Below are 121896 nucleotides of genomic sequence, written 5' to 3'. Positions count from 1 at the left end.
TCTCTTAGTAACGGTATAATGCTTAAACACTGGTGACCTGAATGCCTCTCTGGATAAACCAGGCTTCATTTACACTGCAATTTAAAAGAAGCTCTGGAGTTACACACACAATGTTACGCCTTAGTATTAACTGTGTGATCATTACTGGATAACAGTGAATAAAAGGACCTTTACAATATTTTACGATTTATCCATGCTTTATCAGACTTGGATCACTCTCAGCTGCATTTCCATGTTTCCAAAACATTGTGAACAGAGAGTTCTCTACTATTTAACTGAACATTTCTTCACATCATAGCAAATTATCATAATCTCTTCGTGTCAGCTGTGTTGTGATCTGCAGCTGCTGCACACAGTAACAATTCACAAACTCTGAAGTCTGTATGGAGTAAATCTTCACCTGCTTTGAAATGGTCAAGGTTGCCATACCTTCCTTCCCTGTGGAGAAAATCACTTCCGTTTATGGGGCATTATAAACCCTTGGCTGCTCCAGAATAGTAAACCTACATCATGGGCTTAAAATGAGCGTGAGCTCTCGCCCTGTAAATAATCTGTCCGCCCAATCCATGTATGCTGCCCTTAGCACTGTTTGGAACCATTATGTTCCACTTCAGGAGGTCCATAAAGAGGCCGGGCAGCAGTTTCAATGATCAGTTCTATAAGAAAATAAAATGGTTGAATGGTCGCTGGTGTGTGTGACACTCTTTCCTCCCCTCCCTCCTGCAGGGCCACAAAAAAAGTGTAAGTGAGTGAGCCAAAGAGTGCAGCGTCCAGAAGAGCTGTGGCTGTCCCTCCGTCTCAACATCTCAGTATCTAATTGAACACACTCGGAGACAGAGGGAGGGCCGTTGGTTGAAAGTTGGCTGAACGTTGCCTGGATGGCGGCACCCTTTCAGAGCCGGACGGAGGGTTTGCCCTCTAGAGCAGGGAGCTGGGGCTTTCTGGGGGAGGCGGGGGGGTGTGCGTGGGGCTGTGACGCATGGGCAGTATGTCATAGTGGCTGGGGATGTGGCTGCTGCGAGGGAGGTCATAGGGGCTTTGGGAGAAGCCGGTGGCCATTCCATTGGGTCCCTGCAGGACACTCACAGTTGGCTCTGTGATAGTTCAGGAAAGAAGGAAGGAAACAAGTCGGAGAGGTAGGTAAGAAACACTGAGGCTGAAGAGTGGCAGGCACAGGATGAGGAACAAAGGAGAAAGGAGAGGTGCATGCAATCGAGAGGCGGCTCACATTTCCTCTTATCAAGGCTTACAAAGTCTGTACAGGCTCACAGCAGGGGACATGACCAGAGAGGCTATAAGCTGCAGGACCCTGTTGAGCTCCACACACCAGAGCAACAACACACTCACCAACATCATAGACATTCCTGCTCGCACTGCCCAGGAGGGTGGCAGTGCCTCCAAAGGGCACCTCACGGTGAGAGGGGGACTTCATCTCCACATAGCTGCTCTCTGTGTGCTTGCAAGCCAGCCCTGGTGGGTCTCTAATGGTCGCGTATGGATTCTCACTATTCAGGGTGCAGGAGCTGTTGCCGCACATGGAGCCCTTGATGTAATCTGCAGTAGCCGCGAGACAAGGACATATTCAGCATCAACAAAGATGGATGGATTGTCACTGACTTATTGCAGTGGTATTAATGCTGGGCTCTGAAATCCACGACCAAAATTGCAGCTGTCTGCGGCCTGGAGAATGGCAATGACTATCGTTGCCATTCTGAAGAAGTTGTACTTCTTTTGTCTCCGACAGGTGACTAATGGTGGTATATAGTAATCAGAGTACAAAGGGGAGAGAGTTGAAGGCTCATCTCATCCATAACAGTCTCATCAGTCTGATAAGAGGCCTCATTAGAGACCGCAGCAAAGCTCCTTCAGAACACTCTCCACACCCCTGGGTCCCCCACATTCACCACCGACTGCACAGTATTGGGCACTGAGCCATGGAGAGCAATAACCGTTGGAACAAAACCTCAGCCCACCATGATCTTGTCGAAAGCACAGAGAGTTTTCACATAAATCATGGAGAATATAAGGATATGGGATTTGGGGTCAGAGAGTCTCTGAGGGGAATAGAAACCAAATGGGGAAATTGATACATGGGATGTTGAGTATAACAATAATTTTGTAATATTGGTGCTGGTGAAGCTGAACAGGATTCCACACGCAGTATGTCTGCCCACACGCAAACGCACGCACGCACACAGCTACTAACATCAATGACTTACCTTGTTTGGAGCCTCTCTGTGTTTCTCCCTGTGGAACATCTGTAGCAAATGTCAAAAGATGATAGTCAAACACAACATTTGAATTCCTTCCCCTAATGTGAGAGGGTTGACAGGGAATACATCATTAAAAATGTTCAACGTAGTATGTCTTTATTGAGAAGAATACGAGAAAGGTGAATTCGAGGAGGTACTGGATGTTTCACCTGCTTGCCATCACATTCCCCCAAGGATTACAAGCTTATATAATCAACTGTGGTCACAACGGGATACTTGCCAAACAACAACACATCACGAAGAGAGGACAAGCCTGTTAAGGCGCCATCAGTCCATTACTTAAGTACAGCAGGATGTACATTTTTTTTTGTAAGAGGGACCTGTCATCATGATTGATCTGCTGTCTGCTTTAACACAAAATGAAAATGTGCAGATTGAGATTTCTTTTAAGTAAAGCATTACAAAAACATGAATCATAGATTTTGGGGATTTTGCATGTCGCTCAGCAGTAACAAGCCTGAAATCAGTACAGAAGCCGATAGAATATATAATCTCAGTAACGCTGTATTTTAGCACCCACTATTTAGCATTTATGAATGCTGTATAAACATTTAACAAATGTATACAATAGATACACAGATGGGCATCTTAAAGAGTTTATTAAATGTACAGTATTTGTCTCCTGTGAAGATTTTATATTACTACAACTGTGTTTTACTGTATTGTCATTCATGATCTGTTTATACACCAGTCCTAATGCCCACAGGAGGAGGAGTTGTAGGTTTTGAAAAATACATTAATCATCAGTTACATTTGCTCCCAACTACATTACAGAGTGTTATAAACCCTTTATGAAATGTTAATGTATTGTTTATAAGGTTAAATTATGGAGTTGTGAACCAGAAGTAATTTTTTTTGTGACGCTTCATTTTCTATAATTCACAACCAAGGAGTGTGGTATCTGACCCAGTGCAAGCCATCACTGAGAAATGTGCCACTGGGGGAAGTGAAAGAGGACTAATGAGCCCACAGTGAACCCTATTCACCTCCTCACCACAGCCTTCTCTGTCCCACCCGCATATCTTATCAAAATCAGAGCAAAGGTTATGTCTAACAAGAAACCCCTGGTTCATCTTCATTCACAGCAGGGTGGCTGCGTCCTGGCTGGTGCCTATATGAGGTTTGTGCTAACGACACATAGGTCTTTGCCCTTGAAGTGAGGATTCTACAAAGTCCAAACGTTCAGGCTGTATGTGGAGCATTATAGTAAGTAAGAGAAACTGACCGAGGTCGTTGAGGTTGCAGTAGGCTCTCCATTCTGAGCCATTTCGACTTTTCAGAGTGCTTGACTGAAAGAAAGAGCACAGTTTTGGTGTTGCTTTTATACTGTACTGTGATTAAATTGTATGTTAATACACGTTGAGAGTGGCCATACTTTGAGGGTCAGGGTGCCATCCAGGTTGCTGGAGATGGTTGAGACGTTACACTGGGCCACAGTGTGGTAACTCGGGTTGGAGAAGCACTGGCCACTGCTGCCCTGGCTCTGGTTGACCTCAGCAGCGCTGGTCCTCATCGCAACAGTACTGCCACACTCTGAGGGTTCAAACAACAGGTGAGAGGTTTGAAAACCAAATAAGTATTTGTGTGTCAATATTTTTGTATCTACCACTTTCAAAATACTGACAAATAAAGTCATCAGCACTCAGCCTGAAACGTGCCTGTTTCCTTTAGCTGCTGTGCATCATTTCTGAGTGCTGATGACTTAATTTGGCAATTTTTGGGTCGGCACCCATCATACTCTGAAGACGATTGAGTTGAGCATGCCAGTTGTTTTGTTTATACATGATTCCAAAATGTATTTTGCCAACAAAAAAAAAATCAAGATTAATCCTAAGTAAAGTCTAATTGATGAACAAATTTTCATAGTCGATTAATCTGCTGATTCTTTTGTTGATTAATCAATTGTGAATACATTTTTTTTATTTCCCACACCCCAAAGCGAAGCTGGTTTTGACCAGCCAACACCCCAAACCCAAATACATTCAGATTACTATCATACAAGTCAAAGAAAAGCAAATCCTTCCATTTGAGAAGCTGGAACCATGAAATTATTGGTATTTTTGCTTGAGAAATTAAATTTCTCGCCTAATCGATTAATTGACTAATCATTGCAGCTCCACATTTGTCCATCGCAGTATGCAGCGATGCATTTTATCCATCCATAGTTTGCCAATATTTTGAGTGGTCTGTAAAACATCTTACCAGACAGGGAATAGTCTGTGTTGGTGATGTGCATCGCCTGTGTGTAGGACACACTGGGCGGGATCTCATGGCCTTTGTCCCTCTGCCTCTGTCTGTACCACACAAACAGGCTGAGCATGGCCATGATGATGAGGAGTAGAAAGATGATGCCCATGACGGCCCCTGCCGACTGTCGCTCAGAGCCTCGTGCTGGGCTGATCTTGGTGTACGGGTTCAGCTCCTCCATCATCAGAGCTGCTACAGAGAAAACACAGATCGTGGGTTGTTTAAACACTGTGTACACATCAGTGTTTGAGTGGTAATACAGTGATGAGCCTCCATCATCTCGATCACCTCTCACCTTGATCGCAACGGATGCCTTTATATCCGGGGCTGCAGTAGCACGTTCCAGTCACATAGTCACAGGTAGCATTGTTCAGGCACTCACACGGCTGCTGGCAACCATATCCAAACGTACCAGCAGGACACTCTGCATGGGCGAGAGGTGCATTACTACATCCATCAAAATTCAAGCACTTAGAGTGGGAGCCAAAGTGTTTATAGAACACACACATATACACACACCTATACACACACACACACACACACACACAAAACCACAGAGTCATTTTGCTCAGTGCTAGAATGTGTTGGGCCCACTCAACTCTGCTCACAGCTCGTCCCAATGAAGCCCGTTCGGCAAGCACACAGGCCGGTGATGTGGTCACAGTCTGCGCCGTTTTGGCAGCGACAGACTTCCGAGCAGTCCCTGCCGTAGAACCCTGAAGGACAGCCTGGGACAGAGATGTATAAAATGTTGGGGTGGGAGAAAACAATGTAAAGAGTCAAGGTCATATTGCAGGGAGCACCGGAAATCAATACTATTCAATGTGTCTGCAGCATACTCAATAAAGGACAATGTGAATCGAATCAAAGATTTCCTGCTTTAGCAGAAAGTCTGGTTAACATGTCAACGTAACATGTAGGTGGCAATAAAGAACAAGACAACTGGAAATACGTGAGAGAAAAAGGAAAAAGGAAAACGGCAAAAACAAAAGACATTTCCATGCACAACAGCAGGAGCCACAAGACAAAGACCCTTAGGGTGATAGATAACTTAATTCAAATCAGTTGACTGATGTAGATGATATGCACTCGTTGTTGGTGAATGACTGGAATATATAATTAGCAAATGAATGAAGTGACCATTCGTGTTATTTTGATTTTGTCCCACCCACTTTAAAAAATGCAAATAAAAATCACCTAGTCGCCCAGTTGTCTCTAAAGAAATGATTCCCACTTGTCATCTACTGCAGTTCTGTTTGACTGCCAGTAGATGCCACTGTGTGTCTATTAACTGGATGGGAGAGACTCACGCTGTGTACAGTAGAGTCCAGTCCAGCCGGGGCTGCACCTGCACTCTCCTTCATAGGCGCTGCACTGGGCTCCGTTGTGACAGTTACACGAGTTGAGACAATCGGGGCCCCAGTGCCCAGAGGGACAGGCTGCAGACGCCAGAGAGACAGTCAAGCTCACGGTCACACACCCTCCCACACAAACTCTATGCCCCTATGCATACGTGAAACACACAACGCTGTGAATTTTGAGGAAATGCCAAAATATTTTCAACAGATACAATATTGTCACTAGCCCATGAGATAAAGTTAAGTGCAAAACTACTTTACTGTCTCATGGGAGAAATTTGTCTTGGAAGTTGCTGCATCGAGACGACGAGCAGATGTGTCAGGTTAAATAACTTAAAAGCACTGGCAATGTAACATCCATCTGATGACAAGTTGTTGTTTTTTGCTTTAATTAGTTATTGCAATAAAAAAAAGCAGAGATTCATTTTCCATGGCATGACAGCTTAAAGCTCTGCTAATGATCTTTGGCCTACAGCGCTGTAAATCAGAGAGCACAATGTATTGTAACAATCACTTAAGAAAGCTATCAGTTTTAAATCAGCTGGGGATGAGGGTAGCTCTTGGAATATGTAGGTTCATAAAAATGATTAATGTCTATAAAGGTAATGTGAGGTATAAGGTTTGTGAGGGAAAAATTAGGAGTGGAGACGGACAATGAGAGGAAAAAAAAACAGAGAAAAAAAAGGCAATCAAACACAGGATGGAGGAGAGAAGTCATACCATGAGAGCAATCCTCTCCTATCCATCCAGGGAAGCATTGGCAGGAGCCATCGATGGGGTTGCAGGTGCCGTTGTTGGTACAGAGGCAGATCTCAGCGCAGACCCTCCCATACCTGCCACTTGGGCAGACTGCAAAACACACAAACACAACAAAACACTTCACAAAACAACCCTCATGTTGTTATGCATATTATCACTTACATGCAAAGACTGGTAAAATGTATTAATATTATGACATCAAACTCATTCTGTGAAAGGTTGTGTAAACATATTCCTCTCGTGGATAATACTGTTTTATTTGAGTGGACATGAAGTGAAGTGATCTGTTTAAACAAAAGGAGGAGTCAGTCACTGCCTCCAGTGGCACAACTGCCCCATTTCCACTCACTAGAGTGGGATGAGTGATGTGGCACAGAATTAAAATAGACCATGTACACAGACCACTGTATACATTTTTTATGAAATTAATATTCCAATGCTCTCTGTCACTCTTCAATAAAAGATCTCATTTCCAATGAAGCCTCCATTGTGTTTTCGTGTTGGCCCATGATCAGGAAGCAGCAGCACCAGCAGATACATCAAAGGTCTTGTTTTTGAAAAAAAAAAAAAAAAAAAAAAAAAAAGAATAGCCCAGCGTACCCTGTGATAGAAATGCTGCTGCTGGGATTCAAGGCTCAACACACTGGGAGAGCTTCATTCGGCTGGGACTGTGTGTGCTGGACACGGGACGAGTGACGACGCAAGTTGTGCATATTGTTGGCCACCTTCGTCCCTCGTGGCTTAACGCCTTCTCACCAGTAATTACAGTCCAGACAAATTAGGGCTCGTTTTTTTTTTCTTCCTTCAGCTAACCTATTCAACTTTTATTTGTAAGACATTGCTCAAAGCCATGGCAGAGAATTCAAAAGTTTCCCATTGCCTTTCTGTAATTTATATATATATATGTGTATGTATGTATGTATGTATGTATGTATGTATGTATGTATGTATATATATATATATGTGTATGTATGTATGTATGTATGTATGTATGTATATATATATACATACATACATACATACATACATACATACACATATATATATATATATATATATACATACATATATATATAAAAATAGTCAATCATTAACATCAAATCAGTAGGTTTATATGTAGGTGTCATTCCTCAACACGTGATGGAGAGCAGATTCCTCTACACTTTGAGGACACATTGACACGACACATACCCGTGGTCACATAAAGCATCACAATATTGTCAATATTGAATGAATGAATGAATGAATGAATGGATTTTATTCATATGGCGCTTTTCACAGACAGTAGTATCACAAAGTGCTTAACAGAGCAGACATTTAAAAGCATAAAAAACACAATGTGACCCTATGGTCAATAAATGATCTACACAAAGAAAATTAAAAAATAAAATTAAAAATAATAAAAAATAAAATAAAAATGTAAAACATATTTTAAGAGCAGGTCTAGGACATGGGTTTACTTTTACACAAACGCCAGCCTAAACAGGTGGGTTTTGAGCTGGCTTTTAAAAGTATCCACAGTATCTGCGAGGCGCAGAGTTGCAGGCAGAGCATTCCAGAGCTATTGGACAAATGGTGAACATATCTGCTTTTGAATAGATGATACTTTGAATTTAAATTAAACATTTAACATGTCAACCCAAATATTTAACATGTTGACATATTTACATTGTCTTAATGTCTTTATAAATTTCCTTTAAAATGTCTGAGCCTTTAATATATACAACAAGGCTAATGGCTACGTCATCACGAAAAACACGTTTTTACAAGTAACACATTCATGATATTGTCAACACTCGTATTTAAAATGTATGTAAGATGTGCTAAAAGTACTCATGATTTCAAAAAGTGCAAAATCCTAATCAAACACAACTGAGGCTAAAATAATGGACTGTAAGGATGTTTTCTGTCAACAAGATCTACCTATGTGATTCCAAACAACATTGCCGAGGCAAAACTCAGGAAAACTAATTTGCCTGGTTGTCTTCCAATTACCCTTAACAAGAAGACGTCTCTTCTGCACATGTTTCTTTGGCTCCGTGTGTGCATAAAAAGCAATTTACATGCAGCTCTCTTTGCAGAGTTAGGCAGAGGGACAGCAGCATTTACTTGTTTGTCTAAAGAAAAGTCGGTCTCAGCAATATTCAGGTTTCTGTTGAAGGTTGTTTTTTTCTTTTTGGTGTGTAGTGCACTGATAATAACCATTATTCTAACTTTCAAGGCTAAGATGCCAGTGGGATAAACAGCAGGTCATCCATCCATTTGATCTTAAAAGAACACTGAGCACAGCAAGGGCCTAAGGAAACATACTCACAAAATGCTGTGGCAGGAGGACTTTTTTGGACATATAAATGAACCCTTCATATTATTAGCTGTTGAACGCATTAGCACATAACCTTTGATGTACCATCTTTACTATCCTACATTATTGTCTTACTTTTTGTTATAATCAATGTCATTCCCTGACCATTTTTTAATTTCCTGTCTACACCAAATGCCAGACATTTTCAGATATAAAATGAAGGTACCGTTTTCCGGTAACGACTAAAAGCTTAACCGTGAATGAATTTGACAGGAAGTGAAACCGCAGGAAAAGGTCAAAGGGAGAGAAAAGGCTACTTGCCTTGGTTGCACAGAGAACCGGAGAAGCCCGACAGGCACTCACAGTGGCCCGTGACGTGATGGCACGGCCCGGTGCTGTGCACACACTGCGGACACGACTGGCTGCAACGATGTCCGTAGAACCCCGGAGAGCAGACTGCAGCCGGCAGAGCGTGGCAGGAGAGCAGAGGGAATCAGTGGACAACATTGGATGGAACATGGGGTATATAATAATGAAACAGGGCATGACAAGAGTGATCAAGGGAGTGTAGAAAAAAATCAAGGCCGGAAGAATTAAAGCAGAAAAGACGAGAAGAGACAGCAAAGGGTGGGGGAGAAAACAGAAGTCAGTCTTTATTGTAATCACTTCCATTTCATCCACTGCCAGAAATGGAGTCGTAAAGTAGTTAAGAGAATGGGGAAAGTCTGTTTTATGTTCAGTTTTGATCATCTATAAAACACACAACTGTGTGTTAATGCAGATTTTATTGAAAGAATGTGGACGATTCAAATATATTCAAAATGGGGTATCAAGGTAATTATACTAACATTTTATACAAAGAGCAGTAACTGAGCAACCATGATAAGAGACTGCAATTTATATTAAAAAAAACATTTTCATTTCAGTTCAGGGACAACGTTAAAAATTCATGTTATGTTTCTATTTTCATAGCCGGTGATTTGCTTAGACTCCTACGCCAATAATCACCATTCTCAGAAGACAGTCAGGTCCTTTTAGGAGTAGACAAACAGAGCCTTGGTTTGCTGTTTTACAAGCATGCAATGTTAACTTTACCCCTTGGGTTCTGATTTGATTTAAAGCAGTGGTTCTCAACTGGTCTGGCGGCGGGACCCACCATCACCCCTTAATGACAAGCCGGGACCCACTACCAAAATTATATATATATATATAATTTGGGTATATCTATATTCAAGAAGTCTAGTAGTCTGGTCTCTCTGGACATTTCTCTCTTTTGGAAATCGTTCTATGATTTGACTTTCACATCTCACACGGCAACAGTCCTGCTCTGTCTCTGTATCCTCGTCTCTCCCCGTGTGTCACGGTGTTTGTACATCTCACTCAAGTCAGGAAACTTGTCAGAATATATATTCACGTGATGTGATTCACAACGCATTGGACTGTGTTTTTCCTGCACCGCTGAACAAGTCCCGTAAATGCTGGAATAATTCCGCTGCATAAAAAAATGCCCTTCAAAATAAAATCACAACATTTTTTTTTCTTCACTTTTGGGTCGCGACCCACCAGTTGAGAATCACTGATTTAAAGCACCAGGTGTGATATGCCTTTATCGTTTGGAGATGCGTGTAATCCTCCAATTAAAGCTTCGACAGGAAAAACAGCACCACTGCAGTTAGGAGGTTTTCACCTGATGAGAACATTATCTGTGTAAACATTGAATTCGGAGGAGTAATAACTTCCTCTCCCTCTCTCACACATACACAGAGAGAGAGAGAGAGAGAGAGAGAGAGAGAGAGGAGATTGTTTTACATTCCACTCAAATTGAAGTTTACAGGTTTGTGACTGTAAATATCACCCCTAATCAGTGAGCTCATCACTTGAGAGCGGCCCCAGACAGACCCCATTCAGAAACCAGAGCTAGCAATGTGAGCACGCCCTCTGATGAGCCTTGGACGAGGACTGTGAGTCTCCCACTGTGCATTGGTTGTTGAGGACAGGGCAGCGGGGTGAGGAGTGTGTGTGTGTGTATGTTGCTGTAGGGGTAAAGACACTGTGATTAAGTGATAGCAGTGATGAAGGGTTTACACTCAAGCAGTTATGACCGACAACTAAGTGCTCCTCCTCAGCAGGCTCACCCTTCAACAATTCTGCAAAGAATCAAAGCAAGGTCAATACTGGGATGGAGTTTGTTATGGCGGCGTCCTAAAGCTCGTGCCATTATGACTTAAAAGTCTTGGATAGAGAGAGGTTGCTTGGGGAAAAAAAGAGAAAGAGGCTCACTTCTTTTGCAGGACGTCCCCCTGTAGCCAGGTGCACACACACATGTACCGTCCTCTGGAGAGCAGGATCCTCCGTTCTGACAGGAACAGCTGACTGAACAGTTGGGTCCCCAGAAGCCTCGTGGGCACACATTATCACAGTGGATTCCTGCGGGAACATTACACAAATATTCAGCGAATGCACACTAAGAAGGCTAAGAGTGGTAGGCTGAAATATTCTTAAGAGCCTGCCATCTGTAAAAACACATCATCAAAGAACAGCATTCACGTGATCACAGTGAATCTGTGGAGGGCTATTCACCCAGCATGGATCCTCGCTTGATTTCAGTCCTGAATGAAGAAGCTGCTGTTTGGAGTGTGTTTTTTTTTCAGTTCAGCCCATCCTTTCAGACTCTGTTTCTCATTTCCAAATGCATTTGATTTTTGATCTGACTGGGGCTCCCTGCCAGTGCACTGTGTTGATTAACAGGGTTGGGTCTCCAGAGAGGCCTAGCCTGTCTCCCATTCTCTTTCAGCAGAGCCGAGGTAGTGTGCAGAGCCGAAGGGATTTACTCGGGCTACAAGAGCACAGTCTGGAAGTGTCACTGTGTGTTTGGCCCAGCTCCAACCAACAAAACGCAAAACGCTGCCTCCATACAGTGCTCTCCCCGTGCACACGAATGCATTAGCACATCCGTTGAGGCAGCCTGTTTTCTCTCGGTCATAACCATGCCTTCAAAAAAGGGTAAATCACATGTACTGTACATACACGCAGGCTCATAAAATAAAATATATTGCCGCAAACACCCAGGCACATATGCACACAGATATTCACGCACATGCACAAATTCTGCAACTTTTCAAGCACCAGCCCTCAGTTCGAAGTACTAATTTGAAATTTTCTTTGAGAGGGAATATCTGAGAATGGTATGGCCATTAAAGCAGCATTAGTGCAGTACCTTTGAATTAAACCTTGGTTAAACTCTAGGGACTGATGTTATACAGTAACCAGGGCGCCTTAGGGCTGAGACGGAGGAGTAAAGGAGATGAAATGTTAGTGCTGATGAGGAGGGGGCATGGTAGCCGTGATTTAGTCTGAGGCCCGGCCATGGACATCAAAAGGAGGGCAAGGGCTTGTGTGCAAGTGTGTTTGAGGTTCTGCTAGCTAGACCAGGCAGAAAAAAACTGCCTGCCTTTACGGTCAAAAAATGAATGTGGACAGAGCATCACACTTTTCAGTCTAATGGTGACAAACAGAGGGGCTTTGGATGCCTAGCGAGGGAGAAGAACAAAGACTGAGAGAAGCCAGAACTGAAGCGTCTTCAAAGGAGGCTTTGCGCTGAGAAGTGCCAGAGGTCTCACCATCCAATTTGTCGAGAGTGAGCAGAGAAAAGCAAACCTCTCTCTCCCTCTTTAAGTCTCTCTCTCACTGCATATAAACACACACTCATATTGACTGCTCTATGACATGGAATATCTTCACAAATAAAAGGTGAAGCCCTATTTAGCATGGACTAGCATGAAGCCCGTGCATCAAGTGTGCAATCACAGCGCTCTCTTACATCTTTGTATTGGCTGATGTCAGGCTTACGACAGTTCAGCAACAACTATGTGGGTCACAGACGACTTACTGGACACACTCCTAGATTCAAGCTTCTTGACAGTTCACAAAAAAAACCCACACAGTAAAACAAAGAGCAAGTTGACAGCAAAGTAGGATGCCGTAACAACTCTGAGGCTAGCATGCTCAGTGATATGTCAGTGTTTACAGAAAAAAAGATAGCTCCAGCCTTTCTGTAAATAGCCATTTTATTCCTTTCCTGACTCAGTTCTGTGACGAAACCGACATCTTCCTCTCTCTAGGTGCTCGTTCCTTCAGAGAGCCCCATTGTCAAGCCTCTACAATTCACATGCGTATGTATGTGTGTTTGTCCGGCCCAATGGGCTGCACGCTGCCCCAAGCCCTGCACCCCGGTGACTCAATTAAGGCTGACAGATGGTCCCAACTTGTGCAGGATTCAGAGCATGAGAGGCCTGTTTTGCCAGCTCCGTTCTTGCAGATAATAAAACCCACATTGTTTCCCAGAATAAATGCCCTAAGCTCAGGAGGCTGAATGGAGTGGGCTGCTGAGAGCTCACAGGCTTGACCTTTCCTGCTGAATCTATTCCCTTCCCGACTGCACCTCTCCACCCAGGCTCAGAAACCAGGTCCTGAGCTAGCCCCCTGTATTTGACATTCAGATGCGAGGCTTCATTTTTTAGCATAATGATCCTCACCCTTGCTGTGACATTCATACCTCTACCTCTTTCCTTGTAAACAAATGTTTGAAATGACGAGAAACCAAACAAAGAGCCTATTCCAACTAAGAAATCCTCCATGTGGCAGATGGTTCAGTCAGATTGCACAACAACCTGGAACTTTAAATAATTAACAGAGCCAAAAATAGAAAATATCGGAGGCCATGTTTAAAACTCATGAGAGCATTCTGGGCCAATAATTTGATTCGCTCTACAAATATTAACCCAGTGAGTCGCTTCACTTTGTCTATAACCAATAAGGGATGCAACATAAGCATGATTGCCTACCAGCATCCAGTGTGTTAGCTAAGAGAATTCATTTAGAGCTCAATTCTCAACATTTCTCATTCTCATACCCTGCCGGCTCAGTGGCAAAACAAATCGAACATTTAATTATCAAAACACTGGTGAGACATTCTGTAAACATACTGTAAAACACAACTCATGAGTGCCCCTGCTCTTTTGGTAAATAAGTATGTCTGACTAGGATCTCATGTCTTTGACTTGATGAGGAGGATATATACACACGGTTTGGATCTCAGAGGTTATGTCTGTCCCGACTCTGAATCGTTTTTTTCTAACAGCAATACTGACCTGTCCAGCCGGGGTAGCAGCGACAGTAGCCACTCACTGGATCACAACCATCAGCATGGCTACAGTCACAGCGCTCACGACACTCCAACCCATAGGTGCCGTCCTGACAACGATAAACACTCGCTGTTATATCTTTAAAACGCCACACGGTGGGACAATGAGACAGTCCAAGTTCAAGACCCACAGGATTCTTTGCCGCTCAGTTAAAAGACAGACTTACAGGACAGGACTCGTCACAGTGCTCTCCCCTCCACCCAGGTGAACATGTACAGGTGCCATCCATAGGGTCACATGCTGCTCCATTGGCACATAAGCATGTCTGATTACAGCCCAGACCCCACGTACCGCTGGAACAGAGGCTGGAGCAGTCCATACCCTGCCAGCCTGGGGTCAGAGAGAGAGCAGAGCCATATGTAAACCAAGTATTGTGGATACAGCCACATTGTATTTCAGTTACAATTTAAAACTAACTAAAGTAAAAAAAAAAGACTATTTTGAACTAAACAACCAAAATCACGCTACAATACAGTGGCTCCCAACCTGCGGTTCGAACCTTCACGATAAACTGAACCATTCACATGAAACCATTAAAAGCATAAAGGCAAAAGTAAAGGAGATTTAAAACATACATTGAAACAATAAAAACAGTCATTAAAACACAAAAAATAAAAATAATTAAATAAAAAAAATAAAAAAATAAAAATAACTCTAACCCGGCCTCTCTGAGGTCTTATTTAGCATGGGACTCCAACCCCGCCTCGGGACTCTAACCCGGCCTCTCTGTGGTCTTATTTAGCATGGGACTCCAACCCCGCCTCGGGACTCCAACCTTGCCTTGCCTCTCTGAGGCAGTTATCAAGGACACCACATAGTTCTATAGACTCTCTGTCCTGGGGATTATCAACATGGATATTAAAATCACCAACAATAACAACACAGTCAAAATCAATACAGATTACAGACAGCAGTTCAGTAAACTCATCAAAGAAGGTTGCACAGTATTTAGGCGGTCTGTAAATGTTTAGGAATAAAGCTTGAGTGGAATTTAGAGCCACATATTCAAAAGAACTAAAATGACCAAAGGACATCTGCTTGCATTGAAGAGAATCATTAAATAAAATAGCAACTCCACCTCCTTTCTTATGCGCTCTTGTTTCACTCATGAAACTGAAGTTGGGAGGTGTTGATTCAATAAGAACAGCTGCACTGTTATCTTGATTTAACCAAGTTTCAGTTAAAAACAAAATGTCCAGTTTGTGCCGAACAATAAAATCATTGATTAAAAATGTAACTGTTTTAAGGATATCATTCAAGGGATATGAAAGAGAAAAAAATAATTCTGTTATGTAAAAAAATATTTGTTGCCAAGCATGGCTCTAGGGATGTGTCTTGGTCAGTCCTACACTTTGGTCAACACTGAAATATCTCAACAACTACATGATGGATTATGACATTTTTTGTGGACAAAGACAGGCAGGATGATCCCATGATTTTTCCTGTAGCACCTCGAGCAGGTCAATGTTTTCACTTATATAATGAAATAGCTGAACATGAGGGATTGGCACCAAATGTTTCCTAAACAATACATTCATTAAGAATTGCAGCGGTCATCTGGTGGTTGTGTGAAAGACTGCATGTCTACAAAAACAGCCTACTTCGTAAAGTCTGTATGTGTGCATCCTTGTAAGATGTATCCGTGTATACAGTGCAGCATGTGTAGCATATCGTATAAAGCTCAGGAGTTGCTTTGAACCTTTAAACATGAGTGTCAACCGTACTGTACCTTCCCTGCAGATGCAGGAGCCGTCGACTGGAGAGCAGGAAGCGTGATTATGGCAGGAGCAGGTGGACATGCAGCTTGGTCCGTAGAGACCAGGAGGACACACTGTAGCACAGTCCTCGCTCTGATGTAGAAATAATGAAATAAAGTCATGAGACAAAGAATCAGCATGGCAATAAATGCTGACTCTGGCAGACCAAAACTAGGAATAATATAGTCTGAATAGATGCAGACAGAAAGGCAGGTAAGGTTCATTGAACTTCTCCAACGCTTACTGAACTGCTTATTTATAGTCATACTGGGTCTGTGCACAGTATGAGGAGCAAGGCAACTGTAAAACTCAATAGATATATGATCGGAACTGAAGTTCAAGAGGGAGGACCCCCCCCCAGAGCTATCGCCTCCCAGCTTCCAATTATGCACTCTATATATTCTGGCAGCACCTACTCCCAGCCACGCTTCGCTTTTCTTCAACCACAGTCCACCCCATCTCTACACTTCATTCTCCTTCTCTCTCTCCCTTTAGGTTGGTCTCATTGGGGGGGGGGGGTCTCCACTTTCATTAGAGGAGAGACCGGCAGGACACCAAAGCCAGAGAATCGAGACTCTTCCCGTCTCTAACCAAGCTCCAACCAAATCTGCAACTCTGTCCAACTAGCTTTAGTTCATTAATAAAATCATTACTGCTCGAAATAAACTTGACACAAGGTTCTGGCTTGGTGAAATGCCTGTTGGAGCAGGATGGATTTTGGAGACACAAGTGAGGGGGCACATCAAGAGGGATTCAATTACAAGGGTGAAGTGATGCAGGGCTCAAGGCCAGAGTTAAATCCTCCATGTTGTCCCTACATCCACACACAACTGGATGGACACAACCGACTGTTTGAGGATCTCGTCCTTGTCCCCTTATGAGTGACTCGTATTGGTTGGTTGAGGCGCCTGCACAAAAAGGGTTAGGATGAGAGAAGGATATTGTAAAGCGTCCTGTGCTGAAGCAGCTGGCGACACCATGTGTATCGGAGGAAGCACATACGTCTACACCTGCCTCAGGCCAACAGTGGGCGTTAACAGTACTAAGAATGACAATATGATTGAACAAATAAACTCGATGGTGAACTGGGTGGACAGGGTCACAGCAGGATGCCAGTGACTGCAACCGACTCACAATCTACTATTAATAAGCACACCAATGGGAGATCGGCAGCCATGCTGGCGCAGCCATGCTGGCGCAGCCATGCTGGCGCAGCCTTTAGGTCCCTTACCATTGCATTAGAGTGAACTAGCTGGCAAAGGACATGGTGTACTCCTCTGTCCTCTGCAGCCTGCTGCCATTAGAATTTCTCTGCTTTGAAGGCTGAGCACAGCCCACCTCCACTAGTCTTGTCCCTCCCTAAGCTGGAGATCACAGCCAGTCTATGGATTCACACACCCTCCTTTGCACATGCTGCCTTGAGTGACAGGTGACACAATGATTTAGAGTTCCAATTAGTGGCCCAGAGGAGTCCTGAGTGGCTCTTGCTTCGCTCACCAGAGCACTGGGGGACTGCCGGCTGCTCACTGCTCTCATTATGATTTTGAACTCAGTTTAAACAGGAGGCAGGAGGAGATGTGCCAGTGGACGCTAGGGGCAGAAGACACATCTTAAAACATCTCTCCTCCCTGTACACCACATAAAAGCGCCCGTCTGTGAATGAAATCTTCATCAATCGGTTGCAATAACCTTTGTTCTGCTGAAAATGACAGCTTCAAGACTGCTAACAATAGCAGTTCAGTTACAGTTGTTAAGTGCGGAGAGAAGTTCGACGAGCCAGTGGGGGCTGGAGGGGTTGGGGGGATTCAGCCTGTCTTCAGAGCACAGGCTATTTACTGGTGGCTGGACTCATGGATAAAACGTCATGCAGCCACAAATGACCACATGGATTTTGCTGCATCCTTGGCTGCGTCCGATTCCACTTGGTTTCACCCTCATGGCGCAGAGACCAGTGGTTGGTCTGCTCTCAAGACAGGATAGGCAGCTCTCGCATTAGTCAACTGATTCATATTCCTTCTGAGCTGCGAAGGATAGAAGTCTGTATGTGGAGAATCATTATTAATACAAGGGCTGTCAGTCCATCGCACGAGAGCAGCAGGACCTTACATAACGACACAGCCAATGAAGGCTGCAACCAGACCTGTGCTGCTGAGAGGCAGCCAGGTCGTCCTTGGCCAAGGTACTAAATTCATACCTATTAGTATCTTAATGTAATGGGAGAGCATTTTTTTTTCCAGAAAGCCTCTCGCTGACACAACATTGATCAGCCTGGTACCCATTGAGACTAGATGCAAATGGCACCACTAATTACCAATCAGTCTCACTCCTTAACAGTCCATCTAACTGCTTGATGAGCGACTGCAGTTTAAAATTCATGCAGCAAGACAGAAAATGAACCTCTGAACCTTTTGATGAGGCGGAAAAGCCCTGAGAGATAAAAAAAAAAAGGATTTGTTTTCACCACCTACAAAGGCAGACTGGAATCCATTTCTAATGCTGCGTTCACACCGGTCGCGTTGATTTTTTGACGCACTGCAAAAAAGCGTCCAACGCACTGCAAAAAAGCGTCCAACGCGCCGCCGGTCGTGTTCACACCGGTCGCCGCAAAATCTCGTAGCGCCGGAGAGGGGCCGTGGTTTATCGTCCTGGAAGCCTCGATCTGGCCGCCATTGTTTTCCGCCGTCAACCATGACAGGAATAAGGACAATTGCTGCTTTGTACGTGTTGTGGAAGTCCCTCAAACATCGGAATACCAAACGCCGTCATGTCTGGTTCATAATATTGTTCAGAGGAGCTCCGTGGATTGTATCGAGCTGTATTCACTGTGTCTAGCAAGCCACCGGTCGCTGTTTACTACAGCTGTAGGAACACAAAATAAACTGATTTGGCTGTGATTCAACGGCAATAAACCGACAAAAAGGGACTCCGAAATAACTACGTAATGATACCGATTTGTAGGTTACTGGTCTTCTCAATGGAGCTCTGATGGATCGGTGCTAGGCTATGCTAACATCGTAGCAGCTCCACCAGCACTCAATAACGTCACGTAGACGTAAATACGGCAGCGTCTATTTATTGTTTGTACCGTATGGTTTACACACACACATGCATACACATAGTTTGGTCCGGTCTCTGTTGATATGAGGTATCGTAGCGCTCTGGGTGAACACAGACGGCGACAGGATTTATTTCCTGATTCAACAACGGCAGGAAGCCAGTGACGACAGGGGGAGCAACTCAACGCTGATAGGCTATCGCGCCACAGCGTCACGCGATTATGTCGCTGAAGTTGAAAAATTTCAACTCGCGCGTTGGCGATTTTGCGGCGTCCAACGCGTCCACCGCGTCCACCGCACTGCAATAACGCGTCCAACGCGCCGCGGGATCGCAAAATCGAGGCGCGCCAGTCTCATCGCGTCTGTGCATAGACTTTGTATGTAATCTCGACGCGCGTCAAAAAATCAACGCGACCGGTGTGAACGCAGCATAATGCATTCATATTTCAGATTCAACAGCATCAACAGAATCTGTAGAAACTGTACATTGAGAAGAAATGTTACTGTGAGTAGGCCTACATGCTGCAGATTGCAAGTGAAAATGCCTGAATAGGTAACATGTAATCACTTTGTCCCAGTCAAAAAGAGCATGTCCAATTACGAGAGCTAAATCAAGCGTGCAGAAGCTCAGTCTGCTCCAATACTTTGCTTGGTTTGCCCCCTGATGGGACTCCAGAACAAAGATACAGCAGGGAGGCTTAGTCCTATCAGCTGTCCCCTGAGGAAGCTACTTCACCAGCAATCACAGCCGCAACACCATCACCAACCACATCTTGAAAGCCCCACTGTGTGATAATGATCATGTACAATGCATGTGATAAAAAGTTACACACATAGAAATATAATGTACAATTTAGATGTAGATCGATTAGTCAACAAAATTGAATATTTTTCAGGTCGAGGACGGCCCTAGAATGGACCTTTTCGTTCAAATGTAGCAGGACATTCTGAGGGGTGGCCGTTTTTATATATACCGTCACCATTGCGACCATTGTTATGTGCTAACTCCAATATAAACTAAACCGACTTCTGGCAAGAGGCAAGCCTTACAGGGGTGACGTTTTGCACTCATGATTGAAATGAGCAGTGGAGTTGTAAGAGTAAATGAGTAAAATCGTACATCTTAATGCTTCATCAACACACTCTCGTAACAGTTTAGGACAGCATATTGCTATCTCCAGACGTGAGACAGCTTTGTTCAGCTCATTTTCTGTACAGTTGGACAGTTGTCTAGTTAGCTAGCTTGCTAATTTTGCTGTGCTAAACACTGGTTAAAGAAATCAAGCCGAACAGCAGGCTGGTGGCCTCACGTACTGCCTCTCTGTAAAAAGGAGACGCTATCTCACTCCCCAGAGTTGCGTCTGATGTCTCCCCGACGAGCTTCGACAGCACTAGCAACTAACAAAAATCACCACTTTTTTTATACGATTCAAATTACCACAAAAAGTTCAATGTCTGTTCTATTTCTATTGTTACACACTTAACAGGAGCCAAAGTCAAATCTGTTACTTTCCAAGCTGTAGCAGCCTTTGAATAAAATAACTACCACGTGTACTCTCCCCCTCCCTCCCTCCCTCCACAACACACACACACACACACACACACAACAATCCTCCATACGAGGTGTGTCTGTTCCCATCTGACTGCCTCCCTTTCTGTCCAGCTCTTGCCCTCTAGGTCTGTTTAATGGATCTGGCAACACTTCCCAGCAGCCGCCAAAGGGAACAGGTGGAGCAAATTAAGACACAGTCTGCGGCCCCGCCCGGTAGCTCAATTCACCACAGTGGTCCGCTGTAAGACACAGGCAATTTCCACTGAAATGTAATGTTGGCAGAAATGTACCCTCTCGGTCTCTGTTGCTCTGTAACTTCAGATTGCAAGACAAGAAATACAATGGGAAAACTGATTGAAGTTACCCAACTAATTTGACAGTTGTAAAAAGGGACAATGTGGCTGCACAAAAGCTGCTAAAATGGAAACCTATGTAGGTCAAAGATTTGATTTTCTCCCAATGGGTGCAGGAATAAAGATCTTCGTTTGCTCTTTACTTGTCCCTCTGCTGCCACAAGTTAAGGTGTATCAACCGTATTTGTAAAATATACACGACTCATTATTAATGTCTGCAAAGGGCCGGACCAGAGAATTAATCATTGAGCAAGGAATTTCTTGTGGGCATCCATACTAAGGGAATGATAAAATGTCTCACCTTACTTCCGCCTGCCTGTGTACAAAAAGCCTCTAAAGTAATACCGGGACCACTTCCAGAACATTACGACCACATGACGCAAAGATTTTACTACGGCCACAAATAACGCGAAATATAAATCAAAGCAATAACCTTCACTAATAAAGAGCTATAGTCACAATACTGATACCCTTACACTGAACTCCTTTGATCAATATTATTCGATGAAACTACAGATTTTCACAAGTTTGACAAAGACTATAAGGAGCAAGGTTACAATAACAATTAACCTATGGCAGTTTTAGAAAAACATGAATGTAACCAACAACATAATTACAAGTTGTCACATCGTAATTACAGCAGTGATAAAATTAACACAGGTGGCAACATGTTAAATCACTTTCAACACAAAGTAATTAGTTTACTTTGTCAGTCAGTTATTTCAATGCGTTTTCAATTCTCTCCTTTCTTAGCTTATTCCTTCAGTGAATATTGTCTTTGTGTTAGTTTGTGTAGAATTATTCTCAGGAGGAGATTTAGAGTTAATGAGACCAAGTAAAGGTGAAATTAACATGAAACAGATCACAATAAAACATGTAACGTCTAAAATAAAAATACAAGATTACCATGATAGTGGCCACTTGCCTAAGTACAGTAAGGATATATGATGCTCACCATGTACCCAGGGGCACATATACAAGTGCCTTTGGCAGGATGGCAGTCAGCTCCGTTGGTGCAGCTACAAGGCAGCATGCATCCCTCTCCATAGTATCCAGGAGGGCAGGTCTCATTACAGTAAAGCCCTGTCCATCCCACAGAGCAGGTGCATTCACCAGAAAGCGGGTGGCAGCTACAACATAATGAGAAAGATAGATGGGAAAACAACAGGAAGAATGAGAAAAGGTTTCAGCTCAGAGAGTATCACCACTCCCTTCATGAGCAGGGTCAAAGTGTGAAGTCTGCGGCAACAGCAATTTATCCATCTATGAGTCTACGTGCCTGTTTCAGATAGATGAGGCGTCCCTTTTCTCTTTTCTCTTTAATGACTTCTACGGTCGGTGCCCGACTCCAGCCAGAATCAGAGCATTAACATTGCATTAACTATGAATGCTGCTGAGAAATTATGAATGAAGCAAAGGTCGCGATTAAAAGTTAACTGGATGACATGGCCAAGAGGTGTCCAGACTTCAGAATGAGTGCTGGCTTAAAGATAAGATGGAGCAAAATTGAGTTGGAGAAGTCTTTATTGATAAGGGGCTACAGGGGGCTTCGCTTCAGGGCTTGGTCAGAGTGAAGATGTGTGCGGCCTTGCACTGATGTCTCACTTACCTCACCGTGTTGGTGGTATTACAGGGGCAGTACTTGTCGCAGATGAGGCCGTAGAGGCCTGGAGGACAGAATCTCTCTTGGCAATTAGGGCCTTTAAATCCTGTTTCACACAGACAGGCTCCATTGATATGGTGACACTTGGCTCCATTCTGACACTCGCACCTCTGGTTACACCGCGGACCAAAGGTGCCGACAGGACAGTCGTCCTGGCACCTGGAGGAGAAAAACAGTCTTTTAAATTGGTGCTCTAAAAAGTACATACAATTTTTTCTTTTATCACAGAGTAACATGTAATTCAAATGTTAAAAAGGTTGAAGCACCTCTGTACACATGGCACATTGAAAACATTAAAGCTGAAACAAGTAGTCAATCAATTATTGGTCCAACAGAAAATGAATAACATCATCATACTCTGAGGATCTTTAGATTTTAAACTGTTGGTCTGGCAAAATAAGTCATTTGTTTAGTCTGACATCACCTTGGTCTCTGTGACAGGCATTTTTCACTATTTTTGGATATTCTTTACACTTAATCAATAAAATAACTGACGGATTATTCATCAGTGAGAATAAGCGATAGTTGCTGGCCTACAAACATATAATTAATAATCGTATTAAATATTGGTAATGGTGTTATTTCCCCTTTCATTATACAACCACTGCTGTTATTGCTGCACAATCGACTTCTTGCATAGTATTAACTATTATGACTGAGATGTATAAATGGATATATTGTGCCAGCTGACATTCTCCATGTTTCATTATTATTGTTCCATTACTTTTACAAAATATGTCTATTTTGAAAGGAAAGTTCTTCGGACCAATAGCAATAATTGTAACTGTGAGCACTTACATGCAATTGTTTTGTACAATTAATTGTTTGAGTGAGCATTTGAAAATAGTAGCAAATTTATTTAGGAATAAAACATTTCAGCTACTACAGTAATATATATATATATTAGGGGTGTAACGGTACGCGTATTCGTATTGAACTGTTCGGTACGAGGCTCACGGTTCGGTACGCATTACGAACCGAATACGTTTGAATAAAAAAAATGTTTTTTTAAAACCTTTATTTAACCAGGTAGTCCCATTGAGATTAAACATCTCTTTTGCAAGATGTAAGTAACAATACTACATAACATGAAGGAGCAGTTTTTGTTTTTTATGCTTATGTGTTGCTAAGAAGACACCCCAGAAGATGGGTCACTCAGGTATAGTTCCATCATTGTTCAAAGTCAAAGAATAACTTCATGATGTTAGTTGTAATGAATAAATATATTTTAAAATCAAGTACATTTCTCTGGCATTTATAGTTTTCTACTGTACCGAAATGTACCGAACCGTGGCTCCACTGTATCTATATATATATATATATATATATTAAAAAAATTATATTATGAATAGTTTCTTATATTTCATAATCTAAATAATGAATTCAAGACTGATATCAAGCCTTAAAATCATCCTCCTGCGGTCAGCAGCAGTCAGGACTGTTCTGCAATAGCTGGAAAAGACTTACTAATCTCATCAACCAGAGTTGATGAGATTCTCCACATAAAGAACTGAAGTAGATCAGAAAATTGATTTTATCATCACTTAAATATACTGATTTAACTATACAATCTTGGTTGAGTATCAATCTCAAGAGTCTAACAAAGATATTACAAATAGCTCAATTACATTACAGAATGGTCAAGTTATGTTTCATGTTTAAATTACTCCGGCTTTAGTTTTATCAGGGGACAATGGTATTATTAAACTAGTCAGGAGAAGGTGGGGCTAACACAATCTCAGGTTATTCCTGGCAGGTTAATTGACCTGCCACTGACAAAATGAATGAGGGCAATTTTGCAAAATAATAAAGGAAAGGAAAGGTCTTGTCGAGGAAGTGTTTCCATCCAGCAGACAATTGCTTTAGCTGAACTAATAAACCCAGCCTGCTCTGGGCTGCTCTGCCAGGCATGGGGAACAAAAAAGATCTGTGGATTTCAATGAGACCTTAATATAAGCCCATTACTTATAATTAATGAGCAGAATCCCAACAGCATGTAGCCCATGGTGAGATCAATGGGCAGGCTGGGAGTGGAGACGGATGAAGGCTGAAGACATGAAACCTTGCTGGCCAGCATGAAGGATAAGATTAATTAAACATAAACACCCATATTAAAAGCTTCCAATCCACCTTCAAATGGACTAATGGGCATTTACAAACGCTTATTTCTCTTGAGCTTCAGATCACTCTAGCATTTTCATTCTCTTTTTAAAGAACAGCCAGGTTTGCGCCTCATCTGGACGTCAACAAAGAGAATAGCTCAATGAGTGACTATTTAATGTGCAACTGTCAGCATGAAACCATCCTTTCTATTAAATACTAATATCAATAAATCATGCCATTGTCTGACCTATTTTCAAAGTAGGAGGACAAAAGTTTGCAGAGAGTACTTCACAAAAGGCTTGCGTCCATAATAATTCAGCAGTGTGTTTGCCAGAGGTGCCAGCTGTGTACCTGCGTCCACTAAAGCCAGCTGCGCACTGGCACTGCCCCGCGACGTGGTCGCACAGTCCACCATTACGACAGGAACAATCCTTGCTGCAGTTGATGCCGTACTTGCCAAGAGGACACGGCTGGGCACAAACTGAACCCTTTGAAAAACAACCAGCAAAGAACCATGTGAGATACATTGCTCACTACTTCGACAGGACGGAAATACCTTGTTGGAGGACAAAACTCTTACACTTTTGTTTTACTGATGTTTGAACATTTAGGCATATTGTTTATGTTGTCATCTCGGATCATGTAAGTTATATCCAAGAACAACACAGTTATTTTTCTAAAACTATTTTCACACATTATCTTCAGAATGTTTAAATGAATGCAGAGTTAATTTAAGTCCAAAGTGACTTCCATACCATGGTAGAAAATACATTTACACCAGCACGTGACTATTTTTGGTTTAGACAATTATCGTTGCTGTATCGGCAAGTAATTGATTTAAAAGTAAGGTTGGGCAATATTACGACATACAGCATGAGACAATATAAATATGATGAGATGAAAATATGATGAGATTGTATCATACATTTTATATCATGTTATTGGTCCCTTTAAAATCTCTGATTGTGGGCTGTGTTGCACATCAATGAGGAGGAAGTCTTTACAGCAAAATTGGATACAAAACAAATTTAATAAATATATATACCAGTATATATTTATATATATGTCATGCAACAACCATCTCCAGCTGGAATCCAACCAGGAACTTTGCATTAAAACCCTAGGCCACTGGGACGTCCCTAAAGAAATACCTTATATTGTTGACTGCCGGTGGCCATGTTCACTTGACATTACTATGTGAACTAACTGAGGTTTGAGAAAGCTTGCACAACCTCCCCACCAGGCACTCCACTTATTTGTCTCTTGCAGGGAGTAGAGAATCCCGTGTTCTCATTTATAATTGAACACAGCATATTGATTGTAAGGTCTATGTTCTCAGCATGTCAGTCTCTGGTGTAAAAACTACATTAGATATATACCGGTAAACGTTTTTTATACACAAACGATATCCAACCCTTTTATTCTCTCGGGCCTTTCTTCCTAATTGCCTTCGCACCTCTGCTCGTCTGACTTACCGTCCACCCGATGGGGCAGGAACAATCTCCGGTGATGTGGTGGCACGCTCCTCCATTCTGACAGGGGCAGCGCTGCTCACACTGAGGCCCGTGACTACCGGAGGGGCAGCGCTCTCCGCAGCTGTTCCCACACAATTCAAGAGTCAAATGTCTCAGACACATTACTTGTGTTTGCCTGTAGTTCTTTGTATCAACAAAGAAAACTCAGACAAACAACAAACGGCACACCGACATATTTTCAGGGACACCAAAGAGAATAAATATGTTGCTGGTACTCACAAAGCCCCCGAGTATCCCGGCGCACAGATGCACTCTCCTGTCTCGTGGTTGCAGGTGGCACCATTGAGACACTGGCAGGGTAGTTGGCATGCCTTGCCATAGTAGCCGTACTCACAGGGCTCCTCACATCGCCATCCCTGATACCCATCAGCGCAGACACAGGCACCTGTGATGGGGTTACACTTAGCCCCATTTTGGCACTGGCACCGATTACTGCAATGAGGTCCCCAGTAGTCACTCTCACAGCCTGCAGGCACAGAGAGAAGTGGCATCAGACAGAGCAGAGTAACAACGCAAAAGAGGTATAAGCACCAGCATTTACCTTCGAGAACATCTGAAATCATACATTGTCAAATTAATTCAAGAAATTCATAAACATTTCTATTGATGTAAAAGTTCATCATGGATGTTTCTCCGCCCTCAATGAATTCCCTAATATTGGGAAAACCTACGGACAGTGCTCCATAAGCTTGATATTCCTGTCATTCATATTCAGCTCATGCCTATATTATCAACTTTGAAGTGTTTTATGTAAATGTTTTTTTTAGCCTAAAGGACCAGTCTTATGAAATTCTTATTCTTCTTACCGTCAACAAATCCCACAAAAAGATCAAAACCAACAATGAATTGAACCCGTTAATATTGCCTGTGTGGCTAAAGTTCGACAGCTTATTCCTCTGTTCCATAGAGCTCAATTGTTGTCAACAAAACATTAAAAACACATCAATGAGCGCCACCATTTCACAGGGTAACATGTTTCTTCATTACCAAGAACATGGGCACTGTGGTTTATTTTGAGTCAATTCCACATACACCAGTGTGCTGCTGTAGACACTCACAAGCGGACCAACAAACACACTAAATTCTTTTTAGTTTGAGTAATTGCAAAAAGCTACAGTGACCAGCTGTTTAAGACGTGTGAAATCATTTATAAGTTGAAAAAAGAAAAAAAGCATATATTCATGACCCTATTTACATCATCAGTCATAATAAACGGGCTTGGGGCTGAGAGACACAGACAAGGTACATAATTCAAAAAGAGTATTAAAAGACGGACGTACAAATTGTTGTTTTTTGTCTTTTCAAGGGATTTTTTCACAGTAATAAAAAATATAGATTATCACCAGCCATATATTTGAAATGTATTCACTGCCTTCATTCCTGCTCAGCTCAGGGTCATATGGCTGCAGGAGTGTATCCAGGCAGGCCCTGACCAAAAAACAACAACCGTATCCATCACAGAGTCACTCACACACACACACACACATACAGGAAAATATGTGAACTCCACAGAGAAAGGTCCTGAGCCGGTGTGTGTGTGTGACAACTGAGCTTCTGTTTCACACCTACACACTCATCTGGTATGTGCGAAGCTTCTGTAAGACAATTATAAAACAAAAATTCCTGTCCAAAACCAAAAAAAATCGAACTGAACATTAACCGCTCGCCTCATCATCCAGGTGGACCTCTTTAGGATTTTAGACAGCTCATTTAGATGCTCTCCTGTATTAACCAGCAAACCGTAGCTAACTTTATCATTCAGTGCTCGTCATTAGTATATAATGGGTTTAGCTTGTTTGCTTTAAATAGCTCTCTAGTTATTGATGAGTAGGGCTGCAACTTTTGTATTTATTGTCACTTATCTTGCGCATTCTTTTCTTGTTTAATTTATTAATCATTTTGTAAATAAAATGTCTTAAAATATTGACAAATTCCAAATCCAAAGATATTTAGTTGACTGTTAAATGAGGCTCAGAAACACAGCAAGTATTTAAAAGGCTCGAAGCTTCACTGCTTAAAAATGTATTGAAACAATTAATTACGAGAGTTCAGAATCAGAATCAGAAACCGTTTATTGCCATTGTATGTTGAACATACAAGGAATTTGACATGACGGGAGGTGCACAACATATAACAACAATCAACAATTATTATTTCATGAATACATTTATCTACTAATCATTTCCACTCAGACTCAAGCATATGATAAAATCCAGACATAACAATATGTTAGAGAGGCCCAAAAGCTTTGTAGAGTTCATTGATTTCAGCACAACAAGAAGCCTTGTTGACATTATACATTGATGCATTAGATGTAGTGGTAAAATCAAAAATATTAATTACAGGCTTAATGTATTTGAACTCAAATGGTACTTCCCTTAAAACTCTGCATTACCAACAAGTAAAGTGAAATGATCAAACCGGTGCAAAATATATAGTTCTGTCACTCAGAAATTGGTGAAGGCATATAATGTGACTCTGCTATAGAGTATATGTGATGTCGACATGCCACAAGTATCATAGTGAAAGGCATTAACAGCAGCCCGAAATTATTCTGCAAAAAGGGAAGCAAATGTGCAAGCTGTTCACACCTCTGAGTCTGGGAGGGAAGAGCAAAAGAGGAGGCAAAAGATTAAGAACGAGGAACGAGGGATTTTTAAATGGAACAGTTTGTTACTTGTATGTCTTTTAACACCTTTTTCAGTTGCAACTTCAGCAATCAGCTGTCAAAATGGTGCCGTGGAAGAAAAAAGCTTTGAGTTCAGGAGGCTGTTGCTGGTAACAAATGCTCAATTTTCAAACTTTGCAAAATATACTGTAGTGTAAACTGTAATAACTCTTTTACTTCTTGTAGTAATAGTGCAGAAAGCTTCAATTTGATGGGAAAACACCATGTTCGTACTCTGTGTCGACTGCAAATACAAAATCCCTAGACGTGTCATTCCTCAGTAACAATGAAGAGGAAAATCAGTCTTCCCAGCTGTAATGTAATACTGGCACTCAAGAAAATTGGTTAAGTTTTACAGCCTAGGTGCTTTGCATGGGCTAATGTAAATAGCTACATTACTAAGTGGTACCTAAGGGAACGGTGTAAGACAAGCAATTCCAACATTCATCAAGGAATGTCTCTGTTCAGAAAAAAACTCAATAAGCCCCATGAACTGCTAACAAATAGCTAATTTTCAAGGGTTAAATGAACAAGCGGCTTTTATGGGAAGAGCAATCGGCACAGAGCTGGGGTAGTGGGCAGTCTTCACTCTCACCAGGGCAATTGCTCTTTTGAGGATCTAGTGGTGATTTAAGTGATTGGTATGGCCTCATGCCTCTCCAGCAGCAGCTGTGTTGCCTCACATAAAAGCCCAGCTTGAGATCCAGGCCAGCGCAGCAGCCAGGACGGTGAATATTCCACTATTGATTCTCACATCATCGCAGAATGTAAAGACACTACTCCCCCTCTTTGTATGCTCGCTTTGCCAGAGCTGTGATCAGCCAGACTGAGAGCTAAATGAACCCTGTTGCATGGTCGGCACTGAAGCTTGTTTTTCCAGGTACACAGCAGGAAGATGATCAGCTTTTCCCTGATACAGACAGGTCTGCCCTGAAGGGGGTCCTGAAACTCTGGGCGAGTGCAGAATTACTTCTGCAGTCGGACAGACTAGGGGCCACATTACAGAGCTCGCATTTATTTGATCTAATCTGCTCCTGGCCTCCAGTCTGGCATGAATGAGCTCCCTGAAGGTTGAGCTGCTGCCACGCAAACGACCCTTACACATTAAATCTGAGGCGTATGCGAGCGGCCGGGGTAATGGATGAGCAGTTTAGCTGCAACTTGGTTTAGCAATCTATAAGCACTCATCAGAGCTCCCTCAGCTCAACAGTGCTCCCTCAGCACCCTACAAAAACAGGCAGTGCCTAAATATCCGAGGGTATCATCACATCTGGTTTCAGCTCCAAATCTTGACCACATTAATAAAGAGTGCATTTTATACTCCTACATGTACAACTCAAAATATCATGTCAGTAAAAAATACCCAGAGCGGCGGAGCAAAACTGAAATAAACCTAAATCTATCCAGCGCTTAATTTGCAGACTTTTCTGGTGCTTAGGAGCTCAACAAATGTTACCATTTGAAGTTTTAAACCTTCTTTAGCTTGCAGTTACAGGCCTCAGCACATTGAGAGCAAAGCCCATTATCTCGCTGTCTTTCTCCTACACACAGAGGTTCTCAAACTTTACCCGTAGTCTCTCACTTCCCAGCTCTGACAGCATTTAACTGTGATTAAGGAGGCAGAGTTCATGATGAGCTGCGGGCAAAGACAGAGAGAAACATCAGAAGAAAAGTAGCATGTTGCATGAAGGCTTCAGCTTCTAGAGTACGGCTCAAATGTGTGAGGTGACGAGGACGCCCTGTGGGTTGTGGTGTGTAGGCAGTGAATCCCACACAAGTCTGAAACTAGAGAGGCTGCCCATTAACCGGCCTAGCCTGGGTCAGTGAACCTAAGCGGAGGACACATACAGTCAGACCCGACTCTCAGAGCTCACAGTGTATAACCGTTGGAATGTGGATAACCTCACGCGCAGGGAAAGGTCCAATCCCAAGGTGCTGGGTATAATCCCCTTGACTGGAACAAAACAGATCACGTTGAAGGGTGTGAGGGTTTTAAGTTTTATTTCATGCATTAAGTGTCTGTGAGATGGGGTTTGAGGAATGTGCTGGAGTGGGGGTGGTGTGAAAGTGGCAGGGAGAGGTGTGAAGTTTAGGACAATGGGGCATAGGCCCAGCTGGGGCTTGTTGGACTTCAGCCAATCAGTGAGCTGATCGATGAGCTGAGGAATGCAACTTTGAGGGGACAAAGGGTTTGAAACTCTGGGGGGTTTTCAGATCTTCTGCTGGCCACCGAGGAGGCAGACCAGCCTTCTGGGTGGCTCGGATTGGATCTCACATTTGATTTTATATAAAGGTTTGTTTTGTTAATAATTGTGTGATTCGGTTTGTAACTGTTTGTATCTGTTTTTATGCTTCTTGGATAATAAATCCATTTGATTTTTACTTTAACCTGTTGTGTTTTGGAGGCGATTCAGACAGCATGGCTGCAAGGGCGGGGGGGGGGGGGGAATGGGCTGAGAGAGCCATGTGCTGGTGCTGCGCTTTGAAGTGTGCTCCGAGTCCGCATGATCAGGGGCTGCCTGCAACAGGATTAAAACCAAACAGCTTTCTGCAGCTGACTGCATCCAGAAGTTCTCATGAACTTGGCCTCTTCCTGCAAAATGTTTGTCCCCGTTCTCTACGAGGGGGGGCCTGTGCCACAGAAAGCCTCTCGAAGATAAGTTCAAAATGAGGCCCTGATTCAAGCTCTTTAAATACAGAATAGCCATTCAAAAGGCATCAGAGTTTTAGACTTAATTTATTCAGCTGGATGCAAGTCAAAAGCAAACTTCAATGTGAATCAAAACTGGACTGGTATAAACGTTGGCCACTTAAGGTGGTGGGTGCAGACAGTCGCTTGCTGCTTTGCCAACTTTAACAAGGAAAACGACATTATTGTTATTGGAATATTTGGCACACGGCCCGACTTCACTCCTCACTGCCTGAGTCACTCACTGTCACATCACTATTATTAACACACACTGTTGACTCTTGGGGAATAACTCAACTCATACAAGACATGAGGAGCCAAAATGCTCTGGCTCCTGAGAGCAGTGTTACTCCTCGCTTACTCATTAGCAGAGCTTGTGGCAAGGCAAAGTGTGACTCATTGTGAATCTCCTGCATTCTACCTCACGAGAAACGTGCACCTCTGGGTTTCATCTTGTCTGATTCACGCTTTGCGCCACCAAGCTTTGTTCCTTTTCTTTTTTTTTCTTCCCCTCGACAGATCTGAATTTTCAAATCACACTTCATGACCAGAATTAATATGGGCAAGTCACTATTTCAAAATGTGTTAAAAGAACAATGAAACAATTCTGCCTTATAATTTAGCTGACACAGGAATGTGTAATATTCTGTTCTTTAGTCTATATGAGCCATTTTTAATAGGAGTTATTCAATGAAAGCCCGACTCAACGTTCAGCTATTCATCACAGCTCCCCTGCTCAATGATGCAGACTAATAGAGCGGAAAGACGACAGCACTGGTACCAGGGTCTTGAGGGAAAGCGATGATTGTTGTGTAAAGTGGTAGATTTGCACTGAGTGATAAATGTCTCTCAGCTTTGTTCAATTTAAACTGTCAAATCTGCCAATGCGCTCCAAGACAGGCCCCACTGTCCCCTCCATGTTCTGCTGACACCCATTACACAGTTATTTATTAGTCCTCAGAAAACCCAGACACGACAAGTAAACAGTTTAGATGCATCCCTGTGAGCTTGACAAATGGATTTCTAAACATACAGAAGAAACTGCCAATAGTCATGGGGGCAGTTCTGCTGAATTGGAATAATAGCGTGCTGCAGCTTCTGCTGTTGGGCGTGTCGTTTGTCCTGCCCTAATTCATCTTAGCTGAGCCACTGTGTGTTCACATTCCCCTGAGGGAAAGAGCAACACAGGAGCAAACCCACAACACAGAGACTCTCTGAGACCATAATGCACCATCTGCTCCCTCCTGATACTACTTTGCAGTTCGATAAGAAGTAACAAGATCTGACTGTTGCCTATTTGGAACCACAAACTAATGATAGGATAACTTAATTATTGTAAGACTATACATTACTGATTACAAGGTCCAGCCTGGTTGTTTATCCCGAGGAGGATCTGATCATTTGTTCAAGCTCTATTCAGCATGTGAACCCGGATCAATGAGAGCCGTACGGGTGCCAGCCGGTTCCTTTGCAGCACAGCACGAACAGGGTTCACAGGGCCGGTGGTTGACCAAGACAGAGAAGGCCAAGTGACCTCACGCTTTATTCAAAACCAGCACTGAAGAGTGACGCAACTTAAAGCAGCCTTCTCGAGCTAATAAAACTGGCTGTGTTGAGCGGTAACGCAAGCATATTGTGAGAGACGCTGTTGCCTCAGCGCAGTACACCAGTCACTTGTTCAACAGAACCTGACACGGCTCATGAAAGCTTCTGGATCAGCAAATTGTTACACAGCCCATTGCTCGTTCCAATTAATAATTTACCCTTCACCCTGTCCTGCAGAAAAAAACAAAGCCTTTGCTCTCTTGCCACAGGACAACAACAAGAAAGCAATCAGAGCAGAGGTGGACGTCTATCTGCGGTACACAGTGACTGGAGTATAAATAAAGTCACGATTGTGCTGCATCCCAGTCGTAACACAGAACTGTGCCTCGGTCACGGGCAACGACGTAGCCGCTCAAAAACAATGTCAACCCGATAAAACTCACTGTTAGCACACTTAATTTACACACATTGATTTCCTATTTTCAATTATTAATGGTAATTAGGATGAAGTAGAATGTGCCATGGGGCAACAGCAGTCGATGTGAAGGGGTGCGGTCACAGAGTGGAGACTGATGTACGTTCACATAATGCCGATAAGGGCACCCCCATCAGCATCATGAGAAAGTGAAAGAATCATCGAGGAAGTGTTTCATGAATGTTTGCTGTGGTGTTGATGCAGCGGAGTGTGTAAACAATTTGGCTTCTCAGTGCACAAGAAGTAGTGAAGTGCATTCACTCAAGTGCTGCATTTAAGTACAGTTTTCAGCGACTTGTGCTTTATTATTTCCATTTTATGCTACTTTATACTTCGCCATATTTGACCTAAAGATTGCACTTTAACAACATTACATTTACTTCAAAGCTATAGTTATCTTTAAGATTGAGATAATACAAATAAAACATATCAGTAAATACAATAAGATGCATTGTCATAGATAGAACTACTGCATAGTGAGTTTTACTAAACCACATTTAGAGAAGGCACATACTCTTACCCTGAGAAAGCCAGAGCTGCTGTATCATTTGTTAATATGTACAATAGATAGAAAAAACTAAAAAAAAGTTTGTACCACCAGTATTTTAAATGTGAGAGGATGTAATCAGAGAGCCCAAGATTTCTTGATGAAATCGAAGAAATACGAAAACATCAACTTCAGATGAGATGAACACAACTTGACGACATGGCAATCTCACAGCCTGTGGTGGTAACATGACATCTCTTTCACCTGTACTGTTTAGGCGAGGCTGCAGTGTGAAGGCATATTGTTGTGCCTCAGGTAATGGTTATCTCATGACTGTCTTGATTTGCATAAATTAGGTTCTGAACTAGAGAAAGCTGCGGCTGTTAAATTTGTGCATGTTACTAATTAGTGCACCTCTATGTCATATAGTTTGACCAACAGCAGAGATGAAAACAATTCAACTCAGCCCATGAACGGATCTGGATTTAATGTAAACATTACTGTACACAGAGACTTTAATGTGACACAAGTTGGTTTCTCTCCAAACAGAGGAGGCGGAGACCGTCAGAAGTGAATCTAGGACTTGATATCAGGGCGAACCAGCTTGAAAGAGATTTTTTAAACCAGTCTGTTTTAACATTAACATGACATGAATTATCTATGTACGTGCCAGGCTGCTGTACTGAAAATAGCAGGTAATAAAAGCAGTACAAATATTAGTACCAGTGCAGCTTTTCACACTATAGAGATAGTAGCACACTGCACATCACAGTCAACATCACACCACAGCAAAGCATGAATGTCTGCATGACACATTTGCACAAATAACAAACAGGAATGAGTTGAATGTAGATAGTGTCATTACAGCCCGGCGTGTAAATATCATTTTGAAACAATAATTTGATCATTTTGTTTCTTTATGATTTTAAATTTCAATGGTCCCTCTGAAATCTCACAGCCTGGATAAAATCAACTGCGTGCAGTGTTGTTTTTTGTGAATAAACATTGAAAACATGAAAATTATACATAAAACTTCACAAACAGAGAAAATATGATATAGGAAGCAACATAAAACAAAACAAAACTGCAGCGAATATGTCTTCTTCCAATAAGAGTACTGCATGACTGGCTTTACCTTCAGTCTTTTCAGTACTTAATGCTCAAAACATCTTGAGGCTTGAAGCATGGCACTTTAAATGTGTGACAGTTATGTTGTACTTAAATGGTGACAAGTTTTCTCAGTAATAAATGCTTTAAAACGTCCACAGGAAATTTCTTGAATTACTTAAAAACATTAAAAAAGTTGTTTCTAAAATGTAAAACCGAGCAACAACGAGGAGTGTGAATGAAAATGTTTGTGGAGTGTAAGCAAACAGCACTTGTCAGTTGTTTATTCAAACGACAGATTTTATGTGTCTAACATGTCACAGTGTATGGATTCGTCCCTCACTGTAAACACAAACATGATTTAGTTTAAAGACGGACAATCATTGTGCCTATCCACCTACCAGGTTAATCCCAACAATATAGGAACACACACAAACACAAGGCTAATTGCTTTTTAATGATCTCACATTATGCAAATGCTCATCATGAGGCCATAAATCTTTGGAAGAGTTTCTACCAGCCTGACCACGAGTAATGCCAACAGACTGACAAGTTATATTGTGTGAGGAAAGTTACATTTTTATTTAAAGCCCTAAAAGACCAGAAATGTATCATTTTCACTTCCACAAAAGTCCTGCTGGATTGATATTTATATAAAAATGTCGTATAGCAGTGTGTTTAATAACAACCTACTAAATTAGCACGGGGTCCTGTGAAATATTCAAATATCTAAAAAATAGAAGTTTGAAAACCACAACACTGCGTAATGCTCAATTAAGAGCAGCAGCAGCGGATGGATAGATGGCTACGAAAGGACGGAAACAGCAAAACATCTCTCGCCTTTGATTAACACAGAAAAACTGTAGATTCAGGGTTTTTCCTTCATACCATCATCTCTCCAGGATAATGCGCACCCTTTGGAGACTTCTCCCCCCTAAAAAAGTTCATCTCAAATGAACTGCTGGCTCTGAAAGCAGTGTTGTTCTTCCAGTCTCTGAAACTCGCTGAGGTCCATGAATTATTCTCCCCGATTCTGAAAGTCAAAGTGAAGTGAAAAGTATACAACAGCAACTTAGGCGGTATTGTGTGTGTGTGTGTGTGTGTGTAGGTGTGTGTGTGTGTGTGTGTGTGAGTGTTAGTGTGAGTGTGAGTGTGAGAGTGAGAGAGAGACCAACATTAAAGAGGCAGCTAAGAAATGAATCGAGCCATCTGGGAAGAGCAGGAGGTTCCAGCACCTGTCAGCATGGGGCATGAATCCTAAATCTCAGTCCACATGACGTTTACTATGAGTGACGGTAGAGTGTTTAAAATATTTAAAACAAGGGCAACAAATGATTTAATCACTGGTCACTTTTGATTAAACTGAAGTTGTCTAGTTTGAGGGCAGACAGAAGACAGAAGAGAAAACATTTCTATCGAAAACCTTATTTCAGAGTCAAGCACAGACCGGTGATATTGATCCAGGGACCTTAACCCTCTTTGTTCTGTGGCTGAGGGCGATTTTGTCATTCATACTACAGTATGCCTTCGCTTGGAATGGAAGTGAGTCCCAGAATCATAATACAAGCCAATGTTTAAAGTGTGAGGCTCCGACAATCACATGGTGTCAAGTTTCTTTGCAAATCTAATTTCTCAGGGGGGGGGGACTCATCACTTTGAGGATGCGGGTGCCTGAACCAGTAAGTCAGCATTTTCTGTCTTTTATCCATCTTAATTCAACTGATGGGTCTTAATGAAGTTCACGCCACAGGACATGATGAACTCCTTTCGGTCTGGTTTTCTGCTCAGACTTGGCCGACGACACATGCTCGGCTGCTCTGTGCAACACGTCGGTGGCATTGACCTTGTTCTTGTGTTGGGGTTTATTTTTCTAGCTTTTCAACTCATTTTTGCACAACACAGATTGCATCCTCGTCAATGCATTCTTGTGTCTGGTAATGATTACATTTCCTCTCGAACTTCCTTTGATCCTTATCATCCAGGTGCCCTTTTCTCGTGATTGGATCCCAAGCTACATCTCATTGTTCCACTTCGTCCGCCCTGGCTATGCGATAGAGTCTCTTCGCGTTTTGTCCTCTTCCTTTTTTTCTCTGTGCAAAAAGACACCAATTTAATTGAATTTCTTGGCTTTTAATGTCTCCATTACGCTAATCACAGTAAAGGAGAGTGGATTTGTTTATCTCAACCTTGGTAGAATTAGCAAAGGGTATTTGTGGCGATGTTAATGCTTTGAAAAAAATATATCTGCACAAGCGTAACCTGAGTTTAAATTGATCAACTAGGCATAAGTGCTTATAGCCATTATAGACACCGACAGACAAACTTGCTCTGGTGACAAAATGCTGTAAACTCACACCAAAGATACACTCTACTCTGCTGTGATTTCACAGACCAAAGCACTGCGGTTTATATAAAACAATGCCAGAGTGGGCAAATACATTTTGTATGAGTTGACCTGGCTTCCTATTCTTTTTCAGCTTTGTGACTGTATAATAATAAAATACTAGCGCTGGATGATTCATCAGTCACAGACTGAGTGCAAAGATAGGGCTGTCATTAAAGTAAGGTGCAGGCATTCTGCTATCTCACACAAACAACATGCAATATAACCTTCTGAGAGCGCGGCACGACTGCAGGCGAGGCAGAACACAGTGGAATGCAAAATACAACCCCAAATACCGTGGGCCCCGGAGGCAAATTTGATTAAAAGTTTGTTTTTCTTCACTCTCAACAAACCGAGGAGCTCGTCGATGCGGCACTGACAGTTAATTGGACTTGGCAGGGCCACGAGTTCATTCGTCAGCATTGTGTGGGGCTTGCCTAGCAGGAGCAGGACAATCGATGTCCCTCAGGACGGCCTGTAATCACTGCAACACTCCAATGAAGTCCAGGGTTAAACATCAGGAGATTGCAGGTGCACCAGAGGACCTGAGAAAGACTGCTAATATGCTCCCACTCCCAAAGCAAACCAAGGACACTGCAACACAGCTCCCAAAGGACTGTGGTGATACCGAAGAACAGAGTTACACCTCAAGCTATTATTCTGACCAAAATCATCATGAACCCAAGGTCCTGAGAGATGATGCGGGTGTCTATAACAAATATCTTGCAAACATACACTGTATGAGACTTTGCATGAGTGTAGTCTAGATCAGTAGTTTCCAACCTGGGGGTAGAAATCTTAGGAGCTGTGAGATGATTACAAAGGTAAGAAAAAACTAAAACAAAATGATATCCAATCTTTATCTTTTCATTTTACAGTAAAGAGTAGTTTCACTTCTTCATCTAAAAGCTTCAAAAGAAGACGCTGCTTCACATTAAAGGGTCACAAGCTAAATGCCAAAAATGAAATTAAGGACTGAAAGGAGAAGATGTGGTGCTGCTGGAGAGACTTCACCAGCGTTTTAACACCGTGCTAGTCTGAATCAGGTATGTGGAATTATGTGTACCACACACAGAACTGTGAAAAGATCATCAAAGGCAATGAATCAATCAAGAAAATGTAAAAAATGATAATGAAGAATCTTTGCTAAACTTCATAAACATGGCAATAGAACACAAAATCAAGTGTGACTTATAGACTGTGAAATAAGCCTAAAACACCTTTTATCCTCATTAGTATTCAGGACATATCTTATCTCTTTAAACTGTTATCATAGCATTTCAGCTATTTTAGACACGCTGACCTTCTCTTAAGGACAGGAGATAAGGCGTTTTAATGTCCTTATTAAATCAAGCCATCTATGCAGACTCTCAGAGCTTGGTAGTGTCTTTTCTCTCTCTCTCTCTCTCTCTCTCGCTCCCTGACTGACTAATAAGCATCATGGTGATAATGACCAGTGGGACTGGATGCCGTTTCTGTTCCATTCAAAATGATCGTATCATCCTAACCATCACCAGGATGTGCAGTTATATCCATCGGCTTTTTGTGCTCAGGTTATGTAGAAACACACACACACACACATATTAGGCATCCTCCCAAAGGTAACGGAGCAGTGAGCTCTTGGGGAACAATAAATCCTGCTTAATGGTACAAAAAATCTTAAGAGCCGGGCAAAGTCAATCTGCATACTGGGCCAATGAGACTTACATGAACAGAAAATGTTCTAAAGACATGTATGCATGCGTGCGTCAAACCAGTTGATGCACGATACTAATGCGAAACCTCTTCGAAAGATTGTTTGTCCCTTTCACTGAGAAGATTTTAATATTTTTTTCACATTATCAACATTTGTGCGTGTGTGTGTGTGTTCAGCAGTAAAGAAGGCTGTCAGCTACAAAGCGTGTGCCACAATTAATTCAGTCAGTCAGCTAAAGGGTTGGTGCAGTGATTTACACCACACATAAGTCACGTGAGTAACTAGAGACACGAGAGCCACATCTTTAACATCTCTGTCAGAGCCTCGGCAGTAACATCCACACAGTTCAATCTGATCTATTTAACCGCCACCATCAGTGTATGTTTCTAAACTGCACAACCAAATCAAATCATGCACTATTTGCATCCAGCTTGCAGTCTACATTTCTACTGTCATCAACTGTCAATCAAAAAGCACCAGCAGGATGTGGTTGCATGGTGAACCATGTATGAAGAGGTGGACGACATGACAGCTGCCCAAAAGGTGAAGCAAAAACATCTTGATTGCCCCCTGCTGGCTGGATGCAGCATAGGTCATAAAACAGGTATTAAAAAATGATTAGTTGTTCAGTCTTTCTAGTCAAACCGTGACAACAATGTCAGTTAAACGTACAGAAGCATACAGAAAAATACGTGTCTCTCATGGTCCCCAACCACTCCTGCAAAGCTCAACTGGTGGGCCTCAGAGCGCCATCTACTCGGTCCTGGAGGTCCTGCCAAATTGTTATTCAATTAAAAAATATATATTTTTAGGGGTAACTGACAAAACTAGTATTTTTATATCTAAATGTTCTCAAGAATTCACATGAATAAAAACAAAAACAAATTCAAAAAGCCTAATTGTGATGAACAGTTACATCTAAATGTCACCATGCTAGCTAGTTAACACTTCCTCGGATGCAGTGACACAAAATGATCGAAATGACAACTCTGCACCAGTACAACCTCCAAAGTGTGTGTTGAGGAAATATGACACCGAATACGTTAAATTTAGATTCATAGTGGCAGGCAGTGATTAGGAGATTATATATTTTGGTTATTACAGCTGACAGAGGCGCAACACATATTTCCAACAAGTTTGTCTTTTGTCATGTTGTGTTTTTTTCAAATTTTTTTGGGAAGGGGTTTCTCGTAAACATTCTAAACAATCAGAATTGGGCCTTGAGATAGAAACGGTTGAGAACGCCTGCTCTACAGGGCACCTTTACCTTGTGATCTTAAATGTAGGTATGACTTTATTTTATTTACATATGCAAACACAGAGAAACAAGTGTGTTTCAGAGTTTGTACAACGGTATTTATGCAGTTTAGAATGAGTGGAAGATATCTGATTACACTAAACTACTGTAACCACAGTTATTTGGACTGGGTGCTAACACACGGGGCTCTGGAAAAAACAACACAAGGTTGTCCAAAAAAAAATGACCTGGACTTCCTGGACTGTATTTGAGTGTCTCACCAGTATCTTAAAAAACACACAACCACCAAAGCAGCCCCTGCAGGACAGTTTTGGGACTAGATGTTTACACTAATAAACATGTAATAACTTGGTTAAGTTTGAATTTTAAAAAAACACTGGTACAACCAGCTTCAGTTCATCAGTATGATAAAGAGCCAGAAATGAGGTGATATCTCAATGAGAATAAACGAATATAAACTGACTGCAACACTACCGGGAGCCCAGTGGATATAAAAACAAAGCTCGGTCAACACAGGAGGGCTTCATGGACACACACACACACCTACACACACACACACACACACACACACACACACGAGGCACTATAGATCAGTCCGTCTTCTGTCCCCGCGAGAAATACAGATGCCGGAGCGCTTTGATCTGTCAAAATGAATGAGACAGGCGGCATCGACTGTTACATGCAACAAAGAACCTCTTTCAGAATGATAGTTAGAATATTTATAGTTCTCCCAAAATGTCTCCTCTTACATGGTTGTATAATGAGGAATTCAATTGATTTAGACTTTTTTAAGTTGGTGTGGAGATCAAACCTCACTTTTTTCAGTTTCATGTTGATATGTGGCCATCAGCTCAAAGACAAGCGACTTGTTGCCTTTCTGCACATTCAATGGCACACACAGATAAACACACACACACATTGAATTCTCTATACGTAAGATTAATGAAGAGAGAAGTGTTGAGAGAAAAGTACAGAGGCGTTTTGAGGGACGAGTGTAGCCACAGTAAATCTGTGTCTGCATCTCTGTCCCAGTGAGTGTAATTCACAGTCTCTTGGTCTTTGACAGCGATGCATGTCAATGTCCTGCTGCTGTGGGATTGGAGAGGAACCATCTGGCTCAGATGCACTTCTGATAAGAACGTGTAAATTCTGTCGACGGGTGCCAGAGGGAGTCCTCACAAGGGTGTTTTTCAAGCCAAAATGAAGTTTACTGGCACAGTTTTGGTCTGGTTAGTCTTTCATATCGCGTCCCCGCTGGTTGGAAGAAATGTCATCTGCAAATAAATAAGTTAATGAAGCTAAAGGAAATATCTACCATCCCTGCTTGACCCAGCCCAATGAGTTCAATATCTAATGAAACCAATCACCGATTTACAGCCTTAATAATGAATAATCCGACTGTTTTAGTTGACAATTAGCATAAAATAAGTAGCAGTGGCCCCCTCTGTCTGGTGCAATATCCCATAAACAAGTATTCATAGGCCACATTCATCAATTAACCATGTGTATAGCCCCCGCAGCAGTGGCTGCCTTACCATTTGAATACATTAGGGAGGAATATGTTACCTCATGGACCACGGCTGACCAACCACATTAGATTTGACTATTAAGTGCGATAGATTTTTTCTTAAAACACAAAAGATGCTTTGCGGTTAACAAAGCTAAACTACTCCTTCGACTTATCAGATACTTATCTTGGTAGCATTGATTTTTACAATCTCTGCACAAGAATGTTAACATTTCCACCGCAACAAGGAAAAGCAAAATCCAAGAAGAAGGAGCGGCTCCATACACTAAAAGCTCCGTATTTATGCATATTTCATCTCCATCAGCACTTTGGAACATATCATTATCCGATTGATGCACATGAAATCAATGATAGTGCTTCATTGCACCTAATACTTTACAAGTGATGGCAGTCACAGCTAAATATACCTTGTACATTTAATGTCTATCTTTATCATTCTCTTTATTTGAAAGGTGTTATTACTGCAGCGTATGACCCTGTGTGACTCATCAAGTGGCATCAAATCACAAGTGTTGAAACGTAGACCGTGATGGAGGCAGAGAGACTGGGTCATTTCTCTGCAACTTTAGAGCAGGAAAGTCTACTTTTAAACCCAAGAAACTCATAAGATTTAGAAAAAAAATGTATTTAGTTTATATAGATTTCATTCAATAAACTCATGATATTCTACAAAGATTTGATTTCCCATTTCATCTCACATTGCTCCGTTGTTTTTACAGCAATTTACTATATTTGTTGCAGACTACACCCAATAATATAACTACTTTGGCAAAGCCTAGCACTATACTTCAGTAAACTAAAATGACTAAAGACATACTGTTCAGTCCCATTAGGAGAGCTCCATCTATCTGAATTGCCTTTGCAACAATGGCTGCTTTATTGAGTCTTTTTTTTAAATTGACATTGTTTTTGAAGACGAACCCTACTGACAAAAACAAAGTATACACAGTGGCACAAAGAAGACAAACTGTGCATTTCAATATAAAAAGAGAAGAAGGCAAAGCAACAGCACAACAGAGAAGCACAAACAAAGCAAACATTAACAGGTACATGTCACCACACTGCTTTAATGCCCTGAGCTGTTCAATGAAACAGCAAAAAAACAAATCAATTCAATGACATGTGATCAGAGAAACATGTTTCAAGACCACGTTCCACAAACACAACACACAGGCATTAGAGGAATCACACCAACCAACAACAACAATTAATCATTCATCACTCTATTGGGAAAACACAACCTCAACTCAGAATGCTCCAAATCCACGTGCGATAGATGTAGAACTAGACAGCATTCGCAAACAACAGTCGGCGGCAAACATTATGTTTTGCCGTTTTATCAGTGGTCCACATCTACCAGTGTGTCCTTGAGATGAGTCTAAGACACCCCAGGACTTCAGGCAGGTCACTGGGCAGGCGTGGTCTCAGTGGGACCTTTGCCTCAGGCAGGGAAGAGGATGAAATGTTTTATGGTTACAGCAGGTGGACACCAGCAGGTGAAAAACAGGGGATATCTCTCTTCAGCCTTTGCTACCGCACTCTCTCCCACCTTTTCGCCTTCTCTTTTCTGGCCGCAAACAGTCAGACTCTTTATTTTCACCACCTGACCCACATACAAAACCGCTTCCTGGTGGGTGCTGCTCCAGAAATGAGGTCCAAGCCTTTGATGTAGATCCAGATCACTGGCTGAAAGGCTGTCACTTCGGCTTTAGGCCGCTCACCATCCCACGGTGCTCTTCATCTCTCAAGCCTGGGCTACACACTTTTTCCATCACATTCACGCATCATGTGACAGGCTCACATTGCCTTCTAACCAGCTACCGAATCAGGGGATTGATTTTTATGTGAACATAAATACCTCAACTCAAACATAATAGCGGTACAATAAACAGCGAATAAACCACGGCATTGATTGTGTTGGAACTGAATAAATGTTATTAGTGTGCTTTTTAGCCCACCTGACCAATAATATGACGGCTGCATCCACTAACACGAGGACTACTGAAGCTCACATCGCCTACCTGAGCTAGGTGAAAGTAAAATTTACCGTGAAAGACAAAAAAAAAGCCACACTGAACCATTTACATGAAGGAAAAAAGAGGGCAGATTTTATTTAAAAATTGGCACGCATTTCTCATTTCTACAGATGAAAGCTCGTAAATTAAAAAGCCTGGAATCATGCCTGGTATGGAAATCTAAAGTTTGGAATAATGCCTCCGTCTCAATCATCAAGTCTGTTTTAATAAGGTGGATTAGCCCAGCACCTGCAGGCGGTAAGGCACACACGGCTGCACTCCTAACCAACCAAGAGTGGGACAAGAGTCCTTGGGGGCCCTGAACCTCACATCCTCCCCGTTGGACCCTCACCAGTCTGTAGGAGTGAGCAGCAGCAAACAGCTCAGACTCGTCATCATGAATCCACCTCCACCGGGCCGCCGCAGCCAGAGCAGCTGATTTACACACAGTTGCTAATCAGGGAATGGCTCTCTTGCTAATGAAAACTCATAGATCTATACAATAACATTGATGATATGATTTTAGCTCCCATTAATCATTCTTAAATATGCAATGGGCAATAACAGTTAAATGCTACTGGGAGCAGACCGCTGAAGTTAAGAATTTGGGGTCAGAACTGTTGACTGGGTCGCTGACCTCGTATATACATTCACTATTTCTCTGCAGACATAAATATCACAAAGGAGTAAATAAATTATTTCCCCTTCTCTGGCCTCGGTGACGCGTTTTACCAGCATTTAGCTGATTGCAGGATGGATGTGCCCGAACTCCACCCTCCCATCCCGCCTGGAGAGCAGCTCTGGGAGCTGGGAGGAAGCCCCAGTAAACAGAAAGGCCAGCACAATGGTTTGTTTCAGCTTGGCATTGATCCATCATTCCAGTGAACAAGTCATAGGCACCAGTCTAATCATGATTAAGACCATAACAGAGAGCTCGGGGGGGGGTAACCATCCATCCATCCGTTATATTCATCAAGCAAATCACTTCCACTTCCAGCAAAGGAAAATGAATTCATTGTGACTTACCTCTTCCACTGGCTGTGTTTGCTAAGAACAGAGGATACAAAGCTGAGCAGCTTTGAGATAGATGTACATTGAGGCAAAAACAGTTGAAGGATTCACAGTAAATTCATACGGACTAACTGGCTGTGAACGCCATTTAGGAATAAATGAGACTAAGTGACTAATTGTGGGTTTAGGAGTAAAGTGCACTCACCACTAGAGCAGTCCAGTCCGCCCCATCCAGGCTCACACTGGCATGTATCAGGAGATACACAGCGACCATGGACACACTCCTCTGTACACAGAGCTGAGACACAGACATTTTCTCATCAGTGTATAATTGAGTTACCACACACACACACACACACACACAAGCAGAGTGTAAAACATCATTAAACCACCAATAAACAGCAGAATGAAAACCACCACGATAACAGCTGAAAGAAAATGGCCCATAAAATTGAACACTCAATATCTCCCAAATACCATCAGGGGACTAAATCTTAGCCATGGCACTCATATTCAACATCCATCTGCACTACTTGACACTGGGCTCAATGATTTCTTTGGAGATTGAGTCCTTGGTTAGCATCTCTGTTTATTACATAGCTTTACTTTCCAAAATGAGCTGTTATCAGAAGGCCGAGCAGTGAAAGGACAAGCTGTAAATCCCCTCTAATTTGATCAGCCGGTGCTTTGTCATATGGTGATGCTTTAACGTTGCAGGTCCAGGTACCTCAGTGTTTACTAAGTGTGCAGTTTTCTTGATCATTCATATTGAGCAACACGGCACCCGATTGATTGGGTCGGCATTAGTATTCCTGGGAGCGTGTTCACAGGAGTTGGAGGTTTGGTTCAGCTGGATAATATAGTGACCTACAAGGAGAGGGGGTTTTTTTTGCCACAGTGCCATTTTTTGTGTTAAACCAAGAAGTAAAAGTATCACATAAATAGGCACTTAGTATGAATAAATCTGTGGCAGCCAAGGTCATCTGGCCAGCAGGGTTAAGACAGACAGGCTCTTATCTGAGGAATGAGACAGTCAGGCCAAAACGACGAGAGAGAAACCCCGCCTGATGGGAATCAGCAGTCCACTAGCACGGCCTGTGGAGGGACGATACACAATCCAAGGGCAGAAGAACAGTCAGACCGTCGCCTTAACTGATCAGACCTCATCCAACACTTCATGCAAGCGAAGCATCTTTTGTTCAGTATTTGTTCTTGTTTTATGATCAAAAGTGAGAAAAGGGCAGCAGGAAAGCTTCCGACATACGCCCTGGGGTGCGTTTGCAGCTCTGTGTGCAACACCATGGCGCTCATCCTGCAGGCAAAGAGGTCAGTGGAGAGCTGGCTGCAGGCCTGAACAGTGCTACTATAGATTATCACTCAATCAGGTTTCGATTAGGATCCGCCGCCAGCGGGAGCGATGCAGCGGGAGAGAGGAGAAAGAGGAGTGAATCCCAAACACCCACGAGCCGGTGCTAATCGCAGAAACGCTCCCAAGGAAAAAATGGTAAACCAGAGATTGAAAGATAATTTAGGACAGATTTCTGAGCGTCAGTACTCTGGTAGAAAACCGTCTAATTACGGTAAGCCAGCGAAAAGAAAAGGGATTGGAGCTTGAGTGTTTTATGCTGACAAAGGTGTGAGCTTGACTACCTGTAATCAATGAGTCCACAGTATGCAGAGTATTCAAAAGAGAAGAGGAGGCAAATTCAATGTCACCACGATGAGTTGATTTCGTTTACTTTCAATCAGCAAATTCTGATCAGCGAGAACAGGGAAATGCAAATGTGTCACATCCTTTCTATAAAAAAAAGAAATATGGAAATGAAGTTTTGAATATGGGAGAAAGGATAAAGCGCACCCTTCTCCTGAGACCTGAACCGGTGTTCTGAAGGGATGGCATAATAAAGTAGGAGGAAGTAGGTCTTTCATTTTAATTGAAATTCATGAATCACTCTGCTTAACTCATGTCTGAGGAATCTGTTGGAAAATTGAGTCTTTCATCGAGATAAAAGGCTAATCTAACTCATTATGCAGAGGTGTTATCAGAGCAGGGAACAATGGAGCTAATTGGTGATTGTCATTCGGTGTTAATAAATTCAATATGTTTGACCAAACCACAATCTTTTAAAATGCCTGATAAAATAGATTCCCTATGTGCGTTATTCTCCCTGTTTTTGGAGAGTTTTGCTGCAGTAAGAGAAAAAAGACCCGCCAGCGAAAGTCTGTGTGTTTGTCATTTTTGTAGTAGTAGAGCTTTGTAGTACACTAGCGGTGAAAATGAAGTGCACACAATGTGGAACATTATGATGAAGCTGATGGATAAATCAATCTTAAAGATATGCCTACAGAACATATCAAACAACCTCCAAAGCTTCTTCCTCGTGCCTCTATCTAGCACAGAGATGATTCATTCTAAAAACACGCAACAAAGCCAAAAATGAACATGAAATCAAAGGCACAGAATCCTTTCTGGGGAAAAAATCTCATCTTCCCAAACCCGATTAATTTTGCCGCCTAAATCATTTTTAGAATTACACTGCACAGGCAAGAGTCATGCAGAAGTCATCTGACCTAAATGCAGGAAGAGGGACTCACAACCCTGCAGAGCCTGTGAGCCTCTGAAGATATTACGAGCTGTTGTCATTAGCGAGTTCCCCTCATGCACAACTGTAACAATCATGCTTATTAGGAGGGAAATGGGTTCCTCACTTTCTCTACATAGTCTGGTTACAGACTAAGGTAATGACTTACGCCAGATCAAAGGTCACAAAATGAATAGAGACCTCTAGTCGAAAACTTCAAGCACTAATTACCAAGAAACGGATTAAAATTCAACATCAGACAGTGACTTCCAGAAGACAGAGTGACGCAAAACAACAAACTAAAGAAAAACATCCTCAAAGATAATGTTAGAAGTACTCGCCTTGTGTGCGTTTATGTGATAATTGTGGTTCATTCAAGGTCTTCACATCCTCAGAGTCATTTAGATGTCTCTCATTGGAGCTAAGTGTTGATGTGGTGCCATATGACAAAAAACAAAACAGGCAGGATTAAGAGGCAAACACTGTGGAAGTATTTTGGCCTTTTAATGAAATAGCCTTCATGAAGACAGCTACAGTAAACTAACACTACACAAGGGGGGGGTATTTTACTTTCAGCAAACAACAAAGTGTCCTGAAATAGACGACTTGAGTTAATTTTGGGTCGATTTGCTCTCCAATGCACTCTTTTGTCACTCTATGCAAAAAAGCTCGGGGAGTACAAATCTCTTAATCCTTGTAGTGAGAGTGCGAGGATTAAAAGGGGTGGACCAGTTTGCAACGGCAGCAGAAAGCAAAACTGCCCTCTCGGGCCCTATCAACTCTGTCTCCCCACTTCACCTGAAAGAATGTTAAAGGGGAGGGCAGCTGTTTTCACTCCGAGTCTGACATAATATCAAAATAAAAACCTTTTGTTAATACAGTGGGGAGGCCAGATATGAGAGTGACGCCTACTCGTTTTGTAGATTCACCTGGTAAACACCCTGAAAAGACTGTAAATGAACAAATAGCTCCATTGTCAGTCAAATGGTTGATGAATACATTATTGATCAATCTGCGCTTCCCTTCTCAAGACCCCCAGATAATCACACCAGCTCTTTTTCTTTGCTGGCTGGCTTCCCGGTGCTCTGCTGCCCTGAGGCCAGTAAAGTCGAGACAAGGACAAGCCTAGCTGTGGTCAGAGAGCATGCCCACGCGGCTGCAGTCACCGTGTCAGTAACTCCCCCGTGTTGCAAATAATCGAGGAAAATATTAAAAAGTGATTCAAATCTCACTTAAAGGGAATAAAATATTAGCTAAGGCGAGAATATCAAAACCGTAACTCTCAGAAGCTATATGTTCTGTCTTTATTTGGCCAACATGCAAAAATATTCAGTTTGATGAATAAAAATAGAAATCAATGACCATTAATGAAGCCATAAAAACGACAGGGAAGGGTTGTTATCAGCACATTGCTACAGTCCAATTTTCACGGCTTCTGCTCTATTTATGTTATTGAATTCCAGGGTGGTTTTATGGCGGGTGCTATACCCACTCAGTCTGTAACCAGAACCCTGCTGGCTCGTTAATTTTTATCATTGTTGTACAACTTCAATTAAATTACTCTTACTGGAAGGGCAAAGCAGAGAGCAGACCACTGTGCCTTCATATTAAATCACGTTCAATCACCTTAAGCTGAGTAAATACACATGGATGGTGACCCACAGTATCAACCAATCCTAATATTTACTCCTGTTCTCTAAAAGCCCAGCAGACATAACCTGAAATGTCATCATCACAGGAGTTTTTTTGTTTTGTTAAGAGAATACTCACGAACACACAGGTCTCCGCTCTCAAAGTAACCGGGGCAACACTGCGAGCGGCGCCTATACATGGTCCTCACTCCCCGCCGGTAAGCCGTCTTATAGCTGATCCTGGAGAAAACACACCGAGACAGCTACGTGACTCTTTCTGAAGGGCACGGAACATATAGCAGGTAAAAGTAACACGATTTCTTTGTTGTTATTGGCAAGTATGAGGAGGAAAAAAAAGAATTAAGAGACACTGGAATTCTGTATAAAACACCTGCTACATAAAAACCAATATTTGTGAGGTGACTGTGTGCTTATATAGTTGGATGCCCACTATAAAACTTAATGGAGTAATTAAAAGATTTACTGTGAGATGATTATAGTCGGAGGCATCCTGCCTCTGAGCACTTCACTGTCAGCCACATTAACAAGGACATTTGCCGGGCCTTCAATGACTGGGCTCTGATTTTGGGGGACAGTGGAGGGTGAGTCACTCATTAAACAAATATGGGGACAAATAAGGAGGCTCCTCCAAACGTACCTGTGCCTTGTGCATTTAAACCAGTTGAGGATGTCTGTGCATCTGGTGTAGTAGATCTGGTCAAATGGGTGAGCGTAGGATTCCTGAACAGTCACAGCGTAGCTAAAAGACAGAAATGTAAAGACACCAGTCGTAGAAAGTTAGACTGTATACGTACTAATAACAATTGTGAGAAAATGTGACTATATTTGACTTTCTATTTTATGCTACTTTATACTTCAGCAACACTACACTTTATACTGCACTACATTTATGAGACAACCAGCCTCGTAAGTTTTACATACAATGAATTGTTATACATTAAATCAGCGGTGTCAGATTTCTATTAGTTGTTCGCAGTTCAGCCAAAGAGACATTTCCCCTCAACACTTCTCAGGTGATTTCACGTCCTAATTAATTGTTTGAGGCCCAAAGAAGAAAAAGTATCCAATAATTCACAAAAAAAAAACTAAGAATATTACAAAACATAAATCATGTGTGAAGCAGAATTTAGTTTTTACTTCTTTCACTGTATGGAGCATCTCGAGTCAGATCTGTAACGTCTTTCTTTGGGTTGGCCTGACCCTTAGGTTGGGAACCACTGGACTGAACTGTTAAACTGTATAAAAAGGTGGTTACTCAACCTCAACCAGCTACAAGAGTAAAATTCTGCTTTGGAGAATTTTTTCGGCAGAACAATTACGTTCTTAATTTAAGTACAATACAATGATAATACTTAGACTACCTTGACTTAAGGGGTATTTGTACATTGGTGTACTGGTACTTTTACTTTAGTAAAGGATCTGAATACTTGCTGCAATCACCGTAAACGTTGCTGGGAACATAGATTCTCATGCTCCTTGGAGATGTTTGGAGAGAAAAAAACAATAACAGCACACAGGTCCTGTCAATCGACACAGTCCCAATCAAAGTAATACAATGACTGATATGCAAAGAAAGGACTTGAAAGGAGCTTTTAGGCGATTCATGTTAGTGATATATGCAGCCGGAAGCAGGCAGAGGATATTTCGGGACCACAAAGCCACGAACACAACCCACTTAGGGAATTCATTTCAATGCCAACAAGGTGGAACCACGATCCCTAAGTACACTCACCTTGGGCAGGCAATATTTTAGATCATATATCGTCACAGCTTTGTACTGAGGACAGAAATTATTCCTGCTTATTTCTCATAAATGACACTGCCCAGCACAACTAATAATTATTCAGGCTCCATGGCTGTCGTGATTGATTGGGATGAGAGTACACTGATCAATTTGCCTGCGTATTTCATTTGAAGCTGCAACTCCTCCCATCTCTCAGAGCTTGGCGACATGAGCTGTGTGAGATCGATATACTGCTGTATAGATTTGGGAATAGATCTGGAACTTCAGTTAAGAGCGCTTGTAGCAGGTACATCGAAAAAGTTCCAAGATTGACAACGTCAGTGCTGGAAGCATGCGCTGCCAAACTACAGCAGGTTCTCTTTCAGATCTAAAATTCAATGTACTGTGGCAAACATATGAGGATAATGCTCACCTCTCCCAGTGGCTGCAGACATTGGGGTCGTCCGGGTTCAGGCTCCATACATTAGTCGTTAAGCCCAGAACAAGCAGCAGGCACGGCAGGGCAACGGATGACCCCATTCTTCACTCTGAGAGGGGGACAGCAGAGGAAAGATAGATGGCTGTGCTTTAACTTGGATACGTTTTCAAATAAGAACCTTTTGGTGGTACGTCTCCAGTCATCTAGTAGTTTTAAGTTAAGATCATCAAAACACATGCCTGTATTCTTGTTTAAGGGAATAGCTTGAATGTTTTAGAAATACATTTCGATAGAAACCACTCTCATGTCTGTCCGGTAAATATGAAGCTGAAGCCAGCAGCCGGTTAGCTTAGGTTAGCGTAAAGGCTGGAGCGTGAAAACGGAAACCGTATGTGAAATGATTAAAGTTCAAAGACAAAAAACATGGTCAACACCCAGACCGGACACCACCGTGGTAAATACCCGTCAATCACAAGGTAGCCACGCCCTAAACCATACCCTGCTTTGTGGTCCATTTTACAAGACATGCTTATGCTTAACAATTGCTCCTGTGCTTCTCTCTTTCAGTCAGACCTTCAAAAAGTACGCGCTCTACTCTGTGAGCGGCTGCAGAGATGAAACGTCTGTTTGACAGTGACGGAGATGCTGATTTGTTTAGCGCAGCAGGTTATTTCATTAGACCTGTACAGAGGAAGAGTCGATATGATCAACGGGCATGCGTGACAGTGATGGATTCACCTCACGAGCAGGTCTCACATCGCTACCGGAGATAAAGGATGTGTGACACATGTATGACTAACACACAACGTATCTCATACTTTTAGGTTAATGCCTGGATGCCAGCAGCAGTAACGTTAATGATTGATATGTATGCCGATGTGTCTCGGGACTCTGGCTTCACGGGAAAAGAAAAACTCACACATCGTTGTGTCATAAACAACAAACACAGGAGGAATAAATACAAGGAAACTGTATCTTTGTATGGCTCAATGTATGGTGATCACACGAGATGGTGCGTTTATATCGGGCTGCGTGCCCTGCATGTGCTTCGTTGTGTTATAAGGGATGTGTTCAATATTTCTGAGCGATAACACAGGCATTCACATGTTCAGCTAAACTTCTGCATTGATAGCTGCATGTAGTTCACTCACATGTGACAGAAAATCAATCAGACCTCCACTTCCTCTAAGTAGCAGTACATCTGAACAGGCAGAGGTTAAATTCATGTTCAGTTCCGCAACAGGATGATTAATCAACATGCACACATGTTAAAGGGCTTCAGCTGCTTTTAAATGTGGCCCCTCCTCTGAAACAATCCTGTTAAATACTACAGGGACTCTGCTTGATTGACTAGAAAGCTTTCATTCCTCCTGTGATTGGACCGCCGCCCTCAGTCGTTTCTCTGAATGTCTCTGGGCGAGTGGAAATGCCTCACAACACATTTTGCAAACCTCACAAGCTCTCAGTCACAAGCCTGCTGCGGGAGGCCGAGAGGTGAGAAAACTAGGATTATCCTGAATATGTGGCGAGGTAGCGAGTACAAGCAGCCAGAGGCACTTGGCCTTAAGCTCACCTAATCCTGCAGCCTGTGGTCTTTGAGTGTGTTTTTTTTTTGTGGATGCTGAGGGGGCTCTGGAAGCACAAAGTGACGCTGTGCCCCGGCACACACGCTCGCTGGGAGAGGTGATGACAGGTTGCAGATCTGTGGGAGAAAAGAAAAATAATGAGCTTATGATGACACACACAAGACACATGCTTCCATCCTCGCTTGCTCTCACACGCATGCGCGCACGCAAACTCGTGAATTTTCTTTTTTTTTATGGGATCAAGAATCTCAACAGGGATATAGTTCACAAAAGCTGCTTTTGAAAGGGCAATTTACTGTGCGCAGCCTCCACATCCGACCACACAGTTTTTATTCCATTTTCCAGTGTCCCTCCTACCTGGTATCCACAGACACACTACGTTACCCACAGGAATAAAAGCCTAAATTAACTCAAGAGGGCCTAGTACAATGAACTACGCTCACACTTCAAAACTACAAGTGGCTTGTCGACAATGTGACAAGATGACGTGATTTGTGCTCATTAACGAAGCCTACACAAAGGTTATCACAATTATAATACAGGCATGAACAGAACGTTGATGTGTTTATCAAGTCTCTCACGACAAAGCTCTGAATCATTCCTCCAGAAGGTCAGAGGGCGGGTTTGAAATGTGTCTGCCCTTCATGTGCTGTGAATTCTGATTTAAAATGTAAACATAAGCACTACAACATAATACGTAATACACATGGTAAAGATGAGTTTATGGTCTCAATCGCTCGTTTCTTCTTCAATACAGCATGATGTTTATTAAGTAAATGATGGTCCCATTTAGAGTACAATAGACCATAAAGTAGAGTATTCTTACTGTAATGACAGGTCGCTGTCGCGACCAGAGCCGTATACACTTTCACTCTACGTCACTCCTTCACATTCCAAATATAGTAACTTCCGTTCATTGGTTGCAAAAAGCTAATCCAAGATGGCAACGGCCAAATCGACACTTAAAAACAGCAGTCCACAAACCAATGGGTGACATCATGATGACTTCATCCACCTCCTCTACGAATTTGAGTTGTAAATTTGCGAGAACAAAAAGACTCTGCAATTCTCTGACATTAAAGTCCCAAATTTAGGTTGATCTAAAATTTCATATGAAGCAAAGAGGTACCTTGACAGTTTTTTATTTTCTCTTAAATTTGTGACTTGTGAAGAATTTCTGCAATGGCCCCAAAACCCTTGATTTGCCTATAACATGATGCATTTTTTGTTTGTAGTGAACAGGAATTATTTAGAACTCTGCATTTATTGCTCGATCTATTTCTCGACCCCATAATCTGCAAGCACCATGCAGGCAGCACACGTTTGTTGTCCAATGTCATCAAAAAAAAGCAAGATTGCAATTGCAAATTCTGATATGAAATAAAATCTTCTGCCCACTGTTATTATTACACCGAGATGCTTTGCCAAATATTACCCTGTTTGATCTGGTCACAGTTTTTCTTCCACCGAGTTATTTGTGTGCAGCACAGCATATGTCAGTAGAACAGGCTGGTGACTTTAAAAAGCTAAATGTCAAGGACAAGGACTCCCTGATTTGTAGTCATACCCAAACAGATCCCTGCCGTGTCCTGTAACATGGATTTTAACATTTGAATGTTTAAGAAAAGACAAATTGTAACACACTTTCAACAATGGTACACTGGGTCGAAGTGAACTCCTGTTCATTGTTGATTCTGCAGAGCAAAGCATAACTGCATAAGACAGACAACTCTGATCAATAAGACATGTATCACTTGGGGCTCTCCTGTATTTCTCCTCCCTGTATTTGCCGACATCCACAAAAACAGTTTGTTTTTGTTTTCACTTCAAACGTGTTCAATTCACACCAAACTAAATGTTCTCCAGAGACCTTATTCCCCGCTTCTCTCCTGTTCCGCACCCCTTTGATTGCCGAGACTATGAAACCATCTCAAATCGGCGAGCTGCTGCATCTGTTCGCGCTGACAAACTGCTGAAATAGCAACATCTTTTAGGCTACTGATGGAGACGCAAGTGCAAAAGGCAGGGTATAGTGTTAAGGTGTATGTAGGATGTAGTGTTTGTGAGAGTAAGGAATTCTGACTCTTGACACGGGTACCTATGGTTAATGTTGGTCACCAGCCTGCTGAAACACTGACATTGATTAGCCAGAGCCACCTACGGCCCCCAGCGCTGCCCATCAGCAGAGACATCTGCATGATTAAAGCCATGTGTCTTCAGCGTGTGACTTATTAAAGTGCAATGCAATTATCCACCCCGTCCCCTGGCTGACCAGCACCTGCACTCTTCCATGAATGATGCTCAGCAGGCATGACTGACTCACTCAAGACAGAAGCTCACCTCCCATAGATCCCAGCTGCTTCTCAGCCTCGACTTAGTCATGTGCTCATTTATCACAATGCTCAGTTTCATCTTGCTGGTGTTAATTTACATCTACATAATGGAAACCAGTCAACGGAAACATTGCTTGGTATCGCAATCTTGTCTGGAGCAACAGAAAGAATGCCTGATCAGTTGTGGGCTTGTGTGTGACAAGTCTTTTGCGCAATCAGCCTATTATCACTCCTCCAGATTCAAGCGGAGGGCTCATCTACAATTTTTATGAGACTTCTCCAGTCCACTCTGTTTTGTAATCACTACTGAAGGATTCCCAGAGCAACCTAATTTGGAGTGATCTAAAGGTTACAGGTGTAACCGCGCAGCAGAGGGTGCCAATGAGATAAGCCCCACTGCTGGCCATCGCTGTCTGCTGCTGGGGGGCCGTGAGTCATTACGAGTCAGGCCTCATTAGAAAGGCCATGGTGTGGCACGTCATAGACACTGCTTCCTGGCTTCAGCCACACACCTCAGTGTCTAATGTGTTGGAGGCCAGGAGGACAGTGACATGTCGGGGGACAAGATGGTTTCTGACAAGTGGAGAAACAAATCAGCACCAAACTAAAACCTGCTATCGCCCGTGAAAACCAAAGTTAAAAGCTCCTTGGATAGTGTTAGTAATGTTTCAACGGTGCCGAGTGGTGGAAAGTTATGAAGTACATTTAAACAAGCACTGTACTTAAGTAAAGTACTGGTACTTTACTTTCTATTTTTTCCAAAATTCCAAAATGTGCCCTCAGCTTTACACATTGGTTAAAACAAACTATAGTAAATCACAAGTAGCACAACATGCAAGTACAGAGAACGTGGTCCCAGTGTGAATGTTGTTTCACGAAGTTATGGCATTTATATAGATGCACATGTACTTACACTTGGTTGCATTTAAAAGGAAAATTATCAAATATGTTTCACTCCAGTGCATTTATCTGAGTTATAATTATTAGTTGCTTTGCAGATAATTGCTTTTAATACTTTAATTACACTTTTGAATGAAGGATTTTTACTTGAAACAGAGTACATTGTAGTATTTTTCCTTTTTGCCAGGAAAGGATCTAAACACTTCTTCCACCACAGACAAAAATGTCCATTAAAAGTTTATCTGGGCTGTGCTTTATAGGAATGAGGAATCTAGTTAGGTTGTTTTTTTTGATTTCTTGTTGTATTCCTCTCTTCACACATCACTTTAAAGCGACAACGCATGCATTGGCATAAAGCGTATTGAAGTGATAAAGCCCAAGAGGGTGTTTGTCGCTGCATTTATGGGAATTTCCGTAACACTGACAGCATGAAGTGCAGCCAAGGCAGCAATGTCTTATACCTGATCTCAGTAAAAATGCACTCCTGGGTACTTCACTTTTTATTACACCTGAATGATGAGGAATGCCAGCTTGACATGATCCAGCTAAGGATTAACTTCACAATCTCTCAATCTCAGACCGGACACTGTGTGACTACAATACTGCTTTGTCTGTGGTGGAAGAAGTAATGGACACAGGACACAGGAAGAAACTTCGGTCCTACTTTAGCTCTGGGGGTTTTGCATATGATTTCCCAAGCAGAGAGTGAAGACGATCCGAAGACAAATGCGCAATATTCATATTAATAGCATGGATGACATTTGAATGCAGTATTCAGTGTCCCATGAGTACTGATGTCCTCAGCCAGCACAGTACTTCACGATGCATTGTGCCTCTGATTATATATTGTATTAAAGAATAGAAAATATTCAGAAGTTGTTATTTCATTTGAAGACTTAATCTTGAGTATTGCAGGTGTCCACTACAAATTCAAACTTTGATTGGTAAGTACATTCACGCAATCAGAAAAACGGCAGAATAATAAAAGGCACTAGTTGCAGCTCTATATTTTAAAAAGGAGGACAGTATTTATCAGGACAAACATTTTAATTCAACAAGCTATTATGGTAATGAATAAATTATAGGATGGAAATACATTATTTAGTGGAGTTACACTCTCCTGTGTCAAACCGTCTCAACTTGGTGAGATTGAAGTTGGTTTTGCTCAGTCACTCTCCAACCAGTAATGACCATGTGACCATCCACCCCTCAGCTGGTAAAGCGCTGGTCAAGTCGTGGGAAGTATCAGCGCTTGAGAAAATCCCCAGAGAAGGTTTAAAACTGGTAGCTCTTCAGCTCGTCAACAAGCAGTCTCATGAAACCGCTATAACATAACAGCAACAACACAACTTTTACGACTGTGATTTCTACTTAGAGGTTGAGGCACCTGGGAAAATGCTGTGCGTCGTTTAACAGGAGCTTAATTCTGGCCACATGGTTTATTCATGTTGCGACCGCTGATATCACGACTCTCATAAATCACGCAGTGCGGCATGCTGGACGTCCACGCGCTCGGGCAGGGCTCACTAATCTCAACACCATCTTTCATCTGAATAACCTTGCTTTACCGCAGGGCAGGCAGACACCAGGCATGGCCCATTGGAGGGAGGCTCTCCTCATACTTGTATTTATTTCACTCGGGGCACAAAGACTTTTTGCAGCCCGTCCGTGCAGACAAAACACCGTTCTGTGTGAACCCAGGCAGCAGTCTGCCCACTCTCAACCACAGGCAATAATAAGAAATAGCCTCGTGGACATCACAGGAACTAATCTAGTCTCACGTTATTTTCATGAATTTAGATTCAGACACACTTGGGAGGGGAGCAGCGGCGCCGGTCGAGCCATCTGTTCAGAAGTGGTTCAAAGAAAGAGCAGAAAATTTGAAACTAATGTGAGTAAACGTGATCATCAAATATAGATAATAGAATAGAGCGTATAGCAACTTTGCCCGGTAGTTGTTGTTTTTTACTGTCAAACATTATTTTAAAAAGTGTGTAATTAATTGGATTTGGTTCCTTCTCCACACAACAGGCACGGAATCTCTACAGTCATAAACATGTCACAATTACCCGCTTTAGGCGTACATTTTCTCGAAGAAAACTAATTAGTGAAACAGCAGAATCAAAACAATGTGCCTGATGTCAGATTGCTCCGCATGCTACTTTGAATGGTCCCTATGTTTCACCCCATGCTTCTAATAACAAACCCCAGGCATCACAGTGACAGCCAAATGTCTTGCAATGCCCTCTGTGCTATACGTCTGGCCTCTCTCCATGGCCTGGCTCTGGCATCCTGCTGCCACCAGGAGGAAGCACCAGTCCACCAGTAAGGCTCTCTCTCCTTCCTCGCACAGACAATTAGCCTCCCCGTGACTGACTGCGAATAATGAGAGCTGCTGGAGAACAGTTGGACATCTTAGGACAAATTAACGTGTGATTATTAGCATGTTGAACCGTCTGCTCTCTCCCACCAGGAGAACAAAACTGAACTGTTCATCTGGCGCTCTGGTCAAGGAAGCACAACTACAAAATGATGCACATGAAGTTACATCCTCTACAGCGAGAATGGTGGTAACAGCAAAACAAATGAAAAAAGTGGAGGGGAGAAGGCACTGAACAGGCAAGTGACGCTAGCTGAGCAGCTCGCCATGAAATGCTGAAACAACAGCACGGCTGCCAGGGCAATTTTACACCCCAATAGTTTCACACCTCAGCCACCAACCACATCCAACTCTGAACCTTGAGTCTTCTTGGTGTCTTCATTTATTTTGTGTCAGTGTCCAAGATGTGAGAAGCCAAGCAGTGAGAAACTCGTCCCAAATGTCGCAGGGTAAGCGGTGTGTGAAGCAGACTGGGGGAGCGAGAAAGAGAAAAGTCACTGCGCCTGGATGCACCTTGCTTTCTGTGCAGACAATCCTCTGAGATCTCACAGGAGGCTTGATTTTTTGTTTTTTTTGAGAATACTGCACTTCACATTAGTCTCACAGATAGGAAAACAAATAACATAATAATGATGTACTGAGAAGCATGCAGATACATAAAGCAGTACGGATACGTTAATCTAAAAATACTATATTACAAGTAAAGGTCCTGCACTTAAGATCTTACTAAAATAAAAGTACAGAATAAAATTTACTAATGTAAATGGTTCGACAATAAAATGGTCTCCGAGACTGATATATTATTATATATATAGATATGACATTCTTAGACTTATTTGTTATGATATACTGGACAATTTGAAAAGCTTTGGAAATGAAATGAAATTTAAAAAGGGGATATCTTTGGTGGAACGACTCATACATCTAAAACATGAAGAGGAATCAAAACAAGGCAGATGTTTTCATAAGGGGTCACCAATAAAAGGGGCCAGAATACCAATTTAATCTTTAAAAATGTGTTGCACTTTATAAAACTTATCACATAGTTGTTTTATGTAAAAAGCTTCATCTGAAAAGTAACTGCGGCTATCATAACTGTATGCAAAAGTAGAAGAATCCCATTGTAAAATGTAGAGCAATTGAAACTAGAAAATGCATTTCTTGCTGAAAATGCGTTGGAATGCTGAAAGCTGAAATTAATTGTGAAAAAATTGCTGAAAATTAAGAAATGGGAGACTGTCTGAAAAATGTTGAAGCCCGAAAGCATTTAAACTGCACTGCTGAAAAACCTTCTAGTTGAAATGTCTAACGATGGTGTCTGTAGCTGAAAGTATGAGGAAGAAGAAGGCTTTGAAAGTTGAAGTATAACAGGATTTGAAGATTTTCTCCATAGAGATCCCATTCAAAAGAAAATTGCAAAAAGCTTAATTTAAAAAGTTTAAATATTACAAATATGAAAAGTCAAAGCACCCCTCTCCTGAAAGAGCTGAACATTTTGATATTTGAACAATTTCTGTAGCTTCAACAAATTTCAGAAGTAGTGATATTTGTAGTAATAGTAGTAGAAGTTGTAGTTGAAGTAGAAGTATTATTAGTAGTAGAAGTATTAGTAGCATTAGAATAAGTAGTAATAGCAGTAGTGATATTTGTAATAGTAGTAGTAGAAGTCGTAGTTGTAGTCGAAGTATCATTAGTAGTAGAAGTATTAGTATCTAGAAGAAGTATTAGTATTTAGAAGAAGAAGTAGTAGCCGCGTATCAGTAGTAGTAGTAGTAATAGCTGTAGTAGTGGTCGTGGTATTTAATATAACAGTAGTAGTAGTAGTAGTAATAGTAATGGCAGTATTTGAAGTAGCAGTAGTAGTAGTACTAGTAGCAGTCGTACTAATAGCTGTAGTAGTATTAGTACTGGTAGTAGCATGAATAGCAGTTGTAGTATAAGTAATGGTAGTAGTGGTAGTAATAGCAGTAGTGGTAGTAATAATATTGATGGTAGCAGTAATAGCACTAGTAATAGTAGCAACAGCAAAAGTTGTAGTAGATGTAGTAGCAGCAGTAGTAGTAGTAGTAGTAATACTAGAAGTAGTAGTAGTTGTCGCAGTATTAGTAAGAGCATTCATTATTTCAACAAAAAAGCCTAATTTTGAGCTTAATGTTTACATACAGTTAATCCATGGGTCTTTTATTTTGAAAGGGTGGTGCTGGGTGGGGGAGGGAGGGGGAGAGGAGACATAATCATAATGTTTGACACATAAACAGAGGTTATTAAATGACAGGCTTCATCACAAGCAGTTCAGTTAGAATTCACTCTCTGGGGCGTTTATTTTGAAATGGGGTGTGGGGTGTGGGGGAGGAGACAGAATCATAATGTTAGATAAACACAAACCAGTTATTAAATGACAGGCTCATCACAAGCATTTCAGTTAGGATTCATTCTGTGGGGCTTTTATTTTAAAATGGCGTGTGTGTGTGTGTGGGGGGGGGAGGAGGGGGGAAAGACCTCTAAAGATCCCTAAGACCTGAATGACTGTATGAGAGACACAGAGAGAGAGAGAGAGAGAGAGAGAGAGAGAGGGAGGAGTGTATGTGCGCGTGTGTCTGTGAGTCTGTGTGTTTATCAACATCACTAATTGGCTCAATCGCGAACACCTGTGTGCCTGAAGCCATTTCATGGAGATAAAACAGGAAAACACCTCTCAAACAAATCATCAAAACTCCCATAACCGTACCTCCTGTTGCAAAAAGCTGAATCATGTGGCAATAGTTAAGGGTTTTCTCAATATTGTAAAGTTGAAATGGTGTCTGTAGCTGAAAGTATGAGGAAGTTTAAGAGGATTTGAAAATATTCTCCATAGAGATCCCATTGAAAATAAAAAGCTTAATAATTCAAAAAGTTTAAAGGTTAGAAATATGAAAAGTCATAGCACCCCTCTGGTGAAAGAGCTGAACATTTTAATAGTTGAACGTTTTCTGCAGCTTAAAATATGAAGGCGAAGAAGAGGTGGGACGGAAGAAATAGAAGTTGAATAAAGATTCGAAGAACAATAGTTGGAATGCTTAACAGCATTCCAACAATAAAAATAAAAAGTAGTTAACTACAACTACCACAAAATGATACAATAATTGAGTGAATGTACTCAATTACTTTCCACCAGTGACGTACCGTAGTTTTGGTATTTTAACAATCAATCAAGTGCAAGCCAACAAACTATGCTGCTGGGATCTCTCACAGGATGAATCAGTGTATATTTAAGTGAATGTTTCTAAAAATAACCAATTACAAATATAACTCTTCATATTCGACTAAAAGCTCACACATTTCTCTCTAGATCAATGGTTTACTCCCTCGTGCAGCACATTAACCTTCTGGATGACTTGTCAATGACTGAAAAAGAGGAATGAGTTACCATCATGATTATTAAATCTGAAAAAAATGCTCCTGCAGCACGTTAGGCCCGGCCATCGAGCAACCAGGTGATCTCAATGTGGTGAAATGAGAGCTCCAGCAACCGGATTTGCATTAAAGATGTATGACCAATTTTTGCCACCATGACCTTTTAGATATCCTTGAATCCCCTTGAGCAAAACACACCTACAGTACTTTGACTGAATGAATTTTAAAAAAATGAACAAAAGAGAGGAGCGCTTATGGCTCTGTTCAGCCTGCCTGATGAATACACGGGGAAGATGCCTGGATTCATCAGTGACACGACAGACTCAAATGAAGCCAAAATGTAATAGATAGAGAAGAAACGGACAAATCCAAAGTAAAAGGTGTTGGAAAATCATTAGAGTACAGAATACAACCACCGGGCTGAAGAAACAATGCATTGAAACCTGTTCTTTATCAATAAGCTGCTTCATTGGAGATTTACTTTGTTAAAACTATTCATGTCTCCATTTCTCCGAAGTGTAAAATACTAGAATATAATTGTGTCATATATTACAATGGTGTAAATATCACCATGCAATCCAACATACAACACAAAATAAATGTTGTGCACTCCGACGTCTTTGATTGCAGTTTTCTCTGCCATCTCAACCTACACAGCCTTGTGCTGTATAAAGAAAATACTCCTAAAAATCTATACAAACCTGGTGTAAATTGTGAACCTCTCTTCGACACCCTCACAGGTTGCCAGCCATTATTCTCTCCGCTCTCCTATGGCTGTGGCAGGCAGGGCTGCCTGGTGCTGGTGCTTGGGGTGCCAAGTATTTGTGCCCTGACCTTCTGCTCTCTGGACGGAAAGCATCGCCTGCGAGGGGCCAAAGGAGACGGGACACTCGGCTGCCTGGTGTATTATTCATGAGTCGCCCCTGTTGAGTGGGCAGTTATTCAGCATCCGAATCCCAGATGTGGTTCAATCTGTGCCTCATTCACTGTCCCGACTGCTGGCCATTGATCACAAGCAAGGTACCCGGGTGCTGAATAAGCGCAGGGGCTTTATGTTATAGGGCTCGAAGTGCCTCACTGATAGCACAGAGATCCATCACTTGCCACTGGAAATGGGCCAGACTTTGCTCGCCAGAACTGATCGGACAGGCTGAGAGGAGCTATGCAACACTTATTAAACAGGAGTAGCACAGCATGTGGCTGAGATGTGGCATTAATACGTTATATGTAAATTATCCATGCAATGTATAGCAACAGAGCTGCGTGTACGGAAGTAAGCATCTCCGTCTCTGAATGAGATTCCACAGAAGTCAGCTGCATTATATCAATAGAACAAGAAGTACACACACCCAGACGGACAAAGAGAAAATACTATGATGAGGTCTCTTACTGGAAGGTGCCAGAGGCAAGGTATCACACTCTAATAGGCATAACACTACTAATGGACAGTTGAGCACACTGAATCATTTGTCCACTCAAATCATCAATCATATATAGGCAGCCAAATGTGGCATGACCACAACTCTTCCCTGTCTGCATTCATCAGGATGATGATCGTCCATCATCGATCATGCTGCACAATTTCTGTATAATCTGAATTATGAAAAATAATTAGTGTGTCAGTTAGCCTACTCAGACATACAGGGATAATTGTGGTACTTGGTGATACGGTCTACGTAACAATCTTGTGGCCTCAAGAGACCATGTTCAGGTGGCTTTTATATAATAAAATAATAATAATATAACAGTATTAAATCAATTTTACCTTTCAAACCTCACACACTGGATCTTTCTTTTGTTAGCAGGTGACATTTCTGACTAAATCGTGTTCGATAACAAGGAAACAATCGGAGAAATTTCAACACATTTAAGACCCGTGAAAAGTTCACAAGGATGCTGCGAAATGAGGTTTATTTTATAGGAATGGGTACTTAGTGCCTCTCAGGACCTCTTTGATGCTGTCAAATTAACATTTGGTTTCAGCATGTTTCTGAGAGGACTGTATTTCGGTTCGTCAGCTCAACAACCTCAGTTCATAAAATAAAAGATTAGCCAAAACTGAAGGTGCCCCAATGAACATCTTTGGTTTATCTACAGTATAAATATGTGATTAAATCGTTTATAAAACTTTACAGTCATCAGTCACAAAAGCCGTACAACTCTACGGCAAATGTAAACCGTGAGCATGAAAATCATGTGCCTGAGATGACGAAGTGGATTTTTGCCGTCTAAAGCATAACGACGAATAATGGCCTTATCAACAAAGCACAACACATCCCACCATGCTGAGATCTTATCACTGCTCATTTCCTCAGCTCGTGTATTTTCTGTGTCTCCGGTAGAAAATGTGTTGTGTGGTTCCCTGTCCGCCTGACAACCTAGTCATGTCAAAAGACTCAGGTTTGATGGTAACGGTCCTTTCACGAGACAAGAAAGAAAACAAGTGGCAGGTGTGAGCAGATGCATCAGCAGTATTTGCAAAAAGTCACCAGATTCCCACAAGGGACATGCTTGTCATTAAAACAAACAAGAAAAGAACTGATGAGTGCATTAATCAGAGAGCGGCCAAGCATCGGTGGTGAGCTGTTGTCCGTGGCTGCACCTGAGGGAGGGGGGATTAACGCAGCTGCACACGGGAGGGAGTTTCTATCTGAAATCTGCCTGAGCTCATCGTTTCTGCTCCTCGCTAAGAGGCTGTGGCTGGATATCAGGCTCAGGCAATCTATTCCCCTGCAGAGCGTTTGGCTGACCGACATCAATGCCGTGCATTGTCGAATTATTAATTAAATGCATGCAAGCGTAATCAGATGCAGAGACATGGTCAGACCTTTGGGACAGCTAACATAGAATTGAAGCTGAATCTAAATTGCAGATTTCTTCTTTGCGGTTTTAAAAATTTACTTTGCACTTGTTTAACTTCGGTGTGATGCAAATCATGCACGGCCATGACTTTCCTTTCCAGTTCAGACAAAGAGAAAAAAAAAAAAAGATGACAAAGAGGACTTAAACAAGCCTATGTCTGCTTTTACAGTCAAACATAATACAGTAGGCTGCAGCATTAATATGTTTACATGGACACATAGGAGATGTGGGTGTACGCTGTGTTATATTGTTTTTATTCCCTCTCCACAGACGTGCTAAATGTAAATGCCACAGCTTTCAAACGTAAAGCAAAGTCCAGGTTCTGCCTCCATATATTTCATTAACTTTTGTTAATGTAGTTGCAATGGCTCCAGGGTATTTGCTCAATGCGCTTTTGCTGAAATAAGATCCATCAGTCAGCGCGAAAGCAAAAACAGCTTAATTTGCAGAATAAAGGTCATTGGAGCCGTTACTTTTGAGGGGCTTTGACAGAGAACAGTGTTCAAAACAACACACTCTGGAGAAACAATGCCTGAAAATATTACAGTATACTGAGGCGTTCACTTGTAGTTCTCAAAATCAGTGTCAAGTTGATAACGCTGAGCTGACTATTATGATTTGCCCTTGTGAACTGGACCAAACCCACTCATTTTCCTACAGCACACCGAATATACTGCTTATCTCGATGTGCTGCTGGAGACTCCTCACACTGCCAACAACATAATCTGGCCTGTGGAGAAAACTATTTCTCAGCATATGTGCGGATGAGTGTTTCCAAATCTTTTAATTTGAATGTGATTAAGTGATTATTGAGCGTGCATGGGTCCAAACCAGCATCTGATCCAGTGTTAATTGCATTCATTGAATATTTAAAGAACGAATTAGTGCGACCTCTAAATCCAACAGATACGTACATTGTACTCACGCACTGTTTTCGATGATTCTTTCATTCGGTATAATCTACATTGTGAATGGTTTTAACTGTGTAAAATCACATGCCTTCCATGTGTGCCGATATAACGTGTCCTTGTGAAGTGAGTCTGCCTTCCACAGCCAAACTCTTTTATTAATCAGCAGCAATTAAACGTATCGATTGAGCCAAACATCAGGATTTCCGGTTGAAAGGGTTTACTAGACTGCAAAGTGCACACAAAAAAAACAAATGGACAAGACACTTATGTGCCTTTGAAGGCGCCGTCGCTTTGGAAGAGCTCAGAAAATGAGACAAAGATGTGTCCGCTCACTTCTCAATTCAGTAACGTCAGAATTCACGGCAGTCTCCGAAGCAAACTTCGTCCTTGGCTCGACCAAGAGCGGAAGCCACTGAGGCTGAACTGAGTTTCAATTTGTTTTCGAGCAGCATGACCTCTCATCCCAGGAAAGAGTTGTGTGAAATGAAATGACAGCTTGAACCAACCCGGGAGGACCACCGGATGAAATACAACAACAACCTACAAGTTTTGATAAACATACACATTATTAGGAGGGGGAGACAACTTTATATCTCACTGAACATGTTACAGCACTTCAGCAAGTGCATGTCATCCCGGACTGACTGAAGCTACAGTATGTGGGTCTGATAAAAAACAAATGCATCGAAAAGTATTTTTCACCACTTAAATGTTCTGCACACACAAATAAATGTATTTTTGAATTGAATAGATAAACTGATGGATTGAGAAAATGACAGTACTTTAGCTGACAATTACAGTGTCACAAATGCAGAAAACCAGGTGCTTATTTATGTCGAGAGAAAGTAGGGCAGCAACGACATATAGAAAAAGATTTAGTGGACTTAGTCGACTTGTTTGACAGCCTAACTACACCGACATAAAACTGATAAATGAAAGAAAATAAAAGCGTGATGAGATCCGTTAGTCCATAATGCTATTCTAAAGGCCCATGGTGGTCCAAAATCACAACTGGCTTCGTGTGTTGCTTCAGTGGATTCAAAATAGTTTTACTCCTTAATATAAAAGACAAATATGAGTTTGCATGCATGTGAATTATTCATTTGTGCGTGGGATTTCTGTAGTTATAAAGGAGGGAAAGAAAGAAGGATGTTAAGATTGGGAACTGATAAAAGACTAAACGAGAAGCCATTATACACCCAAAAACAAAAAGCAAAGCAGAATTTCTGTAAACATGGTCTTCTATGTCTATCTTGTATTCACAAAGTGTCAGTCACGGGGTCAAAACAAAACCTGCATTGCTGCAGTGCCATGGTACATTTATGATAAATGACTTTATGACAAATTGCTGTAATGCGGGGAACCCATGCAACGCGAGGGGCTACAGTGTATGCAGCTTCAACAGGGCACAACAGTATAGGTCTTCAGTTGCTCCAAGGAAAACAAGGCGCGTGCGTGTGTGTGTGTGTACCTAATGTAACTACAAGTGAAAAATAATCTTACAAATGCCACCTTGGGCTGTTTGTTTTTTCCACAGAAGGAAATCAACAGCAGTAATGATTTCATTATTAAACCATGGTGCAGATCTGCTCCTTGACTAACAGACTAATGCAAGTTTGATCAGCTGCTTTAGCTTGCACTCTGTTGTCATCTGGTGGCTAGAAAATGACATAACATACTGCATGTGGTCTTTCTGGACTGAACGTAAATGTTCATCACAGAAGCTGGATTGCCCTCTCATCCTCGATAATTGAAGGACACAGAATTGTGTAAAATGCTGCATGAGAAATGCATCTTTGATTAAGACAGACAAAGTGACTTTGGCGTTACACAGGCGTCACTTAAAATCAATCATAATATTAAATCTAATAATTAAATGTGAACCAATAAATGCAATATTGTGATCAGTTACAGTCAACTACGTATCAAAAACAGTAAAAAAAAAACATTATCGTAAATAATCTGAACTTTTGATGAAGCAGTTCAAACTGATTGATTGTGCGTCCTGTAACACACTTCCACATCATTAGCATTCACTGCATCACAACAACAGCCTTTTAAACCTAATAGTTTTCCTGGCAGAACACGCAGCCTCCGAGCCGCGCAGAGACAACAAAAAAAACACAATACATGTCTGCAGGATTATAAAAGTCTCCGGGATGATACAGCCCTTTTCTTTGGCACAGCACGCACATTTCCATGGGATAGACTCGCCAATAGCCTAATTAAATAGAAAGCACAATTTGTCACGTCAACCAGCCAACAGCAGCGCTTTGTATATGCCAAAGGACTGCGCCTCAAGTTACTTCTGTTCATAATACACAAACACAAATATAACAAAAGCCGGATCTCTTTTGACACACTCCTGCAAAGCTGTTTATCACCCAGGCAGGGTCGATGGTGCTGACATACCTGCTGCAGCATCATTAGCCCCCTCTGCTAATTAAATCGAAGCCCTTTTTCGTTCAGTTTTCGGGGAACGGCGTTTGAACTCACCCTTCGGAGGACTTGAGATTTGAAGTTATCGCCCTCGAGAAAACAGGGTTCAACGGGATCACTGTGCAACACGGTCTTCCATGTTTAATTCGCGAGAAAGTCAAAAGGTGCAAAGGTAGGTTCGAGCAGGTAGTTTGAGGAGTTCAGCGGTTCAGTCCTCGGCGCAGAGCAAGAAGTCGTGTGTTGTGAGGGGAGCCGCAGCTGCTTCCTCCCTCTTCTCTCTCGTCTACTTCACTGGGTGAAGCGCGGCCCACTTTAAACTCTGGTGACGTCATGGACGCCGATGCTGATGATTCATCCCCCCCACCCCCCCCCACCCCCCTCTACGTTACCCCGGCCCCACACACACAACAAGCATCTCTCCTTAAATATAATCCCATAATATTCCCATCACAATTTGTAAGATATTACACAACTTGGAAAATGCACCTTTAACAGTATAAGCTAGACCTGTAGGACATATTCCATGAAAGGTTGTCTGTCAGTTTGCCACATGGCTGCAACATTATATGAAATTAGGTGAAAGTGGGTAAATTGACCGGAATGGTGTAATTATTATAATTACATCCTCTATTTTTCTGCAAGCGTGAACACTCAGTTCTCCTCTGAGTCAGATCAGGTAAGAAGGTTTTTCTTCAGTATTGAGATGATTGTTCAAACCCACCCGAACTGACATCTGCCTCTGACAGATTTAAACTCCAGTTTAGAGATGAAGGTGACTGATGGTTTGCAAAAAGTCTTTGCAAGGTTAACCTCACACCTCACAATCCCTTTTCCCAGAATTGACACGATCCCCCTTTTGATTTTCCACATGGAAGGTTTGTAAATCTAGCACTGAATCTAGTTTCTCACTGTGACATTTGATGGAGGTATATGTTTCTTAGTGGGAGGTCAGAGGCTGGTGTGTGTAGTGAAGAGAACGACTCAGGTAAATGTTCCTTTTTGTGCTATACCTGAAAAACATTTCAAACACCATTTTACAGGATAAGGCTCTTATATATCTCCTGTTGCCAAAGAAACCAACAATGAACTGATTCTACTAACGAGTAGGCCTGATGTAGATTAATTCCTCTCTGCCATAGACCAACAAAAACACATCAATGAACCACTCCGTTGCACACTGTGACTTGCTCTTCATTATAATGATCACGAGCACTTTAGTTTGTTTTGAGTCAATCCCAAATATACTGTTCTGCTGCTGTGCAGAGCGTGTTGCTCTGCACAGCTGAACTTAGTATCCATCACGTGCACCTTTTACTCTTGTTTGATTGGCTGAAAACTAACATATCCACCTGTTTTAGCAAAGTAAGCCTTTTATAAAAGATTAAACTGAGTGAACCTTTTGAAGATATACATCTGCAGCAGGAAAAACAAAGGACAAATGTGCTGCGCACAAAGTAGGAAGTCAGAAATAACTGAGAGACGGACTGAGATATTTTGGGTTTTGGACTTTTCATGTAATTTATTAATAAGAGGAAACATACAGTACAACACAGGTGTAAGGGTTTTGTGCAGCGGCTCTGCTGTGTTTGAAACTCTTCTGCCTATAGGCACTCTCTATAGGTTCCCTTTTAATTGGGTGCATGCATTTTAATGTATTGACTGTTCTTTTATTCTGTCTTTCGGCCAATTTCTTTCTTGGATTAGCCCATTGACAAAAGGAATGTCAGTAACTATGCTAATGTTTTATCGCTAGACTTGTGTGTTTGTGTGTGTGTGTGTGTGTGTGTGTGTTTGCCTGAGTATAATTTAGCGACTTTTATTGCTTGTTGTCTTGGTTTGTTGTTTGGGTTTTTTTCACCATGTATTATGGGTAAAGCAGAACATTTCATGACGGTATATTGTCCGCAGCTTAATTGATAAATGTTCAAGATCTAAGAAAAGCACACATCCAGGATATAGCTCTCGACACTGAACAGATCTGAAGTCTTCTGCAACACCAATTAACAACTCTGCAGCAACTCAAGTCTTCTTATTTTCCAAGATGTACCACTTTTTCACATGTTGCTCAGTGATTATGTGTAGTGTCAAACACCCCAAATCCCTGAAATAACAATTAAAAATCTTTCACACATTATATTCTAAACATAGTCTGATCTGCATTTCATTGCAATTAAAACAGCATTAGAACATGACTACACAAAGACAGTAGAGGAGGAAGTAAAACTGTAAAAACATTTCAAGCATGTTAAACTATTAGCCAAATGTAGGCTAATGTATACAATACTTTCCGTTTTTTATATAAGGCTCTTAAAAGTAATGATTATCTTAGTTATTGATTCTTTGTGATTATTTCCTGAATTAATTGATTGTTTGGTCGGTAGATATCAGAAAATAGTAAAACCTTCCCAGAGACCTCTAATGGCATGTTTAAATTGCTTTTTTCTGTTCACCTGACAGTTAAAACCACATGGTTATTCAGTTTACTGTGATTCACGACAAGTAACAAATCCTCACTGGAGCATCTGTCGATCCACTACTGAGATCCACAAATTGTTTCAGCTCTGATTTTGAATATTGTTTCAATTCTAACAATAATTCATAATCGTATCAGCTCTCTGTGTGTTTTGTATGTTGAATCTTAATTTGTAAAGTAGCCGAACCAGTAACTATTCCTGATAAATTGGCACTGAAATGAACTACAGAGGCATGAAATGGAAGTACTCAAGTAAAGTGCAAGTACAGCTCAGATGTGTACTTACAGTAAGTACATTAGTTATGTACTTAATAACTTTACAGCACTACATATGAGTAGCTCTCAGCTGGATGCTGTCTGTGTCTGTTTGCTTTGGGCAAATTCAACGTAGTCCATGCTGCTAAACCAAACCTGCACTATTCCCGGAGGTGTACCCCACTTGTGTCTCTGTGCTCATGTCTCAATCAGTTACAAGTATTTGTTCTGCCTCAGAACAGCTGAACGTTGGACTTTTGTTTTTCGGGATTTATCAGAAATGTGTTTGCAGCCACATTCGGCAGTCCTCTGTGTGCCGTCTTTGGCACGGCTCCAGATGAACTACATATGCCCTAAAGTAAAAGAAGACACAGTTGCCTTTGCTTCTGTATTAGCTGGCTGAGTTATCTTACCCAAACAGAAGGACCCGCCTCCACCTTCCCGTTGCCACTGGCTAAGGGACATTATGTTCTGTATGAATGAAACATGAAAATCCATTACACTGCCCCAAGAATCTGCAAACTAATTATTATTTACTTTATTTTGGTAAAATCGTCTCTTTAAGTTATTTATATTGTCCCTTCTTGATTTCTCCCTAATTTGAATGAATGTTTTCTTTGACAGCTATCTTTAAGAAGTCTTTAGTCTGCACCTGAGTAGACTATTCTGAACAGGAGGAGGCCACTCAGTGATGTGAATTTCATCCTGTAATGATTGACCAACACTTGAAGAGGAAGTCTGTGTGTTGCATTTGATTACGTTGAGATAAAGAAGGGGATATCAAACAAATGAGATTCAAACACTGAATACAGAGGAAATAGTACATGCTTATTAATGTCAAACAGCTACTCCGAGCAATGACGTGCAACAGAGTGTCCACTTGTTTACAATAGCTGTCCCATCCTGTGGCTAAATTTGTGTCTTGCACAGATTTGCATGTTTGGGACCCCAACTGTTGGCCTCTCTCTTCAGCCGGCGCAACCGGCTGCTGTTATCGTCTGCTTCAGAAGCTGCCTTCGGGGCCTGCTGTAATCCCCGACCACAAATCCCTGACTCCCCAAACAAAGTGGTGGTGGATGAGGCAACAAATCCGCAGCATGAAACAAGACATGGCGTGTACTGTTTTTACTGCACTGCTGCTTGTCCTCGATCAGTGCATCTGAGTTTGTTCCTTTTATGTCTCATCTGCTGTCTCCTCATGACGCAGCAACATCGGGGGAGTAACAAGTGGTGGAGTGAAACTCTGAGTGATGGTTGTTGTAATTCTCAGTGATTTCTGACCCTTTTGCCTTTCCTCTTCTGGCAGTTAAAGGATCAGTCCATCCAAGTCATTTCAAACAGTAGACACTAATTGAAAGAATGGCTTGAAAAGAAATTTAGATATTGTCATGTGCACAATAGGAAATGTTGAAGACATAGCAGTCACAAACATTCAATTTACAGCTGATCAGCTAAATAATCATGATGTATACAACCATGGATTCAGATGAGGATACTGCACCGGCTACACACAGTGTGTGTGTGTGTGTGTTTGAGTGGCACACACACACTGTGTGTAGGCACAGACCGCTTAAACTATTGTTTGAGAGTTACATAAGTGTGGTCCATAAGCATTGCAATATTGCAACACAGCAACCAGGCGCTACAACGATGTAATTATTTGAAATTATGTTTAACATTAACAAATGTAGAAGCGGGAAACCAAAAACACCATAATATAAGGCTGTGGGGTCTTTGTTTATTTCAAGTTTGACAGCAAAGATGAATGGCTCCCTTTGAGATTGAGGCAAAATCTGATTGGTCGGTGTGAGAAGTGTGATTGCTCATCAACTGAGTTCGAAGCAGAGACAAAATAATATTTGATTTCTGCTGCCGCTATACATTAAAATGGAGATGATTGTAATTTCTTTTGTGGTGTTCACAGCTTTGAAAACTGACATTTTGGAGCTACATCTGTGGATAATCCACAGAGCTCACAGTCCACCGTTTTCATTCAAATATGTTGACAACACGGTGGATCATCCAGAGACACTGACTCTGGAAAGAACTGTTGCTGCGGAGATCCCAGACATGATAAGATATGAGGAACAAATACAAGAAAAATACCCTGCTTTGAATAATAACTTGAGTCTGATAGGGTTTTGTCCACATAAAAGACTCAATCGCTTTGTTAAAAGAAATCTTCCACTCTCATCGAAAAATCCAGAATCTCTATTATTCATATCAAAAGACTATTGGACCCAAGATTTCAGTGTGTGCACTGCAGGTTTCAAGTTTCCACATCACACTCATAAAAGCTGCTGGACCAGGACAAAACGAGACATCACAAAACCGTGCTCGTTGGTACGCATCAGATTAAAGGTGAGCACAGAGACACTTTCCCCCTTCAGCACATGAATGTGTAACCAAACATGGTGGAACTCCAACTGAAGAAATATAACCAACACTCATTTTTGATTGGAGAAGTATAAGTGTACTTTTCCAAAGTTCAGCTCAACACAAATTAAATTGCATTGATCTCATGTGTTTTGTGATGTAGGAGAATTCTCAGTGACGGATTTATCTCAAAACCTCATGGGCAAATGAAACCGATCGATAGAAGTAAACAAACAACATAAAATATAGTAGTTTCCTGATTTGATCGCTTTTTCCGTGCTCCCGACAACAGATGTTATTAAGTGATGACTCTAACTTGAACTCAAACATGTCTCGGAGAACATTAGGATGCAGAAAGGATGCCAGCAGTTAAATCGAAGCCTCCATAAACTTTTGCTTTATTAATGGTGCGGTGCATATGTATTGATTATGGAGTTATTTGTGGCAAAAATCAATGGGCTCAAAGGTGCAGGGAGCCTGCAAGGGAGCATTTGAGACAGCATAAACATTAGTTCCATAACCACTTTAAAAGTCTGGCGTCATATTGTGTACGTAATGATTCATTAACATCTTACATTTACCCAACTTGGAGGTAGTTGGAGGGAAGGGAAGGGTGTTGTTTACATAATATAATACAGATTCCAAGTTGAATGAACTGTAATGCTGATTCAGTGAATGCAGTCTGTCCTCATCTCTGTATTTTATATACAGTATATGGTTTTTGATGATATTATTTTAACTCCAATATGATGTACCCTGCTTCTACAAATGAGTAAAATAAAGGAATGAATAACTGCAACACCTCCCACCGAGCATGGAAGACCCCTTGCTTACAGATCAAACATGGTGGGAAAAACGTTATTTTTGAGAGTATAGATCAGTGGTTCCCAACCATGTCAGCTTTTATACAATATCTACAGTTCGTGCAGCTCTTAGACCCCCAAGAAGGAAAACCACTGGTGTAGATGTTTTATGGTCCATTGGGGGGACCGGGATTGTAGTCAGGTCTGATATGCTCGAGTGCCCACAAACCAATTTGTCAAAAGCAACTTAGAATTCACACGGTTCCTGTTCATGGGCTCAAGACAGGACATGACCAATCTTTCCTCTCTGTCAGTCTTGGTCTATGGAGAAAAAGATGATTTTGGCAGTAAGATGCTTTTGGTAAACCAGGCACGGCTCAGTGGCCCTGTGTCTGTCAGGACAATGTGTAGAGACTTCAGAGCAGATTGTGAAAATGGCAGCCAGTTTCAGGTTGGGCTTGATGACTAATCTGCAGGGTACGGTTAGGCTGACAGCTGACACATCATTTATTAAAAGGACGGACGCTGATGGGCTCCTGTCCAACGTGTGAAACCATTCATAGGTGGTTCTGATTCATCTTTTACACAGAGGTCGAACAGCCTGACTGATACAGTATCTGTGCTACATTAAAGAGATCAGGAAGTGTAATAGATTCATACATTCTGTTCTAATCGTTGAACATCAGAGGTTAATCCTAATAGAACTGAAAGTGTATAAATGGTCAGCAGGGCATTGATGGAAAAAGAGAAGGAAGTTTGGATTGTTGGGCATAAGTCTGAGTTCCTGTAAAAATCAAACCGTGTACATAATATAAAAAAAGAATCATCAACTGCTTCTTTTAATCCTCTCAACAGCCACAGAGAGTGTCACCAATAATAAAAGATACCAAATGTGTGAAGGGAAGTATTAAAGAAGGGAGGGTATTGCTGCGGGTGAAATCAGACACTGAATCCTTTGTGATTTGGGACTGAAACACAGAGCCTGCACAGAAAATCTCACAGGATTTATTGTTTCATTTGAAGTTGAAAATGATGAATTAAATGGTGTCTGTTTATTGTCCATGGATCATAAATGTATTCCATCATAATTATATACAAATTACATGAAGTCAATCACGTGAAGTGGCCTTCAAATGTGTTCACACGAGTCTCCTTCATTAAAAGTATTTACACTATTCGCATACAAATTCCACACAACTCATGAAAGTAAACTCAGATTTGATGCCCTTCAACTTTTCATTTTACGAGGACATTCTTTTTGGCATTTGATGTTGTTCTGGAATTTGGATAATTAAACATTTAAAGGAATATAATGGTGGGATGAGAGATCCTGAATAAAATATTAGATTTTATGGGAAATATACAGTTTGCAGCTTTTTTATATTGCTTTGGTTTTCGTCATTGTTATTCAAAACATCCAAATGTGCATCTAATTTATTTTGATCCACATGCAAACATACAGTTTTGGGCTAACGTTATTGACTCTGTCAGGACAATCTCGTAGCTTTTAGAATGAGGAAAGCAAAGTTAACACACCGTTGAGCATTCATTATACTCCAACACAATATTTTATTCTACTCCACGTTTACTGTCACATTTAGTTACCTTTGTTACTTTGCATGCTCAGATGAATAATACAAAATATTATCCACAAATAAATTATGATGTCGGCTATTATTATGGCTAAAGATAAGACATTATTGATGCTTTGGTACAATTTGCAACTTACCCAGCAGTATGTAGTGTAAAGTATAGGCATAAAACATTAACGTGTTTTTTTTATATCAGTGAATTAACAATTACAATGTAATTATATAATTTGCATTATTCTGTAACGGCCTATTCTGCATAGTGAGTCATTTTATTTCGTATCGTATATTTTGATGCTAATACGTTTTACTTGTAACATAGTATTTCTACACTGGGGTATTGTTACTTTCATCTCCACCGCTGCTGGTAATACCACCCATCACCAGCAGAGGGAGCGCTGTCCCAAGCACAGCCATGCTGTCCGGAAGACGAATGTAAATATTTTTGTGACGCTGCACACCCCCCCCCCCCCCCCCCCCCCCTAACCCCCCCCCGGTCCTTCACATCCACCCATCAACAGGAACATCAGCCCCTCCAGCGCATGGCTGCACAGCTGTGTGTCTTATTCTGTCAGTCTCTGTCGAGTAACCTGACTGAGTCCTGTTGACACCAGAGCTCTTCTCCTCCATTCTTCCATTCATTCTGCTGGAGCGCGTGTCTTTCTGCGGCGCTTTCTTGTTGTCTCCAACATGCAGAAGAGAAGGAAGCCGGAGCCGATCCAACTCAACCCGATCCCCGATGGAAACACTATCAACGGTACCGGAGCCACAGAGTGAGTGTCAATATGCATCTGCTGCTGATGTGCAGACTAGTGAATGGGTAATACTGATAAGAGCTCTCTGATCGATCGTTTATGTCGGATTTACGTTCAATAAATATGCTGTAATGGCTCGTGAGAACTGCAGTAAACATCGAGATAACGAATTTACTGTTTGTGTAAGCTTTTGTCTTCTGTTTAATATGAGACACAGGTGTGTGTGTGTGTGTGTGTGTGTGTGTGTGTGTGTGTGTGTGTGTGTGTGTGTGTGTGTGCCTGCGCGCGCCCACGCACTGGTTTACACTTTCATTGTAATCATTCATATATTGAGATGTTTTTCATAAAACGAAAAATTCATTATAAGTTCCCAAATAGTGTAATCTTTAAATATATCTTATTTAATAAAGACCACAACCTCGAGCTTAAATTGACATCTTCAAGCAGCACTGTCAGTCAGACTAAATGTCCAAAAACACAAAGCACTGTTGCTTGACAAATGACGCACATGATTAAACAATTATCATAATATTTGCAGATTCAATTTCTGTCGATCAATGCCAACAAATAATCGATTATCAAGGTTTTTTTGTTGATCAACTAATCGTTCCATGTGCTGGCTTACATTAAATATTGCAGCTGCGAAAACTTTCAAAAAAGTGTGTCATGAACAAATTATAGTTTTGCTTGCTTTCATGAATACATTCAGACAACAGCATGGCCACAGCAGACATTTTGGCATGTCATAGCAGGAAAAGCACATCTGTAATTATTAACTTTATGACTGCATTCCATCTGAGCTGGATCCTGCGTGCTGCTGGCGTGACACTTGATGGAACTGAGCCATCGTTAACCAAATTAGCATCACCTGTGTGTCTGCCATGAAACGGCCCTAAAATGTGCGCATTTCACCTCCTCATGGTGTCATGGTGTCCACTCTGTGTGGACAGTGGTTCGTCAGAGATTGACCTTTGCAGGGAGGCAGCGTGTAGAATAGTAGTTCTGTGTGCTGAAGAAGTTCCGCGGCGGCCTGTTCCCACCACCGTTAGACACAAACACAGTGATGGAGATGTTAAATTGTTGTGACTCCGTGCTCTTGTTCTCAGTTCACAGAGAAAAGCGGTCCAGCAACAAGCTGCAGGATGAGAATTACATAACATGTCATCCCCTCGTGATGGCTGATGTGATGTAGAGGTGGAATGTATTTCATTATTTCATCATGAGATCATACATCTGGAGGCCATTTATGTCTTCTGCAATGAATTACTTCAAAAGTAATACTCAAATATAATTCGTCACTTTCGTAAGATCAGCATTTTAGTTCAAATTCATAGAGCTGCAGAATTACTTTCAATAAATCTGCCAACTATTTTCTAGATTTACCGAGTATTCGTTTGGCCGACGTAACGTCAGAAAACAGGGACACATTCGTAGAGCTTAGTGAAGTCTTCCAATTGCTTTTTTTTTTTTTGACTGACCGACCACAACACAAAGATGTGCAGGTAATTATTGTTCAAGACAAAGAAAAACGACAAATTCTCCAATTGAAGAAGCGAGAAGCCTCACAGCAGGAGTTGTGCCGTGGCTTTGTTTTTATATGACATAATGTTTGTCTGGAGCTGAGCTGTAACGGGCGAAGAGCAGCATGTCGGGATGAAGCAACAATCAGGGACTCTGAATCCCATTTTTATTTAAGTCTCTGAGGGAAATCACAATGTCTGTGTGTAATACTGCTGTATTGTGCACAGTGCCTGTCAGACTGACACGCCGCTGACAGAGAACCATGCTGCACCACTTTTCCATGGAAAGACAGTTCTATCTGCGTCCACACGCTCAGCTGTCTGAGGCTCTGAGGGAAAACAAATCCCATTTCAGGCCAGTGATGGTAGATGACGGGTTTCCAGGCACACACTTGTCTCTCACACTCTGGACACACTTTGTTCCTTAACATTGCATTAAAACCAAACTCCTCTGCACCCGCAAGAAAAGGGAATGGGGGTTCGATTTGTGATAGTTATGCAGTTACATTTCAAGTTTAATTTTATTTTGATAATGATGAAACTGTATGTCAGATACCACAGGAACCAAATACGTTTTACAACCAATAGGCATCTGAACTCGATGTATTATGGAGAAGAACCAGGCTTCTTTGCTCCACATGTGGTCTAATAGGATGGGTGTGTATGTTTTTGGCTTGGAGGAAGAAGCATATGTGGGTTCTTACAATGTCAAACTCAGGGGTATCTTTGTCTGGGAGCTGGACTTTTAATGGCAACAAAATCAACAAAGTATGCTTCCTAATGGCTGCAGCTGTCCAATGGTGTCTGCAGTTTGTCAGGACAGGTGTTTTGTATTTAGCCTGATTGCGTCTCTTCCCAGCTTACACCTTCATCATTCTTATTGGTACACTGAGCTTAATGACCTCATTTAAGTATCAGTGTATACTCCATCCAAAAGGCCCTTTTCACAGCAGACGTTTTGATTTGTCAGGTGTTACTTTTAACATTATAGATGTTCTGTTTAAATGGACTGTACTTGTAGCGCGCTTTTCTAGTCATCCGACCATTCAAAGTGCTTTAACTCTACATGTCATCATTCACCTAGTCACACCCATTCATACACTAATGGCAGGGGCGACTAGGGGGAGCCGGGGTTCAAACCGCCGATCCTCTGATTGAAGGACGACCCTGCTCTACCACTGAGCCACAGTCGTTTAAGTGTCCCAGTAAGTCGTGAAAGCAAACCAGGCAGGAGCGTTAGGGTGAAACCGCGAAATGGAAATTAACCAGCATTCATTTAAACATCTGCACCTGTGATTTTACTACTGTGACATGTGTTCTGTAAAAAACGTACCGTACCGTAATGATCCCGGATCACATCCAGTCTCATAATACAATACCAATATGATAGCTTCAACTAAAGAAAACCCAGCTGCTGTTGTGAATAGAATGAGGGGACAAAATGATCAGAACAGATGCATAACTTAGCACATTATTTGGAATGTGGACCAGCACACAGGAGGATCTGATGCTCATATAGCAGCACAGGTGTTGCATATTGGGTGCACAAGAGCTTAATGCAATCGATGAGCCTCTTATTGAAACCAGACTATTCCGCTCTGGTGAAAAGGAATTACAGCCTGCAAAATGCTCTCTCAGCGTGAAATGGCAGGCAGCCATGGGAGTAGTGTACTGAGTGGGCCACATAATGCCAGCCAAGCATGGAATATTATCAGAGGAGATCTGAGAACAAATAAAAAACAACCTGTTCTGGACGGACCTCTTCAGGCAATTTGCCTATTTGCTAAAATCCTGGATGAGATCCTAATATCACCTGAATTCAAACTTACAGAATAGGCCTGCATCTTTATAGCTTTATTATTCAGAAACATGTTGTGGTTCATTCATTTGCATAGGCTTGTTGTGTTTAGAGAACTGAATGTGCATAAAGAAAATGAATGATTAACCCATAGCACATATTTGACCATAGTTTGAGATGCTGGTTCCTCTCTGGTTGGACACTTACTTCATCCTGTTTCACCACAAAGGAATCGCTACTTATGTACGGTACTCTAGACCATTTCGCAACTATAAGTGTGTAGCTGTTGTAGTCCCTCACACTTACGTATTGTGTGGAGTGTGTTTCAGGCTGCGCTCCTCTTCTCAGTTTCTCCAGCCTCCTGCACCTCCAGCTTTTGTCGACAAAGCGCCCACGCTACCCACAGCCACCTCAAAATCAGCACTTCGTCTCCATGGATATGCGGGCCTTCTGTCAAAAATAAAAGCACTCAAAGCCTCTCGTTGCTGTGTAGTGGAGCAGCAGCGAGAAGAGCCTACTTCCCTGCCATAGCTGCTCTCCACTGAGTCGTGATTAATATTCAAAGATGAAAAATAAAGCATAATTACCACTGAGCAAGAAGAAAACCATCTTATTATCATCAGATAAGGGTGCAAATATGAAAGACACTTTAATTACAGATTTTGTTAAAGCTAAAGATGGAACAGCTTGCAGCCATATGAAATATCCTTGCATGCTTTTGTTTTATTCTTTAGCTTTGCATGATGAAACCCAGAAATACGCATTTGTGCCTCGTTTCCATTCGTCTGCATCAACAGAAATCCACTCGTTGTTGGTTTTGTCCCTGTTTACATCTAACCAGTTGAATGGTGGTGACTCATTGGTCTTTACATCGCCTTCTATTCAAGGTAAGCAAAAAGGCTTTGAGTTGCAGTGCTGCAGTGTTTGGAGACAGTGGAGTGGGATGCAATGCATTTCTCAAGGAAATGCATTGCCATGACAACAGCGCCAGGCGAGCGCCGTCAGCGCTCGGAGGATCTCTGAGCTTCCTCACACGGATCCGGGAAAAAACACTTAATAAACACACCCTGTGACCCTTTCTGTCTTCCTGCTGGTTAATTGTGCGCTACCAGCTGTCATACGAAGCTCTGTCTTTTCTCCAAGGTTTCAATAACATGAGTACTTCCTGGAAAAGAAGTTTAATAACATACATTAATATTCATTAACAATATATCATCTTTCTCTCCATCTTCTTTCTCAGAACTAATTTGGAGGCACTGCAGAAGAAACTAGAAGAGCTTGAGTTGGACGAGCAGCAGCGGAAACGCCTGGAGGCCTTTCTGACACAGAAGCAGAAGGTGGGAGAGCTGAAGGACGATGACTTTGAGAAGATCTGTGAGCTGGGCGCCGGCAACGGAGGAGTCGTCTTCAAGGTCTCCCACCGACCCTCTGGCCTGATTATGGCGAGGAAGGTAAGCTGTGGCCCTGAAGGTTTGTCGTAGGAAGGGCTTAAAAGCTTTCAGAAAGCCACTCTGCCTAAACTTGATCTAGTAGAGATGTGTACAAAGGAACTGCATACATGTTGTACAATAAACATAGTTTTTACAGGCATCATCAATGTTGGAGTGTGGAGTCAAATTAGTCTTTTTCCAGTATTTTGTGAATGTAAAATGTGGATTAATGGAACGAGTCTGTCACAACGTCAAAGAGCCACTGTATAATATCACACAAGATACATGCAGTCGTATTAAAGATTTTAACATAAGTAGTATATGATGTTCTGTAAAGATTGAGTCGCCTAGTATTTATGCTCCATGTGATATGAGAAGATAAATACAACCTGATGTCTGCTGTGTTCCAGCTGATCCACCTGGAGATCAAACCAGCCATTCGGAACCAGATCATTAGGGAGCTGCAGGTGCTGCACGAGTGTAATTCCCCCTACATCGTGGGCTTCTACGGAGCTTTCTACAGCGACGGAGAAATCAGCATCTGCATGGAGCATATGGTACTCATCTTTAATAAGTCCTGGCTCCCAGTGTGTTTATACAGCATTTACTTTGAGTGCTGCTTTACAGACGGTGTCTGGCATGTTTTTTTCCTTCCATGTAACTCATTGGTATTGAAAGAAACTCACTTTTGTTTAAATGATGATTTTAAACTTAAATGCGTGCTTTCAGTAGATGCTCTCCATGTTTCCCGTCCCTGCTGGCTGTAGGACGGTGGCTCCCTGGACCAGTCGCTGAAGAAGGCGGGCAAAATCCCAGAGCAGATCCTTGGCAAAGTCAGCATCGCTGTGGGTAGCTCCAACACCTCGACTGCCAGTTCCGTGCTCCGATCGTCCCACTACAGCTATATTTGTTTTGGGATATAAAACTTGGGTCATCACTGAGCTGTTTTTGTGTGCACTTTATTCCATATTCCATTTCTTATTGTACATTTCAAATATGTTTCTATTTCCTGCACTGTGCTGACTGTTTTTGACAGTTAAATGTTATTTTGACAGTTAAATGTTATTCGATAGTTAAGTGTTATTTTGACAGTTAAGTGTTATTTGACAGTTAAATGTTATTTTGATAGTTAAATGTTATGCACCTTCCGCCACGACAAATTCCTTGCAGGTGAAAACTTGCTTGGCAATAAACGGTTCTGATTCTGATACAGTGTCTTTTAAATATTCTAAAATGATACTACGCTGACAAGCAACATTTGTCTTTCCAGGTCATTAAAGGGCTCTCCTACCTGAGGGAGAAACACAAGATCATGCACCGAGGTCATGAACTATTTAATTTGCTAAAAGATGTTAAGGTTTTTCCCTTCACAAGAACTTTACATTCATGAATGACGACTGTGTGCTTCAAAGTATTGAAATCCCTATTTGAGATCTCTGTTGTACATATGAATGATGAAATGGAATGTGACAGACACCGTGCACGACATGCACCGGGCTTTTGCAGAAGCCTGTTCTTTTGTGCTTACCGTTCCGTGTTAAATATTGGCACCGCCATGTCCTAAACATACTGCATGTCCCTCTTTCAGACGTCAAGCCTTCTAACATCCTCGTGAATTCCCGCGGTGAGATCAAGCTGTGCGACTTCGGAGTGAGCGGACAGCTCATAGACTCCATGGCCAACTCCTTCGTGGGCACGCGCTCTTACATGTCGGTGAGTTCAAATGGATGACGTGACACGTTCCTGCTGCGGTCATTCACACATTAGCCTTTACGATTCCGGTTACAATTGAAGTGTCAGATTTAATAATGTGGTTGACAGCTAGAGTCCCCAATTCTGCTGACTCAGAAATTAACTAGGACGAGCTTTATACACAGGCTTCACGTCAAGTGGGCCAAACATCTTTTCAGCACGGACTGTGTTTAAAGTTAGCCCTGCACTGGAACATGCAACAATCGAAAATATCACAAACCACTGTCAGCAATGAATTTCAGTTTTTAGCCTGTCGTCTTTTGCCATGTTTTCTAATTATACAACCCACTCGTGGTTGTAGTAGTGATACAATTGCATGCGTGTTGTGCAGCCAGAGCGTTTACAGGGAACCCATTACTCTGTTCAATCGGACATCTGGAGCATGGGCCTGTCCCTGGTTGAAATGGCAATTGGCCGCTTCCCTATCCCGCCGCCTGATGCCAGAGAACTGGAACAGATTTTTGGCTTCGCCGTAGAAAGGGAGGCAGCCTGCACCGAGTCCTCCCCAAAGCCACAACCCCCCGGGCGACCAGGCAGCTGTAAGTCTGACACGACGCGGGTTTGTCCTTGTCTAAATATTTATAAAGGGTCTGTTGAAATAGTTCACGCAGAAATCAATGACAGCATTGTGATGAAGTGACATCTATTAGTGACCTTGTGTGATGAGTGCAGAGGATGCAGTGAATTATTAAAGATGCTGAAATTATTATTTTCTTCCTCCAGCTTACGGACCTGACAGACCACCAATGGCTATATTTGAGCTGCTTGATTACATCGTCAATGAGGTGAGTGTGCCCATCGTACGACCACATCCTAACATGATCTCCCCCACCAGTTTCATCCAATCAGTGCTGACTTCATATTTACATTTTCAGCCTCCACCAAAGCTGCCTGGGATATTTAGCTCTGAATTTCAAGACTTTGTGAACAAATGGTATGTAGCAGAAATAAATTCACAAACACCGTTGGAATGTCCACATCTGCCACCTAGTGGTTTTAAAATGCACTACGCTGTCTCCATTGCAGTTTGATTAAGAATCCTGCAGAGAGAGCGGACCTGAAACAGCAGATGGTGAGTGTTCAATCTTGCTCATTCCCTGAATGTCTCTCACCTTTGTAGCCACCGTACACCTTTTTTTCTTCAGGTGCATTCTTTCATCAAACTGTCTGAAGCAGAGCAGGTCGACTTTGCTGGGTGGTTGTGCAGCACCATTGGACTCAATCAGCCTGTGACGCCCACCCACGGTACAGCAATGTGAGGCCTGTTGAGTTTACTACACATCTACATCCCATGGTCCTCTGATGAATGGGTTGTATTGAGTAATAGATCAGTTTATACTGATCACTAAATGGGTTTAAAAGTTGTGCAATCAATAGTTGTATTAGTGTACAAACATACATGCAAAGTGAAATTCACTATGTATTGAACAAGTCTTCGGGCTACATTGCAGGCCTGCCTGAAAAGCCATCTTTTTCTAATGATCGAATAGTTTAATCATGATAAATGCTGCTCAACCTGTGTGCTTGATATTCCTCTTTGCCTTGTGTCCTTAAACGCCAACAGATTAAAGTCTTTGTTAGCGTCTGTGAAATAAATAGTCTTGTGAATTAAAATTTTGAAAGACAGGTCTGAGTCGTACATTTGAAACAAATGATTTATTAAATCACTGAACTCTTCTCTGCAAGTATAGAGATTTATGCCGTGGGTTTGGCAGGTGCTTGCTTCTTAGGCGCTCCCTTCTTCCCAGGCTTCTTCTTGGGTTTCAGCATCTTGGCCTTGATCTATAGAGACAACACGCAAGATTTAAAAGTCATGATCAACAAGTTAAGACAACAAGTTTTGCTTCCGGCATTTGTGTTTTTGGTGCTTACCGAAGGATCGTGCTTGAGGATGGCGTGACGTCTTGCAGTCTTGGCGTACGGGTTCAGTTTGAGCATTATCCTCAAGTTCTTCAGAGGATTCTTCTTCAGTACTCTGCGGTTGATGGTCTTGCTGTAATGACAAAAAAATAAACTATCTTAAAATTGTGAACTTCTGCTTAACTACAAATTTGTCACACACTGTATGCGTTGCTCAGGACTTCCATATAATCAGGATTCAGAAACACGGACCTGAAGTGGGAACATCATCATAGTTGACAAGCTGCGTAAAGATAAATGTTCAAGAAGTTAAAGTGAGCGGCGCTTACATTGGTGCACGAAGAGCCTTCTGGATCTCCTCACTTCAGAATCCTGCTCAGGTCTGTGTTGGTCATCTTGTGCATGGGAAGGCTGATATAAATAAGGCATTACAAGTTTAATTAATTATGTTGAAAATTATGAAAATAGTCAATTGACAATTCTTATGATGCCAAAACTCAGAACTTCTTTAAATATCACAGAGTTTCAGAAACACGGACCATGAAGTGGAAGCTCATCACTGATGTGATCGACAGGTTTGACTCGTGTAACAATGAGGTCGCTTCTTAAACACTCACTTGTAACCAGTCTTCAGGGAAGCAGGTTTACGCCAGGTGCCGTACAGCTCGTCCAGCTTACGGAAAGCGCTCTCAGTCCAGATGCAGATCCCAGGCATCTTCTTGGGTTTCAGCATCTTGGCCTTGATCTCTGCGGTTGTTTGTCTTGCTGCAATGACAAAAAAATAAACTCTTAAAATTGTGAACTTCTGCTTAACTACAAATTAGTCACACACTAAGCGTTGCTCAGGACTTCCATGTAATCAGGATTCAGAAACACGGACCTGAAGTGGGAACATCATCATAGTTGACAAGCTGCGTAAAGATAAATGTTCAAGAAGTTAAAGTGAGCAGCGCTTACATTGGTGCACGAAGAGCCTTCTGGATCTCCTCACTCTTTCCCTCTGGGATTTCCTCAATGCGGTGTCCTAACAGAGGAGAGAATCGCGTCAACCATCTTCTCCTCATCTCGTCACAGACTACAGTGTTGCCCGAGCTTGCTCAGAATTATAGACACATCAATACCTCGTGACAGCTTAAAGACGGCAGGCAACCGTCACTGTTCACAGGATCAGACGCAAATTACACCATCATGGCAAGACAAATGTTAACTACTTTAAAAATAGTAGCCATGTAAATACGCAACTATGAGTATTTCATTATAGAAATATATACGTTTTAAAAAACTATGCTTCTCATTCTTGACAAATGTTAGAGTTTACCTTTGGCCATCACGAGAGCAGGAATAGCAGAGGCAGCCACAGCGGAGCAGATGGCGTAGCGCTTCTGGGTTGTATTGATTCTGCGGTGCCAGCGACGCCAGGTTTTGGTTGGGGCGAACATGCGACCTCCACGACACATCTAGACCAAAGTCAAGGAGGTTTACTACTTCTAATACTGAATGACATCATAAGTACTGATCTAATACCTGCTCAGACTCAATGTTCGTCAGCCATCTGTGCCAGCATATGACAGCAGGCATACCGTCACTGGTCACAGAGTAAGTCGCAAATTACACCATCACTGCAAGTCTTGTGCCTGTCATAGTTTTCACACTATTAGAACGTAAAGCTGTAATTTTGGTCACAAGGATACATTTCCAAAAGCACCCCGGCCAGAGCGGTGAGTACCACCTCCTCTCACACGGGGGATACGGGCGACAGCTCTTCCTGTACCCCAAGACTCTGCACTGGTCTGGTGGCCTGTAAGAAAAGAAACATACACCTAAATTACAAACAAAATACCGGTAGGTCAGATTTTTGAATGCACCGCTCAGTCGCCATCTGAAAATCTTGTATTAACTATGATGGCCAGTCATGGTGAGTCTGGCAAGCTGCGTAAAGATAAATGTTCAAGAAGTTAAAGTGAGCGGCGCTTACATTGGTGCACGAAGAGCCTTCTGGACCGCCTCACTCTTCAGAATCCTGCTCAGGTCTGTGTTGGTCATCTTGTGCATGGGAAGGCTGAAATAAATAAGGCATTACAAGTTTAATTAATTATGTTGAAAATTATGAAAATAGTCAATTGACAAGTCTTATGACGCTCAAACTCAGAACTTCTTTAAATATCACATAGTTTCAGAAACACGGACCATGAAGTGGAAGCTCATCACTGATGTGATCGACAGGTTTGACTCGTGTAACAATGAGGTCGCTTCTTAAACACTCACTTGTAACCAGTCTTCAGGGAAGCAGGTTTACGCCAGGTGCCGTACAGCTCGTCCAGCTTACGGAAAGCGCTCTCAGTCCAGATGCAGATCCCAGGCTTCTTCTTGGGTTTCAGCATCTTGGCCTTGATCTATAGAGAACAAGCAAGATTTAAAAGTCATTATAAACAAGTTAAGACAAGTTTTGCTTCCAGCATTTGTGTTTTTGGTGCTTACCGAAGGATCGTGCTTGAGGATGGCGTGACGTCTTGCAGTCTTGGCGTACGGGTTCAGTTTGAGCATTATCCTCAAGTTCTTCAGAGGATTCTTCTTCAGTACTCTGCGGTTGATGGTCTTGCTGTAATGACAAAAAAATAAACTATCTTAAAATTGTGAACTTCTGCTTAACTACAAATTTGTCACACACTGTATGCGTTGCTCAGGACTTCCATATAATCAGGATTCAGAAACACGGACCTGAAGTGGGAACATCATCATAGTTGACAAGCTGCGTAAAGATAAATGTTCAAGAAGTTAAAGTGAGCGGCGCTTACATTGGTGCACGAAGAGCCTTCTGGATCTCCTCACTCTTCAGAATCCTGCTCAGGTCTGTGTTGGTCATCTTGTGCATGGGAAGGCTGATATAAATAAGGCATTACAAGTTTAATTAATTATGTTGAAAATTATGAAAATAGTCAATTGACAATTCTTATGATGCCAAAACTCAGAACTTCTTTAAATATCACAGAGTTTCAGAAACACGGACCATGAAGTGGAAGCTCATCACTGATGTGATCGACAGGTTTGACTCGTGTAACAATGAGGTCGCTTCTTAAACACTCACTTGTAACCAGTCTTCAGGGAAGCAGGTTTACGCCAGGTGCCGTACAGCTCGTCCAGCTTACGGAACGCGCTCTCAGTCCAGATGCAGATCCCAGGCTTCTTCTTGGGTTTCAGCATCTTGGCCTTGATCTCTGCGGTTGTTTGTCTTGCTGCAATGACAAAAAAATAAACTCTTAAAATTGTGAACTTCTGCTTAACTACAAATTAGTCACACACTAAGCGTTGCTCAGGACTTCCATGTAATCAGGATTCAGAAACACGGACCTGAAGTGGGAACATCATCATAGTTGACAAGCTGCGTAAAGATAAATGTTCAAGAAGTTAAAGTGAGCAGCGCTTACATTGGTGCACGAAGAGCCTTCTGGATCTCCTCACTCTTTCCCTCTGGGATTTCCTCAATGCGGTGTCCTAACAGAGGAGAGAATCGCGTCAACCATCTTCTCCTCATCTCGTCACAGACTACAGTGTTGCCCGAGCTTGCTCAGAATTATAGACACATCAATACCTCGTGACAGCTTAAAGACGGCAGGCAACCGTCACTGTTCACAGGATCAGACGCAAATTACACCATCATGGCAAGACAAATGTTAACTACTTTAAAAATAGTAGCCATGTAAATACGCAACTATGAGTATTTCATTATAGAAATATATACGTTTTAAAAAACTATGCTTCTCATTCTTGACAAATGTTAGAGTTTACCTTTGGCCATCACGAGAGCAGGAATAGCAGAGGCAGCCACAGCGGAGCAGATGGCGTAGCGCTTCTGGGTTGTATTGATTCTGCGGTGCCAGCGACGCCAGGTTTTGGTGGGGGCGAACATGCGACCTCCACGACACATCTAGACCAAAGTCAAGGAGGTTTACTACTTCTAATACTGAATGACATCATAAGTACTGATCTAATACCTGCTCAGACTCAATGTTCGTCAGCCATCTGTGCCAGCATATGACAGCAGGCATACCGTCACTGGTCACAGAGTAAGTCGCAAATTACACCATCACTGCAAGTCTTGTGCCTGTCATAGTTTTCACACTATTAGAACGTAAAGCTGTAATTTTGGTCACAAGGATACATTTCCAAAAGCACCCTGGCCAGAGCGGTGAGTACCACCTCCTCTCACACGGGGGATACGGGCGACAGCTCTTCCTGTACCCCAAGACTCTGCACTGGTCTGGTGGCCTGTAAGAAACGAAACATACACCTAAATTACAAACAAAATACCGGTAGGTCAGATTTTTCAATGCACAGCTCAGTCGCCATCTGAAAATCTTGTATCAACTATGATGGCCAGTCATGGTGAGTCTGGCAAGCTGCGTAAAGATAAATGTTCAAGAAGTTAAAGTGAGCAGCGCTTACATTGGTGCACGAAGAGCCTTCTGGATCTCCTCACTCTTCAGAATCCTGCTCAGGTCTGTGTTGGTCATCTTGTGCATGGGAAGGCTGAAATAAATAAGGCATTACGAGTTTAATTAATTATGTTGGAAATTATGAAAATAGTCAATTGACAAGTCTTATGACGCTCAAACTCAGAACTTCTTTAAATATCACAGAGTTTCAGAAACACGGACCATGAAGTGGAAGCTCATCACTGATGTGATCGACAGGTTTGACTCGTGTAACAATGAGGTCGCTTCTTAAACACTCACTTGTAACCAGTCTTCAGGGAAGCAGGTTTACGCCAGGTGCCGTACAGCTCGTCCAGCTTACGGAAAGCGTTCTCAGTCCAGATGCAGATCCCAGGCTTCTTCTTGGGTTTCAGCATCTTGGCCTTGATCTATAGAGAACAAGCTAGATTTAAAAGTCATTATAAACAATTTAAGACAACAAGTTTTGCTTCCAGCATCAGTGTTTTTGGATCTTACCGAAGGATCGTGCTTGAGGATGGCGTGACGTCTTGCAGTCTTGGCGTACGGGTTCAGTTTGAGCATTATCCTCAAGTTCTTCAGAGGATTCTTCTTCAGTACTCTGCGGTTGATGGTCTTGCTGCAATGACAGAAAAAAAAAAAACATCTTAAAATTGTGAACTTCTGCTTAACTACAAATTCGTCACACACTGTATGCGTTGCTCAGGACTTCCATATAATCAGGATTCAGAAACACGGACCTGAAGTGGGAACATCATCATAGTTGACAAGCTGCGTAAAGATAAATGTTCAAGAAGTTAAAGTGAGCAGCGCTTACATTGGTGCACGAAGAGGCTTCTGGATCTCCTCACTCTTCAGAATCCTGCTCAGGTCTGTGTTGGTCATCTTGTGCATGGGAAGGCTGAAATAAATGAGGCATTACAAGTTTAATTAATTATGTTGGAAATTATGAAAATAGTCAATTGACAATTCTTATGATGCTCAAACTCAGAACTTCTTTAAATATCACAGAGTTTCAGAAACACGGACCATGAAGTGGAAGCTCATCACTGATGTGATCGACAGGTTTGACTCGTGTAACAATGAGGTCGCTTCTTAAACACTCACTTGTAACCAGTCTTCAGGGAAGCAGGTTTACGCCAGGTGCCGTACAGCTCGTCCAGCTTACGGAAAGCGCTCTCAGTCCAGATGCAGAAGAGTCCGATGTGACCACCAGGGGCGAGCCTCAGGAGGTTGTTTGTTCTGCACTGATGCTTTCATGACAGGACAGCAATTAAACACTCGCGGGTTGAATTATCTAGTTATTTAAAATGTAGTGTATTCTATCCAAAACCGATATCCACAGATGCTAGAAGATTCAGAAACTAAAGGATAACAGTTTTACTGCCCATCAATGTCATCGAAGTTTGTAATACCTACAGCAGATAAAATATACATTGTTGGTTTTAAGGACTATTAAGATAATGTACAATATTCATTTATCAAACAGTGATGACTTCTACATTTGAAGACATTACTCACCTGAGATATTCCAGAAGACTTTGATGTAGATGGTCCTCTGGTTACGATCTGCCTGAGACTCCTCATCTTACCCTTACCAGCACAAAGGGATCTTTCCACCATGCACTTTTTTCTTGGGTTCATGCCGTCATCGTACTGAGGAAGAGCAGGTCGACTTTGCTGGCTGGTTGTGCAGCACCATTGGACTCAATCAGCCTGTGACGCCCACCCACGGTACAGCAATGTGAGGCCTGTTGAGTTTACTACACATCTACATCCCATGGTCCTCTGATGAATGGGTTGTATTAAGTACTACAGTAGATCAGTTTATACTGATCACTAAATGGGTTTAAAAGGTGTGCAATCAATAGTTGTATTAGTGTACAAACCTACATGCAAAGTGAAATTCACTATGTATTGAACAAGTCTTCGGGCTACATTGCAGGCCTGCCTGAAAAGCCATCTTTTTCTAATGATCGAATAGTTTAATCATGATAAATGCTGCTCAACCTGTGTGCTTGATATTCCTCTTTGCCTTGTGTCCTTAAACGCCAACAGATTAAAGTCTTTGTTAGCTTCTGTGAAATAAATAGTCTTGTGAATTAAAATTTTGAAAGACAGGTCTGAGTCGTACATTTGAAACAAATGATTTATTAAATCACTGAACTCTTCTCTGCAAGTATAGAGATTTATTCCGTGGGTTTGGCAGGTGCTTGCTTCTTAGGCGCTCCCTTCTTCCCAGGCTTCTTCTTGGGTTTCAGCATCTTGGCCTTGATCTATAGAGACAACACGCAAGATTTAAAAGTCATGATCAACAATTTAAGACAACAAGTTTTGCTTCCGGCATTTGTGTTTTTGGTGCTTACCGAAGGATCGTGCTTGAGGATGGCGTGACGTCTTGCAGTCTTGGCGTACGGGTTCAGTTTGAGCATTATCCTCAAGTTCTTCAGAGGATTCTTCTTCAGTACTCTGCGGTTGATGGTCTTGCTGTAATGACAAAAAAATAAACTATCTTAAAATTGTGAACTTCTGCTTAACTACAAATTTGTCACACACTGTATGCGTTGCTCAGGACTTCCATATAATCAGGATTCAGAAACACGGACCTGAAGTGGGAACATCATCATAGTTGACAAGCTGCGTAAAGATAAATGTTCAAGAAGTTAAAGTGAGCGGCGCTTACATTGGTGCACGAAGAGCCTTCTGGACCTCCTCACTCTTCAGAATCCTGCTCAGGTCTGTGTTGGTCATCTTGTGCATGGGAAGGCTGAAATAAATAAGGAATTACAAGTTTAATTAATTATGTTGAAAATTATGAAAATAGTCAATTGACAATTCTTATGATGCTCAAACTCAGAACTTCTTTAAATATCACAGAGTTTCAGAAACACGGACCATGAAGTGGAAGCTCATCACTGATGTGATCGACAGGTTTGACTCGTGTAACAATGAGGTCGCTTCTTAAACACTCACTTGTAACCAGTCTTCAGGGAAGCAGGTTTACGCCAGGTGCCGTACAGCTCGTCCAGCTTACGGAAAGCGCTCTCAGTCCAGATGCAGAAGCGTCCGATGTGACCACCAGGGGCGAGCCTCAGGAGGTTCAGTTTGTTTACGTTCTGCAGAGTGATGCCTTTATAATAAAGCACACAAATTAAACACTCTCCGGCTGAATTAGCTTATGGCATATTTTTCAGGAGTTAACTTTGATAACCACCGATGCCAAAACATTCAGGACAAAAGGGGTAGCACAGTGTTTCTAGCTATGGCATTCAGGTTTACAACTACTGCACATGAACTATACATTGTTGTTGGGTATTAAACATTAAGAGCTCTTATCTCCATTTACCTGGGATATTTCTGAAGGCCTTGGTGACCCCGGCATCCTGGTTGTAGATGATGCACGGTCCTCTGCGTTGGATCCGTCTGCGATTCCTCATCTTACCCTTACCAGCACGCATGCGCTGAGAGGCGTAGACCTGAGAATGGAAAGTTTACATCATTACTATTAACCATTGAAAAGAAACCAAGTAACGCCTAATGTACTCAAGTTTAGCAATATCACAGGCTGAAATGTTACCAGTTAATCCTACTGAAGGAAACAGTCTAAGACAAGGAGGTCTGAGGGGTCTCAAACTCATTTTCACTCCGGGCCACATCAGCATCATGGTCGCTCACAAAGGGCCGGTTGAAAATGTAACTACTCCAACCATATTGTTAAATAACTTTCTGCATTTGAGTGTGGTTTATTCAAGTGTAAAAATATTGTACATGCAGTTATATAAATGTAAAAATATATTTAAGCACATTTCTGTTATAACTTAAATCCTTTTAATTTAGGGTTAAGAAACCCACATTACTCGATCAAAGGATTAAAGAAAATAGCAAAGACAAATATCAAACAAGTTATTACAATAACATTGTTCAATGCTTAAAATCCTTTCAAGGGTGCGTTTGCACAATCCCACATGAAGTATTTCATGTGTTGTAAAGTCACGTTTAAAGTAGTCTTCAATGTACTCTCAATACATTTCCATGTCAAATGTACAGTAACCAGCCAAAGAGCTGCTTCTGCGACTGTGTGTTTAAGTATCTCATCATTTTGACTTTCTATCTCAGAATTAAGACTTTCTATCATAGTTATGACTTTCTATCTCATAACTTCGACTTTCTATCTCATAATTTCGATTATGGGGATATTTTTATTAGCAAGTCTAACTTAAAAAAAAAAAAAGGGGGGGGGGGTTTGCTGGCGGATTCGCGGGCCACATAAAATGACATGGCGGGCCGGGAGTTTGAGACCCCTGGTCTAAGATCTTTGTGCCGAGTCAAGCCAACAGACAGTGAAACGTTTAGATTACCTTCTTGACGTCATTCCAGGCTTTCAGCTTCTTCAGCAGGAGCACTGCATCCTTAGTTTTCTTGTAGCTCTCAACTTTGTCTTCAACCACCAGTGGGACCTCTGGGATTTCCTCAATGCGGTGTCCTAACAGAGGAGAGAATCGTGTCAACCATCTTCTCCTCATCTCGTCACAGACTACAGTGTTGCCCGAGCTTGCTCAGAATTATAGACACATCAATACCTCGTGACAGCTTAAAGACGGCAGGCAACCGTCACTGTTCACAGGATCAGACGCAAATTACACCATCATGGCAAGACAAATGTTAACTACTTTAAAAATAGTAGCCATGTAAATACGCAACTATGAGTATTTCATTATAGAAATATATACGTTTTAAAAAACTATGCTTCTCATTCTTGACAAATGTTAGAGTTTACCTTTGGCCATCACGAGAGCAGGAATAGCAGAGGCAGCCACAGCGGAGCAGATGGCGTAGCGCTTCTGGGTTGTATTGATTCTGCGGTGCCAGCGACGCCAGGTTTTGGTTGGGGCGAACATGCGACCTCCACGACACATCTAGACCAAAGTCAAGGAGGTTTACTACTTCTAATCCTGAATGACATCATAAGTACTGATCTAATACCTGCTCAGACTCAATGTTCGTCAGCCATCTGTGCCAGCATATGACAGCAGGCATACCGTCACTGGTCACAGAGTAAGTCGCAAATTACACCATCACTGCAAGTCTTGTGCCTGTCATAGTTTTCACACTATTAGAACGTAAAGCTGTAATTTTGGTCACAAGGATACATTTCCAAAAGCACCCTGGCCAGAGCGGTGAGTACCACCTCCTCTCACACGGGGGATACGGGCGACAGCTCTTCCTGTACCCCAAGACTCTGCACTGGTCTGGTGGCCTGTAAGAAAAGAAACATACACCTAAATTACAAACAAAATAGGTCAGATTTTTGAATGCACAAGCTCAGTCGCCATCTGAAAATCTTGTATCAACTATGATGGCCAGTCATGGTCAACAGGTCAGTTCAATGAGGACGTATACACTCACCTGCCAGTTCACTGACTGCATAAGGCTGGCGACTGTTCTTGCGCATGTTGGTGTGCACAAAATTCACAACATCAGGGCGAATTGGAGCCTTGAACACTGCAGGCAAGACGACATTCTTGCCAGCAGCTTCTCCTTTCTCGGTGTAAACCGAGATCAGGGGTCGGGCACAGGCCTAAGAAACAAAAGCAACATTTGAAATACAGGTAAATATATAATGTTGGATTAGAGAACGTAATGAATACTATTAGATGCAGTGGCTTTAGTTGGGAGAATATCAATCATTTGAATCAATGTGTGCTTAGAACAAGCAATCAGATCTCCTGGTTTGTCTAGGCCGACAAACTGTAAACCAACTTTAAAAAAACAGTTTGATACAACTCTGTGCAGCGTGTACATCAAGTCAGGTGCACCCCGTATTTGACTGACATTATCAACGGGGACTGCTCATTAACATTACGTATTTACACAGTAAGAGAAATCTGCTGCTCCTAGCTTAGCTCGTTTATGCTAACGTGACTGACTTTAGCAAGCTAGTCTAAAACGTTGCGTTGTCTTATCACAGACGGTGTTAGCGCTGTTAATATAGCATAAATACACTTAAAACCCACAAGTGATATTTATGAAAAGAAAATGTAACATGAGATGCCCTGTACATTTACCACATATGCTAAGCTACGTGTTCCTGATCCAACACTGTGGCGACAGTCACACGTGTAACTGGGTTGAATTACTGAGCTAACGCTACAGTACTATCCAAAATGGCTCCTCGTGTTAGCTTCGTCAGCCGGGAGCATTCCACCTCACTGTTCTAATACATCTAAATTCAAGCTTCGCACAGACAACGAACCAAGGTTTATTTGATAAGTACAAATCACGAGACACAGCCTACGTATTATATAGCGTCTTAATAACGATCTGAGTGTATTTTCTCACCATTTTCGGTAATTATTTTTCGGCTCGACGTGAACCACACTGCTCACGGTTTAGCGGCCACAGTGAAAAAGGAAGTTGGTACGTTACCCTGAATGCTTTAAGCCTCCGCCTCGACGAATATCACTTCCGCCGACTGATGCTTTTCACTATTGTTTTGCTTACCACGGCAAAATGTACATTACTAAATGTATATGATTGAATCAAACAATTGTGTTCGCATTGTCAATAAAATTCTCTCAACAAAACCGTATTAAAGTGAGTTGCTTCAAATGGGACTATTTCTTTACGCCATGTTAGCGCAGTATGAACGTAAAGGCGGAACTATTTTCTAAGAAACACTTTCTTTTATCAAATATAATTTTATTTTAAACACAAAATGTTACATTTCATGTATTTTGAGATCATATAAACACTTTGCTGAATAAAATCATTATTTTCTGACATAAAAACGTATAACTGATAAAAAATGATGACCTGTGACCCCATGACGCCACCGCCCGAGTGAGCGCGCGACAGTCAAAACATCAACAGTAGCAGCCCGTTTACCTCTGTTAACTTATTTTGCATTTCATCCACGTGAATCGCTCTGTAACATCGGTCTGTTGTATGGTTGTGTGATGGGCTCAACGGTGATATCCAGTGCGAAGGAGTTTTATAATGTTCTTCGGTGAGTTTACTTGTGGATGCTTAACGTCACGAACGTTACCAATTCAATTGTTAAGCTTTTTAGCTAAAGTCAAATGGACGCGATAGTGGACGAGTCGTCAGCCTTTAGCTTAACTTTACGTGTTAGTTATTTGACTTATCTTGCCGAGGTACGGTTTATTTATGTGTGTGTGTTATGTGTTGATCGAAGGTCTCTTCAAGATGAGGAAAGCAACGACTCATGTACATATGAGGTAATTTGATTTTATCTTCAGTAAAATCCGTTGTAATATGGTGTATTTATGTTACACCGTAATTAATAATGGTGTTTCTGTATCTGATTGGTTTTAGGAGGACATCCAAATATTACAGATGAATGGGGACAGAGTCCCTGTGCTGAATATGTACTGTGGCAACCAGCCAGTCTTCATCTGTGAAAAGGTTGTGAGTAAAGTTAATGCTGTGACTCCCTGAATATAGTCAGGGTGTCTGTAGCCCTACACACGTATTACTGTGTAACATGATAACTTAATAAACACATGGACATTGTCTTGCATTTCAGAAGTCTATGATTTCTTGGTGTATGTACCAGTTACCCTAGGATTGTTTTGACATGTTGATGTTGGTTTGGGATGGCATACATACGTTCGTAACGTAAAATAATAGTTTATTACAACCATAGATGAATATTGTAAAAGCAAAGGATATAACTCAAAATACCCGCAGGTATCCTTTTTATCATACAATTGTATTAAAATACCTCTCTAACTAACTTTGTTTTTATTTCTTGGTTTCTCAAGGTTCCAAAAATATATGAACCTGATGATCAACCAATGACTGAAACATCAAACTGCGCTGACAACGATGATGATGCTGATAATGCTGATAATGCTGATGCTCCTGATGCCATTGCTCTCCTGACAGAATTGGGACCACAGCCGCTCACGATCATGAAAGCAAGGTGACCAACTACAAAGTTTAACTCTTCATCCAAATGACAGAAGTGCACAGAGTAGGATTGCATAACCAGTGTAACTAATACACTGTTGACGACAATCAAAATGCTTTTTGTCCTATTTATTTTTACAGGCAGTTGCTGTCTTGGTACACATTATCTCAAAATGCTAATATATCATCTGTGGACAACAGCCCCGCCTTACACCCTCTATGGGTGCGATGTGACATGTCTGATCCAGCTGGAACAACCTGGTTTGGAGCTGAAACGGTTTGCATGGGCAATCGAGTGTCTGGTGTCAAATTATACTCTGTTACCTGCAAAGGTATAGCCTGAAACATTGTTGAAACATTATCAGTATCGTGAATATTCTTTTTATTTATCTCCTGTGTGATTTTGAGGTTTCTGCCATTCGCTTTATTCCAACTTAAATTGTGTTAGGCTCAACTGTGGACAAAGGATCCCTCATAACCTTCGACGAGCTTAAACAAGAGCACAAGAAGAGGCACCACTCGTCCTCGGTGAGTGTGCATCCTTCCTTGTTCGTCGGTGTGAATGAATGTCCACTCACTTACATCCGTCAATGCTTCCAGATGGCAATCAAAGGCAGTGCCAGGTTCAACTTGTTTGGATCCACTGTTGTTGAAAACACCATGATTGAGTCACAGAGTAGTGTGACGGTGGATTTCAAATGGAGCCATGTGGAGAGTATCCTTGAGACCCCACCCCTGTCCTCTATAGCAACACTGGTAAGAACCAGTCATTCACATTCTAAACATACTCTTAAATACTCATAAATACTTACTTTGTATATATAATTTTGTAATACCATTTAAAATACAGAATAAATTGGTGCATTTTGTGTACTTGGCTTGATTATTTTTGTCCATGTGCAGAATATCAAAGTTGCTAGCGGGGACATGAAGAGCCCGATGAATGAGATGTACAGGGAGCTAGAGTTTCTTCAGGTTGGTGTCCCACAGTGATCTGACATGAATGACCGTGGGCAACGCCACACAAATAGGCATCGAAATATCTCCGATTCCTGTTCTTTCAGACTCTTGCCGATGGTTTGAGAACTGGTGAGACTGAATGGGTGGAGCCTTTGGAAAGCCTGTCAGCTGTAAATCTGACCAAGGCCTTCCTAGAAGGTATCTGCTTCTTTTTAAATCAATGCACATTTGTTAGGATTTAATGCAAACAGTTAGTTAAGAATATTATTTAGCCTTTTTCATTTGTCTTTCAGAGCTTCAGGATACTGCAAAGACACTACAGGACCAGGCTGCCAAAAAAGCTGAGGTATGATAGAGGAAAATGACTTTTCACAGATTCATTCATTTCAGAATAAATGTGGTAGCTTTCTTGCTTCTTCATATTTTCTTAAAGACCACAAACCCTGAAACTGAAATCGACATTGTGAAGCCTTTCTTGGAACGAGGCGATTTGGATTTTGTGGAGCAGCTGTGGGTTCGGATGAGAAAGAGTGAGTCAGCTCCTCGATTAAGGAACTAGGATTCACTTGATTTAGCATTACAAACGGACAGTGACAACCATTTTCCTCCATTTTCTTGTTTTTCATTACAGGTGTGGCTTCATATCAAGACATTGGAGACTGCCTGAAATTGGTCACGGAAGCTCTAAGATACGGTGACATCAAACCTTGGGTATGAAATGAGGCAGCTCTTTAAAACTGTTTATTGCTGAGAAAAGATTGAGGGATGTTTTGTGTAAAAACATTTAGTTTCGTGTTATTTCCTCTAGATTCACAGAGACAGCAGCAGCTCCCTCAGCAAGCTCATCCTGCAGTCTTACCACCAGCAGATTGACCATGTGTCTCTCACGGGTGTCACCCCAGTCCACATGCTGCTGGAGATGGGTCTGGACAAGATGAGAAAGGATTACATCAACTACCTCATCGGTATCCTCTTAAACATCACTCTGAAGCTCCGTATAACTCTCTGTCCTTTACATGTGTTTCAAAGTTTTACAGTGATGTTGAAAGCACAAACTTTGCTTTGCTATTCTACTATTTGTTCTTCGTTTTTCCCCTCAGGTGGAGAACTGACAACTCTTAACCACTTGGTAAGACGGTTTTACTGACAACTATTTTGTGATGACTGCTAACAAAATATTCTAAGTTTTTAAATATTTTACTCCACAGTGTTATTACCTGAGCACAGAGGTTGATCTGCAGGAGCAAGTGATCCGACTCGGGAAACTGCACCATCTGCTGGAGATAATAGTGACCTGCACTACTTTCCTGGATTTGCCCTACGACCGGCTCTTCCTTCTCACACAGTAAATGAATTTGCCTTTTTTTGCCAATAATGTATAAGAGTGCAAAATGTTCTTTCTCAAAGATGACATTTAAGTACACCCTTTTTATTTCCCCTTAGGTCATGTTTGCAGCACTACAAAACACACCCATATGATGAGGAGCATGAATTCAAACTGCAAATCAAACCCGCACTGATCAGCCATTTCTACCAGAAGTAAGGAATACAACCCTTTGCACACGTACTGCTTCATTACATCCGAAGAAACTAAATTGAGATGTTTGTCTTTACATTCATGTTTTAACGCAAAATAGTCATTTGTTTCACCCACAAAAGTGTCGACAAAGTGAAACAGAAGGTAGGAGAAAGGTAGTGCGAGCCATTTGCACTTTGCGTCGGGTATGATCAGATCTGGCCTTTATTATTTTGAGAAACACACTTGCTTCCACACAGTTCTCCTTATGTGGTCATGCGTGTCTGCCTGTGATTCAAACCCACTGTATCCTGTGTATTTTTTGAACACCTAAGTGCCAACTGTGAAGGTTTAACAGGGGCTATTGTCTCATCCCTCGTGTTTGTGTGCTCCACAGAGTTCAGCCAGTCCTGTGGGGGGCTGAGGTGTCCAGTGGCCACGGTTCTCGTGAGGTCAGGACATCCGTACAGCTCAGTGACAGACCACTGGTGGATCATGTTATCTTTGAAACAGGTGACCTTAATGCGCCACTCTAAAATATCGTACATGCCATATAGTTACAAGTGGTTGTTATCCCAGTAAAGTACAGATAACTTTTTTCTTCTCTCACTGTTCTGTCTTTAGATTACCCGAATGAAACCGTGAATGGGGACGGTGAGAATCCTGCCTTCTTCTCCACCACGGTGTGCTGTAGCCTCGTCAACTTTGCCTGAATTTACACAGAGCACCACTTAAACACAAAGGAGGTGTTGATTGTTATTTTTGATGTTCTCATCAGCGATTAACATGTTTTAAAAAAACGCGAGAAGAACTAGCCAAATGACCTTATACTACATCACAAAGTCTATGTTTCTGTTGATATACTGTCATTTTCTCAAATGTCTTGAATAAAAAAACTTCCAGTCCGTTCCGTGACGCTGCCATGGGTTTTCTAAATGCATCTTTATTATCACATTTGCTGATTTGTTTTATGTTCAATATAGCAGTTGAAAGACTGTTTTTGCTGAACAACTCAAAACACAAAGTACAATAGATCACAAGGGCTGTTTGCGATGGTAATATTCCACAGCAATATTGTAATAAGAAAATCCAACATGTTGCAGGGCTATCCACACTGTTTGAGTGTGTGGTACTCAACTTATTATAAAAGGCTAAACCAATGTTCTATATGCACATCAAATCAATGTCACCAATGTCACAAATTCTCTTGAAATTCAGTTCAAATAATGTATTTATGTTCACGCATGATCCATTAAAGAAATGGAGCACTTGCAGTATGTTTGTGATTGTAAACATGCACACTGTCTAGTTCCGCCTCCGCAGCAGGAACATAAGGAAGACGGCGCTGAGCAAAATAGAGAGTGTGCAAACAGTGGGAACAACAATTTCAGTTACCATCTCCATGTGGCTGGTCAAAGGGTCTGCAATGCAAACACACACACACATGCGTACATTAACAAATCACCAGCATTATTACGTAGTTCAGACACTGCTCACGAAGCGAGTGATGATGCTCAAGCACAGCACTCAAAGGGTTAATATCTGTCCCCTAAATCAAATCATCCTTTATCTCATTTACAGTGAGCATGAGTGATTCCTTACCATGTATAAGTCTTAGAATATTGGCAGCAGTACTCCGCTGTTCCTCTAATAAAAAAAGAGAAAGTACTCACAGTTGATGAACGACACTTTAACCCTTTGAGAACTGCATGAAGCTACTGGGGAATATTTCATAAAGCAGCATTTTCACCGCCAGACAACCTTTTAAAATCAAATCTTCGAAAATGTATTTATTATCGCCAGACATCAACCGGCATGGCTGAATCATGTTCCTTAACCTCATGTTGAATCTTTGATTTCTAAATTGAATTCTAATACATCAGACAGTTTCATAATCCTGCTTTGTGAAACACCCTGTGGGCACAAGTCCACAGATAAGCGTTATGCTTATTGAGTTTTTGTCAAAGCTGCTTGCAGATTAGATTTAAGCACACTCGTAAAACTTCAGATAAATGAAGACATAGTTGCACACTGCACGCAAGGAGCACAAGCTGGTTTCAGAGGCATGTCTTAGTGTTAAACTGCAGAGGCTTATTCTGTTAGTCAAATTTAATACAGCACAATCGCAAAGCAACAACAACCAAAAATGGGCATTAATGGACGACATGTACCCTCAAGTTCTAAACTTCATCATGCACTGGCCAAACCTTTGGCATTTCTGCATGTTCCTTGGACTTTCTTCTAGCTGGGGGGGGGCAAACAAAGAAGAAATCTCAGATATTCTGTTCGAGATTTTTCTTTTTAGCTAATAATTTGTTCATGTGTTTTTCTGAGGTGCAGCAACACATATTCAAGTCAATTCTTGATCTTACTTGCATTTAAAAAAATATTGGCAATGCTTTGGATATTTCTTTTTATTTATAGAATCTTTATTTGTTTACCCCAGCTAGTTGTTCACCACTGATCATTGATAAACATGGACAGGGATGTTCTAGACAAACTGACCTGCAGCCAGGAGCTGGTTGCTTGAGGAACACATCTCAACCGCCTTCCTCCTCCAGTTCTCAACCTGCAAGGATTTACAATGCAATCGCATATCACCACTAAAACAAGTTGTTTGTAGCACAACAGAGCATGAACCAATCAATCTTAATTAAAGACAATTATCTCAAAAGTGTGTCTGGAAAGGATGAGAGGCCGGACTTGGTAGTGACCACGTTATGTCTCTTACCTCTCTCTGATTGGGAAATCCATTGGAGCTGATGACGCGTTTGTAAAACTGGACAGAAGCTTTGGGATAGCGGGGCTTGTTTTTGTTCCTGAAGTCCACATAGTACAAGCCAAACCTCTCGGAGTACCCTTCATCCCACTCAAACTTGTCCAGCAGGGACCATGCGGTGTAGCCCTTCACATTGACTCCATCTTTGATAGCTGAGTGGCACCACAGAGAAAGAGTTGACCGCAAAAATTGAATTGGACTTTGAATACATTTGCCCCAAATGACCAAACAAGACATGTATGAGCCCATTCACCTTTCAGCATCTCATTGATGTAGTCTTTAAAATACTGTATCCTCCAGTCGTCACACAGTTCTGTGCACAACATCTTCTCAGAGACTCCATTCTCTGTCACATAAATCATTGGGTTTCCGTACTGAGACTAGATGGGGAACAAATCAACATGCAATGAGTTGCCTTCATGTCATTTAAGTAGGGCGGCAGTGTGCTAAGATCATTTCAGCTTCCACACAAACGTCAACAAGCCTGTTCTGCATGATTCACCGTTCACCATAAGTCACCTTGACAAAATTGAGCAGACGTCTGAAACCCCACGGCACAGAGTAGAGCCACTCTGACCCGGGGTCAGGCCATCGCGGGTCAACCAGCTCAGCCAGGTCACGGTCAGTGAAGTAGGTGCTGCTACTACGAACTGATGGGTTGTTCTTTTGGGTGATGTATCGCGTGGTGAAATGACCGATGCCGAGGAAGTCACACGTCCCCTTGATGTAGCTCTTCTCTTGGGAGGAAAATGTGGGCAGGCGGGACGTCCCGAGGCCTTGTTGGTTACTCTTCCTTCCTGCACACACAAGTAGTGATTAGTTAATTCCCCAAACACCAAATATGACTTCAAGATGAACTGTTTACAACTTACCGATGAAGTCTTTCATCACTTGAGGGTAGTCTCCATGAAAGATGGGTGTGGCAAACCAGCCCAGGTAGAACTGAACATATCTCTCAGCTGCTTCAATGTCTTTCTGGTTGCTGATATCCACCGGCTCTCCCCAATCCGCAGACAGAGAGATGCCAACCAGACCTGCAGGTGAGGACAAGAGCTGTCAACACTAAGACAGACAGCACTGTTGAGAGGCAAATATTGAATTAAGTTACTTTCAAGAGTTTGACCTTGTTTACCTTTTTGTTTCCCCCTCCATTGTGTATCATAAGTGTGCCACACTTTTGCATGTGCCTATGAAAAAGATTACTATTGTGAGTATGATTTACATTTCAGTTCAAAGTGGCATATTCCTGTTTTTTATTACGTTGTCCTACCTTGATTATGTGATGGGCAGCTCTGTATGCCCCTGTTCCTTTCAGCCTCAGTCCAGGAGCATGCTCACCAGTCTCATAGCCTTCAACTGCTACAGACTGAAGCAGATTGGCAGATTATGGAGTATTAGTGTGATAAGAGTACTTATAACAGGTAGAAACATATAAATCCAAGCTCGATAATGAAGACGAATCATATGTTACAAGGCAGGTGTGAATGTAAAACCTGCAAATCATCGATTTTCAACCTACCCATGGATTGTTGAAAGTCATCCAGTACTTGACTCGTTTGCCAAATCTTTCAAAGCACAGGTTTGCAAATTCATTGAAATGGTTGACCATGCTAACATTCTGCCATCCACCATATTTCTCTTGTAAGACCTAGAAAAGCAAAGAGTACATTAACTCGGTCAAGAAGAATAGTCGTGTAATGCAAAAGCTCTTAAATGAGGGATTATCAGTGTTTTGCATACCAACCTGTGGAAGATCCGAGTGATACAGGGTAACAATGGGAGTGATCTTGCTCTCCAACAGGTGGTCAATCAGCTCATCATAGTACTGTATTCCTTTTTCATTTATATGGTCAGCTGCAAATGGTATTTAAGTGTCGATAGTTTAATCTGTTAACAAATTAAATCATTTATGCCAGTTCAGGTCCAAAAAGTTTGAATTACCAGCAGTTACTTACACTTTATGCCAGTGGGGATGAGTCTAGGCCAGGATATGGAGAAGCGATAGTGGTTAAGCTTCAGGTCCTTTATCAGAGAAACATCATCCTGTACAACACACACACACACACAATGGAGTGAAATTTTCAGATTTATTTTTGACCCCCCCTCTGTTCTCTATATCTCTCAGACACATCACACCTGATCACCCCACCTTGATTTTGTGGTAGCCCTCACAGGAGGAATCCCCGGTGTCATTTTGTTGGATTTTGCCTTTCTTATGACTGAACACGTCCCAGATGCTCAGTCCTTTTCCATCTTTGTCCCAGGCTCCTTCTGTTTGATAGGCCGAACTGCCGGCACCCCACGAAAATCCTAATAAATACATACATGGCAACAACCAGATGACCAGCTCATGTACTACCACACTATCCCACTGAGCAAAAGAGCAATTTTTGTTTACCAGCTGGAAAAGTGCCATAATAGAAGGAGCTGTGGCCGTTCTTTGTCCAGTCGAAGTCCTCAGCCGAAGACAGACGCAGCACCAACACAAACACATGACACACACTGAATGCGCAGCGGGGCAGCATGGTACTCCTGAGCCTGCAGCACAGTCACTGTCTGGTTCTGCTCCAGTCCCTTACTGTCGTTTGCACACAGAGGAGAACCATTTAGCATCACCTCTTCATCACAATAACAAGCTTGGTCTGGAGAAAACATATTGTTGTATCTAAGACAGATATACACACATGCTTACACCTATCTTTTCTTAAAAACAAAAAAAGTTTGGATATAGTCACTGTCATCAAACGGTGTGAGAGCATCCAGTATGATGGACTACGGGGGTCCTGCATCCCTATGCAGAGCCAAACACCGCTTTTCAAACTCAATGGCGTGTGAGCTCATCCTGCTGAGGCAGACAGATCCCATACAAACTACAGTTTCACCTCTGTAAGCAAAGTTAATGTTAGAGGTGATATATTTACAGTGCACAATCACATGACATTGGATGAACCTTTCAACACATGCAGACTTTAAGTCAATTTGGGAACTTTTATTAGCTCATCATTTGACAATTCCAAGGAAATTAATGCTATTTGTTACATTGTCATGATTGCTTCCAGGCACTCAGGAGCATATCACACGCCAGTTTTATAGGCTAATAATCCTGCAATCGACGTGATATATGCTTTATCAGGAAACGCTAAATTGAAGACATTGCATTATGATACATTTTGGGAATTTAAAATCAGAAATATAACATAAAAAGTCTCAAGAATTCCTATGAATTATGAATACTAATAATTAAACACAGTCCTGTTTAGCTTTGTTTTTTCCAAGATATATAATTTCTCACTTAAGAATTTTCGTTGAAGTATTCTGACTGCAAATTATCTTTTAAATTGCTCGTGCACAATCCATAACCATCACTCCATAACATCTGATTCCCTAGGTCCGGTATTTGATGTCCGATTACCTGTGTGCCTTATGAAGAATTCATTTGCAGCAGGTGCGTGTGCTGAGCTCAAGTCCTCGGGTGAATGAGAGCTCTCCTGGAACAGCACAGTATGTAGAAAGCTGAATATATCTATTGGTGCAATCTCTATTGTATGTTGCCTGTTGTAGCACCACCCTTCTCCAGAGCGGCCCCTGCTGTCACTGTAAAAGCTGGCCGTATTGTAAGGCTCACTGTATTGTTTTAGCTGTTTAGAAAATGCTGAATGGTTTGCCGGTAGAAAGTGTTTGCACTGCATTACCCATTCGCCTGGGTCAGGTTAGGACAATTTTACATCATCAAAAATCGGATTTATCCTCTTAATAAGTAAACATTCATCACATCTGAAAAACAAGTGTACATTGTAAAAGATGTCAGACCCTATGCAAAACATTTTATTTTGTGCTTACAATTATCATCTCGTACATACACACTATCTTCTCATATGGCCCAGCCATACATTTTAATGCTAATCCTCGAAATGCAATATGTCTAGTAAACTATAGGCACCTAATAACACTGTCTTACTGCATTTTAGTGAGACATTTCTCACAAAATTTGACACATGAATTCTACCATGTTGTGGATGACAAGCCTGGAATCACGCACATGTTAAACTGTAAGTGTAACTCACTCCATCCAAATAAATTAAACTCCATAAGTGATAAACGGGTAAACAAATCAACAGATGTCCGTTTACATGTGGTTCTTCTTCAGTGGTGCAAATATTGAGAATCTCAGTAATCATCCTCCTCCTCATCGTCCTCAGGCGCAAACCCAAGCTCATTGTCATCTTCTTCATCATCATCATCCTCCTCCTCCTCATCTTCCTCCTCCTCCATATCAAAATCTACAGCGGCGTTCAGTAGCAGTTTGGTTTGATTGATCTCGCTCTCATCGTCAAGGTTAATGTGAACCTGAAACAAAGAAAGCAAATACCTGTAATAAAGTTCATGTAATAAACATGAACCTGTTTGAAATGAAATCTTAAAAAAGCAGGAAATCTGTGTGCAAGACAAAACTTTAAAAACAGTTATGAGAACAGGAAACATCCTTAACAAAACATAATTATGTTATTTAACATTAATCTGGGAACCAATATATTTGTATGACAAGACAAAGCTCAAGTCAAAATGTGAGTGCACGTCTAGCTGGAGTAGTATGTCTTTGCATTTATTACATCATCAATGTAGTAAACAAAGTAAAAATCCTATTATTCACGTAATTCAATATCTCAATCGCTGAATGACACAAACAAGCTTCCTTAGAAGGCTCACATGTTACTGATTAAAACAATCAAACCAAAAACAGTCCCAAAATGTTTTAGTCAGTGCTTTTACGTGCACCGGAATAATTCGATTAAGTGTAGGGATTAAAAGTGACATGACTTTATCGACCTTGGTCCTACTGTATGTAAACTGGGCTCTTAAAATAATCAGATTAATGCATTCTTACCAATCTCCTATCTTAAGGTTATTATTTTGCGTTACCTGGTCTTTGTGTAGAAATATAAATGCAAGACTAGTGTAGAGTACTAGTAGTAGTGAATCCATCTCATCTTCAATTACAACAAGCCAGCTTAATTGTGAATTAATCAACAAACTATTACTGAGAATATCTTAATATGACAGATGGTGACTCCTGAGCGTTTAGCAGGGTTGTCCCCGATGTTCTCTGTGGCAGTGCTTCACCTCAGTTTCTGGGGAAGATCGTTGAGGGTCTCCTTCTTCTGTTTGAGCACTAATGATCGATTTCAAGGCCCCTTCTTCAAACTGAAACACAGAGTGAATACACAATATGTAAACCACAGGGACCACAAACATTGGCACAACCTCAGTCTGTGAACTCTCTCGCTCACCTTCAACCTGTTCAGCTGGTCTTGGAGCATGACTTTGATTTTGAGGAGAGTCTCCTCTTCCTTCTTCAACTCCTGCAGACGGCTGTGCATCTTTACTGGTGCTGCTGCAGTCAGACCATTCCTCAACACTGAAAGGCAAATGATCAATAGTCAGGGAGACAGTGTCATGTCAGATTTGATGTTGATTACAAAGGGGATGAGGATGGCAACGTTTTCAACCTGTCAAAATGTGTGTGTTGGACAGCAAGTCACTTCAATCTTCACGAAACTCATTAGAGGAGTCTAACTAGTAACGCTATGCTAGTGCAAACTGTGTGGAATATGACGGGGAAGGTTAGCATTAGCTAGTTTGCTGTTTCATCCTCTTCATGTCCCACTTATCTAGCGATAGATTCCAGACAACAACACGACAATTCATCAACTCTGCTCCTGCCACTGTAACGTTAGTGGGCTACAATTTAAGTACTTAATCGTAAAATATAGAATTCGTCAATCAAGTATACAAAGATCAACGTTTGTGTCAAATTGAAAAAAGTAACCGTTTATAGACTGTTACTGCTAGCTAAGGGAAAACAATGTGGCTAAATAACGTTAACTTTAACATTAGCGGTAATCTTAACGTTACCCCCAAAATAATCCTTTCTCCACACATACAAGAATGAAACTCAGACTTTTACCTTTATTTATAAATTCTGCCTACAGCTCCATATTAACGTCGAAATCGGTGATGAACAAGATGACGTGCTTCCGAGAGCTTTTGTTTTGAATTCCGATAGCGGAGCTGTTATGCTACGGACACAGCTAACGTTACTAGCTGAAGTTTGGTTCCTGTGGTTAAGCGGTCATATCCGGATTTATTGTTACTTTAAAGACTGTCGGAAAAGTTATAACGTTGGTGTCGGGAACGAAGAGTGTGTCAAATAGGACGGTGTGAGCAGTATATTTGTTTTTTAAAACTAAATCTATTCATGATAGTTGTGTTCCTTTGTTCACTTTGATGAATAGTTGCATTCGAAAATAATCCACAACACATGCCTTTAAAGATAATCCAAAACTCACATGCATTAAACCCAGAAATCCGACACCACGGGAAGCACGTAAAGGCAACGGTAACTGTAAAGCAACGTTGACTTTGTCGACACCTTGTGGTCAAACGATGGTATTGGCCGCCTTCCCCTTTGAGGGACTCCTAGCGGCACTGTAGGGTTACCACTCCCGTATTGAAAAATAAAATGCACTGTCCCTTACTGGGCGGGACGTGTCCCTCATTGATTCATACCATACTCTAATTAACACAATTGTTTTATATCAATGGCTGGCAGTGGAGAAATACGTACTGTGATCAGATCCTTTACTTAAATGCACCACAACAATGTAAAAGAAAAGAATGTGTCAAAAATAATAGTCCTACTTTAAAATTCTTACTGAAGTAAAAGTATTGCCAGTACAATGTACTCAGGTATCACAAGTGTTATATTTGTTGTATTATTTCTGATGCATCAAGGTGTCTGATGCATTTTAATGTGGAGGTTAAGGTGGAGCTAACTGCATGACAATTCACTCTTGGGTAGTTTACACTATAACTACATTTTTGTGAGCTTATCTGTTGCAAATGTACGGTCTTAACTTGCCCAGTAACTAGTATCTATAGCTGTCAGATAAATGTAGTGAAGTAAAAGTGCTATACTCGAGTAAATCGAGTTACTTTTAACCTCTGATGACTGGCAATGAATACTGGTGCCTTTTATAAGGTATTTATGCGCCAACAATTTGGGGAAAAGATAACATTAATGTGGTTACAGTTACAATTCTCTCTATTTACAATGTGTGAAATGACAATGTTAGAACAATGTGACAACGTCTCTGCAGTTATGAACCTCCAGAGAATCACCAAGCTGAATCTGCTGCCCACAGGTGGCCAAACATAGAGTAGTTATTGCATGTTCAAAGCTGTTACATTGTGATGAACAAAATAAAAGTTTAGTCATATCACTATCAACATTACCCGGTCGTAAATATGCTTGATAGTTATTTTTGTGACTCACTTCATGAACTTGTATTGTTTTTTTTGTTGGTAACTGATTCAAATGCTGAGGTAAACAGATGTGCACAATACCACTAGAGCACACTGGGTCTGTGCATGAAGTATAATTCATCTGCCATTGACCGGGTCCGTTCATCAACAGGAGCTTTACATGTGTTATAGTCATTGTGCAGCTAATGTTTTCCAAACATATAGATGCACCTATCGTTATGGTCAGTGACAAAAATCTTGCCCTCAACTATAAGACACCCAAACCTAAATGTATTTACCCCAATCAAAGGTTAACCAACCATTAAAATGAGCCATCCATGAGGAGACAGCTTCTGGCCGTAACGGTGGGAAGACATATTGTTGCACTTGTCGTTAAGTACTCATTGATTTAATGTGTTCAAATAAAAATAAAACAATGTTGAATTAAATTAAATTCTTGAAGTAAATCAGATGATCCGTCAATAAAATGACAGAATTTTACAACAATGCAATTCAATGTTCCTCAATTTTTGCTTCCGTGCCTGGCTGCTTTCCTCGTTCCTATTGGTTCCTATTCCTAAATATTAGGCAAAGCTATGGCTCACCTTGAGTGCCTGTAGCTAAGTAACTTTAATCTGCAGTGGTTTGAGCAGGTGGACATGAACGCTGGTTAGCAAGCCGTGCTAATGAATGTCTACTAATTTAGCGTTTTCTTTCGAGTCGTTTATCAACGGCCGTCCTCTTTTTGAAAAGGTTTGAAGTGGCAGGTGTCAACTTTACGGCACTAGGAAGCCTAATTTGTAACAAATGTAGTTCATGGTGTTAGCCTCCCCCATAAAACACAAGGGTCACACTATTGGAAGCCAAAATGGCCTTAAAAGCGAGGCCTGCTTGCTACTTCGCCAGACTGTCAGCTGGCTGTAACTGAGCTAATACTATTCAAGTTGTAAATTTTGCCTTTCAAGCTGGCGTGACTCCAGATAGTGGAATTCACTTAAAAGTGACTGACACCTAATAATGACAAAAGGTTGGAAATGTGCTTTGAGAATACATTTTGTTGGAAGACAAGACTTAAGACAACAAGCTATTTGTCCGAGTTTTTAAGCATCTTCAAGTATGTTAAGGAAGCTGGGATCGTTTTCATGGTACAGAAACAACTGTTTTCCATGTATGCTCAGTGTGACAGTGATGGAGCCCATGTTTATTCAAGAATCTGACCCTCTCCATCAGCAAATATTCAGCCGCCTTGCATACTACCAAGAAAGCATGCAAGTGTCCCCTAAATCCCCAAACCCTCATTACGGTGAAAGGGAGCAAGTAGGCCTAACGTAGATGACTAATTCAGTGAAAAATCACAGATGGAACTCATTGATGTGAACAAGATCTGAAACGGCTCTTAATCAGTCTTCAAAAATGTTAGAAGAGCCCATTAGGTTCTTAATAGGATTCCTCGACTAAGTCCATCCAGATGTGTGAGTTGATAATCACAGCAGGCGGGCAGGACTGGAGACATAGCCTAGACGTAGCCTACCTGTCTCTGATCACACACACATGAAAGCAGGACAGCTGTAGCATGTAGGGTCCTCAAACTTTCCAAACCAAAGATCTTCTATTGGTGTGCTAGACAGACAATAATTGAATGTGGTGAAAGATATTGCTTGACTGATAATATTATTGCTTTATTCTACATATACTGGAACCACAATTATATTTTATCAAGATGAGAAGTAGCTCACTTCATTGCTCTTGTGTCTGTGAATCTGCATTCTTTTTTTTTTTTTAGTTCACATGCTATCTTGATCTTTATTGGGCCTCTTATTTCACTTGGTATAAAAACTGTATGTTGTCTGTCTGTGCTTCAGGTGAGAAGCAGTAACACCACTGACCCAGAGCAGGTTATGGGAGCTGACAAGAGGACGTCCGCGTGTCTCTGATACAGGTCAGATATCAAGTGTAGTTCGTCAATATACTGCTCTGAATTGTGCTCAGGTGTGTTCAAATATATCGATTTTATAGTCAGTAGTGTAATTATTTTTTTAATACACGTATTCTACTATACTGCATCATCATACAATGTTGTAACTGTTTAGGGGTAAATTGTCATTAAAACATCCAGTACATCGTTGACTTTTAGAGGACTAATTTCTATCGTAACGATACATTTTAGAACTTGTTGCAACTTGTATAAAAAATGAATAAGTTGTGGTCCTTTTAATGACGACTGTTCAACTAAATATTGTACACCGCATTCAGAAGAGAAATTAAATATATAATGCGTCATGATCTTTGCAAAGATATAAGTCAATCTTTAGTCGGGAAATAGTCAAGATTGGAATCCTTTGAATTTGTGTCTGTCACCTTATGGGCTCATTGACTGCTCATTACTGTACATGTTGCATGTTGTGGTGAGTGACCATGTGCAAGAACATTATTGTTTTGCGAGCTAAGCTCATCGTGAGCCTTGGGAGGGTGAAACTGGAGCCGTGTGTCGGTGTACTAGAGACCTTAAGGATTTGGGGGTCAGACGAATAGGTGCTCTGAGGCCTGCGCCCCACTAACACAGCTGCCATCCTCCCAGCACAGACATGAGAGGCCCCGCTCTGGCATGAGGCTCTTTACTTGGAGCTGGTTTCAGCAGAATGAAAGTGACTAATACTGTGCTGTTATCATTCTGCTCTTTCAGAGTTACAGTTGTTTTTCCTTGTCATCACGGAGACTCTGCTGCTGCTACATTGCAATTTCTCCCCCAATCAAAGCGCTGCTTGGCAGGGACTTGAGCCCAGTGCTGAGGCCTGGTGGCAGCTGAGGCCGGGGCTCAGCCGCCCTACGTGCCGCCGCCAGTGGTGCATGTGCAGCGTTTGAAGGTGGTCCCACTGTCTGTGGAATGCAGTGCTGGGCGTGTTGGATGAGGGGCCTCCCAAAAGGGAGAGGGGGAGGAAAGGAGGCTGGGAACACGGAGAGAAAGAGAGAGAAGAAGGGGGGGGGGAGGTGACCTTTAAACAGTGCCGTCAGGAAGTTATGACTCAATTTTCAATCGTGGCAGTAAACACAGAGTACAAGCATGGAAAAAGGGGAGGGATGACAGATGTAGAAGGAGAGAGGGAGGGAAGATGATGATACAGATTGTAAGCTGATGCCCAGAGAGATAAGATTGTAAAACAGCAGTGAGGCGTTTGTGAAGTCGGTGAGCCACCGGGGAATCATAGGTTCTCTTGCAATCACAGCTGAGGAGAACTAGACGACGGCCAGCATTGCTTGTCATTGGCCTCTGGTTCAGGAACAAGGCGCCCACTCTTAAAAGAGCGTTGCTCTGAAATTTGCTCGTGTCAAACAAAGTTGAGCGTTTTAGCTGATGTTTTACACGTCTATAGGAGGTGAAGGGCAAGGTGGGGGTGGCAGCTCCAGGATGTTCCCTCTTAAACATTACAATGATGTGGACAGGAGCCTCAGGCGCCTACAGTATGAAAGGAAAGAAGTCGCGGGGATGCTGAGGAGCCTTTGTTGAGCTACCTTAACCTTTACATTTCCTGTGCTCAACTCCCACACACACACATTCATGCAAATTGTCACGTACACGCAGCGAGACAAATGTATTAAGAGCGCATTGTAATCAGCACAATACTTTGGTGGAGAATACGTGAATGTGTCACTGTGTAAATATCCTCTTCATGTAGGTGAAGATGTAAAGGAACGGTCCAGTTTGTCTAAGATCTTTGCGTATTGGAACTTTTCACACTAAAGCCGTTGGCTGCTTGATCCCAGTGGGTATGCTGTCACTGCATCACAGAAGATGATTGATAATAGTGTTAATCACCAGATTACCCACAGCAGTGTGGTACGATCCATCGTGTGGGTTTTGTCTATCAACACTTGTAAGTGTGTGAGTGTATGGCTGGGTGCCCAATGCAGCTATCACGCTGTCCTCTGTAATTTGTCAAGCAAGTGTCGTAAAAGACAAGCAAACCTGCTCATTGTTGCCGTCAGCATTTTATTATCTGAAGCAGTTGCGTACCAGAAGACACTCTTGGTTCTGTGCCCTATTCATGACACGCTCAGGAAAGCATATTTATCCCATCTTCAGATTTGATTTCACTCTGCTTCTGTGGTTTCTTGTTTGGCTTTTATCCTTAAACTGATCCATCCATAGAGGTTTAAGTACATTCAGTCAAACTGGAAAGGATGTGCAACATGTTGTAATTCCAGGGAAGTGAAAGAGCAGAGTGACAGTGGTGGAGGTCTGGTTCTCAGACATAAGTCGGACGTGTAGGAAAACTGAAAAGGGGCTAAAAGCGCTGGCAGATCCTGGATGTAAGGCAATCCAATGTAACCACAGCAAAAGGCTGTTGACTTAGGTTGAGCTAAATCGAGGGAGATTCTTTATGTTGCAGCCCGGGGAATGCCTCAGATCACGGCATGAGGTTTGGGCCCTGATGTGGTTTGGTCAGGGGTGGCAGGAGGGAGTTTGGGGCTGGGGCTGAGGAGAACATCTCTGTCACAGCTGAAGTTTGTAAACTAATTGACCACCCATACACAGCACTGCCGCTCCACTGGCCTTTCTCTCAAGACCGACAAACAAACCAAGAACTCAAGAACACCTCCACCAGACGAGGCCCACTGACAGTTGTGTGATTAATTACATTTTCCTCTCTCACTCTCTCTCTCTCTCTCTCTCTCTCCTGATCCTGCTGTATTCGTCTGCGTAGTTCACCTCCCTTGGTACCCTAAGGTAAACATCCTTGTAATGTCAGACCAGCCAAAAGGAAATCCATTGTTTTCCTTTTTGCTGTCGTTTCTTTCTTTTCATAATGATTCATTATTATTAAGTCTGCAGGCTCATTTTTCTCTTCTAGTGAGCCTTTTCAATCTCAAATATCCCACTGCCTGGTTACAAAATGTGGCGAAAGATGTTTTGGAGAAAGGTGAAAATAAACAAATCCTTTTGACCACAACCCAAAAAGAGTGAAGACGTTGTGAAATAAGGCTCAGTACAGCACTGGGAAAATGAAAGTCTGAGGTAGTGAAGCCAAGGACGAAGGACGAATGACAACACAGGGTCAGATTACTCCCATTGGACCGGCTGTGATCAACGGCTCTAATAGAGTGTAATCAGTGTTTGTCTGTGTGGGACTGTGTGTCATGTTTTAAAGGTAATTTGCAGGTTAGAATTAGTTCCTTTGGGCTCAATGTTTTGGCTGACATCCCAGTTGTAGTTGGTGAGGAACTGAGCTGTTCTTATCATTTCATCTAAAGCAAATATTGGCTTCAGAGCTTTGGGCATTCCTCACATTCCTCATTGAAAGACCATAGCACAGGTACTGCACGGCTGCCTTTTGCTCCTGATATCCTCACTCTCATTAACCAAGCCCTCTCCTCCTATTCTACCACCTCAGCCGCAGGCACGCAGCGACCTATCGCATTCCACACGGTCATAGTTTAAAGAGAACGCTTATTCTCTGTCTTTCTGAGGGTTACATGAGAATTGATACCACTCTCACATTTGTTCATATGAAGCTATTAGCCATAGTTAGCTTAGCTTAAAATGAAAACTGGAAATGGGGAACTGGTAGCTTGACTCTGGACAAATGTAACAAAATCCACCAGCAACTCTAACGCTGACTCAGCCTCATATTTGACAGACAGATAAATGAGAATGTTATCAATCTTCTAATTTAACTCACGATAAGAAAGAAAATAATCGCATTCCCCAAATGTCAAACTGTTCCTTCTAAACGTTTGTAAAATTGTAAAATTTGTACTTGAATAGATAACTGTTGGCCATTTCCATGTCACCTAAATGGTGGCATTACATTGTGAGTATTGTTTGATTCCCTTTTGTGAAGTCCATATGAATGTAATGAGGTGATGTCAGCCGTCAGCTGTGAGGATGGCAGCCTATGCTAATAAGGCGGAGTGGGCCCATTGGTTGGAGGAATGTGTGAACACAGTGACAAAACCATTTATTTACAGGCACTTCCACCGTGAGGTCTAGCACCCGCAGCCCAAGTGTAACCCCAGGGAAGACACAGCTGCGTGTGAACGTTGTAGCGCCAGCTCTGCTCACTTTGATCGGCCGACACTAGAGCTCTCCTGATCGCTAAAGGAACACCACCCATCTTGTCTGATATTCTGACTGCACAAACAGAGACATTCCAGACGTGTGAACAACCCGTGACGAATGATCACTATTTGGGTTTTCAGCTCTCGCATGTTGTGGGCTTCTTGGCACGGAACTTCGGTAACTGGAGCGGCACCACAGAATGTGGACAAAGTCCTGGTGTGGATTGTTATGTTAGAGAGAGCCTTCAGGGTGGGGCTACGATTTAATATTGACCTTTTTTCAACACCGGACAGCCTGCACTCAGAGCACTGACAGGACTGTGGGTACAGTGTGTGTCATTCAGTTGACTGTTGACTGGATTAAATCAACTTGAATAATACAGATATAGGCACAGCACAAAATAAGTTTGTTTCGTTTTAGTTTCAAACCATAACCCTTTGAGAAGAGAGAAGTGAAAACAACATCTATTCCTGCCAGATTAGTCACAGCATATTAGGGGGTGATGTTGGTCTTGAATGGATTCCAACTCTGCTCCAATTTCTTCTGCGGTTGCATGAAATATGTCCTTTCCTTAATTCACAACTGGAGTCACGAGTTGTGCTCCATGTTTTAAAAGGCGTTATTGAAGCTCGTTGACTTCTCCATTTCATGAAACAGGCCTTGCACTGTGCCATGACTGATGTCATTATACCGTTTCCTGTCATTTTTCAGATCCGGCTCTGTTCTACATGCCCTTCTCCAAAGTCTGTCCGGTCAAACCCCGACATGATGGATTCTTTTACACTTCATTAGTAGCTTTCATCAAAATTCCATTGAATGATGAAACATTGGCTGACTGTCCAAAGTAATCAAACCGCAGCAAAATAACCGCTCGGCAGCTTGGGACATAGATTTCCCCAATGAACTGATGACATTTGGTATTACATGAGAAAAAAGGCCTGCATTAAAAAATGTTCTGTCCTCGTGCAATTACAAATTCAGAGTTTTCCCTGTAAAAGTTTGCTTTAGGCATTTGTGTCACTCAAAACTGTAAAGATTCTTGTTTTTGCAGCAGCGCTGTATGGAAGAAGAATGTAGATGAACACTGATTTCTACACGGCTTAATTGTCTCTCTGCAGTCACTGGTCCAGTTGCTGGATGCAGTTGAAGTCACAAGCAGTATTTGCATGAAGTTGCCCCTTCCCCACTCCTGCTTTTGCTACACTCTGGTGCAAATGGAGACAGCAGATTTAACAAGAATGCTTCTTAGATCTTAACTACTCCTGTGTGTGTGTGTGTGTGTGTGTGTGTGTGTGTGTGTGTGTGTGTGTGTGTGTGTGTGTGTGTGTGTGTGTGTGTGTGTGTGAAAGCTTGCACATGTCCATGTCTGCATTTGATGTACTGTTAGCGGGCAGATCGTAATCGCACATGTCTGACCAGCTGTGGCGTGTCTGAGACGTTGTCTGATTAAAATCCAGACACACCGCTTGATTGAAAGGGGATGCCGAATCTCTGATTAAGTCACGTAAAACACTTGAATGGGGAGAAAGTGATGAATCACTCGTTTTGGAGCTTTAATTGATTGGCACTGACATGAATCCTTTTGGTGGGAAACCATGATGCGTTATGGCTGGCTCAATGTACTACGTGACTGTGTATTTATCTTTTTTTTCCTATGGCTGGCCTGTGTTGAAGTAGTCCTCCACGACTGCGGGTTGCATTGTGGGACTATAGAGGAAGTGTTGTGGAGGGGCTGTGAGGACGTTACTAGGCAACAGGGTGGGCAACTTGACGTAATGAGCGCAGGGCTTGTGTTCCAGGTCGTGACGAGAACAGACAGGCTGGCCTGGGACGGCCTGCGTGGAGCTGCCACAACGGCCACCTGCTCACAGCAATCATCACCAGCGCTCCAGCCAGCCACCGATACAGCATACAGACCCAATTAAGAGCCCCGCATGTCCCCCTCCAGCCAGCCATCACTAACACTCCTGCAAGTCTGACAAGGCGGCCTTCTTTCCCTTTAGCAAATCTCTAATTAACAACGTTGGTAGCGGTGAGGCCCGGGCTGTGCAGAGCTGCTGAAAGGGGCCGGGACTCTGCTCGGGTAATCAGCTTAAATACAGGTTTATTTCCTGCCCCCTGTGCCTCGCTACTTCCAGCAGAGATTGTATTCTTTTATCTGTTTATCTCCAATTTCCTCTGACTTGTAACGTGTCTCCTAGACACACTGTCACCTCCACTTAAGGCCAGGCTGGCTGCTCCTGCGATCAGATGGTTTCAGAGCAGTGATCAGAGTTGGTTTTGGCAGGACGTAGCTCTCAACAACCTCTCTGTCTGTTCCATTACTGCCTTCCCACCTCCTCTCCCTCCCTCCACCCCCACCTCACTGAAGGCTTCTGATCTGAGCTGCAAAAACACTAGTAAACATTTAAAGGATCAAAGATTCTCATATGGAAATATACCCTTTCTCCGGATTATATTTAATCATTTATAGTTTTGTAGACACGGTATCTTAAGATAGAAATCAATCACAAAGTGTTGTTCCTGTAACTGGCAAATGCCATATTTTATTTTGTTGAAATGAAAAAAAAGGAAGGGAGAAATTATATTGTGGAATGACCTCATTACCAGAGCCGGATTAAGAGAGCTGTGTGTTTCAGCCGAGAGCAGAGGAGGTGGAGGAATTTCCTTTCAGTGGGGAGGTGTTATTGTTGGAGCCCTGTGCAGTCCTGCTGGATGAAATATCCTCTCCCCCAGTTTGGGATTGACTCGTTTTACAGGACCGCCACTCTTGATTGTAGGCAATTATACCTAATCATCTGTCTCGAGCAATTCAGACAAAAATAATATCGATTGGTTTACATTAGAATGACAAATTTAAGGGAAGCGGTCATCTGTATGATTATTGAATACATTCGCTCTACATTTTATTTTTCATCCGTGCATCATATGATGTCTGTAATGTGGCTTTTCTGGCTTTTAAAGAGAGAAAAAGTTGGCTGTCATCAATAGTCAGTTTTCCAAATATTTCTGCTTTTGGACTTGGATGTTGCAATCTGTTCATAATGATGCAGTATTGCACTCTGTATGAATCATCTGGGTACTTCAAAAGACTGTTGATTACCATTAAAAGAATGGGCCGACTGTATTTTCTGGATGTTGTTTTCTGTTATTTTCCCAGAAACGTAATTAATGGCGTTCATTGTGGAGGACATAATGTGTTCTTTATTGTTTGTAATGAAAATAGTTAAAGCATTTGTTGTGATCATTTCGTCAGAGCTTAAAGACAATCTTCTCGATAGATATGTTGCTCCATGATATTTGTTAGTTTGCTCAAACATATTTTCACGATTGCTTCGTTAGTTGATTCAATGGTGCGTAACACTGCGATTTGTTCACATCCAGACAGTGCATGCTGGGATTGACTTCAACCCCATTGATCCTACAACAGTTTCAGTTGTAGAGGAAGTAGATGGATGGATAGTTCAGAGGTTCAGCAGCAGAGGGTGCTGTTCATCAGAAGGGGTGAACCCTTCGTAGCATGTTTGTGAAGACTGACTGTAATAGATACAAATAGTGCGCATCTGTTGATATTTTAATGTTTGAAATATTTTATTTCTTTTAAATGTTTTTGTTTTCACCTCCTAAAAAAAAGGCTTTTGTTGTGTGGTATTTCATAACAACCACATCCAGTATTTCTTCCTCAATATTGCTTTTCACTGTATTTATAATTGAAGAATCAAGATACAGCCATCACCATGCTGCTGTGTCAGACATTCGGTTAAAGGCGTTCACTGGGATGGAGGATGTATCAGTTTGAGCCGGGTAAACCCATGACAGCTCAGGTGTTGGCTGACAAGCTTCAGGGGGTTAATATCAGATAAACCACTTGAGCAGCACCTGGAAACGCTTCTCAGATAAGACACCATGCAAACACACTAGTTCCTGTTCACACAACAAGACAGCCTACACTCCAGAGTTCATCTTTCCACCGGTTGTTTTTTTCCTCCTTTTATTCACTGATAGCAATTTCCATTTTAAAATGTTGATTCAGTTGTAGCTACTGAATTAGATAACATGAAGGGATGCTTATTCTTGCTGTTTTAGTTATTCAAGACACTTGTTGCTTCCAGTAAGTTGTGTAATTGGGTGGGCTGAAAGCGGATTGAGCTATTCTTTCACTTCTTACCACACATGGAAACTTGTGTGCTGCCCAACACCCAATCTGTTCCTGTATAGGCAGCGGTTTCAGTGCAGGAGGTTCAACAAACACCTAAATGGGGAGATTTGAGTGTGGGGCTGAAGAGAGGCAAGCTTTACCTGCATTAGGTCATAGGCTGAAAAAGGAGGGAGGGCGTCAGTCACCACCTCAAACCCCCTGCACTCTTGGTAGCCCCTCCATGACTGATCGTTCTGAGCATGCAGATTTTTTTCTGTCATGAACAGCAAATTTGTTGCAACAAGTTCCCCAGCCGGGCTGTGAGGAGGGGAGGAATGGTATGGTAGAGGGGGTCTGTCGTTTCTCTGGCTGGCCCTGGACCAGCAGGGTCTACGTTGGTGAGTCTGGTCTCCAGGGCCCTCGTCTCACTTAGCCCCTCAATATCCCTCTTTCTCTCTGTGGGGCGCAGGGCTGCTCTGGATGAAATTTCAGCAGGGGTATGAGGGAATGGTTCATGGAGTTTAGCACCTCCTTAAACATAGGCAAAATAAATGACTTCTCCTAATGCTCTAATTGGGGGCAGTTTGATGATCAGGTATCACCGGCATTCAGGGCTGAAGCGCCTCGTTGTTTTACTACAGCTCAGTGAAAGAGCCAGTCTGTACCTGTTGCTTCTGGGATTTTTTTTTCTTTTTCAAGTAGGTAGGGAAAAATCCTTGGTAGCATGTGATCTGTCGGGTTCTCTGAACTGTCTTTTTTTTCCATGAAGTCAAAGTAAAGCATTTGACATTTTAAGTTAAGCCTGGCTACTGATCTCTCCTCCTCACAATCCCTACCCCCTGGCTGGGATCTGCATGTGAATTGCGAATCAAATGAGTGGCTTAAAAATGGTTCAGCCTCTCTCGCTCTCACTCTTTCTCTCTCTCTTTGTGTGGTTTGGTAGGTGACCGTATCGACTCCTTTTATAGTTGGGCCCGTGTGAATTTCAGAACGAAGAGAGCGAGATGTGGATAGAAGCACCTGTAATCTGGCTTCCCCACTTTTCTAAATCTCTGTTCCTTCCTCAGATGTCTGTCTAAGTCGGACCCCTTATGTTCTGCTGCACCAACAGTCAACAAGGCCCATACTTACACAGTAGATGTGTGTGTTTAGCCTTGCCAATCAAGTTGTCTTCCCAAATACATCCATCACACTGCAAATAGCCAAACTGACTGAATGAGACAGTTTCTGATGTCACTGAATGGCACATTTACATAAAAAAAATAATCCTTTGATCACTCCAAGATATTTCTGTCCCCTGAGGAAGACACAATTATCATGCCAAACCTTTTGACCCGTGCTGGACTGAGCTTGCTACACTGCCTTGTGTATGAAAGTAAACTGAATTAATGATCAATGAATCAAGCAGCTGAATCTGTGCCCAACACACAGGCTGATGTAAAAATACTGTATACTTATTATCTTTTGGGAATAACCAGATTTACTATGTCACTAAGAAAGTTGTCTGCTTCATGGTCAGTCCAGACGGTCGCATACTGCTCTTTAATAAAATGCATCGTGAGCAGTCCTGCTCGTCTTTCCACAAACATCAAATTCTTTTCTCTAATTGTTTAATGGTTCACAGGAAAGTTTGGAAAGTTAAAACCTCTTGGAGGCAGTGTTCTGACTTCAGAAAATAAACAAAAACATCGTTCTTTTGTCGCTTCACCCAAAGAATGTTCTTAGTGTGCAGTTTGCAAGCAGAGTTTGCCCAGTTGCCAGCATGAGGTAAAACCTCCACATGTGAAGTGAAGGACAGTGGTACATCGGTGTCAGTTTGTTATTGTACTGCATGCCTCATGGCTGCAGCATGTCACTTTCCATCACTTTCCCAGGTTAGCCCTGTGTAAGGCTTTAGGCTGGCCCGCTGTTTACAATACCTCCCA

The 121896-nt window shown here is 41.9% G+C and overlaps 8 protein-coding genes across 10 annotated transcripts; 2 read left to right on the top strand and 6 right to left on the bottom strand.

Moving 5' to 3' along the window:
* Positions 1-918: 918 nt before the first annotated feature.
* On the bottom strand, positions 919-51488 carry megf11 (multiple EGF-like-domains 11; the record flags this gene model as incomplete). The annotated part of the gene is made up of 25 exons (XM_079297020.1): positions 51415-51488; positions 49896-49997; positions 49377-49477; positions 45230-45322; positions 45040-45060; positions 26382-26628; positions 26103-26223; positions 24979-25115; positions 22471-22683; positions 21817-21991; positions 15873-15993; positions 14310-14473; positions 14090-14192; positions 11220-11366; positions 9261-9395; positions 6599-6727; positions 5831-5959; positions 5120-5248; positions 4816-4944; positions 4476-4712; positions 3649-3806; positions 3499-3562; positions 2220-2258; positions 1348-1554; positions 919-1094 (listed from the first exon to the last, which is right to left on the bottom strand). The coding sequence occupies exons 3-25, from the start codon at positions 49435-49437 to the stop codon at positions 919-921; spliced, it is 3135 nt and encodes a 1044-aa protein (XP_079153146.1). The 5' UTR covers positions 49438-49477; positions 49896-49997; positions 51415-51488.
* A 24829-nt stretch (positions 51489-76317) lies between these two features.
* Positions 76318-84487, top strand: map2k1 (mitogen-activated protein kinase kinase 1). 2 transcript variants are annotated; one of them, XM_079265812.1, is made up of 11 exons: positions 76318-76493; positions 81034-81244; positions 81634-81780; positions 81991-82068; positions 82494-82545; positions 82812-82936; positions 83307-83514; positions 83699-83760; positions 83851-83909; positions 84002-84047; positions 84121-84487. In XM_079265812.1, exons 1-11 carry the CDS (start codon positions 76411-76413, stop codon positions 84232-84234), a joined length of 1185 nt encoding a protein of 394 aa, XP_079121938.1. In that variant the 5' UTR covers positions 76318-76410; the 3' UTR covers positions 84235-84487. The 2 variants fall into 2 exon arrangements, with proteins under 2 accessions (XP_079121938.1, XP_079121939.1); XM_079265813.1 differs by lacking the exon at positions 81991-82068.
* Positions 84488-84616: 129 nt separating this feature from the next.
* On the bottom strand, positions 84617-86127 carry LOC306775415 (large ribosomal subunit protein uL4-like). Its single transcript, XM_079265838.1, is given in 6 exon segments — positions 84617-84757; positions 84848-84968; positions 85165-85197; positions 85199-85246; positions 85453-85600; positions 85793-86127. Coding segments are annotated over 5 exon segments (405 nt in total). The 5' UTR covers positions 85569-85600; positions 85793-86127; the 3' UTR covers positions 84617-84670.
* Positions 85793-88056, bottom strand: LOC306775405 (large ribosomal subunit protein uL4-like). The gene is made up of 8 exons (XM_079265827.1): positions 87921-88056; positions 87631-87714; positions 87314-87434; positions 87101-87228; positions 86811-86894; positions 86527-86633; positions 86154-86292; positions 85793-85859 (listed from the first exon to the last, which is right to left on the bottom strand). Exons 1-8 carry the CDS (start codon positions 88034-88036, stop codon positions 85847-85849), a joined length of 792 nt encoding a protein of 263 aa, XP_079121953.1. The 5' UTR covers positions 88037-88056; the 3' UTR covers positions 85793-85846.
* A 204-nt stretch (positions 88057-88260) lies between these two features.
* rpl4 (ribosomal protein L4) lies at positions 88261-95705 on the bottom strand. The gene is made up of 14 exons (XM_079265850.1): positions 95626-95705; positions 94693-94864; positions 94437-94543; positions 94064-94202; positions 93645-93769; positions 92633-92762; positions 92260-92416; positions 90104-90187; positions 89785-89905; positions 89569-89696; positions 89279-89362; positions 88995-89101; positions 88622-88760; positions 88261-88327 (listed from the first exon to the last, which is right to left on the bottom strand). Exons 1-14 carry the CDS (start codon positions 95626-95628, stop codon positions 88315-88317), a joined length of 1509 nt encoding a protein of 502 aa, XP_079121976.1. The 5' UTR covers positions 95629-95705; the 3' UTR covers positions 88261-88314.
* Positions 95706-96159: 454 nt separating this feature from the next.
* On the top strand, positions 96160-100596 carry zwilch (zwilch kinetochore protein). Of its 2 annotated transcripts, none has more exons than XM_079270269.1 (18): positions 96160-96292; positions 96482-96524; positions 96622-96711; positions 97071-97231; positions 97360-97550; positions 97667-97746; positions 97819-97974; positions 98122-98193; positions 98283-98376; positions 98472-98524; positions 98612-98708; positions 98810-98889; positions 98987-99143; positions 99279-99307; positions 99387-99523; positions 99622-99717; positions 100092-100207; positions 100319-100596. In XM_079270269.1, the coding sequence occupies exons 1-18, from the start codon at positions 96243-96245 to the stop codon at positions 100405-100407; spliced, it is 1791 nt and encodes a 596-aa protein (XP_079126395.1). In that variant the 5' UTR covers positions 96160-96242; the 3' UTR covers positions 100408-100596. The 2 variants fall into 2 exon arrangements, with proteins under 2 accessions (XP_079126395.1, XP_079126394.1); XM_079270268.1 differs by having other exon boundaries at positions 96622-96714.
* Positions 100597-100999: 403 nt separating this feature from the next.
* lctlb (lactase-like b) lies at positions 101000-104998 on the bottom strand (the record flags this gene model as incomplete). The annotated part of the gene is made up of 14 exons (XM_079297177.1): positions 101000-101115; positions 101297-101341; positions 102200-102263; positions 102426-102625; positions 102727-102853; positions 102993-103270; positions 103346-103507; positions 103606-103660; positions 103744-103839; positions 103993-104121; positions 104218-104327; positions 104429-104516; positions 104623-104783; positions 104872-104998. 14 exons carry the CDS (start codon positions 104996-104998, stop codon positions 101000-101002), a joined length of 1758 nt encoding a protein of 585 aa, XP_079153303.1.
* A 1289-nt stretch (positions 104999-106287) lies between these two features.
* On the bottom strand, positions 106288-108577 carry snapc5 (small nuclear RNA activating complex, polypeptide 5). Its single transcript, XM_079276117.1, has 4 exons — positions 108439-108577; positions 107762-107889; positions 107595-107675; positions 106288-106820 (listed from the first exon to the last, which is right to left on the bottom strand). Exons 2-4 carry the CDS (start codon positions 107849-107851, stop codon positions 106641-106643), a joined length of 351 nt encoding a protein of 116 aa, XP_079132243.1. The 5' UTR covers positions 107852-107889; positions 108439-108577; the 3' UTR covers positions 106288-106640.
* Between the last annotated feature and the right edge of the window lie 13319 nt (positions 108578-121896).

This window comes from Melanostigma gelatinosum (genome assembly GCF_949748355.1).
Source record: "Melanostigma gelatinosum genome assembly, chromosome: 1".
In the NCBI taxonomy this organism is placed as follows: Eukaryota; Metazoa; Chordata; class Actinopteri; order Perciformes; family Zoarcidae; genus Melanostigma; species Melanostigma gelatinosum.
Note: the sequence above shows the minus strand (reverse complement) of the source record. Positions and strands in the feature narration are given on the sequence as shown.

Excerpts from the sequence above, each read along its gene's own strand:
- map2k1 (XM_079265812.1), top strand. The coding sequence starts at position 76,411 with ATGCAGAAGAGAAGGAAGCCGGAGCCGATCCAACTCAACCCGATCCCC. Across the intron at positions 82,937-83,306 it reads GCACGCGCTCTTACATGTCG|CCAGAGCGTTTACAGGGAAC; the intron begins GTGAGTTCAAAT and ends CGTGTTGTGCAG. Across the intron at positions 83,761-83,850 it reads TTGATTACATCGTCAATGAG|CCTCCACCAAAGCTGCCTGG; the intron begins GTGAGTGTGCCC and ends TTACATTTTCAG.
- LOC306775405 (XM_079265827.1), bottom strand. The coding sequence starts at position 88,036 with ATGCTGAAACCCAAGAAGAAGCCTGGGATCTGCATCTGGACTGAGAGC. Across the intron at positions 87,715-87,920 it reads TCCCTGAAGACTGGTTACAA|CCTTCCCATGCACAAGATGA; the intron begins GTGAGTGTTTAA and ends TATTTATATCAG. Across the intron at positions 86,293-86,526 it reads GCCGGGGTGCTTTTGGAAAT|ATGTGTCGTGGAGGTCGCAT; the intron begins GTATCCTTGTGA and ends ACTTTGGTCTAG.
- rpl4 (XM_079265850.1), bottom strand. Across the intron at positions 92,763-93,644 it reads CCTGGAATGACGTCAAGAAG|GTCTACGCCTCTCAGCGCAT; the intron begins GTAATCTAAACG and ends TTCCATTCTCAG. Across the intron at positions 89,363-89,568 it reads TCCCTGAAGACTGGTTACAA|CCTTCCCATGCACAAGATGA; the intron begins GTGAGTGTTTAA and ends TATTTATTTCAG.
- zwilch (XM_079270268.1), top strand. The coding sequence starts at position 96,243 with ATGGGCTCAACGGTGATATCCAGTGCGAAGGAGTTTTATAATGTTCTT. Across the intron at positions 98,709-98,809 it reads GTGGGTTCGGATGAGAAAGA|GTGTGGCTTCATATCAAGAC; the intron begins GTGAGTCAGCTC and ends TTTTCATTACAG. Across the intron at positions 99,144-99,278 it reads TTACATCAACTACCTCATCG|GTGGAGAACTGACAACTCTT; the intron begins GTATCCTCTTAA and ends TTTTCCCCTCAG.
- snapc5 (XM_079276117.1), bottom strand. The coding sequence starts at position 107,851 with ATGCACAGCCGTCTGCAGGAGTTGAAGAAGGAAGAGGAGACTCTCCTC. Across the intron at positions 107,676-107,761 it reads ACCAGCTGAACAGGTTGAAG|TTTGAAGAAGGGGCCTTGAA; the intron begins GTGAGCGAGAGA and ends TCTGTGTTTCAG. Across the intron at positions 106,821-107,594 it reads GATCTTCCCCAGAAACTGAG|GTTCACATTAACCTTGACGA; the intron begins GTGAAGCACTGC and ends TCTTTGTTTCAG.